Raw genomic sequence first — 144,179 nt, 5'->3', positions numbered from 1 at the left:
TCTAATAAGCTGCTAATTAAGACGAGACTGAGATCCTGGCCTCTTTACACCTCCACAAAAAGGCCAGTGGCATGAGAGTGGATTCTTCTTAAGGCGCACGCACTGGAAAACAGCCACAATGCTACCTCCTGAAGATCCCTTGCAAATTCCCCAACACAATAGCTCCACCTGGACAGAGAAGTGTGTTGGGGCAGTGTGGCTCTGTCTACACTGTACCACAGCTCATAAGGCAGCCCATGAAGATTACTGTAACTGGGCTTTTCCTATACCTATGACTGCCCCAGAATGGCTACAGAAGTAGCTTAAATGCCATTTTAGCCCCATGACCTCCCCCTAATTTGAGAGCTTAGTGCTGCACTTCTTGAAGGCCAAAAATAGAATCTCATCCAAAAAGAACGTGTGGAAACAGTGATGAACAACCTGACAAAACCTCAGCAGTAGCACCTAGTTTTGGAAGGTTTTAAGGTACACTACAGATGCAATGGAAACCAGAATTGAGGAACACCTAAAAGAAGCAAACTCACCTCTGCAAACTCCAACAGATTTTATAAAGTGCTCTGGAAATGGTTTTAATTCACACATCAGACCAGCATGTTCAAATGAGAACAAAATGAAAAGAAAAAAAGACAGATATTCCCAAATCATGCGCTTTCCCACAGTTTGTTACTTGCCTTCCATTACATCTTTTTCAACAGCTTGGACATTTTCATTTTGGTTGTTGGTATGCTGCTTGCGCATTGCTGTCTTCTTGAATTTATTCACCATACACTCCTAAAATGCAGGAAACATCAATTTTAAATTACTTATTAATTTCTCCACCTATACAAATAGTCCAAATCCAAAACACACTACTTTTTTAAATTACCCAGTAATTTCTACTCACGATTACTAGATGTGTATGTATTAACTATGATAAGTTACAACAGAATGTCTTAGTCACTATTAACATTAACGGTGGGTTATTTTGTTACCTCACTATCTGAAACAATGCTACTCTTCAAAATTTTGAACTTGCTTTCTGTTCAGTAGTGTTTACTCTGGACAACTCTCTTCCTAGGTGAAATAATATAATGAAAAATTAAGTACATGTTTTTAAGCCTATAAATGGTACAATTTAATCTTCCATATGTGAGAATTTAGATGAATTCAAGTTGGCAAGGCCTACCAAAATTCATCCAAAGGCATTTCAGGAACTAGCTGAAACACTCTCAGAACATTAGCAATTATTTTCAAGAATTTATAGAGGATAAGTGACATCCCAGAGCACTGGAAAAGGGCAAACATAGTAACTATCTTCAAAAGGGGGAACAGATGACACAACAAATTATAGACCAGTCAGCCTAACTTTGATACCTGAAAAGATACCGAAACAAGTTACTGAACAATCAATAGGCAAAAACTTGAAAAACAATAGTATTATAAAGAATAACCAGCATGGCTTTGTCAAGGACAAATCACGACAAGCCAAAATAATTTCTTTTGACAGGTTTACTGTCCTAGTGGATAGGCGAAGCACTAGATGTGATGCACCTGTTCTTAGCAAGGCTTCTTCTGGTACAGTCCCACCTGATGGTCTCATAAGCAAATTAGGGGAATGTGATAAAAGGTTTAGAGAGCCTGACCTATGGAGAAAGATGAAAAACAGGGTATGTTTACCCTTGCAAAAAAAGAAAACTATGATGGAGGGATCTGAAAACAGTCTTCAAATATTGTAAGGGCTGTTAACAGATTTATGACAACCTGTACAGGCACTACTCATGTAGCATAGCCACAAACCACAATAAAAGGCAGGCTGAGCCACGCTTGCCTCTGGAGTGTACAGATACACACAGAAATGAAAAGCTCCAGCAGCCCTGCCCATTTTCACTGCCAGAGCCTTTCCCTACTGGCCTCACCTGCTTCCTCCTCCTGCCACCAGAGCCTCTCCCTGTTCTTTCCCCCACCTCCACAAGAGCCTCTCACCTGCTTCTTTCCACACCCCTACCAGAGCCTTTCCTCACTGCCTGCTCTACACCATGGGGAAAGGCTTTGGTACTGGAGAGGCAACTAAACACCAGAGTGCTAAAAACTGTTAACATGGGAGGTACAGCTTGGGCATGGAGAGACCTATGTAGGATTAATATCCCACGGGTTCTAGGTGCAGGACACTTATTCCACTTAAGCCATGCCTCAGTGTCTATGCTGATATTTATACCCTGCTAGCTGGGCATGCAGTAACTGTATTCTACGCATCACTGCCTGTGTGCCTATATAAAGGACTGCAATCTATTGTTCTCCATGTCCACTGAAGATAGAACAAGTAGTAATGGACTTATTCTGCAACAAGCAGAGAGCAATTTAGACTGGATGTTAGGAAAAATGCTCTAACTGTAAGGGTGGTTATATTCGTGAACAGGCATCCAAGGCAGATTGGGAATTCACTGGAGGTTTTCACGCACAGATTGGGCTACCACCTGTCAGGTTATTTGGTACTGCTGCTGCACAGGAGGCTGCAGGGCGATCCTTTGGAGTAGCTTCCAGTCCCACATTCTTAAGATTCTGTGACCATGACTTACATGCAGAAACTCCATCACTACTTTGTCAAATTTGGTTTGCTTCTGGATATGATCCAGTGTTTCCTGGTGAGCAGCACTTTCCAAATGAGCTTCAATGTCCTTCTCTTCAAAGGTTCGAAATTTACAAAATGAGCAAGTGAACGCCATTCTAGCAGGAAAAAAACCACATACGTTGAACATATTACTGTTCAGTAAGATTGTCTGTTCTTTAAGTTAATGTTTTTCAAAATTACTTATGTAGTTTATGTGGGGGACCAGTCACCTCTTGCAAGTAGTAAAGCTTTCTCTTAGCAAGTGAAGAACATTATACATTTTTCTATAATGATTTTATTAATGACATTTTCATGAGAGAAAGTAAATTTGCAGTGCTATTGTTGTGAAGTACCAAATGTGATCTGAATGTAATCCTCAGCCAATTGTATCTCAGAATTTTCAGCTAAAATGAAATAGCTTGGTTAATGTCATTGCTGCTATTCAAAAACTCTCAGGAGTGTCAATCTCATATTGGTGGGGAAAGGTAGAAGGATCAAAGACAGGAAAGATGACTAAAAAAAAAAGCAAAATGTTTAATGAGCCACAGACCTCTTCTCTCCTTCCACCCATATATACCATCATATATAAGCACAAGCCTAACAAAAAACACACTACCCCAATAAGTCCCTACCCTTAATACAATTGAACATCTGAGAAAGAAAGATTAATGCAGGAGCTTTAACCCCACACCAACATCAAGCCAGATGCTTCTAGCAGAGACGAAAAGTGCACACCTTCCAAACAAATATACAGAACAAAGCTTAGAGCTTTCAAGGTCCACTATAGTCAGAAAGATTTAGAAGACGACAACTCAAATCAGGGACAGCTCACTTTTCCAGCAAGTTTGCCCTTGACCCTGCTAGTGCTGACACATTTTAGTTTTATCTACTTCTGCCTCGTTAAGAGTCCTCTGTCTTTTTGATGATTTGTAAATTTTTCAAATTTTGCATAGTTCAATATGGATAACTGTGAAAAAGTAATCGTTTTCAACTTTATACTGTGGTTTTACCAATGCACCTGTGTATGCAGAAAGCACTTAAGTTTCTCTTGGCATGAGAAACATGTCAGATGCAAACTAAAGAAGTTACCTAAAGTAATCCCACAAAAACCACAATTTTGACAAGAGTACAAAAAAACTTGATATGGCCCTACATATATCACCAAAGACATGTTAGCCCATCTATTTCTTCCTGAGCCACTGAAATTCTGTAAGATGTCAAATGAATAGTGATATAGCTGTGCCCTTCCAAACAGTCTTTTCAGTTGTGTTTCATTTAAAATGGTTATATCAGGTGATTGGACACTCTGACACAGTTTCATTAATTTTCTATATAGATTACCCCTTATGATGAGATTATGTATGTATGTATGTATGTATGTATGAAAAAAGACATTTCTTACTGTAAAGACAAAATGACCATGTACTGCATATGAGCCTAGATTTGCCACTGGGAGGATCCCAACATCTAAAAAAATCCCTAAATCCACTGAAAAAAATCCACTTCAGAATGAAATCACATCAGGGAGAACTCAATGTGTTTCTCAAAGTTAAAGTCTTACAACAAAATCCTCTTGCACCTTAGACAGTTGGAGATCAGGATACAGTCTTAATAAATCCATTTTCCAAGGGCACAGTTTTGGGGAATATACTTGAAACTCAACAGTCCTCTTATTTAAAGGAGACTTTTGGTTGAACACCACAACTCCCACATAACTTGGCACATTTGTAAAGCTTAAAATGAAGCAAAATCGAACACAGATTAAGATCAATTCATACCCAAAAGAGCTTAGCAAAGCTAGGAGGAACTTTCAGCTTGTAGGTTTATCTAATTTAACCATAACAGTGATGAACAACCTGTGGCCTATCTGAGTTCTATTTGCGGCCTGCCAAGACATTTTATGCACTCTTGCTCACACACAGGATGGCCAAATTCCACTGGTTTCTGTTCATGTCAGGTATTGCTAACGTGACATCCACATAAAAACATGGCAGATGAAGTGACAGATGTGTGTTGATTGCACAGAAAATTGACTGTTAAAACCCGGAGCAGCCTCTGCATCCAACCAGCACACCCCGCAAATTCTAACTATGCCAGTGAAGTTAGCAAAACTACCCTATCCCAAGAAATCGCATAGGTTATGACAGTCTTGAAACCCACTGAGATAAAGGAGGGCCACCTATGCAGCGCACTCGCTAATCTAGGTTGCCCACTGCCGTACTATAAGTGTATAGGCTTTGTCTACACTCATGAGCCACATCAGGGAATAACAATTACTCCCAAAGTAAGGGCAGTTTGAATATGCAGCACCTCATCAGGCTAATTCTCGCCATGACAACTTCAAAGTCGCACACTTTGAAGCGCTGGCATGCCGTGCTGACACGACCACTTCAAAAGTACCCGCTCATCTTCAACGTGCCCTGACTATGGGAGTAAAGGCACTTTGACCATGCACCAGTATTTTGAAGTGGCCGCAGCTGCACAGCATGCTGGCGCTTCAAAGTTTGCAACTTTGAAGTTGCTGCAGTGAGAATTAGCCTAATGAGGTGCTGCATATTCATCGCTGCACCTTGTTATTATTCCCCAATCTGATTTATTACCATGCCCCCTTCAGGGAGCTACTGTAGACACAGCCATAAAGTGGTACTGGATAATGGTACCTCTGTAAAAGATGATTATTTGGACTGTTCATGAGCATAGTGGTGTACAAAAATATAGTTTCAGAAACATTAATGCTGCTTCAGCTTGAAATGTTTCAAGTGCTCTAGCTGAGCAATCTCCGCCTCCAACACAAATTATTTTTGATGTATTCTGCTAGGGAATGCTGATCTGTTACACAGAAAAAACTACAATACAAACCTGTATCCATCACCATATTTTTCACTGTTTTTCTCTCTTCTGCGCCTCTGTTTCTCTCTTCTTGCCTCAATTCGGCGTTTTTCCTCCTCTTCACTTTTGACCTCTGGTTTGGTATCTTAACACAGAGTGAATTAGATTAAGTATTTTATAACTTCAAAATCCAGTGAGCAAAAAGATTAATGCTTGTTTTCCCCTGCTCTCTCATTCACAATCAGCTTTTCTAGTCCAAAAACTTGAAATAAATTCAAGTCATAGATGTTTCAATGGCATCTGTGAGTTTTAAGTATTTTTATTTAAAAAAATCAGTAAACATGAATATTTCAGTGTAAGTTTAGTGGTTAAACTCACAAAAGTGAAGTCATTCAGCATTAAAAACCACTCTCAACCCTTTTGTGCTTAGATACAAAAGTCATTTCTAGGAGGGTCACTGGAAAAACCACAATTATTCAAACACCCGCAATTTCAGCAGTTCACTGTAATCTTTGCTATCCCATAAAATATAATTTGACTTTTTAACAGCTAACGTGTTTTAACAGCTAACAGTCTCTAGCCACCCTTTTTGTTGTGAAGATAGCTAATATAATGGAAGCCAATACAAAGATTACCTACATGGATGATAGGGGGAAAAGAAGACAATTGTTAATGATTCTTTTGATTTTTATGAAGTATAGGCTCCCCTGAGGTCCACATAAACTCTTTGGTTGATTGTTTAAAGACAACGAACAAATCTTCCTATGTTTTGATAGAGGACTACAATACTGGAGGATGAATAGTCATAGCAGGGACAGTAAAAACTTAACGAAGATCTGCTGTGTCAAGAGTCTGTCAGGATCTGAATATGTTAAATATCTTTTTACAATGTTTAACTAAAAACCCCTTCCTTTCTTAACTGCTATGTTTTTACATATTTTATTAGTCGCACATTCTTTGCATGCCTTCTATACTTCTCCTCTAGCACTTTCCAGATGTGTTAAAAATCATTCAGACCATCAATCACAAGAAGTAAGAGATTTAATTTCCCCCCCGCCCCCCCTTTGCAGGTCAGCTTTAAAGAAAGATCATTCTACCTGCAAAGCATTCCAGCCAAACAGCACAAAATGTCTAGACAATCCCATAACAAACTCATCTAAATGAAGAGAATTTCAAAAAAGCTAGCTGGGACCAGAAATAGTATTAAGTGTTTAAAAAATTCATAACAACTATAGAACTGTGCTTTTCTATAGGCCTCCCAAGATTTTTTGAATTTTGTTTTGTGGAATGGGCTCTTCATCCATGCAGGACCTAAACACTATTCTGCTCAAACAGGAAGTAGAATATGCCTCACCCATATCATTCTTTTTACATTTCTCAATAAAGTCCTCCATGATTAAAATTTTTCAGTGGGTTACCTTACATTCAGCCCACAGAATGGGCAAAGGGTTCCTTGCTTAACTACTGCATAAATCATCTAGTATGGAGTTCTGTGCACTGAAACAGCCTGAGCATTTTACCCCAGTAGATATGAGCTAAAAGGCTTCCCCCCTCAGCCTTTCCCCATCAGTATAGCTGTCAGAAGGCAGGGAGAAGGGGCTGCAGAGCCGCATCAAGTTGTGCTTAACACACATTAAAGCAAGTTATGTGCAACTTCTTGAAGTCGCCTCTGTTGAGTTTCCCCTGGTGGCTAAGATAGCTGGGGGACTACCTCAACTACTTTGACATTTCAACTGGCTCTGCAGCCATAGACCGCAGCCCCATCCCCACACCCCAGCAAAAATAATTTTGGGGGCTTGCTGTCCACTGCAGACACCTGCTGCATTGATATTTCTGTTATAAAATCTTTTCCCTAACATTTCCTATCTGTCTTTATGCTCTGACCCTGCGAAAACACAGGATGAAGGGCTGGTTGATATTCCTGTTTCTGTTACAAATTCAGCATATGAGATTTCACCATCATCCCCCATGTTGGCAATGTCCATGTAGTGAAGAGAGAAGACTAAGATCTTTTTTCCTAGACTTTTCTATCCTCTTTCTTCCAATTTTGAGACTATACTCTGCCACTGTGCTATTTTCAGGGATCAGATGCAATCACAGGAAGGGGGACAGTCAGTGGATGGCCAGTTGAAAATTAAGTTACAGAAGAAAGAGGTTTCTGTTACAGTCAAAGCCTGAGATACACCCATTCAGGTTATGAGAATTCAAGTTTCTGAGGAGTTTGATTTAAAACCCCTACCTCGTCTTATGACGCATTTCCTCGAATTTACGAGGACCGATTTCAATTTCGTGTGCCTCAGTGGGACGCAGATGCCCTGCAGCGGGAGCAAGACTGCAGCTCCAGGCAACGGCTGCCTGCAGCTGCATCCCACCCGGCGTGTCTTTCCGCAGTGGCCGGCGGCGGTTTCCCAGAGCCCCTGGCCCAGCCTTTACTTGTGGTTGGTCTGGGTTTCCACCTCGGCTCTGCAGCAGCCGCGTGCCCAAGCCCAGCTGGCAGCCGTGAGCTCCCAGGTGCCCCCGTGAGACATGGCTGCTGGGCGCACAGCCCATCCCAGCCCCGCCCCTGCCGCTCGATCCCCAGGCAGCTAGGGAGCTGCCGCTGCATGCCCTGCGCATCTGTGCCTCAGGCGCCGTTTGCCGCCTGTGGTGTTCCTTTGCATTTAGCACCTTGGCCACTGCTGGCAGGGCCTCTCTGCCGCACAGCCCTGCACGAGCAAGGCATCGCCCCTTGCCAACTGGGGGCCTCCTATGCCTGCCTAGCTCTCTGCGCAGCCAGCCCCGGACACTGCCCCCTCCCCACTTAACCTAAGCTGCACTCAGGCCGAGCTGCCTCCCCATGCCCTGCTCTGCCCTGCCTGCCCCCTTGCACCAGCCCCAGTTCTGCAGCCACGGGCAGCTACCCGGCTTTGCGCCGCCCTCCAGGCGCTCTTCGATTTCTGTTCCCCTGTCTCTGCAGGTAAACAGACATATTGTAGAGTAATTAATGAAGGAAAAATGCCTTGTTAGGTTGTGTTATGATAACTAATGTTAACTATTGAAGTAACTGTGTTCATTTTAATGGGATTTGGTGTTGTTTTAGAGTAAATGGGTGTGAATTTTGGGGCTCAGGAATGCAGAAAATTTTTTCCCATTGAAATTAATGTAATTACATTTCGACTTACAAGAATTCACCCTAAGAGGAGTTTTTCAGGAACGAATTACCCGCATAAGGCGGGGGAATACTGTTTTTTTTCCCCCCATCTCTGTGGATGCCATACTTGTCCTTCCTTCCAACAGAAAAAAATGGACGTTTGCTTAGCACAGGAGGGGAATGAGGAAAATGCAATGTGGGAAGACGATGTCAAAGACCAGCACGCATACCCAGAATGGCGGAGATGAGAGAACTATGGGATAGGTTCCCATAATGCACTACTGCAACAGTCTATGTTTGCCAGTTCAGGGTGGCAGCAATAAGGCGACTCTGTGAGGAGCCGTGGGAAGGTGAGGATAGTGAAAAAATCAAATTTAGAAATTCCAGAGTTACAAAAGGGTTACATTAAATTAGCAAGAATATACTAACATGAATGCAATTAGGACTTAAACGTCCTGGTGTAAGAAAACTGACCATTAAGCATACAATTTAAGATTTTTGATCATTAAATTCATGTGCCACAAAAGCAAACAATTCACTGACATTCCAGTAACTTTCCTTCATTACCTTGTTCCAGTAACTTCAGAATTACTGATGATGTGAATTGCTAAATATGAACAAATATAAAAATAAGGTGCTCTAACCTAGAAGCTATATATGTTGTCTTTTCTTGCCTTTTTCTCCTTTTTGTTCATGAAGGAATTTCTTCTTTTACCAGCCACAAATATCTTCCCTTCCCATTTACCTTTAATGACTTTCATTACTTCCTCACTCTGTTGGCTCCCCATCCCTTTTCCTCCCCACCTATCTCCTCTGCCACTCTTTCAGGTGTCCTGTAGATAAGCTTCTTATGACCAAAAGGGATGACAGAAGTTGCTTAAGAAGGTGGGGGTAGAGCACTGTATCAGGGGATCAGTAGAAGCAGAAGCAAACTATTGTCATCTTCAAGTACATTTTAAAAAAATACTCCCAAAATTAGCAAGCATTAATTATGGCAACTGACAAAGAACTATATACAGTAGAAAAATTCGTAACTGTAGTTAAGTTTCCATTCCTCTGGCTTACAGAACCAGATAGCTATAATACAAACTATTATGGAATAGCAAGCATTTATCACGCATCTTTGCTAAACGCATAGCATCTGAGCAGGCACTGATGCATCATACGTCTCTTTTGCCACAGAAGATTGGTACACTGGGAGTAAGTTTTACAATACCAAGGTTGCAAGTATGCAAAATCCTATTCTTATAACCTGAGAGCGAAGCATAAAAAGAAACCCAAAGTCAGGTTCAAAACTTAAGAAATAAGATAAAATAAAATAGAGTGTGCTCAAATTCAAGCTGAATGTCAGACTCCCAGACTCTCAGTGTTCTGTGCACTTACTTAGTTCTAATTTACTCCTAAATATCTTCTGCGAGCCCAGTAAGCAGTGAAAGTATTGGTAATATGCTAAACACTACTGACCACCCACTGTCCAGCAAATTCTCTCGTCCGGCACCCGTCAGGTCCCAAGGGTGTTGGATGAGACAGACTCAACCTGTACTTAACACACCAATGTAACAGGTGTTTACACATTCTCATTTGTTAAAACTATCTTTACAATAAAAAGGAAAGAAAGTTTATTTAAATAAACAATTTGTTGGTGCGGGGGGAAGATATCTCTGAAGGGATTTACCTTCTACCTATATGCATTTCTAGCATGCCAGTGACCATAATAGTTACACACCAGGGTGGCTACATGACCTATAGTTTTTCAAGCCTCTAGCTTAAAAGGTTTTGATTTGTCCCAACACCAAGTTCTAAGTAGAGTCCTTGATTGCTAAAGAATGAAGAATTGCAAAACATCACAGCTGCCTGACAAAAAAAAGAAATAAAGGTGAAACGGTATCATTAGTATTACTTTTCAATTAATTACTTACTAGGTAGTTTATTCTGGTTCATCATAATGGGCTTTGTCAGTTTGGGTTTCTTGATAAATGTTCCACCAGGTTTGTTATATGGCTGCTGTATCATTTTTCTCTTTATTCCTCTTGCAGCAACTGCTGCAGGACTGGATTTGTTATGATAGTCAACAACAATTCCAGGTCTATGCATGCCTCCAAAGTCTCCCATGTGCTGGAAATTTGTGAAATCAAGTATTAGTATATGAAATCAACAAGAACAGAACAATTTATAAATATATTTATAAATACATTTAAGCTGATAAAAATCTGCACTCTAGAAAAAGTACTGCTAAAATTAAAACATCAAAACTGGGAGCTTAATGTTGATGTTTCACCAACATAATACATATGCACCTATGAATTGGGTTTCTGCTTATTCAGAACCATTTGTCCAGGTTATGAGTATGCCTATCAGAACTGATAGCTCAATACACCTCAGCTCCCGCTCTTTAGATTCTCTAGGTGATTCTTCTGTTCTCTTTTCTGGAGAAAAAGCTATCCAAGTTGTTCAGAATTCATCTGATGACCAGAAAAGATGCTTTTCTTTCTCAATTTGGAACAAGAAAGTAAAGATAACCTTCAAGATTTTTCTATGTTGATAGCAATCTGAAAGTCTGGGTGGGTGTTAATTAATAGGGAGTGTTTTAAAGCCTAAAAGTTGTTTGATGTGGATCACAAACTACTGGAGAACACCCAACATACTCTATTAAACTTTATCCTGTCAGGAGGATTTGCGACAGTGAACACAGTGAATTTAAGACTTCTTTAAAAAATTGTTTTAGTGGACAAAAACATCTATCTAAATAGGAGCAGAACAGGTCAGCAACAAAGACAAGGAATTAGGCTAGAAGACACATCCCTTAATTCCTTTCTGTTTTCTTGGTGCTGAAAGTGACTATATAATACTGCAAACGTTTGGAGACTTGTATCTGACAGTCAACTCTTTTGAGGCAACTGACTAATCTGAAGAGGAGGAACCAAGGGAGATGTAACAGCACAAAACTAATATCCTATTGGCTCATTTATGTGATTAACAGGTAGACAGGAAAGCCCACTTCACTGGATGGGTGAATCAGATAAGCAGAAATACCTGTGCTGTCATAAATACAACATTAATGTTTTATTACTCAAACTAACAGTACCTTAACAGTCATTTACTGTAAAGTACTCTGTGAAAAAATATATTCCTAAACAAAGAACACACTTTAATCATGCAAGGCTGGATTATATCTATAAAACAGGAGTATTTACAGTTTAAAAAAATAAAATTCCATGCACAAATTCTCAAATAATTCCAGTTTATCTATTTAAATACCAGACTATAGAGATATCTAGCACATGTTCACACTGCATTTGATCTGACGTACATACTTGAATATACAGTCTTTCCAGCTGATCCACAATTTTAAAAACAAATGTTTCTATGATCTATTAAAGGTGCAATGCATTTTAAATATAGTAAGCTGTTTAGCTCTTCTATTTTGGCCTCAAAAACTCCTTTATGAAGGGTAAAACAGATAACTTTTAAGGAAAAAAAGTTCTGATAAAAGTACTATGCTATATTTTAGAAAGAATTTTTTTAGCTCTGAAATAGGACATCTGAATTTAAAAACCCACCACTTTCAGTATGACAACAGAGTGATATCAGCGCTGGAATCACTTTCTACTAAGTTGAATGATAGCTAGCAGCTAAGTGTAGGGTTTTTGTGCTAAATCTGACTATAGCAGTTATGTTATTTAAGAATATTGGGTAAGTAAACCTTTTAACAAAAGAACACAACACACAGGCATTCAAAAGACCCAAACACAAATTCTCATCTACATTTTAAGCTATAAACTACATTGTCTACTGTAACAAAACTGCTTCATAATGAAACCTGGCATATTTACAAATTTTAAAAGATAGTAAGTTACCCCTGAGATATAGGCAAAAAAGTGTTCAGGAGGTAAACTAATTGTACACAAAAAAAAAAATTAAAGATGGAATTTTAAAATTAAGTTAAAAAGACACCATCAACTTAAATATCAATTCTGTCTGGATATTTTTCGTACTGTTACAGCATGTAAGATTAGATAAACTTAAAAACAGATCTTCTCAAATCTTTTGGCTGTCTTTGTTTCTCCATTGTCAGTTTCATTATTTTCAGTTTGACTGGTTCTTTTACATAGCAACATAGGAAATGTGCAAGTAAAACAAAATTGGCACAGGTAGATGGGAAAAGTAGATGTAGTATATGAAACTCATTTTTACTCCTTATATGATGACCAGATTTCAAGTTGATGACATCCCTTTAACCACTACTTTGAATATACGAAAAACCACTATAACTGCTTGCCACCTACCTTTGACATTTCTGCCCCTTTCCCCAGGTACAAGTTAGAGCAAGAACCAAGTTAAAAATGAGACCTCCTATTTTGTTAAGCATGTGTTTAACACAGAATTAGCTAAAATTTCACCAGCCCACAAGAAGAATAAAAAACACTGTTTTATAGCATACCCAGCCTGTTTTACTTGTGTATATACATTGCACCTTTAACCTACTCAAAACTTGAAAGAAGGTTCAAGTTAACCTTTCATAATTATCCAAGAACTTTCTCACCAGCAAATATGCTAGTGTTTACAAGGAAAAAGGCAACTCCTTTTAACCCCTTTTAGACCAAACCTAGTACTTTTATCTTCACCTTTCAAACAAAAGGAGAGATTTAACAAAACCTTATCAACTAATTTTATTTTGCTCTTTTCTTCCAAAACAGAGGGTCGCGGTACTTCTTCATAAATCAACTTGAGAAGGATTACCAGGCTGATCAACAATGACAGTTTGCTTAGTCAGAAGCACACTGTGATGAACAGTGTTATCAGTTTTAAAGCTGTGGTCTCGAAAGGGTTTAAAAGAGTGACTAGTGAAAAGAATCTGAAAAGATTCTGTACTTACTCCTCGGCCTCGGCCTCTGCCTGTTGATGGTCCTCCAAAAGCATCATAGTTTCTGCTTCCAAATCCACTTTCAGGATAAGCAGGCGTTCCTCTCCCCCGAGAGCCTACAGGTGCAGGCTTCATATGGGGTGAAGAAAAACTGCTGTAGGAAGAGTAACTCTCTCTTCCTCTGTCCTCCATAAACCCAGGCCTCAATTTTGAACGTGAGTAAGGTGCTTCCCAGCTAGACCCGCCCTGGTTTCTACCTCCGAAAGAGTCAAGGCTATTCCGGTAGGAGTTGTCAAATCGACCACCATAACTACCTCCGAAGCGGCTTTGTTCGGGTTCATTATAACCATAGCCAGATCTGTACAGATCTCGCCCACCCAGAGAAGACCCGGAGTCATAAGACTCATAAGGTCCAAACCTGGAAAAGTTGCACAGTGAGGGAAAAAAAAAAAAAGTAAGCTTACTAGTGTTATACATTTCAAAAGACATTATCAGTTGACATTTATCAACTAAAATCAATTTATACTATACTGATTTGTACAGTTGTGTCATTGTGTATCTTGATTAGGGCTGGGCAATTCAAGCTGTGACCAGATAGAACACTATCTGAGCCATTTTCTATATGAACAATTCTAAAGTTCAGTATGCCTGAACTTTGTTCAATTTAATTTCTCAGAAGTATTTACTAAACATTATTTGAGCCCAGCCCTAGTCTCAGGAAAATAATCACCTGAAAAAGCTCATAGGGTAGTCAAACTGTTTCTTTTTCAAAATCATGCCTAATATTTTAACATTAAACAGCATTTAAAATAGCTTAATTTTCAATTGGGAAAAAGAGGCCTTTTTTAGTATTTATAATAAAAAAAGAGGTGATTTCTACACCCCCAAAGTTTTACTTTAAAACCAGAAAATCAGTGATCTACGGTTCTCATTTGTATTTTGGGAGATTCTTCTTGTAAAATTTAAGATCTTTCAGTCACAGAAGTCAGGGTCACCAATGCCCCTCTATTTTTCACTTGTAGACAATTAAGTCTAACAGATTCTGCATTTGGAAAATCTGTACAAATATGTACAAGTTGCACATGGAGACAGTCCATGAGAATCTCTATGTAGAATGACAAGTAGCAGATCTCTTTAGTTATTCGCTAGGGTTTGTTTTCTTTTTAGATTTTTGAGATAGGGAGGAGGCAGGGCAAGGAATCATTATCATCTATAACCATGTGGGGAAAGGGAGCTCAATAGTCTCCCCAGAGAATTAAAATGGGGCAATTCCACATAAATTGGGAAAGGCAAGCCCTTTTTTAACAGAAAAGGAAACTAATAAAACACACTCAATTGCTTCCCATGTGTATGGCATCCTGAGTGCCTTCATTTTATAGAAGTTAGCCTCAGAAGACCCAAAACTACACACAAAATTACACTATTTACAGCAACAGCCCATGCACAATAACAAGTTTCACGGTAACAGACATTTTAATATGTTCAAGTCTCCAGTCAACCTCAATCATATACAGATTACTAAATGGTAGGTACATCTTATTCTTGGATCTCTGCACAGATTTTAATTGACAACATATATCACTCACAAATCCTACTATTCATCGGCTAATAGTCCACAAAACGGCAAAGTACATTTTCTCTATTTTCCCTGCTTGCCCAATGGCACTACAATGCCTAGAGGCAGTTACTATACAGAAGTCCTGATACTTCCAGTTGGGGATTCAACTGTGCAAATTAGGACACCAATGAGTTATTTACACTGTCTTATAGTTTACTTCATCTCAGTTGAAACACTCCTCTTAGAAGCAAACTAATTTGCACAGGATTTGAAATCATGAAGTATACCGGTTGGTATGAATTCTATGTATAAATTTATCCGGGAAGAATATCAGGAACACTACAGCATGAAATACGCACCAGAAATTTTACTTTTAAGATCAATCTGTTTTAAAAAATAGCCAAGAATATGCAACTTTGATTTAATTAGTACCTGCCAATAAAATAATCTGGACATGACTAAGTCACACCACCAGTGAACATTCTCATAGTCTACATTAGAATTAAAGGGGTAAATATAGACCCCAAATGTTCCTTGGAAATGGAATGTTGATTCCGGTCTTGGGTCCAATCTCAGGGTAAGTCCATATAGCAAAGTTATTTCAAAATAACTATCCCAGCATCTATGCAATGCAAACACTATTTTAAAGTAAGTCTGAAATAGCGGTTGGCATATTTCAAAACTGTTAAACCTCATTCTATGCGGAATAACATCTTATTCAAAATAGGTGCTCTCCAGACATGGGATGGAGCCTATTTAGAAATAAGCCACAGTGCATCCAGTGGTTCTATTTCAAAACAGTCTGTGTGTGCATAGAGGCAATCTTCTGAAATAAACTATTTCAGAATAGCTCTTCCAGAATAGCTTATTTCGAAATAAAGCTGCTATGCAGACATACCCTAAGGCACTGACCCAATTAAATCATTTTAGCTGTACGCTGCAAAATGAAGAGACATTAAAATAAACCAGTCTAAAATTACTCAACTACAGACTGCTGAAAGCCACTGCATACAAAAGAGCATTGTAAGTTTTAGTTAAAAAAAATTAAGTATTTCATTAAGAACTGCAAGAATTATCCATTAAGATTTCCAGTCTTTATTGAACATGTAGACTGATTTGGAACTCCGTATATATCACACAACATACCTAAGGAATACTTAGGTTAGGAAAACACGTATTTTAAAATTTTAACTGAATTTATTACATTCTTGAGACAACTGAATGATTATTTTACCTGTTACCACCTCCTCCTCCACCACCTCCTCCTCCATGACTCTCCATCCCATAAGACTGATTTAGGTAAGAGTCCATGGATCTTGGGCCACCATAAGCTCCATGTCCATAGTCACGGTCCATATCTTAAAAGAACACGAAATAAACATTTCAAAGAAGCTCTCTTTTATTTTGCAGAACATACAAATTAGGTCTGCATGTTGATATCAAGGTTTGGTAGAGCATGCAGATGACATGTACAGTAGACCCTTGACTTACGCAGATAACGTATTCCCGCACAACCCCCAGTAAGTCAAATTTTACATTATTCAGGGAAGCCAGGAAACTGACCAGCACAGAAGTGCTGGACAGTTTCCTGTCTCCTGTGAGCACTACAGAGCTAGGAGCCTGGCTCCCAGCTCCCTACCACTCACTGGAATACTGTAACAGAGGGAAAGGTACACAGAAAATGTAGATAGATTTATCCAGAATAGATACAGTGGTAGGGGTGGGGCTGTGCTGGGGTCTTCTCACAGTGATGGAGTGGAGTGGGTGCCCTGCTGGACCAGATCCAAGCAGTGCATTCTTTTCAGAAAGCAGCTATTTAGAGATGCTAATAAGAAATCCTGCAGTGAATACTTATGAAATTATCTATTGAGGGAATACATTCAAAATTCCAATCATTTATTGGACTGTTTATATCTTGAAGCACGAGGACTTAGAAAACCTGGTTGGATATTGTTAGTGAAACTATTCATGTATAATATATTCAGAACCCCATCCCATTCCCTGTGTAGCTCAACGTTTTATTTGCTCCCGTTTTTTTGAAAGCACAAAGGTTTGTACTGATACGGCCATCCAGCCATTCAACTTCTCCCTGCCGACTACAATGAAGCCGAATCCCGATCACGTGTACAGCTAGACCCAGCAACACGCATATGGCCACCAACGACTTCTCAGCCAGATCGCTTTGAACCGGATTTGCGGCTCACCCCCGAAACTGACACGCTGCGTAGATGCACCGCACGGGGGCGCCGCCGCAAAGACGAGTGACTCCGCGCGACTGGACAACTGCTAAGCCGAGCGAGGAAGGCACCGACTGTTTCTGTCACAAGCCCGCACCAAGGGCGGGCGCCTCACTCCCCTCCCCCCACTTCTCCCTACGAAGGAGGCGTGAAATCCTCTCCCCCTTCCCTCCCGCCGCGCCCAAGCTGCTCCTGAGGGCCCCCGGCTGCGCCCCGAGCCCTGAGCGCTCCGCAGCCCCAGGGCGGTAAGGCGGAGCCCCAGGCGCCCATTCCCGCTGCCTGAAACAAAGCAGACGCTGCCATTTTGTGACCGAGGTGGGTCCTGAGGAGACGACCGCGGCGGCGGGACCCTGCTCTCGCTCCGAGGGGGCGCCCTCACCTTCCCCGTAATCCATGGCGGCGATACTCGGTGCCCGAGGTCGGCAGAAGCCTCCTTGGAACCACGACAGTGGCGAGTCTAGCGTCTCTCAGTGGCGCCTTCGACCACAACGAGGCGGGGTGGGGCCAGGCAGCGACCGTATAGAGACGTCGTCTTCGGTTGGACACGCTAGTGACGTCACGGGAAGAGCCGCAGGCGTGACGAAGGCGAGAGGGCCCACAAGTGAGCGACAAGGCGGAAGGGAAGAGCAGCCTCCGCCATATTTGCTTCGGGCATCGTCCTTTAGGGCCGGGAAGGTCGCTGGCAGACTAGTCGGTGGCCATGTGGGTTGCTGGTGGCGGCCATTTTTGACCCTGGCATAAAGCTTGAGGGCCGGCGTGGGTTTCAGAACCTGTTTGTAAAGGCAAAATTATCCAAGCCGGGGAAAGAAACTATTAGGTAGACCTGAAGCAGGTTGAGAACTCATTCTTTCATGTATCAGGTCTTGGGTCTTACCCATTAAAGCTCATCACCTAACAAGTGTGTTAATCCTTAAGGTGCTCCACGACTGCTTGTGATGGGGGATGCTCCAACCCGACAGGGCCACGCTTCTGGGTATGAATTAGGAGTCGCAGATGCTGTGGTGCTTTTTGTTGTTCCCCAGAAGGCTGGACATGGATGACAAATTGCCATGCAATAAACACATGCCTAAGCCCCCTCCCCCGCCGCCTTTTGTAACGCCAGAGCTTCCATTTACTCACATCCTGAAAGTTTACTTGTGTTGCTACACAATTTGTTAGATAAACACACATGGAGCACATGACAGGGGCACAGCCAACAGGGAGCACTTAACAGGGTCACAACTTGAGGTGGGTGAGCAATGATGGGGAGTGGGAAGAGGAATGGGGCCATCTCCCTCCCACACTCCCCAGGTTTGAGACCTGGGGTTCTAGAGCCAGAAATGTACCCAGAGAGCGGGATCTGCATACAGGAAGGCCCCTCAACAAAGGGGGGAAAAAGGCAGTTGAGCCAGGCCTAACAATTCAAAGGGGTTCAAGGATTTGGCTGATGCTGCTAACAACACTAGTGCAGCAGTGGCCGAGCCCCAAGCGCTTTAAGTTGCCATCAGAGCATCCTCAGTGGCACAGTCCAAATAGTGGTGGGCAAGGTGAGGGGACATTGTGCAGGCAGTGCTGAAGGCCAGTTGCCATACCCCACCCCTTCTACCTAATGCCACGCCCCTTCTAGGGCACAGAGCTGTGCCTCATATTTTGCCCAGAGGCCCTGTGAGTCTGGCAGCTCACTTGTGCACAGCAGCTTGTCCTTTTCCTCCCACCTGCCTAGCACTTCAGCCTGGGACCAAGGTCCTAGTATAGGCTCTAGCCCTGCTCACAGGTTGAGCCCCAACTACACTCCCTATCTGCAGAGCTGTGGGGAGCGGCCTAAGTCTCCACTGCCTGACCCCACTCCCCAGTTGCAGTGCCTGCTGGGGCACGATAAGCCCACTGCCCCTGCTCCCCAGCTGCAGCACCAAATGCAGCAGGAATAGTTCGTCATCCTGTTCCCAGGTCAGAGCACCAGTCAGAGCAGGACGAGCCCCTGTACACCACTCCTAGTCCCTAGGTGGAAGGCCTGGCAGAGCAGGGCAAGCACTGGGGCATGAAGGGAGCCGTGGGGCCTGGATGCAAACCACTCAGGCACACTTCTGGCTACACCCCTTGGGGACCTGGCTATAGACCACTCAGGCACACTTGTGGCTATACCCCGGTGTATCCTTTTGGTTAGCAAAAAAAAAAAAAAGGTACCAAATTTAGTAAAAAAGTTAAATTTAGTTGCTAAAAAGAGTGCTCAAGCTTTTCAAAAGAAAATTACTGACAAGTACAAATGCAAGGATAAGATTATTTAAATAAAGTTTCTTCTTGCTAATTTAAATCAACCTGCACTGATTTGCTTGTTTGCTCACTGCCTCAAACTGAGAAAGTCAGATCCATGTTGAAGAACTGCAGAGCTGTCTTGAGAGTAGGGTGCTTATTTACATACTATTTCCATATGTTATAATACCTTTACTGAACCCAAGGTTTTTCAACACTGACTTGTCTATGAACCGAAGGCAAGTTACTATAGCCCTGTCACAGGCGAGGGAGACTCACTCCTGGACACGGCTCCTTTTTTGTCCTAAACCCAAAATTAAGTTTTAGAGCAGCTGTAAGTAGGTTTTCTACCCTCAATCTCTGCATGGAGGCAATTGAGAATACTTCTGATCTAGATCTTTGGCAAAGGTGGAGCAAGGGGGAAATCACACACAATGGCTATGTCTACACTTCAGAGATCCTGCAAAAGAAGTTCTTCTGGAAGATATCTTCCCAAAAAACTCCTTTAGAAAGAATGTGTCCACACACAAAAAAGCAGATTGAAAGATTGATCCACTTGTTCAATAGAGAGCATCCACGCAGCCCCTGCTCTTTCCAAAAACCGGGCCAGGGTTCTAAAAATACAGCACCATGAGAACTCCTCTTTCGAAAGAAGGGCCCTGTGGAGCATCTATACACAGTTTCTTTTGAAAGAAGGTGTTCTTCCTGAAACAAGAGTAGAAGAGCGCTTTCGAAAGGAGCACCGCAGTTCTTTCAAAAGAACACTTTTTGTGTATAGACACTCTAGGATTTTTCCAAAGAGCCCCCTTCTTTCAAAAGAACTTGCTCATGTAGATGTGTTCAATAGCTTTTGTTGTAGACCAATCCTGTTCTAAAAATCTAGCCACCTTTCTCACTCCTGCAGAGGTGTGGGCAAAGACGACGAACATCATCTTGGCTCTCTCACCCAAAGATACAATATGCTCAGGCACAGCAATGATTTCAAGAGCCAAGTATTCTGTATGCAGTCTGTGCACAAACCCCTTTGCACATGCAGTCCTGTGCAAGCAAATGTTTATGCACTATTACTTATGGATGTAAACGATAGAATATATGTGATTAAATCTTTCTGATATACACAAATACGTTGTAACAAGCAGTCCTGCAGCACCTTAAAGACTAACACATTTATTAGGTCATGAGCTTTCATGGGTAAAATCCTCTGCTTTGGGTTATCCCAATGTGTACCCCTGATATCAATATAGATTGTGCACATAGTGGTTTTCAGGTGTAGAATCATGCATACATGTGAAGACCCCACTGAAAATTTGTCTCTAAAACATCACTACCTAAAACTCAACACTTCAGGATGCCAAAGAATTCACTGAGCACACACACTGAATCCCCACCAATTTTCCAATGAGCCTGACCGGGCAATTGGAGATCCCTATGTAATGTCAGAAGGGCATCCTGTAAGCAGTTCTGAGAAAGTAATAAGCACTCACTATAGATAGCATTATGGTTGCGTAAAAGATCACATAGCTCCTGTCAACCAGTAGGTGCAGAGATCATCTTCCGACAAATAACGTATTGAAGGAATAAGTGAAAAAAAAAAAAAGGAAATTTGTCATTTCCATGTGCTTAAAATGGACTTTATAGACACCTGATGAAGTGGAAGCAGACTACACAACACAACAACCTATTACAATCTATTTTTTACCTTTAAATGGAACATGCCAACCTACAGGATTCAACACCAAACAATGGTCCAGATCCTCTGGACTGGCTGAGCTGTGTTCTGCACAAGTCTGGAAAGAACAAAACCAGACCTAAGGCACCTTTCTGGCTCATCAATCCTGAGGTAAAGGGGCATTAGAACAAGACAGAATAGCAAATATTCTCCATTGTTGTTTGAAAAGACAAGAGAACAACAGAAAAACAGCATAAAAGGTAAATGCAAATTCAGTATCACATACACAAAAATAAACCTGTAGTCTCCACCTAGTTCTATTCTGTCAATTTCCCTGCTATCTTTTAGCACTTCTTCACTGTCTCCATTGCAAAGAGCACATACACAGTTTTCTGCTATTGACTTTAATGAGCTCTGAATGCAGCTCACTCAAAAAAAAAAGGTTAATAATCCCACACAAGAGGGAGAAAGAGCATTTGTCTGACCAGTAGTCCATTCCTGTGTTCCCCTATCAGTCCGTTTGTTCAAGAACTGCTCCTAAAATACCATAAGAGCTAAAACTACCAAATTTGGTATGAACCACCAAATTTGGTAACCAGCTTCCTCTTACCCTAACTTAAGGCAAGGTTGGGTTTGGTTGTGCCAGGAAATTGGGATGTGCCTGGAACCTGGGCACATAACATGGAAAGGAAGCAGAGCTATACTGCAGAGTGACCACTAAGGGCTAAGGGCTGCTTATATCACCAAGAAAGCAGCCTGCTGGGGCTTGCCATCTTGCCAACCATCAGACTGGTTAAGTGGCCTCCCTGACCCAAACCCCTTCCCTCCCAGCTCTTAGCTACAGTATCAGACTGTGAAGGAAGGGAGGAGAAAGCCCCACCAGATGGGGGAAGGAGAAAAGCCCCCTACCTGATGGGGGTGGGGTAGAGAAAAGGCCCCTGCTGGATGGGTATGGGGGAAAGGAGAAGGATCTCTCCAGATGGGGGTGAGGAGAAGGCCCCACCCTCTTCTGGGGCCACGCTGGCTGGCAGAGTGTGCAAGCCTCACCACCACTGGCTGCCCTGGGGACAAGCTGGTGGCCACCCCCTTCCCTGTCCCAAGCCTGCTCCCCCTCCACCCAATTCCCTGCCCTAACTCCTGAAGCCCCACTCCCTCCCCTCTGCCCTGAGTCCATCTCCCCCTGCCACCTCTGCTCTGAGCTCCTCCTCAACATCCTGTTCCTGCTTCTTGACCCCTCACAGTCCCAGCTTTCTGCCCTGACCCCACATATCCCAAGGCCCTGCCCCAACTCCTGTCCCCCCACGCACCCCTATCCCCTGTCCTGAAGGATCCAGGCAATGCTGGGTAAGTCTAGTTTAAATATAAAACAAACTTCTGATTGTAGAATTACTGCTACAGCAAACTCTTCCATATCCAGCAGCCTGGGACCAGGAGATTGCTGGATATTCAAATATTGTGGATAACAGAGAGGTATACCTAGCAATGCATAACACTAACAAAAAACAAGATTAGATATTAAGAAACAAACAGATGTATGCAGAGTACTTTTGTTATCAACAAGAGTAGTATTGTACACTGTAAACTTATACTGTATTTATTTGTATTTACTTTCACTATACTGTACTTATGGAAAACAACTAAAATGTACTTATGGTTAAAATGCCAGTTATCTGAGAGTTATGGATGATAGAATGTCGGATATAACAGAGTTTGCTGTATCATACATTTGGTCCATTTCTTATTATTAAGTCATTACAGAAATCTGCAGAAACTGTCTTGGGGACTGTGATCTCTGTCTCATTCCTAACACACTGGTATAAAAGGGATGTGCAACAAACAAAAGCAAATACAGAACAGTAACAACAGAGGAGCTTTGGGTATTAAGCTTTGCCCCCAATAAACTCAGGACTTAAACTGATAGTGATAAGAAACTGGATCTCTGTCAGATGGAGGTTGCAGCGGGTTTAGCACAGGAGTCTTTGGATTCAAGACAAACAGACAAATAAGAGTGTATTACTTTAGCCTTAATAATGATCTATTGGCTGCAAAGAAAAACAAATGGAGAAACAAAAAGGGGAGTGGAAATAGAACAGGTTTAAAAACTTTATTGAAGCTAACTTTTTTTTAAAAAAAAAATTACATCATATACGGGTTGAGATAAAGAGACTCTGGGTGTCTTGCCTGGATTACCTACAATAAACATTTTGCTGAAGGGTCATATGCTACATATAGTATATAACCAGCAAGAAGTGAGATTTAGATTTGAACATTTAACAAAACTGTTTGGATACTAGCAATTGACTATCCAGGTACATCACTCATGGAACATCTTACAGAGAGTTTGTAGAGGAAAGTGAGTATTTCAATGAGTGCAGATTGTTCTTCAGTAAGTCACAATTTGAGGTAGGCTGTCCATTGGAAAAGGTAATCCACCAGGGAAGTATTTGAGTTTCTTTCCTGTCTGTGCCTTTCTTCAGTGGCCCTGTTCTACCTTCCTTGTATTGCCCACGTCCAGTGACATTCTCTGTAGATGTCTTTTGACCACCTGATGGCGTCCAATACCATGAGTTGCTGCACCAGCCGGGCATAACATTGACTGACTCCAGATTCTCTCGGCACTTGCTCATTGCTAGGGTCCCATGCACCCAGGGCTCTGACAATCAGTGCATGAAGTTGGACCTTGTAGCCCCTAGCTCTGAGGGTGTCAGCCAGAGGGGCATATTTCTCCAGCTTTTGGGCTCAGGCGGCATGGAAGGCTGGGGTCCTGTACTCAAAGGGCACAGTGACATCCACCCTGATGATCTTCCTGTCCTTGCTGATGACATTGTCCAGTCACAGTTGGCTGTCCATGCTGGGGTTGGAGGAGTTCACAGCAACCTTCCCTAATGGTAGTGGGAAGTGTCTTACCAGGCAATCCTAGGCGATGTGTCACAGCTGCCAGGCTCTGCAGCAGGGCTTGCAGATCCACTGGCTGTGGGGTAGTGTTTCACTGGCACAGCCATGCTTCCTGCATCACTTGTCCCAATTCTTGTGGAGGATGGCTCTAGTCAGTGGAACGCAGTTGAACCAAGCCTGGTGAATGAACCACCAGTCAGCAAACTGGGTGAATCTGCCCCTGAGAGGAAGTGGTTGCTGCCAGTCCTCTGGGAGGTAATTTTAAAAGACTTGCCTGATCCGACTTCTGCTTCAGGCTTTTGGCACAGTGGCAGTACACAGTGTCCTTCAAGATACTCTCCAGCTTGGTTCTGGGGTCGACACAGTGATGGTGTGGTCCAGGCTAAGGTGACCATCCATCCTGTTTTTAACAGGACTGTCCGTCATTTGTGCTCCCTGGAGAGCATCCTGACTTTAAAAAAACAAACAAAAAAAAAAAAACAAACAGGAAAATTGTCCCATATCATGTTGCAAACTGGATAACTGCTCTTTAAAGAGCCTCCTGAGAACTGCTCTGGTGGGGTCTTTAAACAGCAGGGGCCAGCAGTTAAAAGACCTGGCTGGGAGACCAGGCTCTTTAAATAGAGCCCATGCACTGGGCAGCCAACGTGCTGTTGCCAGCAGCCCCTAGGATATGGGTGATACAAGAGTGGGGAGGAGTTCCCCAGTCCTCCCTCACACACACCCAGCCCTGACTCCTGAAGCTCACCCACATATCACAGCCCTCCCTCACCTCCCAGCCCCCTCCTGCAGGTCTCTCTCATGCCACCAACCCACTCTCTGGAGGACAGCAAGAGGAGGACAAGACAGGCCTTGCAGACAGCAATAACCACTTAATGGTAAGTATACATTTTTAGTTTTTATCTATTTTGGTTATAATAATGGATTTGTCTTTTTAGTGGGTGCCCAGTCAACAATGTTATTTTAAATGTTTGTCCTGTATAGTTCTGATGGATTGCCATTGAACTTGCTTAAATCCAAGCAATTTTACCAGGTGTCCTGTATTTCTCAGTTACTTTCTATAGGGCTCTTTCTCAGTTACTTTCTATAGTGTCCAAAACCAAAACATTTGCAGTTTCCGCTGTTGCTAACAATGGGTCAGTTCCACAGATGCGAGCAATATTGGGAGCCCTACTGTGTTTTAAGCATTGCTGGCCTGAGACAAAACCCAATGAAGATAACAAAAGTCTTTCCACTAATTTTCATGGACTTTGGTTCAAGGCCCAGTGTCATCTAACTGTTTAGAGCAGTTTCAATTGACAAAAAGATATCCAGGAGTCTATTTGTATCCCAAGGACCCAGTGCTGCCAAACCCAGTGGATCTGAGCTGGCATCATCACATGGCTGTTTCATTTGACACTTTTAGGAGGCTAACCACTTTGATTTCTTCTCTTACATACAATATTCCATACAAACGACAAGAACCCTGGAATCATCCTTATTTCTAGAATTTGAAATCTAATCCCTCCATTTCATTTAGCGCTAAACAAACCCTGATTCTTCAGGCAGGCAGACCAGTGCAGCCATCCAGAACTTCAGTGGGCCCCCATGGATCTAATTTCAAGGCTGGTATTCTGGCATTTCCTGCAATGCTATATTATTGCTGTTACACTACATTTAAAAACTGAAGTCTGACACTAGAGTAAGAGGGAAGGGTCACTCATTCTGTGATGGGTTGGCCACATGCTATATTCCTCATAGTCAAACCCACAGAAGGTAGATAAAAGAGCTCAGTAAATTCCATGAGGTTTTTCTTCACATGGTCCCCTCTTGAAGAAGAGTGTTGGGGTGTAAGACCTAAAGAACCTCTAGGAACTATTGCACACAGCCTCACAGTTCCAAAACTTTCACACTGCTCTTTTGCCCTGCTCCTTCCATGGGATTTTTGAGGTTTGCTTTCAGGCAGGGATACTAATTTTCAACGAGGGGTCAATCCAAGAATTTGGAAAGTGGTCAAGAACTGCACTCTTCTGTGATATTAATGGAGGAAGTGCAGAGTCTGGGATGGAAGTTGGATGGAGAAGGGAGCTTGGGGTAAGGGGATGGGGGTGCAGTGTGGAGTTTGGGAGAAGAAGGGGTTTGTAACCGGGGAGCAGGGTCCAGATGGGGGTATGGGTGCAGGAGAGGATTCTGACCTGGGGGAGGGACATAGGAAGGAGTGCAGTGTTTGGGAAGGGGTTGTGACCACATGCAGAGGGTTGGGTTGTGAAAGACAGGTAGAAGTTGTGCCCTGGGAGAGGGGTGCAGGAGGGGGTTGCGACCTGGGGCAGGAAGTTGGAGCGTGGGCAGGGATGAGAGGGCAGGTGCAAGCTGTGACCAGGAGGCACTTACACTAGACAGCTCCTGGATATCAATCCAGATGGAGCCTCAGGCAAGTTCTCTATCTGCTCGTGTGTCCCTGTGTCCTGCCAACGGGAGCTGCAAGGATTGTGTTGGCGGTAGGGGCAACACGCAGCGACCCCTCCCCAAGGACTGCACACGGCAGACACACATGTGGCACCAGCCCCTGGCTGCTTTGAGTAGTGTGTGGGACACGGCCAACAGGGAGCCTGCCTGAGGGTCCTACTGGGCCACACGACACTGGTAGCCCAGGGGTTTGTAATGGCCCGCCCCAGCTTATATATTTTCCCCTTTTATTAAAAAAAAAATCCTTTTTAAAACAGTGACAAGTATCAGAGAGGTGGCCGAGTTAGTCTGTATCTTCAAAAACAAGAAGTCGTCTTGTGGCACCTTATAGACTAGCAGATATTTTGGAGCATAAGCTTTTGTGCGCAAAGACCCACTTCATCAGATGCATGAGGTGGGGGGGTTTCAAAGGAGGGTTTAAAGAGGGAGTCTCGGTCCAGTGGGGGGCCAGACTGAACTGACTTGGTTTCATCTATCTTGGTGTTCACAACTCCACATTAACTGCTGATAATGGGCCACATTCTCCATGACTGAACGGACCCTGTCAACTCTGGCCCTCCCCTTGACTGAGAATACGTCTCCCTAAAGTGGCTAACACCATGGATACAAACCTACATTGTTATGAAAAATGAAGTTACTCACTTAGCTGAAGGAAGAGAGCAATAGAGAAGATCCCGGGTTCTCACCCTGCTGTTAAACATGGTGTCCAAGTATATATAACACCTTGGGTTTGTTACAGGAGGACCTAGGTGTCCCCACAACGCTCGAGTTCCCTTCTCCCCTGAGGGGGGTGCAGGTGCACAGAGCACCAGAACTGCTGGGGACAGTTGCAAAGTGCTCTTGTTGTGAACAAAAGAAACTGCACAATTCTTTCTGTGTTCATAAACTCAGGAGTCTGTGCAATCTTGGTAAGTAAACAAAACTGCATCAAAGAAATACTAGGCTATCGCCGCTTTCTACTCCCAACTGGAACACCCAGAAACAACTTTAGATCATACCCCTGCTGGATGCTGCTGCGGAAGGAGGACTGCAGGAGGGACTTTTCACAGCTCTGCAAGAAACTACCAGCTACTTTACCAGATCTGTAGTGTACTGGAGTTACATGGGGCACATGTTTAAAATTTGAGGTTGCAATTTCACTGGCAAATCAGCTACATTTGACAGAGATATCCCTGAAATATAGGCAGGTTTCTTTGTAATTTACCTTAGTAAAAAAACCTACATTTTTCCACACCATACGTCTACACAATTTTTCTTTTGCTCTGAGGATGACACACACTGTAGCAAACAATTTACTATTACTGTAAATAGGGGTATCAGAGAGCTAGCCAAGTTAGTCTGTATCTTCAAAAACAACAAACAGTCCTGTGGCACCTTATAGACTAACAGATATTTTGGAGCATAAGCTTTCATAGGCAAAGACCCACTTCATCTTTGCCCATAAAAGCTTATGCTCTAAAATATCTGTTAGTCTATAAAGTGCCACAGGACTTCCTGTGGTTTTTGTAAATACAGTAGCAGTTTCTCAACTTTTTTTTTATTTATCTGGGATTCATGTATGTGTGTGTAAATTTAATGATGTCCAAAATAAGAACAAGAGAAGTGTATTTGCAGGAACCAGACTAATTCAAGCATGAACTGTGCAAGCTTAATCACACAGTCCTGCCACCATGGCAGGTCTGTTAAATGCTCCACTCCCACTCTTCCAATCTGGCACCTCTCCTAAGGCAGAAAATAGCTGTCTTGTGTGAATGTGCAGAAAAGTGGGAACAGGGAGCCGATATGAACCAAAGTTTACCAAAAACTCTGGGAACTACAGGGAAATTCTACAATTATAAAAACAGCCACTGTGTGGTGCAACACTCTTGTGGAAATTTGTGCTAAAAAGCAACCTCAACATACATAGACAACTGACTTAAGATTTTTAAGAGAGAGTGCTCCCATCTCCTCCAAAAAAACTCCCCAAAACAAAACCCACCAGCTCAAAAGCCCAAAAGAAAACAGCAGTGTGGTAGGAGGGATGGATCTTTTCAGACTATGTTTGCCAACCCTCCAGGACTGGTCTGAAGTCTCCCAGAATCAATCTCATTCTTCTGGTTGTGGACACATCTTTGTTTTAATCCTTGAAGTTTTTGATATTGTATCAAGTCCTGTTATTAGATATATATTGTATTAATCCCTGTCATACAGAATTTTACTACCTTTTCATTTAGAATGTAGAACATTTGCATTAAGTCTTTTTATATAGAAATCGTATATCTTTCCATTTAGAATGCAGAAACTCTGTATTAAGCCTTTTCTTTGTGTGTCTTGTAGAATAATTCCTTGGAATAAGTATGGTAAAAAAAGCTCTGTATCCTTTATTTTTGGATTTCTTAATTGAGTGCCCTGTTGAGTGAATGAGTTGTGAATGAATAAGGTGTGGAAGACAAGCACCTTCAAGTACTTGCAAAGGTTGGACAAGGGATGAAAGCTGGATCCAGGACCAATAAGAACAAGGGAACCTGTGAGGTGGGCCCATTGAAAAAGAAGACTGGACATATGGACCCCTTGAGAGTCATCAGCAAATGCCTGCTTTTGGAAGCATCCCCCCGCAACTTTGAAGGTGAAGGTGATGCCACCCAGGAGAAATGCAACAGATGCCTAAATGCAAATTCATAAGATTGCTCTCCCAGATTATGCATATACATGAGATGGTTAATTGGAGGCTACCTGCATGAGAGAGAGAGAGCACACTATAAATGGAAGGCATCTGGCACAGGGACCCCAGGTTTCACTCGTCAACACTGCAGCATCGATCCAGATCAGCAGAAGCCTGGCTCCGCCCCTCCCCCATCTAATTCACCTGGCCAGTGCAGTTACAGGGGAGCAACTTTTGGTAACAGCTGCAAAACAGAGTGTGCTTGTATGTGTGTGAATATTTTACATATTATATATATAATCATATGCATATGATAAGTATCGATTGTTATACTATGTACAAATAAATGTGGCGTTTAGCCTTTTTCCCCTGAAAAAATCCCTTGAAGTACTTTTAAGTACAACATGGTAAATAAGAAAGCAATTCTGGAGATTTTAGTAGAGTATTTGAAAATGGCATTACATCATGATGGGGAAAACAACTACCGGAATAGCTTCAGATTTGGCAGCCCCATTCCAGACAATAATATTTGTTTCCCTAAAGAAAAGAGACATCCAACAAACCAATTGTATCTGGCTTTCGCAAAAAAACTAAAACAAAAAACAAACAAAAACCACAAATAAATGTCAAAGTAAAATTTAAACCAGCACAACAAATGAATGAAGAACTACCTTGAAGTGAACACCACAAGCATCCCTTTCCCTTTGGCAATAATGCCCTCACTGTAACACAGCCGCACCAACCGCAGGTATACAGTTGTATCTGGTATGGTTCTAGCATAGCTTCGCTGAGGGGCATATGTGTCCCCCAGATGCTGACTACACCAGAGTGTCAGCTAAATCACTAAGTAAGATGTTAGATTAGCTTCACAACATGGTTTTAATACAGTTCTCATATGAACAGGAGATCCCTGCCTACACTTCTGTAGGAAAGCCATGCTAACAGCCTATTAGCAACAGCCATAGTTGCATAGTTCCTCTGCAAAGCATAGACATGGTCTCAATGTGAACTACAGGTTAAGCCGCTCAAGTCTGGCACTCTCTCATCCAGCAACGCCCGTAATCTGGCATGATTTTAGTTAGCCAAATGACCACTTATGTGCATGGCCAAGTTTTCTGTTGTCCTATAAAGTCTGTTCACAGCCACCAGTCCTGGCTCTCAGAGTGCTGTGCTGTGATTCAGCTCTAATTTACCTCTAACTACCTTTTAAAAGCCCAGTAAGAAGGGGAAGTGCTGTTAGTAGAAAATATTAACCTCCCATGGTCCGGCAAATTCTCTCATTCGGCTCTGACCAGGTCCCCAAGGGTAACAGACTGGAGAGGGTCAACCTGTAGCTGTAAAAAATTAAATGCTACCCTTCCAATCTGACCACCCGTGCTGTTTAGAAGCATGGCATAATTAGAGAGTGAAGATAAAGGAGGGAATAGGACCTATTATACCTTGATCCAAAAGAGAAAAAAATGTGCATTGCAAGAGGCATTTTACTCGCCTGGATTTGATTGGTACACCCCTGCTTCTCTGAAGAAGTTCAGTAGACATTTCAAATGGCATCATTATATTAGCATATGCATACTTCTTTGTAGCCATAGGCCATTCTTATTCCTTTAGAAACCCTTCCATTTGAAAGAAACCGTTTCCTTACACAGGAATGAGTGCTGCTGCACTGTTGGCTGCTTTCCTGGCCAGATGATGATTAGCCTGACAAATCTGAAGTGAAACAATTTTGGAAGTATACATATTGAACCCACTTCACTAAAACCTCTGGGTGTCCTTCCATTGATTTCAATGGGAATTAGATTTAGTCCTCTGTCATTCATAAACGTACAAACAAAATAAAAACGTATATACATATTTGCAGTCCTTGCAACTGCGATATGTCATTGTGCCTTCCCCGGTCCTTCTCTTCCAAGTGATGATTATTCAGGGCTGCTTTCATAAATGACACACGACTGAACAATAGAGTGGCTCAACCCATACTTTGTCCAGTAAAGTATATGCAAAGTAGTTATGTCATCCTGGCATGCACATCACTGCTACTTTTATGCACGTCACTCCCATGGCAAATAACCAACATCTGTTAAAGTGTTAGGCACAAATATGAGGGACTAGATGCTAAATTTCAGGTATCTGTGGGATGCTATGCACTGTGGAGGGTCTTCTACTGCATGTGTGCGCACAGGACCACAGTGATTTCTCTGAAAGGAGTATGTTGTGATGCATATCAGATTAGAACAGAGATGTTTGATTGTATAAAGCCATGCCCCATGCATACACAATTCCTGCGTGACTATCACAGAAATCCTTGGGCAGTTATTTCACAGAAGACTTACTATATACTGAAATAAATACATAAAAACTTAGCAAATAGAGCTCTAAAACAGAAGAAACTTGTGCAGGATGCCTAGAATCAAAATTCAGACTTCTGAACCAAAGATTGCTTAGTAGTTCTCTCAAAAATCTGTAGTTCCTAATAGATAACATTCCATAACCTGTCCTCTGGAATACCTCTCCATTACTGTCTTTCTTTGGGAATGAAAGTTTATAGACAACTCCCGGGAGATAGCCTCATGCTAAGGTCACAGTAAAGGTTAGAATATTCTGGTGACATGCTCAATCGGATTGTATTGCCATTTCAAGACCTAAGTAGAAGCAGCTGTAATTTACATACCTGGAGCTGGATCTTCAGGGAAAGTGGTCTCTGTTGTTAGTTTTGGAGAGTCAGACTTCTTCGTGCTTCATTCCCTTCTCTTTTCTGGGCAATGCCTTCTCTCCTCCACCCTTGGCAAACGTCTGTTCAAATGTGTAAACTCTCCAAGATACACGAAGAAAAGCAGCCATGGAAGAGCAAAATAAGATTGTCATCCAATTTACACAGAAGGTTTGTAAAATTCATCTATGCAAAAGTCTGCGATATTGAGTTGTGAAGAGCAGAAATCCCTGTGTGTCTATTTAGCCAATGGTTTTAAACAGTAGACAACTAAATGCTATGAAATGTGATCTTGGCTTGCTCAGAGGGTTAGAAGTAGGATTTGGAGTTTTTGGATCAGATCTTCAGGTTTGGTCAAACTATATTTGGCAAACAGCTTGAGGAAGGACGACAGGGGAAAAGTGACAGTCATATCTGAGATCTGCTTATCCTTGGAAAGCTGGGAAATATCTGGCTCCCAGCATTAACTACCTAACTTGAGGCTGCTCTATCCTAAAATTGCTGTAACAGGGCCTCAGGGACCATTCCACAAGCCTGGGATCATCTTTGGCTGACTTATATATCAGAGGGCTAGATGAGAGTGGCATAGAGCCATCATATTTATTAGTAGTAGTAGTATTACTGTACCACCTAGGAGCCGCGATAACAGACCAGAATGCCCATGTGTGCCAGGTGCTGTACAAAAACTCAGAATAAATCTTTCTCCAGCCACCTCAGTTTTCCCTTACATAAGGAGAATCACTAGCTGCCCATTTAAGGCACTTTTCTAGACTCTATGTCTAAAAGGTAATGGAAAATGACCAGATTAGGGACCAAGAATCAGGGCCTTTCAGATCAGATCACCAGCTATGAGCCTACCATCTAGAAGTTGTGCAATGGTCTACTGGTGTCCACATTAGAAACCCTTTCTCCCAGATGACTCTAGCTGGCACCCTTCTTGGCAGCTGCAGCAAAGGCGAGTCCATGGCTAGAGGGAATGAATTGTTCTAGGCATGGCCTCTCTCCACTTCAAAAGGTGAGGTGCAAAGATAGCAGAGCATTAAAAAGTTCACACCATGCCACACTTTGTGAATGAAAGGGTAATGTTAAATTCAAATCGTCAACACTTCTCTTTGCCTATGTTACTAATTGCACCTTTGAGAACAGAATAATCCAGATTACAATCAGTGCTGGGCATTTTTATTTGCTCTTCATTTCCTGGACAATAAGAATCAGCAAAGTCAATTTCATTTAGAAGGATTCAGTGGTGCAGCATTCGACCAAGAAACCTACAAGCACATATTTGTTTCAAAAAGCAGTCTCTATAGAGTATTGGAGGGGTAGCCGTGTTAGTCTGGATCTGTAACAGCAATGAAGGGTCCTGTGGCACCTTATAGACTAACAGAAAAGTTTTGAGCATGAGCTTTCGTGAGCACAGACTCTGATGAAGTGAGTCTGTGCTCACAAAAGCTCATGCTCAAAACTTTTCTGTTAGTCTATAAGGTGGCACAGTCTCTATACACTTACAGGCACAAGGGGAACATTCTAGTGATTTTAGGCATTGTTAAAATTTCAGATATTACATTACTATTGTGCAACTCTTACTCACAATGGTGAACATCTACTTGTACAAGTAATTCCATCCAAGCAAATTTGGTGGCTTCATAGTCCCCAGGAAATGAGATAATTAAGTCATGGGAATTTTGTCACTTTACCTCAAATTCTAGAGCTGAGAGATTTTTGAAGCTTCTTTTGCAATGATCTTAAGTACGTGGCAAAATAATTTAGGAAGAAAACTGACATTTTTCCTACAATCAGTGTTGACAGAGAAAAGTGGAAAGATCCCACTGAAATCAATGAAAGTTTAGACTTAGATGGTAATGAGCAAAGGATCAGACCAAATATTTCCTCCTTGTACAGCTCCAGATCAGCAGCAGAGAAAGAAAGGTATTTTGCCAACTGATGTATTTAAGCAACCCCAAGGCAGTATACAGTTTCTCATAGGGAAGATAATTGGAATTCAACTGTGTATAAAGGACCACTCCAAATGCTTTTGTTTCTTTCTTCTAACAAAGGTCACAGAGGCTCAAATTAACCTGACATGACAAAGAAACCTTTAGGGGTGGGAGGAAAGAAAAAAAAATAAAAACAAAAACTGAAATCACAGTGGGCCGGGGGAATAAAGAGACTTCAGAGAGCGTATTTCAAGTGCCTTCAGACTTTAAGCAGATTGAAATAGGAGCTTCTTTGCATAATGGTTCAAGTGTGCAAACTTCTAAAGAGGCATTTGGGGAAAGATTGGAACCATTTTTTACAGATTGTAAAGCCTCAGGACAAAGCCTTGGAAACCAAAAAAGAGAAAAGGTTAAAAGGGGAAGGACTATAATACTTCACTACTGTATCTCAGCTATTGATCAAGTTCTCAGAAATGGACTAGGTTGCTGGGAGGACTGGGACAATAGTGCTCATTTAACTACAGTTTACGCCTAATATACTAGAATTGCAACAAACTGTGTTGGAGTGGAAAGTTAGCACTTTGAATGCCCACCTATTGCAGAAGCTGTGCATTTTCATTCCTTTGCTTTTCATGATGTGTTACGGCATGTTTCAGGTTCACTGAAAGTTCATTCAGTGTAAAAAAAGCCATAAAAAGAAAAAATTACTTTTTTTAAACTTACAAACAGTAACTTCTTATGACAAATATTTATCCACCATATCTTGTGGGCATACTTTGTGTAGCTGGGTAACACAAGAAGAGCTTCCCCAACAATAGGGCACAAGTACTTCACTGGCCTTCTCAGCAGTCAAGCCAGCTTCCAAGATGGCAATGATGCAGAAAGCACCATTGTATTCCAGGCATTTTTACCAGAAGCTCTGGACAGACAGCGTGGTGGCCAAAAAGTCTAAGCCCTGACTGCACTAGTGCAACCAACATGATGCTTTGGTAGGAAATCTCTGCGGCAGTGAGAGCATGGGCATCTTGTGGGTCTAATTCTACAACTGTTGCACTGAGCAGTGCTCGCTATCACAAGGCCTTCCATTAATTGTTCACATGAGTAAATGCTGTTCATTGTGCATAAAAGTTAAAGAACTGATTCAGAAATTAGCACTACCTGCAGGGCCATCTAGATCTGCTCCAAGTTCTTCCAGACATCTGAGCCTGATCCTTCTCTGTCTATTCATACTTCAATTTGTCACAGGAATCTGAATTTCCAGTGCTAATCACTCTCTGTCAATTTGATAGCAGCTTTGGGTCTCAGAATCTCCACACTATAAGCTGAGAAAACCACAACAATTTCTGAATCTCTTAATGTTGAATTTGCAAAAATAAAACAGCAGGTTGTTTTATCCCTGTGCTAGCTTTCAATCAGATGGAGATTCTTCAGCATGGACTGTCCAATGCATTCACAGATGCTCCCTGCTTTACACTTCCTGCTACTTTGGCCCACTGAATGAGTCTGCAATTAGTGGCCCTTTAGAATGACAGTGAATGTTAAAAACATTCAATTAAACAAATTATTCGGGGGGAAAACAAACTGCTAAAGCAAGCCAAAATGAATAAAAAGAGAAACAAAACCACCACAACACCAAAGCCTTGTATCTGTTAGAAGAGTACATGGTATTGGTTTAGGCTGTAGACCGGGGTCAGCAATCTTTTCGAGGAGAAGTGCCAAAATTTGACCTCTATGTACAGTCCGGGTGCCGGTGGTACTTTTTAAAAACACTAATAATACCACTCACAACAGCGTCACTAATAAATTAATTCAGATGCAGAGATTTACTGTTTAAGTGGTGCCTAGTAGCATTAGCTGTAGTCTTTTATTAATCCACAGGTGGCCTGGCTTTGAGCAAGCTCCTGTGGGAGGAGTGGGGCTGAGCTCCCGCCTCGCGTGCCAACAAAAATCAGCTCGCGTGCCACTCTTGGCACCAGTGCCAGGGGTTGCTGACTCCCGCTGTAGACACTACCTGTAGAAACAGGAGGGCTTCTCCCATCTCTGTTGTAAATCCATGTCCCTGAGAGATGGTAGCTAGGCTGACAGAAGAATTTTCCTTCAACTTAGCATTGCCTACACCACAGATTAGAGGTCAGTATATTACACCTTTGAGGGATGTGCACTAAGGGCAGTTATCCCACAGAGCACCAGAGGGTGGGTTGCAGAGCATCCTGGGTCTTGACCCAAAGTCCCATAGCGTGTCACTTGGTATCCCAGTAACCCCAATGCCTCTGTCTGCATTTGGTGCCATCTTTCAATGGCTTTTGTGTTGCACACGCTGCCTCCTCATTCTGCAGGCATGGATCCCGCCCTCTTGAAGAAAATACAGATGGGTCTAACACATCACAAATGGCAGTCGAGCTAGTCCCTAAGCTAAAAAGTGACAATGAGGATTCAAATCCTTCCCCCCAGTTGCTGATGGGGTCCAGCACCACAGCATGGCTCCAAGTGAGGGGATCTCTTGGTGCACGGACCAGGCATGTTCACATGGAGAGAAGTGCTGATAGCACTCCACACATGCCCAGACAAACAGGAAGGAGCCTTTTCAAAATTCCAAAGGAATGTAAAGGGCGGATGAGAGTTGTTCACCTGAGGGCAGGGCAGTAGAGTTCAAAGCCATGATCAGAGAGATGAGAACAAGTCTTGTGGGACAGGTACTGAAGGTCAGTCACATCGCTGTAGTACACCACAGCAGCCACACTGGCACCTCAGCACCTTGCCACTGCTCAGCAAGCTCTATGGTCCTCAACAAGGTGTTTACCTAGAGAGCAGCAACTGTAGAATAAGTGAGAACCAAGTGCCTTGCCAGTGTGGACACCTCAGGAGTTACAATGCTGGGAGCTGATTTACTGTGCTGTAACTTGCCAGTGTAGACAAGGCCAGTGTCACTCAGCAATGTGAAAAATCCTTATCCCTGAGCAGCATGGTTAAACCAACCTATGTCTCCACATACACAGTGTTAGGTCAACTGAAGAATTCTTTCATTTGGCCTCCTGAGGTGAATTACAAATCCTTCCCATCAGCATAGATAGGACCTACACTGACCGGCTACAGCAGCACAATGTTTGAAGCCCTTAAGCTGGATCGAGAGTGTCTGCACAAAAAAAGATTGTGTTCTGCATCTGAATTTTTTTTATTAATGAAGCTGTTGTAAATTGACTATTAATGACTTTACAAAGTATCACCAGTACTTGGACCAAACAAAGAGGTCAAAAGGTCAAATTTCTGCATGCTGTCTCTGAAAGGTTACTGACCCCTGGTTCAGCCCTTGGGCTTGTTTGCAGTGGCCAGACAAGTCAGGAATGTGTTTGTGATGAATCAGCTCAATACTAATTGACCATTAGAGTAATGTAAATTTATTGCTCTCCTTTCTCTTGCCCTGGAGGCTTGCCAGTCAGGAAGGGAAGCTGGAGCTGGCAACGAGTGAATCAGAAAGACAAGGACTGGTGGTGGAGGAACGTGGGCATAGGAAGCAGTGGGTGAAGAATTTACAGCAATCCATCAGATACTATAGCTTGCAGGTCATACCAGCTCAACAGCCTTTAGGGCTTGCTGAGTCATGGTGCACCTGACAGGTTACCCACTATCCCATCTGCAGAACAGGTCGGAGGACCTCAAACTGCAATAGGAGGGGCTAGGACTTTTGTTATACAGTTAAAACACACTGCAGCCCATCTATACAAGCAACACCAAACCATTGTTTAGACCCTTTGTTTCTGATCACTCCCAATAAAGCAGGTTTTAACGTGTAAACTGAATCAGTGGTCCATCAAAGTCAAGTAGCACAAACTCCACAAGTTGCTTCTGCAACTTGGCAAATGAAGGTGATGGAAAGCCATGGCTTCTTAGGACAGCACTCAGCATCATCACACTCACCTTTCTGGATATATTTTTCTCCTCCATCCATAGCCAGATTCCATCTTAGCCTTACCTAATTAGGGTACTCCTAGAATGGCAAAAAGGACATTTAGTTCAACTCTAGTGCAGTCTCTACAGGTGTAGCAATGGTGGAGGCTGTAGTTTAGAAAAAGACTTGTTTAGAACACAGTGTTAGAACATTTAACCCTTTTCAGAGCTGCTCTAGACAACAGTAGTAAAACTTGCATGGTGACAAGTATCAGAGAGGTAGCCCTGTTGGTCTGTAGCTTTGAGAACAAGTCTCGTGGCACCTTATAGACTAACAAATGCTAACAGATCTGTTAGTCTATAAGGTGCCACAAGACTTCTTGTTCTCAGAGTAGTAAAACTGCAACTGGTCTGTTCCTGTTTCCTCCATGGAAGTTACAGAAGGAAAGATGTGGCGATTTCAATAGGTTTTGGGTGTTTCTAACTTGAAATATACTCCCCCTCCACAGGGCACATTAGTGCCATGGTCACTTTTTTTCCTGAGTAAACATCCTACTTAAAATAAATCCCCGATAGTAGGCAACATCCTTTTGTCATTCCCTTTTCATTCATTCATGGATTCGGCTAACAGAGGGATGAGGTGGACAAAGACGTATGCTGCTGCAGGGACATGTGGCTGAAGTGCCAAGGGAGAAGCAATAGTGCACATGCACTTCTGTATATCTACATGGTATCAATCAGTTTACCTGTACCTATTGAGGTGACCACTTAAAAGCACAGGTATCTTTATTGAATATGATGCTCAGAGAGGATTCTGGTAGGGGCCATATAAATGCCTAAGTAGATGGATACTTTGAGATCCATGAGATGACGATGAGACTGGAGTAGTAAGACATTTCCATTGAATGCAGCATACCTGGGACAGAGGTCAGGTGTGATGTAGTGAGTGTGGGTGTGTGCATGAGACAGGCTGAGCAGCTCACATAGGCTGCAGATGACACCCTGCTGGCTGTAACCTGGACTATCAGGTAACACCTCTGTCCCCAAACAAAGAGCAGGGTGGAGCCCAGCTGGATTTGAATTAGAGGTGAGCAGTCAGGGTGGGGGAATCTGGAGACTAGAGAGGAACAAAGCGAGGCTGGACCCAAGCCATGGGCTCCACGGCTGGGGTTCCCTCTGGGGGATCTCCCCCGCCCCACATGGACCACACGGAACACTTCTGGTTGCTGTGCTGACAAGCCTATCACATTGCATCTCTGACACCTAATAAACCTTCTGTACCAGGGGCTGAGTGGGAGTCACTTCTGGCTGCAGATGGAGTGCAGAGCTTGGGCCTCCCCGAACCCTGCTACCTCAGGCTCAAGCCTTTAGAAAGGGAGGGTTCTGATTTATATTTAACTATTACAAAAAAGCAATTATGTTCTTCATCAAACTTCAAACCTTGCCAGCACGCCTAAATGCAGGTCTCTACCATTTGCTTTCTGTGCCTTATGGCAACTTCTGCCTTACAAACATACTAGAATGGCAACAAGTATAAATAAAATTATCTTTAAATTACATGGATGGGTGCAGTTTTCAGGGCCTTGCTCAGAGACAGTATACTCAGGGCAGTGGACAAATCTGCCAAGCACTATTAGAGCAGAATGTGGTTGAAGAACTACAGCAAAGCTCATCTCCCATTTTAAGGCCAGGTCTACACTACAGCATAAGGTAGAATTAAGATATGCAACTCCAACAACGTTAATTACATAGCTGGAACTGACATACCTTAATTTGGGCTTCCATGTCCTCTCCACTAAAGGAGGTTGACAGGAGCATTCACTCCTCTTGACTTTCCTTGCTCCTAACAAGAGGCAGGAGGACTGGCCCCAACACAGGCACCCTGTACGTTCTATTTAGCACGTCCCTACTAGGCATGCTCAATGGAACGCCAGAAGATTGACCACAGCAGGGTCTGTCTTCCCCGCAGTAAAGACATACCCTAAGATCCATTGGAGAAAACTACCCTAAGGGTGATGGCGGGTGTTCTTACCATTTCAAGCTGCACCAGAGGGGTCCACTGAAGAGACATTGTATTAAACTGGCATAGAGTGATGTGTATAGAAAAATGTGCAGTTTTTAATTGACCTTAAGAGCAAAGACAAGGTGGGTAAGGTAATCTCTTACTGCAGTGTTTTCCAAAGCTAAAACATGTGTACCCCTTTCAGGACTTCAGCCTGGTCAGCATACCCCCTTCTCCTCCCACTGCATATCTCCTGAGTTTTAGTAATTTGTTTTCTGCCGCATATCCCTTGAAATCCTTTGGCGTACCACCGGTAGCAGGCAGATCACGCTTTCGGAAACACGGTCGTATTGGACCAACCTCTGCTGGTGAGCGAGCAGGTTTCGAGCTTACCTAAGCTTATCTTCTTCAGGTCTGGGAAACTTAGAGGGTCAGAGCTAAATACAAGATGGAAGAAAATTTAGCACAAGTAGTTAACGTATTTCAAGGGCCTGTTCCAGGTAAGGTGAAATGACATGGAGAGCAGAAATACACAGCATTGGTTGCTGACAAATTACTCAGCTGCACATTTCTTTGTAATACAAATGGTGAGCCAGGCAGAAAAACATCCTAACAAAAGCTTTGTGCGTGTGCGTGCGCCTGCGCATGCACTTGGTCTCATCAAGTCTGTGCTGGAATGAGCTGCCACAGGACATTTTGGAGGTGATTTAGCAGGTGGCATTCCTCTGAACCAGTCATTACTAAATCAATCACCCAGCACTACCCCAGGCAGTAGGAGGCACAGAGATGTTTGAGACATCCACTTAAGATAAGAAAAAAACTGAGGTCCTGACTCCCTGCAATTAAAGATTTTCAGCCCTAAGGGATGTGCTTGCAGCCTGGCTGAATTCCAGTTTGCTTAATTGTATTCTCACTGCCAAAAATTCTACTTGTTGTTTTGAACAGGTACTGTGTTCTTCACCCCCCTGTCCTAAAGCATGACGACAGCATGCTCAGTTAGCTGCTATAATTACATACCAGAGTTGGTTGCATTTCATTAAAAAGGAGGCAAGGGTTATTCCTTTAGACATACTGTATACCCACCCTTTATCCTAGAATACATATCGTAAATTTTTTTGCAAATTATTTGAGAGCTTAGTTCTGAACTCCCACCTATGCTACAAATGCAGTCATTAGAGGCAATGCTGTTAAATCATAGACCTCCTCAACATCGGTAAAGAGAAGCTGACTAGGTGTGCTAATGACACTTTGCAATTGCAGCCTGCTCATATGTCACATTAATAGATACTCAGATTCAGCAGAATTCAGAAATGTCCTGTTCCTTTGGGTTAAGGACTCAAGAGATTTGTATAGCCACATGTATCCAGTATTAAGTGGTAATTTTTCTGTAGCATTAAAATATTTAATAGGTTGCAAAGAATTTCCTAAGCCAAATATTAAATGTGCAGCAGTTTACATTGACTATCCTTGTGGACTTAAAAAACAAAAACAAAACACTAGGCAAAAATTGATTCCTTTTTATCGCCCCCCCCCATCTTTAATTTCTGGTCATTTTAAGATTATTTGTAAGAAAAATGCATACACCATTCTTAGTTAGACATTATGTATTTCAATAAAAGTACCTAGATTGACTTTTTTTTATTGGGCAAGTGCCAGTTCTGCACTTAAAATCTGCCTGTAGGCTGTATTAAGTTGTGTGCCCAGTTTTAACGAGATCTGTAAACATTCTGTTCCCTTGGATCTAAGTACTTCCAAACAGAACTTATCTGCTTTCATGTGGTTTCAACCAGCAAACCTTCTGTCGCACCAATATGCTAATTGCTTGGAATGGGACAGCGGAAGACAACTGTTAGGCATGCAGCAATTGCTTCTCAACCTTTTAAAGGCTAAGATCAAGTGTAGTACCTCATCTATGACCATATTGCTTTATTATCTAAGTTAAATAGTTTACTTATTCACAAGAATAGGATTTGGCCTTACCTATACGCAATTACAGCCATGCCAAATTGATTCTGCTGTCAAGGGCAGCATTTGAGGGGGAGCTGTGGTGCCTCCACCAAAGCTTGATCCCATGAATTTCACACGAGTGCTGCTTCAAGTGCAGGGACTTTGTCTACAAATAAGGTGTTGTCATTCAAGTAATTGAGGTTCCTTAGCCGACCATGAAAACATTGCCAGGTACCCTTCTTAAAAGAGAGGAGGAAGGGTAGGAATAAATAGTGGTATGTTCCAGGGGTCTGCACCGGGACTAGTGCTGATCAATCACTTACTCATCAATGATTCGGAAAAAAGATGAGATGGCAAAATTAAGATGATACAAAATTACTCAAGTAGATGAGTCCAAAGCTGACTAAAAAAGTTACAAAAGGGACCTCCCAAAAGTGGGTGATTGGCAACACGGTGGCAGATGGAATTTAATGCTGCTAAATGCAAAGTAATGCACATGGAAAAAAATATAGTCCCATCTATATATACACAATATAATGGATTCATCTACACTAGCCCCCTCCTTCAGACAGGGCATGTAAATGAGCCCACACAGTGAACAGCAATCAGGTGCTGCACTGCATATGCAGCACCTCATCAGCATAATTCTTGCCACACGCACTTCCAAGTTGCTAACTTTAAAGCACAGGCAAGCTGTGTAGTTCTCTCGCTTGGTGGTTGCAGCACCCCCGCACGGCCAGGGAATCTGTGACCTTGGGGAGCTATTTTTTCCCCCCTGGCTTTTGAAGGTTGCAATGTTTTTTAAGGTTTTTGCAGGCCGCACTTACTGTACTCAGAGTGTCAGAGCAGGGATCAGCCCTTACAGTGACATTTATGAGCAGTCGAGTCAGCAGAAAAAAGTAGGTTTGCAGTGCAATTGTTTCTGTCTCACTGAAGCGTGCCATGTAACTGAAAAGGCTGGGAACTACTGGAGTAAAGCATTTCACATAAAGGCCTAGGAGAAGCGTCTGCTCACTTCAATGACAACCTCATCCTCAGGTGCCTTACTGCCTGGTTCTGAACTCAGTGTACCACTGTACAGAGGCTTATAGTAGCTTGTTTGCAATCATCACCATGAGCTCACCAGTGCTTCCACCATGCTGCCCGAGAGCTTTAAAAAAGAGGCACTAGCTTGCAAAGCCCAATGTACGATGGGGTGAAAAGAGAGGAATCACGGCAACTACATAATTTAAACCAAGTCGCAGAATTCTTGCACCTTTCAATACACATCCCCATGACAAATCAGGGTCCAGACAGGAGCCCCAAAGAATAAACAACTGAATCAACTGGTTGGGTACAGTGTTATTGCATATCAAAATGCCAAGTAAGGTCTTTTATGGAAACTTGGAATGTCCTGAGCTTAGTGGTCATTAAGAGATGTGTTTAGAGACTGAGGTTATGAATGTTTATACAGAACTTTGACAAACACAGAAAAAATATAGAAAAATTTCCTGTTGGGGGGTTAACTACTGGAACAAACTGCCTAAGGTGGTTGTAGAATTTCCATCACTGGGGCTTCTTAACAACAGGTTGGATAAATAGCTAAGAGGGATGATACAGAGGTGCTTGATTCTCCTGTTAGGGCAGGGGACTGGACTTGATGACCTCTTGAGGTCCCTTCCAGTTCTAGTATTCTGTGATCTAACTGGGGTCGTAAATCTTTACCTCCACCTCACAGCAGGGCAGTGGACAGCCAAGTGAGGAAGGGTTGCCTCCCCAGCCGCATGAAACTAGCTCCAAGCACTTAATTTTGAACAACCCAGAAAAAGACAAATGATGGACCAGTGAAATTAATGGGAAAACACAGACACCAGTGATAAATTTCCCCACCCACTTAACCATGGTCACTTGATCAGGAAGGGAATGGGCGGGGGGAGAGAAAGAGCTTTTCTGAAAAGGAGGCTTGAAACTAAGCTATTGATTTGGTGGAATACTCTTGAATGTGGGGAGGAGGGAGTGGCAGACTCTCAAGACCGGATCCCCTCTATGGCAGGGGCGTGCCGGGAAACTGTTCAAAGGCACTAGGTAACTCGTGCGAGGAAAGGAAATTTATATAATATAGACATATAAAGCGTGAAGTGGTGTCTATTTTTTCTGTAACTGGTGTTGGCTGTCCCTTATTATTTCATCTTTGAATGGGTGATTTTTCTATTAAATAAATTTGTTTATTTTCACACCAAGGCAGTCCCTGGTGGGCAAACTGTGTAGAATGTGTGCGCCAAAGTCAGCAGATATTTGGGGGCAGATTGCCTACTCTTGGAACTGGGGGTTGGGGAGTCTAAGTGTCTGGTAGATGGATTTGGGGAAAAACTTAGGAATGGAAGGACTGGCAAGGGTCATACAATAAGTAACAACTAAGCTTGTGGAACCGAGGCTGAGAACTTTACGCTTGTGTGTGGCCTGCTGGTGTCAGGACTCTGGGCCATAGCAACACAGCATTACCCAGAGCTCCAAAGGAAGCACTGACAGAACTCCTGGAAAGCACCAATCAGAGAAAGTCATCCTGGGATACTTGAGTAGAATGCTGAATGCTTGTTTCGAAACACTGGTGTGCTATGTGGCAGCAATGATGTAAGACAAAACTACCTTACTCATGAGGTATTGATATCATGTAGCTGAACAGCTCATGCAACACTTGTTCCAAATCATTTAACACAAATATGAAAAACTATCACCACATTTCAAGAGCAGACATACCCTTATTTACAGTGACATGAATCAGGAGTAGCTGCTGAAGTCAGTGAAGTTCCATCAAGAGAGCATTGTTGCATCAGAAGAATCAGGTCATTGGATTTTAGTAGGACATTAGCACAGTTTAGTACCCAGCCTGTCTCCAGTTTTAACCATTACAGAATTCTAACTTGTAATCAGACCTCCCAGCACAGTGATTATTTCCACATAGGTGGCACTGAAGTGGACAGGTTTTGCAGCAGATGATTTTGCAGCTTAAGTTTACACTCCTGTAGTGATTCAGGCAACACAAAGTCAATTGAAAAATAATACACACTGCTGGCTGCCTTTTCTCAATTTATTTCATTACTCTTCTGGCAACTGTTTAGAGATTCCTGCGCTGGCATTTGCAATGTTTATGTGATTCTGAAATTGGATTTGCTTGGATAAAAGTTCATCTTGCGATTAAAGCACAGTGCTGAGAGGAGATCTGGCCTCCTGTGGAAACCTGGGCAAGTCACTGCCTCTTCGTGCCTCATATTCCACTTCTGTAAAACAGGGCCGATTTCCACTTCCTTCACACAGGTGTTACAAAACATTAAATCAGTACTTAAACAGTACTGTGAGATTCCTGAATGGAAGCATGTGTAAAGGAGCAAAGCGGCGGTAGCAAAATTACTTATCTCAAGATCTTACACCGTCGCTCTGAAAAGCAATTCACAATGTACTGTCCTAGGGCCAATCCAATCTACATCTGACTATCTGGCACCACTCCAGTTGATGGTGTCTTGGAGCATATTGGGGAAACACAAAATCAGTTTTGGAATGGGGAAAGGCCTTTACTGTTTAGCAGAAATTGCACTGTGGACAAAGGAGTAACACTGTAGCACTCGTGGATGATGATGGGAATCTCACCCCAAGGAACAAGCCTTGTGGGTGGAGGGATATGGACAGCCCTGCTCCCACAAACAAATCTTTACCGCTTTGTAAAACAAATTGATGTTTTGCAGCAGTTCAGAACATCAAATGAGGACATACGTTATCAGTCAGTGACACAGAAATGTCAAAGATATATTTTCCTTTTAAAAAATTATGAGAATTAACACGACTTAGCATGTCAATGTTCATTTCAAGTGCTTTTAGGATCACACTGCTATAGAAACACTTGCTTTTGTGAATTATTTGGGGGAAAATATGAAGTTCAGACAGTAATGAGTAACTTGTATAGTAAGAAAAAGGTCATCAATTTAATCAATCATTTACTTTAAGCAGGCAAGCAATTTGTAAACATTCAAAAGCGGCAGCATCCAAGTTACAAACAGTTTAAAAGAAAAAATTGAGATTAAGGGTTTTTTCTTTCAAAAAAATGAAAATCATCATTTAAAAAGCTACAAACACTGAACACTCAGTTCTATCTTCTCATCCTGCTAATAGTAGTTCTTACAAACATTCCTGTATTTCTAAAATTCATGATCTTACAATAAACTTGTACATTAGCATTTGCTGCTTGGAAGTCAGCTACTGTGGACTTCGACCTGCGTTTAAATCCCATTAGCAAAGGTAATGCTTGTGTCTTGATTCAATACATCTTTAACTTCTGAAGGCAAAGTGTCAAAGAGGTGATCTTCCACAACAAGTCCACTTTTCCTGAGGAGCCGACATTGTCCTAGCATAGCTGGCAGCCGATCTAAGCAGTTGCCCTTCAGTTCCAGATGAGTTAACTGCACGAGCTGACCGATTTTATCTGGGATCGAAGTAATACAGTTTTGCCCCAGACTCAAAGTCCTTAATTTCACACATTTAAACAACTGTTTTGGCAAAATATCCACTTTGTTTCCTGTGATATGCAAATGCTGCAAATTTTGAAGCAACCCAATTTCCACCGGAATCTCTGCAATTGAGTTGTAGCTTACATCTAAGCATCTGAGTTTCTGTAAACTGAACACTGCGGTTGGCAAGGATTCGAGTTTATTGTTGGAGAGATAAAGTGACTCCAAGTTCTTTACATGGCTAATGGAGGGAGGAATGTTGACTATTTTATTGTGCCACAACTTTAAGCAAGTAAGTCTTTTTAAATGCTGGAAGCTGATGACTTCTTCAATTGTGCGTATACTATTTGATTTTAAATCCAAATCCTGCAAATTAGTTAGACTGAAAATGGCATGTGGAATTCTCTCCAGTTCACAGTTCTGTAGTTCTAACTCAGCAACATTCATCATTTTCTTAAGGCAATTCAGTACCACAAGCTTGGTGCCATCATTGTGAATTACTAATTTGGTTAGATGAGGTGCCACATCTGTGATATTGGAGGGGACTTTGGTCAAATTGCTCTTCACATGGAGAATTTTAAGATGTCTTAATTCTCTGAGAGATTCGAGCCCTATCATCTTATTGTTTTCAGAATTCAAGTTGCCTATCAAGTATAACTCACGAAGATTTTTGAGCAAATACACCCAAGTAGGAATTTCTGCAACATCTGTGAACTTTACATGAAGGCATCTCAAGTTGTCACGGAGGAAACTGAAAGCAGTCTGCTCAACCTTTGCCGGGCAGTGGCATAGATGAAGCTCTTGAAGGTTGGTCATCTGGGAGATTTTGGCTGGGATTTTGGCTTCAGGAATTAGCTCAAGTCTCAGCACATCCAGGTCTGTTAAATCAAACACTGCATCAGGGACCCCTGATAACATGAAGAGATGCAGCTCTTGCTTATCCTGTGCATTGCGGGAGACATGCTGCCGAAGCTTTTCAAATGTCCACTCGTGGTTCAAACTGATTTCACGCAGTTTGTTTTCACTCACCTCTGACAAGAAGACACCAAATCGCTTGGAGTATAGCTGGTCGTATTGATCTACCATGTGCAAAAGAAATGCAAAATCGTTTTTGACATCAGGAATATCACTGAAGCTGCTTTCTTCTCTGACCTTCTCAAAGGAATATTCTTTTAAGGGTATTCTAAACAACCAGAAGAGTGTATACAGACAGACAAACCCATAAACACAAATGAGAGAAATATAGCTGATAAGCAGCTTTTTCAACATATAAGCCATATTGTGGGTGCACTCAAATTCCTTATAGCCGATCAAATGCTCCACTTTCGGCTTGCAGTTGTGCTCAAAACTAATCTCATTTACAAAGTTAGCTGTATAGCAAAGAATAAATATGAACTTGACAGTCTTGATGACTGTCTGGACAACATAGAGTTTATAAATTAAGTCACTGTCCTCCACATGGGCCCGGAATTTTCTAACTTTTTCAAACAGGGCTTTGGCTTGTTCTCCATCTTTTTTATCTAAAATAGTCATGCTAGGAACCTCAATAACTGGCTTTTCAGCTGAAAACTTAAAGCCAGACTTGGTTATCATGGGAGTACTAGCACTTGGGCTTCCTTCGTCACTGCTAGTGGAAACATGCTTTGGAAGGGACTGGGTACCTGTTAGTCTCTGCTTGTTCTCCTCAGAGTCCTCACATGCTGTTTCAGATAATGCTTTTGTAGTCCAAGGGGATTCAAAACACTTTCCTAATATAGATACAAAATGTTCAATTTTTGAGCATGTTTTGGGATATTTAAACCAAAAATTGCTACTGACCATTAAAATAATAGTATGTATGAGAGCAAGATAGGGAAAATACTTTGAATACCAAGGAAGAGCCAAATGATAACACATCTGGTTAATAAATACATATTGCTGATAATCCAAATTGGTTTTTCGGCCTAAAGAATCCTGTTTCTCATTCTTCAGTTCCTGATTTGATACAGTAGATTGCAACTGAGAATATGTAGCTCTGCTCAGCGGTATTTCTGGTGTTATGGCAGGTGCATTTTCAAAAGAAACTGTTCTCATTGCCGTTCCTTTATCTTGACCAGTGGTTGCTTCGAATCCTGGTGTATCATCAGCATTTCCTGATATGCCGGGCTGTGCTTCTGAATTGACAGCTGACTGCAATATTGGCAAGCAGACCACCTGATCTTTGGTCAGCTGCATAGTTCCAGCAAAGATGGCAACCATTAGCATGACAACAGCAAGATAATCCATAAACACATCCCACCATGGTTTCAGGATGCGATAAGTTGGCTGAATGTCATTAAGCGATGCAACTTCTGCCAGGGTAAACATTCCTGAAACAAAACAAAACAAAGAAGTTACTATAGTTTGTTGCCCACCGATTAGCTATAATTTTTCTTTTATTCAACAGCATAACATCACACAAAATATGAAACCTAATAAAGTTTTCCATTGGTCTTTGTGTTTTGTTGACTTGCATACTATTGTCCACCAACCCATAAAAAGGAAACAAGCAAGACAGGACCTTTTCAACTGCATATGTATAGTAGCCAGATGTCTTTAAGATCACAAAAACAACCAGAAAACTAAATTACTGTAAAATTATACTTAGAGAGAAACATCACAACACTACCAGACCTAAAGGTCTGCACTCCATGACAAATATCTGGATCACAATGTGTTGTAGTTGAAATATTTTAAAAACCTGAGGAGAAATACCTCGCAAAAATCAGTTTCGAAAAAAGTGACTGCACTGTGCACTTTGAACATGTGAAGCATTATACTGATGTCAATTTAAAAAAAATTAAAATTCAAAAAATAGAAAACATTTTGCTAAATGCCCTTCTCCATGCAATACTTTTACTACTTTTTAGAGCTCTTATAACAATGTCAAATCCTCTCATTTCCTATTCATTCAAATGAGCTAAAAAAATAATAAATTTCACATATTGGGTTAATCAAGTCCTTTAACTTAGGTACCACCACATCACATCTTAGCAATGTTGATGTTTCAATTATTATATACAAATTCTGTATTAAAAGACCTGCTTTATTTATTTATTTAGTTAGTTAGTTAGTTAGTTAGTTAGTTTTATTTATTTTGCAGTGAGGTAGTCACACTATTTAAAACACTTAGGCCGGGTCTACACTTGCCCCAACTTCTAAAGGGACATGTTAAACAGGGCAATGGGAGATTACTAATGAAGTGTTGCAGTGAATATGCAGCACTTCATCAGGCTAATTCTCCCCCCGTGGCAACTTCGAAGTGTCAAACTTCAAAGTGCCAGCATGTGTGTAGCCACAGGTACTTCAAAGTGCCTGCACTACTTTGAAGTGCCCTTACTCCTCAAAATTTTGAGGAGTAAAAGCAATTCGAAGTAGTGTGGACACATCAAAGTTCCCATGGCAACACGCACGCAAGCACTTCGAAGGTTGACACTTCGAAGTTGCCGCAGGGGAAGAATTAGCCTAAAGAAGTGCTGCATATTCACCGCAGCGCTTTATTAGTAATCTTCCATCACCCTAATTTACATGCCCCCATCAAAGTTGGGGGCAAGTGTAGACAAGCTCTTAATCTGCAAAACAAAACCTCTCCGTTAATGAAAACAAAAAGGTAAATATATGGAAACTAGTCTATATAACAAACCGGTCTGCAAGGCTTTTCCTTGTTGAATCTTAGTTTACTGCCTATAAAATAGATGTTTTCTATTATTATTACACAAACTGGAGTAGCAAATGGCGAGAAGGGGCAGGCAGGATACCAGGAAAATCCGAAGCGGATAAGGCTAGGGTGGAACAGCTGGATTAATTATTTTAACTTTGTGGCAGTTCAGGTCTGTGCAGAAGTACACCTCCATTCACTGTTACTTAGGGAGTACAATCACAGATGTACATGCGCAGTATGCGATCACGTGTTTATATCTACGTCACATTTCTTCCTGCATGCAAAGTAAGCTTGTTCAGGGCCTATAGCAGGACTGTGTTTTAAAGACAATGAATATTTGCAGGCCAAAGAGGGGAAATAACTTGCCTCTTGTTTACATTTGTGTGTAGAGCTCAGAAACTGGCCACATTCCATTTGGCCAACTTCCTTCACAGAGTTCACCTTTAGGCTGAGAACAAGTAGACTTTTCAGCCAAAGCCAGATTTTAGACAGAAAATTATAGGCACCTAAAAATAGGAGCCAAGATAGTGTTGTGGTCATCACATGGCTACTACCTGCAATATAGCCAAAATACAATAATCATTGTGCGGATCACCCATTATTGTGGGGAAATGAACAGGAGGCAGCTCTGACCAAGGCATTCTTCCATGATGATGATGACAGCATGTTCCTTTCTCCCCTTTCCCTCCCACTGCCACTTCCCTCCATCAAAATAAGCTGTGGGATCCACTCACAAACCTCATGTGTCCTTCAGTGCTCCATGAGAGTCTCATGGTCATTGGCTTAGAGACCCAATACCTCCCGATGGATACTGGCCTTCACTAACACCATCCACTCAATATGGCTCCACTGGAGCCATTCTACCTGGGAAGTCTGTGCCCACGATTACTTTGGGCATTCTGAAAGTGAACGGCCTCCAGAGTAACCAGAATACATCTCCAGGCTCACAAGGCCCTCTTCAGATGAAGTCAATGGCAAAACTCTTACTGTTGTGAATAGGAGCAGAAAGAGGCACTGCATGGTAGTAATTTGTATTTGTGTTGATCAGCATTTGATGATCCTTCCCACCCCTCAGGGTTGCGGTCACAACTGCAATGCCACCCAGTGCAAGAGGGGAAAAGAATAGTAACATTTTCCGCGCCCATACAGATCTATCAAAGGGGCCTCAAAATTAGACCTTTTATGTTCTCAGGTACTTTCTGCGAGGTCTGGTCTGCACTAGCGTTTTTATAAAATTTCTCTACCGAGTGATCGTAAAAGCGGTGGGACAGCTGGTGAGGACAGACCACTGACAGCTACTGATACTTTGACCATTGTTAACTAAACCTATGCTGAGTGTGGTCACATAATGCAGCAGTCAGAGAACTAACTGCCAGTCTAGTCTACTATTCCCACCATTGATGGTCATACGATAGCATTTCCCTCAAAAGACTTCCTTATGCAGACATCGGTTTACCATGCTACAAATGCTTTCATTCAGTCTACACTGGCAGAATCCATTTTCAATTAGGAGTAACCTGCTCCTTTAAAAACCACTGCCACCAAGGGCTTAATTTCAGAGTTTAGAAAGCCTTTGCTATGAAAACATTTGTATAAACAGTGGAAACTGGCCACTATCAGCAAGAGAATAGTCATCAAGTGGCCTGCAGGAGAAATGAGTGAAATAGAGAGAGAGCAAAAAATTCAGTAAGTTGTTTTTAAATAATCAATCACAGACTTTTGTCCTATGCACCAAATTATTTCAAAAGTTTCAGTCAATTTGATAGCTGCTGTAATTCTCTTACTGTGGGCTTCAGCCAACGTGATGGGACAAGAGCTTTTATTCAGCCCTCCAAACAGGTCTTTTTTTTTTTTTCCTCCAAGTTGCTGAAACTCACAGAACTGTTGTTTCAAAGGAACTTAGCAGTTATGAAACATAGAAACTACATTGTTTTACCCCCTATAAGTTCAGCATATCATAAAAAGCAGCACTCCGTTATATAAACTGAAAACAAGCATTCCTTCCTCCACCTCTAGACACTCCGCTAAAAAACAACAAAAAAAAAAAATCAACACACACAAGTCACATTCTGACAAGCTGCAAGTGAATTTGATATACTTCACAGTAAGCCTTCTGTCTCTTCAGCTTCAACCAACAGTTTCAACTATGGGTGAAACTGAACTTGTACATCAATGCTAATTTTCACATTCTGCTTATTGCAGACTTTGGAGACTTGAGATTAAAATGAAGTTAGGACAAGTTTCCCAATTTCCCCATCTTTTATGATTCTTACTAAAAAGGCAAGCTTTAATTACTTGCACAGTTTTAACTTTTTTTTCTCTATAGTCTAACACCCTCTCATAAGCTGCAAAGCAATTTCTTTCACAACCATTCTTCATCTTCATTTTGGAGGATAAAGTTTTAGTTTAATGGGAAGGTAGAAACTCAGTTTTTCCTGTAAATCTAAAAGCAGAAATATCACTCATTCTGATTTTCGGGAAAAAAATTGGGTATGTGGCTTAAAGTTACAAAACCAGTGCCCTTCCTGTTGAAGTTAATAGATGCTCTGTGCAAAGATTCAGGGCAACATATTCTGAAGGCCAGAATGTTGGAACACACATCATTCCATTCCTCTAGAAAGCCAAGAGCCACATTTCACGTGGTTAAAAGCCCACCCATATGTAGCCCTCGTAAGGCACTGAAAGGTAAATAGGCGTCCAGACTCCCAGTCAAAGCCGTGCTTTTTTGGCACAATAGTCCAGGACTGAAATTAAAAAGTCCTGGTTCCCAAAGAAGGGCGATCTTCAATTCCTGGAACAGAATATAGTGGGAAGACACTTATTTTAAGACAATGCCATTCATTTCAGCTTTGATGTAAAACCAGATGTGTCATTTATTGCTTTTACAACATGACAGCTTAATGCTACAAAAACAACAGGAATACACTATCAAAAAAAAAAAAAAGCAGTCATGTAGCACTATAAGGACTAACAAAATAATTTATTAGGTGATGAGCTTTTGTGGGACAGACCCAGTTCTGAAGAAAGCTGATCGCCTAATAAATTATTTTGTTAGTCTTTAAAGTGCTACGTGACTGCTGTTTTGTTTTGATAGAATACAGGCTAACTCAGCTCTCTCCCTGGTGCTATTCAGGAATACACTAGTAAGACATCTACAGAGAAAACGTTGCATTTGGATCCATAACCGCCTCCCCTCACCTAAGCCTTTCAACAAAATACTCATTGACTTGGCCAATCAACAGGAGTCAAGATGATCTAATTTTGTCTCCTTCGGGCATTATTTATCAGCATTGCCAAGTCCCAATTCAGAAAGCCATATAACACAAGAAAACTCTCTTCTTCAGATAAATTATGGTTAAACTCGATTAAGAACCTCAGTTTTGCTTTCATCACCTCCTAGAATCTTAGGAAGAACCTTCTAAAACCTGGCAGTGTGACTGCACCAATTTCCTTTTCATTGTGAAGGTGACCTGGAAATCTAGCATTGAAAAGAATTTATTCTATTACATAAACACATATGAGAGCAGTATGATGATTCTTAAAAGCTCCAACCCAATCTGCACCTGTCTTTCTACTGAAAAAGAAGATATTCTACAGAAAGTCTCACATTCTCCTAGATGTGACTTTAAAAGACCAAAGAAATCACTTGCAGTTAAAACAATCAGAGCACAAAGTGAACGACTGGCAACTGCATATGCACGGACAGACAGATACCACAATACTACTACTGATTTAAATTACAGGCTTTGCTAAATCAACTACTGTAACTGTTATTACATAAGTTGTGTTGCCTACCCAGTTAAATTCCCTTTAATTGGTTTTTGAAAAGTAAGTATTAGCACAGCCCCTGAGAGATGTGATTAACCGCTCAGGAATTTTGTTGACAAAACTCAGAAAGCAACTACTCACACAAACAACAAGTAGACATGTTGGCGGTATTTCTTACTGGGTTATAAATTAAATAGTTCTATTTGTAAATCAGATGAAGTTAAAATCTAAAGGAATCATTGGAAAAGAAAGTGGTATCTTGATTTGTCACACTTTACCTTTACATTTACTTATATCTTGTTGCTTCCTACATTCATTGATCAAAAATTCACCTGGCCGTCAATGTAATTCACAGATAGAGCTTGTAGAAACAGGAGTATCTGATAAACCATTCCATGCTTTCATTAATTTCAGATGGGGAAAAAAGCAAAAAAGACCACACTCATTTTGCTTCCAGCAGTTCCCAGAAACTCAGAAGAGACCACCTGTTTTTGTACTCATCTGAAACTGGAAAGATGACTTCACCAACGGCATTCACTGGAGCTCATCAAATATTTCTGCCAAAACATTTCCAACCAAAAAAAATGGCTATTTGAATGATTCCCCTCCATACACACAGGTAGTTCGCTCACCTCAGAGTGAATCTACACTTACCTGACAATCAACCATGCCACAGTCAATCTTCTGGAGTTCAATTTTGCCACATGTTAAGACACGGCAAAATCGATCTCTCTGGGCTCGGCCGTCAACCCTCTCGAGGGATGTCAGCGTGAGCCTGAAGATCACCAACCTACACTAGGTAAGAAAGCCAATTCTGATACATTGACTCTAGCTACACTAATAGCGTAGCTAGAATTGCATATCGGAAATTGACTTTATACCCTAGTGTAGATACAGCCTGAGAGAGAGAGAGACACACACAATTACTCTCTCTCTCACACACACACACACACACACACACACACACACACACACACACACACACACCACTCTCTACCTTCCCCTCACTTTTTGTTTCTGGACCAACCCTAGACATTCAACATCACCTTCAGATAAGTCAGATTAGTTCCACTATATTTATTCTTTGCTCAGTTCAGAGCCCTTCCATGGTTTTAATCACTGCACTGCAATTGTCTAGAGGTTTTCTGTCTGTTTCTGTGTTTAATCACCCCTACAGAAGATGGGGTGATTAAAAGCGAACACAACACAGTGGATGATGAGATTGATACTTGCTACAGCAGAAGGGATTACAGTTGTTCCACAGCTCCTCAGAGGTGGAACTGAGTGCCTTTCTTTTTCCCAAGAAACCTAATCCCAAGGGCCAGAGGGTTTCATCTTTTTAATCACCCTTGAAGGAAACTGGGAGAGATTATGAAGCATTATGGGATCCAGTGGCACCATCATACAGGTAATAAGTACCTCTATGCCCATTTTTACAAAACTTGAATTCTAGGGTTACTGAGTCTAGTGGAAGTTCAAATCTGGATGGAAGCAAAGTTCATGAAGTTTAATCCAGACAAAGGATAAATCTATGACAAGACTGAGATTCATTTCTGAGTAACAGAGGAGACTGTGGCTGGAACTTCAACTGGGTGTGATGTTTCACTGGGGCAATCTGATGAAGTGGATTTCTGCCCACAAAAGTTCATGCCTGAATAAATGTGTTAGTCTTCAAGGTGCCACAGGACTGCTCATTGTTTTTACCTGAGGGTGTAGCCCTTTGCTACCATGGTTTAAAGCAGGGGTCAGCAACCCCTGGCACATGTGCAAAGAACAAGGTGGGAGCTCAGCCCTGTCCCTCCTGAGATCATCAGGCATCACTCTGTTCCTGCAGGTGCACACCGTGGTGAGCAGAGCCACTGTGGGAGGGTCGGGATGTGCAAGCCCCACCCATGAACCAGTCGAGCTGTCAGGAGCATGGGGCTGGGCCCTTCAGGCCAAAGGCAGAGTGGGGGTGGAGCTGCTCCCCCTACTGCATGAGCCACCTCCTTCCCGTGCCATCTGTCCTCCTCTCCTCTGGGGAAGGGGACAGAACCCTCCACACCACCCCTCGAGCTCTGCCATCTGCCCCCACATCCCCCAGGGAAGGGACTGAGCCTCCATGCCTCCTCATGCCTTCCATCTGCTCCTCTGGGGCCAGAGACTGAGCCTCTCTGACCCTCACCTTTGCCATACGCCCTTACCTCCCCCAGGGACAGGGACCGAGCCACTCTGCCTCCTCATGCCTTCCATCTACTCCCCCTCCCCGCCGCAAAGACAGGGATTGAGCCCCTGTGCCCCCCCCTTAACATCTGCACCAGGGCAGGAATTTTTTAGTCCATCTGCCCCCGCCTCTGGCCACTGTCTAGGCTGGGGGCCGAGCCCTATTGCTTTCATTTTCTGGCCTGTTTTGCTAACTTGCCAATCACTGCCACCACATTTGGGGCAGGCAGTTAATCCCAGCGAGGTAACTGGCAGTCCTGCTACCCCAGAGCTGCCCAGTTCCTCCCGGTCAGCTCACTTGCCTCCAGCACATGCCAGCCCCACTTCTGCATGACAGGGCTCTCCCTCCTGCCACAGCTGATAGAAATAACAGGATTTCGATGTTTGCAGGGTCCTTTAGAAAACGACCCCCCATCGACAAGCCGTGGGCGAGCAAACAGTGGAAATTTTGAAGTGCCCCGTGGCTGGCAGCATGCTAATGAGGCACTAAATATTCATTTCAGCACCTCATTAGTATTCTTCAATTTGGCCATTAGCACAGCTATTTCAAAGTTTCTTTTGTAAGTGTAGACATGACCTTACAGCTTCTAGTTATTCAGAGAAGTGGCAACCTACCAATACCTTCTCCCACATGAAGAAAAAACAAACAAACAATTGTGGTTTGATCCTATTTAACTCCAGGTACAATTCAAAGTGATGTCAAAAATTTATTTTTACATTATGTTGTTATTTATTTTAAGCAAGTGTGTACACAAAATTTTAAAGAATGATTTTAAATGTTTCCCTGTTGTTCACATCAAAGCCAGTATGGGCTAGAGCTGCAATGAGATTTTTGCTCATGATGACCCTTACTCTTCCTGCCTTTGAAACTATCTTTTTTAAGATACATTAGAACTTAAAATCTCACACATGCATACGCACACACACGCACACACACACAAGATGTGGGTGTCCTTGTTTTAAAATTTTTAAAAAAATTCATTTTTTTAAAAACTTACCATAGTCATAGCTTTTGTTTATTAGATATTTCAGGCTGGACAAACTTATGAAGGATGTAATTTTTTATATTCATTTGATTTCAGTGCGTTTCAAAGTAATTATTCTACAATAACTAAAATTACCATACAGCATTAAGGCACATCTGCAAGACCTGATATACTACAATGCATGAGATACTAATTTGAAGAAAAAAATAAAATGGGGTAAAATGGACAAAGGATACTATTGTTTTAGGAAAGTTAAAGAATTCCAAACAAAGAACAATTCAAAAATTAGTAATAATCATTTAACCCTAGTCTTAAAAGAGGAAAAAAATTACACTGCTGTGCTATATCATATGTACAGCTTATACTTGAAGATTAAAGAAGAGAAAAAGAATCATGCTAATTAATCAAACCCCATTAAGTGAATTAAAAGACAGTGACAGGCTGCATCATCTCCCAGCATATCACTGAATCTGAAAAGTATGCTCTGTCTGGACTAGATTGTATGTAAATGACCCAGAGCCATTATCATCATCTTTCTGCACAGCACGAAGCATACCAATAGTAGGTAATAAATGACTATCATCAAACTAAACCACCCTGTTCTAGTATTCCTTATATGATGGGTATGTAAACTTTGGGCTTCATTAGCTTTGTGCCAAAAATGGGATTCCCTGTTTTATAAACAAAGCCAGACTACTGCACAATATTTTTGTTAAAAAAATAAAATCCTATAGCACCCCTCTTTTTCTTCCTCTCATAAGTTCTCGGTCTGTGAAACCTATGCCTTTCCTGCTTATGTAATGTCTCTTAATCCTGCTATTTTCCTGTTTACCTTCTCTCTTCTTTGAATATCATCCATTTAATGATTCATTGCCTGAAAGCACCAGGACCACATACAGATGTGGATCTAATCACTGTTGCTGATATTTAGACCAATAATACTATTCATGCCCCTACAAAATACATTATAGGCCCATATTGCATTCGCCCATTCTAGTTAATTGCTATCAGGCAACATTTTACCCCAGGAACACTTGAAATAAAAATTCCACTGTAATGTTTCTGACTGGTTAAAAGCATTATTAGTATGTCATGTGTGTTAAACACCAAATTTACATTTCACCCAAAACTGGTTTACTTTACCCTCATTCTGGAAAGTGCCTGGCTTTCTTCTCTGCACTTCATGCACAAACTGGTGTTTCTCACACCAATGGGGAATGTTAAAGGGATAAAAAGGGGAGGGTGGGGGAAGGTTCCTAACATTTCTATTCATTATGGTTCAGAACAAGCTTCAATGGGAGCACCTCTTGGGATATGGGCTCATGGCCAAACTCTTTGACAGCTCTCTCTGGATTTATGACAACAATTCAGAGAACGTCTAGGATCTTGGTTCTCAGTTACACTAAAGTCCCTTTTTGCCGGTCTGTCGCTATCTCGGCCGCCCTCCCAGTCACAGCAGCACACAGGATTCAATGGAATGTCAAGCCAGATGGGCAACATACATCTGAAAGAATGATCCCTTCTTATGGGGAGAGATGTACCATCAGATGTACATGAGGCAGAGATTCAAACAGTATTCCCATTGCAATTGCTGGGTGCCCTCTCCCATCCCCAGATGGGACATAAAAGGTGCCCAGGCAGTGGGGGGTTAGGAATTGGAACCTGAGAGTAGGTAGAAAGCAGAAGCTTTGAAGAACAGGAGTAGAATGGAGTTGAAAGCCTAGGCAGAGATCATAGGGATAGTGCTGCAGAAAGCTAACAATGAGGCCATGAAGACAGTGGGGGTGGAACTATTTTTGGGGTGGGGATGCTGAACTGTTGAGACTGGGTTGCCAGCTCTCCCGAACCAGACGCCACTGCTGCAAATGGCCTCCAGTTCAGAACAGCTGGCAACCCTCACTGCCTCAAGCTGGGGCCATTTGCAGAGCTCTGGGCCAGCCGTAGGACCCCAGGACTGGCAGGGCCCATGGGCTGTAGAGCCTGCATCAGGGCCGGTGGGCTGCAGGACCTCAAAGGCCAGTGGAGCCCGAGCAGGGTAGGTGGTGGCAGGACCCCAATGGAGCCCAGGGCAGAGCCTGCAGGACCCGGGGGGCACCACAGGTCACAGAGGGGTTGGCAGGTAGCAAGACTCTGTTGAGGCCAGCGGAGCATGCTCCAGGGCTGGCAGACCTTGCAGCAGGGCCTGGAGGACTCCAGGTGACTGCCCAGGAACCAAAACCCAGGTCTAGTGGGTTTAGCTACAGCGCTGGCCCCCACGTGGGGAAGGCAGGTGCAAACCAGGGCATGCTGCAGCACCCTCCTCTCACCAGTAGCTTTATACTAGTCAGGGTTCACTATTCCGTTTATACACAAACCAAACAGCTAATCGAGAGAAGGTAATAAAGAGTACAGAGGAGAAGGAGCAGAAAGCACTTCCTGTTGCTGTTGTATTCTCTCTCTCTCTCTCTCTCTCTCTCTCTCGCACACACACACACACACACAGTCTCTTGTGCAGACTCCCATGCTTTTGCTAAAAGTTATTAACTGTATGACGACAACACCTAGGAACTCCTGTTACACACAAGGCCACTAGAGTGCTATACAGGCACAGAACAAAACCTGGTCCCTGCCCCCAAAGTTTACAATCTAGCTAAGAGTTTAGAGTAAGTGTCTATAAAAGCCATACATGCTTTCAATCAGTATAAGCCACATCCCTAGGAAAGGAGATACAAAATTAAACAGACATCCTTAATGGCAGTGAGCCACAACATGGGCTTGTGTACTGACTTTTCACCTCTGCATAGCTGGAATCAATTGCTAGCTTCAGTCACCAGGAAACAAATTTAATAGGCCAGTGTTGATTCTTGCTCATCTACGTGAACTATTCGTAATGCTCAAACTGGTACAATGTTTAACATCTACCAAAGAAATCTCCTCAACTGGTGTTTCTCCACCTTTATGATATCAGGGACCGGCTTGCCACCTTCCAAAACTGCCAGGGTGATCTCAGGGACCAGGATCTCACCAAGACCAGAACAATACTGGGTGCTGCAGATCAGAAATGACAATGCTTGGGAGTGATGCACAGCTTCAGAGTATTGCCATAGTGTCCATTTGCCTGAGTACCAAATTAATTCACATTTTACAAGAGAAAGATCTGAGCACATACAAAAAAGCAGCACTGATTTCTGGTTAAATGATAGATTCACAAGTGAAGTGTGATACTTACGCAGCCATTAATTGCTTCACATTATCCTCAGACTATATGGATACTATGGAAATACAGAATGTGTCTGTACTGCACAGTAGTGACGGTGCTACATAAGGTGTGCACTGTCATGCTAAGAAGCAGGCTGTATCCAAATTTACAGTATATAGCTACAGGGGGCAAGCCAGAGGGACAACACAAATAGCAGTGTAGACAGGGTAAGTCTTGCTTGGATACGTACTGAGCCATGAAGACTGCATAACTAAAGGCATGTCTCAGACCATCTATGTTACTATTTATACCAGTGGCAGGGGGACATGTAGAGCATGGATGTTGCAGACCACCATAAGAAGCGTGCAGTACAGAGACAGCCAGAGTTCAAATCCCCTTCCAGCAATATACCACAACCAGTAATACTGATAAAGATACAAAATGGATCTGTGCACACAAATCACACAATTTGGCAAAATAACTTGCTGCTTAATTGTCTGAGTAAAGGCACCACTAAATATGACCACTCTTCATTTAACCTAGACTGACTGGGTATATTGTATGATCATACAAGGTTATGACAGTCTATAGTCCATGTATATTGGTCGAGAGACACGAAATATTTAAGTATTTCCTTGGTTTCCAAAATGTGCTATTTTTCTCTTTTTTGCAGTAAAATTTCTGTTGGGGTGCACATCCCCAGTCACATGTCACCAGTATGGTGAGCAGAGCAGTGTATGGTAAACATACCTACAGCCTGCTGCCTCACCAAGAACAGATGTGCCTTTGGTTTCTAGTGACCTGCAAGCGCCTGCGCTTCTGCAAAAGCACCTTTTTCCTTTGTTCTTCCATCAGTAAAACAGAGAAGTCAGTAAGATAAGGGAGGAGGAGGTGAACACAAACTTCTATTTAGTAAATCACTGAAGCCCCCTGGAATCTCTAGGATCTTAATCCCTGATGTGCCTACTTAATTTGTTTGTATTTTTACCCCTTGTGATCATAGCAGCCCTATAGCGAGAACAGCCTTTGCAACTCTCTGCTGAATTCAAACGTGCGTGCACACACACATGCAGAGACACTAGACAATCCACCGAGTAGCAGATACCTCTGACCTCATCCCTGTCTGCCCTTCTCAGACAAGGAAGCCATCCAGAGCATGGCCTATGCCAGGGGTCCATACTCAAAACGGCAACAGCAATTTTTTCCAATTCAGTAAAATACTCAATAATTCAAGATCCACAATGCACATGAATAGGAGACAATTCTTAAAAGTAATACCAAACCATACTTTTTGTAACCTCTATTTTAAGAGCAGTGCACACACAATTTGTAATGCAATAAATGTTTACTGCAGGACATACACAAAACTTTTTATAGCTGTGTCTACACGTGCACGCTACTTCGAAGTAGCGGCACTAACTTCGAAATAGCGCCCGTCGCGGCTACACGCATCAGGCGCTATTTCGAAGTTAACTTCGACGTTAGGCGGCGAGACGTCGAATTCGCTAACCTCATGAGGGGATCGGAATAGCGCCCTACTTCGACGTTCAACGTCGAAGTAGGGCCCGTGTAGACGATCCGCGTCCCGCAACGTCGAAATTGTGGGGTCCTCCATGGCAGCCATCAGCTGGGGGGTTGAGAGACGCTGTCTCTCCAGCCCGTGTGGGGCTCTATGGTCACCGTGTGCAGCAGCCCTTAGCCCAGGGCTTCTGGCTGCTGCTGCTGCAGCGGGGGATTCATGCTGCATGCACAGGGTCTGCAACTCGTTGTCGGCTCTGTGTATCTTGTGCTGTTTAGTGCAAGTGTGTCTGGGAGGGGCCCTTTAAGGGAGCGGCTGGCTGTTGAGTCCGCCCTGTGACCCTGTCTGCAGCTGTGCCTGGTACCCTTATTTCGATGTGTGCTACTGTGGCGTGTAGACGTTCCCTCGCTGCGCCTATTTCGATGTGGTGCTGCACAACATTGATGTTCAACATCGACGTTGGCAGCCCTGGAGGACGTGTAGACGTTATTCATCAAAATAGCCTATTTCGATGTCGCCACATCGAAATAGGCTACTTCGATGTAGGCTTCACGTGTAGACGTAGCCCATATGTTCTATTTCCTCATACTTTATGCATATGTTTGTACCAGTCTTCCTGACTCCTGGAACCTTATCTCTCTTGAGAACACTAAGGAGAGTTACCCAATGTTCTGAGATCACATATTGTTTGCTATTTAGATATCAGTTCATTTTTGGACTTTTAGATGTTCACCGTTAATCAAAAATAATCAGGAGGGCTTATATTTTACTTAGCAATTATATCATCGGGAGCCACAAAGAAGTCCTTAAAGAGCCACATGCAGCTCTGCAGCTGAAGGTTGCAGACCTGGCCTATGCCAAATCAAGAGTGCAGAGCCTCATTGCCCCAAGGACCTTCTGAATCTGAGAAAATTTTCTTTGGTTTTGTTGGAGGGACCGGGGGTTGTTTTTTCATTTTTAAACTTACTAGATTTATTCTCACCAATATAACATGTTCTCTCTAGTAAAGACTATATTGCACCTAACTTTACCAAGCACAATAGACGTTAGGTACATTAAGTGTGATTTATTCTCAGTAGTCAAGAATAAATAATACACGCCCCCACTCTACTTATGCTAGAGAGTGAGACTGCTGACATGCACAGACCACTAACTGTGTTCCTATTATCTACTTCCTCAAAAACCTACACAAAATGACAACATAAAACAACAAGAAGAAAACTGCTCAGACAGACTTGCTTTCTTCTGGGCCTGCACTCTCCTTGTTCATTAAGCCCTGCTTTAAAAAGCAAACCCCCATCCTTGCAAATACATTTTATAAGAGCCTATCACACCAAAACAGATGCTGGAAAATGAGCCCTTCAGAATACAAGTAATGGTGATTTTACACCACAGAAGTAACATCGGCATTCAGAGTATTTTCCAACTATCTGATTCAATGGGATCCCAGTTTAAGTCAGTATTAGCAACAGTAAATCTTTATATAGTAAACCCTTGAGTTACGTAACTTGAATTTTCCTGGCTCCCCTCGGCATGCAGAAGCTGGGAAACTGACGAGCTCAGCAGGACTGGTCTGCTTCCTAGCTCCCAGAGTGGTAGAGAGCCAGGAACAAGGGGGCAGCCTGGTGCCAATCTCCCTGCCACTTGCCAGACCTGGGAATCAGGCAATACCCTGGCTCCAGGCTCCCTTCACTTGCAGAGAGCGAAAACTGACATTAGGGCAGCAGCCCTGTTCAGTTTCCTGGCTCCAGCCAGTGGAGGGAAGCCAGTAACCCCAGGCAGCCTGGCTCCGCTCTGCTCCTTGAAGCCAGGAAACTAACCTGCTGCCCTGCTCAGTTTCCCGGCTCTACAAGCGGAGGGGAGCCAGGAGCCAGGCTGACACCTGGTTCCCAGCTCCCCATCTCTCCAGAGGCCAGGAAACTGCTCCTGTCGGGGCAGCAGTCATGTTAACCCACGACATGCACAAGTTCTAATATTCACAAGGCATCTGATTTGGGCGACCTAAAAACCACGTATGATGGATTGAAAAAGAACTCAGACCAAACATAATCAAAGTCATCCAACTGAAGCATTTAAATAGACAGGTGATCATAGACAAAAAGCTGCAGATGTCCTGATGGGTGGAACACTACTCAAGTCTTTATTCCGATGAGGATACGCTACAACCTGAACTTGACAACTTCATCTCAACTCTTCCACAAATGTCTGAGCTAGATGCAGAGCCTGTGGAGGAGGAATTTTCTCAAGCGCTGGATGCTCTCTCCAACAGTAAAGTACCAGGAAACAACAGAATTCCAGCTGAAGTCCCAAAAGCAAACGAAGCTGTGCTCTTCCCCTTCCTCTGCTAAAATGTTGGAGAGCAGGAGATGTCCCACATGACATGAAGGATGCAAACATCATCACTCTCTATTAAAACAAAGGCGACAAGGATGATTGCAACAACTACTGAGGCATCTCACTACTGAGCATCGCAGGCAAAAGCATTTGCCCACGTCATTCTCAAATACCTGCAAAAACTCACAGATTGAGTCTATCCAGAAACACAGTGTGGCTTCAGGGCTGGCAGGTCAACAATGGACATGATTTTCTCACTTTGACAACTACAGGAAAAAATGCAGAGAACAAGGAAAGCTGTTATTCAGCATTTGTGGATTTAACAAAGGAGTTTGACGCAGTTAGTAGATCAGGACTATATAGAGTATTAACCAAGACTGGCTGCCCACTGACCCTACTCAAGCTCATAACAGCCCTTCACAGAAACTTGAAAGCAACAGTGCAATATGATGGATCGACATCGGAACCTTTTGCAATGAACAGCGGACTCAACAAGGGTGTGTTCTTACCCCTATCCTCTTTGGCATATTCTCCTCAGTTCTACTAAATTGCGCATTTCAAAACTCATGCAGCGAGGTATTTCTCCACACAAGATTAGATGGCTCTATCTACACAACCTGGAAAGACTCAAGGCCAAAACTAAAAAGTCAGGGAAGTCCTTGTTAGGGAACTCCTCTTTGCAGATGATCCAACTCTCATCGTTTATAATGAAGACACACTACAGTCACTGATGGATTCTCTATCCAGAGCCTGCAAGCTGTTTTCCCTTGACATAAGCATGAAAAAAACTGTTGTATTCACTCCAGGTATACCTCAGCGACCCAATGTCATTCTAGGTAACAGCCCGTTAGATGTGGTTCAACAATTTTGTTACCTTGGATCTACTGGCATCGCAAACCTATCCATGGATGAAGAACTGAATCAAGAAGGCAGCTACTATTTTTGGCAGATTTACAAAACAAGTATGGAATAATCCTAAACTGACAGTGAAAACAAAGGTACTAATCTACCAGGCATGTGTATTGAGATTCCTGATATATGGTTCTGAAGCATGGACCACCTACTCTAACTTGGAGGAAAAACTGAACAGTTTCCATGTTTGCTGCCTCCGCAAAATTATGAGTATCAACTAGCAAGATAAAATTTTAAATGCAGAAGTCCTGTTAAGATCTGGCATACCCAGTCTCATAGCGATCCTGAACAGCAGAAGGCTACAATGGTTTGGTCATGTGAGAAGAATGGGTGACTAATGGCTTCCCAAAGAAATCCTTTTCAGTGAACTGTCATGTGGGTTGAGAACAATAGGAAGACCAAAGCTAAGATTCAATGATACATGGAAAAACGCCATGAAATAATTCAACATCAATCCAAAATCCTGGGAAACTACATCAAAATGAAATACCTGGCGACAATTGCTACGACAGGGCACATCATCCTTCGATGACGTATGTGGTAGGCATGCAAAAGAACATCGTCTTAGAAGGAAAAACTCTTAGACTGAAGAATTTGGAAATAGACTGCCATGTGGTTACTGCAATCAACTGTGCAAATCCAACACTGGACGTGTAATTTTGATTTGCGCTTAATTCACATTAACACAAGTTAAGAGCAAATTGAACGCATTCCAGTCCTGGCTTCCCTAGCTGGGGGAAGCAGGGGAGAAACCCTGTGGCAACAGCTGTCTTCCCAACAGGCTCCCTGTGAGCAGACAGCCACAGTGGTGTGGCTTCTCCCCATCTTCCCGCAGCTGGGGGAGCTGGGGAGAAGCTGCACCTGGCTCCCGCAAACCAAGGCTCCCCCCCACATCAACTTACGCAAAATTCACGTTATACAAGGGTGCACAGGAACGCAACTGTTGCAGAACTTGGGGGACTACTGTATAGCTTGATTATGATGGGTGTGAGGCACAAACCAAACAATCCCTATTCAAGAGATTTTACAATCTAAAAATGGTCATTTGTTAGGCACTGCTACTGCTTGCTGCTGAACAAGAAAAAAAAAAAGAGACAGACTGGGTTTATCGCAGACTACAACAGAAAAAGCTATGGGATAACAGATCATATGCTTACTCTAATTCAATATTCCTCTAGGCAGTCATCTTTGAAGAGGATTAGCAAAGTGTCTTTGTAAAAACCTTTACAGTACAGCATTCCTTTATGCTTAGCCACACTCTTTCCATGGCTTTTAAGATTATCTGATCTCAAAAATAAGGTACAAAAATTCAATTCCACATTCTTTAGAACTACCTTTTCTAGTCAAGTTTGTTTTAACTGAGTTAATGGACATTCCAAATGTTTGTTTTTGATCAGATCACGGGGAAATACGATACGTGGACACAGGGAGAAGAAATCATATTTAATCAGACTTCCTGACTCCCACTCCTTCTAGCACTACACCTATTTTGATGCTCTTCCCTCAACAACTGAAAAGCAGGAAACATGCCTGTAGAATTTCCCATGGACACTGCTAGACTTGTTGCAAAATCTTATCACTAGAGTCATGATTATCAGAGCCCTAACTTGACACACCTTAACAAAAAACAAACAAAACAAACAGCAACAAAAAATGCTTTCCAAAAGACACTGTCAGAAGCAGTGTTCCCGGTAAGCTATGCACTTGGGCAGCCACTCAGGAGAGAGACTCAGGAGTCACTCAGTTGATTAGCAGAGTGCTTACAGCAGCCCACAGCCAGCAGCATGTGTTTCAATGGACGGTGCATGTCCACACATGCCTTGGTGCACATAAAATTTACTCTGCCCATGGATGGAAAAAATTAGAGGGAACATTGATGAGAGATATCCACAATTGCTCGATTTCACTGTCAGGCTTTTACAACCACTGCTTAGCAATCTGTTTAATTAACCAGGCAAGCAATCAACTCAGACAACAAATTCACTTTTCGCCAAGGCACTTCCAAACCTCCACGCATCCAGTAACATTTTTTCCATTTGATTTGTTCTTGCAAGATCTTTCCATACCATTTAAGAGAGCAAAATCATAGTTTCCCAACTTTGTCAGCAACATAAAGAAGCTCTTTCCCCCTCTGGAGGAAAACAAATTAAATCTGATTTTTTTTGTTTCCCAATGTAATCAAAAGAAATATAATCTCAAGATATAAATACAAGCCGGTGGTCGTGGTACATGTAGGTGACAATGACATAGGGAAGGGTAGGAGAGATGTCCTGGAAGCCAAATTTAGGTTGCTAGGAGGAGACTGAAATCCAGGACGTCTATGGTGGCAGTCTCCGAAATGCTTCCAGTTCCAAGCGCAGGGCCAGGTAGGCAGGCAGAACTTCAGGAGTCTCAATGTGTGGATGAGATGATGGTGTAGGGAAGAAGGATTTAGATTTATTAGGAACTGGGGACACTTTTGGGGTAGGGGGAGCCTATACAGGAAGGATGGGCTCCACCTAAACCAAGGTGGATCCAGGCTCCTGGCATTAAACATTAAAAAGGTCGTAGAGCAGTGTTTAAACTAAGAGATGGGGGAAAGCCGATTGGTGCGGAGAAGCACATGGATCGGATGGAGACTTCTCTTAGGCAAGACTCCATTGATAGAGATTCTCTAGAATTCAGTCAGAAAGAGAAGAAGGGAGATGATAGAGTATGGGCCAGATCAGATGAGAAAAAAATCACATATAAAAGAATCCAATACGTCAGGGAAGGGCAGCCATATGAATAGTGGTAGTTTTTTAAAGTGCTTTTACACAAATGCTAGAAGTTTGTCTAATAAGATGGGTGAACTAGAGTATCTCATATCAAAGGAGGAGATTGACGTAATAGGCATCACGGAAACCTGGTGGAATAAGGACAACCAGTGGGACACTATCATACCGGGATATAAAATATATAGGAAGGACAAAACGGGTCGAGTGGGTGGTGGAGTGGTACTGTATGTGAAATATAATATAGAATCAAACAAAATAAAAATCCTAAATGAATCAAAATGTTCCGTAGAAATCACTATGGATAGCAATTCCTTCCTCTGATGGAAATATAGCACTAGGGATATATTATCAACCACTTGACCAGGACAGTGATAGTGATGCTGAAATGTGAAGGGAGATTAGAGAGGCTATCAAAATAAAAAAAACTCACTAATAATGGGGGATTTCAATTATTCCCATATTGATTGGGTACATGTCACCTCAGGAAGGGATTCAGAGAGAAAATTTCTTGATGCCTTAAATGACTGCTTCTTGGAGCAGCTGGTACAGGAACCCACAAGGGGAGAGGCAATTCTTGATTTAGTACTGAGTGGAACACAGGATCTGGTCCAAGAGGTAACGATTACAGGACCGCTTGGAAATAGTGACCATAACATAACAACATTTAATATTCCTGTGTTGGGAAGAACACCGCAACAGTCCAACACTCTGGTATTTAATTTCAAAAAGGGGAATTACACAAAAAATGAGGAGGTTAGTTAAGCAGAAATTAACAGGTAGAGTAATTAGAGTAAAATCCCTGCAAGCTGCGTGGAAACTTTTCAAAGATACTGTATTACAGGCCCAACTTAAATGTATACCCCAAATTAAAAAACAAACACAGTAAGGCTACGTCTACACGTGCAGACAACATCGAAATAGCTTATTTCGATGTTGCGACATCGAAATAGTCTATTTCGATGAATAACGTCTACACATCCTCCAGGGCCGGCAACGTCGATGTTCAACTTCGACGTTGCTCAGCCCAACATCGAAATAGGCGCAGCGAGGGAACGTCTACACGTCAAAGTAGCACACATCGAAATAGGGATGCCAGGCACAGCTGCAGACAGGGTCACAGGGCGGACTCAACAGCCAGCCGCTCCCTTAAAGGGCCCCTCCCAGACACACTTGCACTAAACAACACAAGATCCACAGAGCTGACAACTGGTTGCAGACCCTGTGCCTGCAGCATAGATCCCCAGCTGCTGCAGAAGCAGCCAGAAGCCCTGGGCTAAGGGCTGCTGCCCACGGTGACCATAGAGCCCCGCAGGAGCTGGAGAGAGAGCATCTCTCAACCCCCCAGCTGATGGCCGCCATGGAGGACCCAGCAATTTCGATGTTGCGGGACGCGGATCGTCTACACGGTCCCTACTTCGACGTTGAACGTCGAAGTAGGGCGCTATTCCTATCTCCTCATGAGGTTAGCGACTTCGACGTCTCGCTGCCTAACGTCAAAGTTAACTTCGAAATAGCGCCCGACGCGTGTAGACGCGACGGGCGCTATTTCGAAGTTGGTGCCGCTACTTCGAAGTAGCGTGCACGTGTAGACGCAGCTTAGGAGACCTAAGAAAGAGCCACCATGGCTTAACAACCATGTAAAAGAGGCAGTGAGAGATAAAAAGGCATCTTTTAAAAAGTGGAAGTCAAATCCTAGTGATCAAAATAGAAAGGAACATAAACACTGCCAAATTAAATGTAAAAATGTAATACGAAAAGCCAAAAAAGACTGAGGAACAGTTAGCCATAAATTCCAAAAACAATAGTAAAATGTTTTTTTAAGTACATTAGAAGCAGGAAGCCTGCTAAAAGAGCAGTGGGGCCCCTGGACAATAGAGACATAAAAGGTGCAATCATGGAAGATAATGTCATTGTGGAAAAACTAAATGATTTCTTTGCTTCAGTCTTCATGGCTGAGGATGTTAGAGAGATTCCCAAATATGAGCCATCCTTTATAGGTGACAAATCTGAGGAACTGCCCCAGATTGAAGTGTCATTAGAGGAGGTTTTGGAACTAATTGATAAGCTAAACAGTCACAAGTCTCCGGGACCGGATGGTATTCACCCAAGGGTTCTGAAAGAACTCATATGTGAAACTGAAGAACTATTAATGGTGGTTTGTAACCTATCCTTTAAATCAGCTTTGGTACCCGATGATTGGAAGTCAGCTAATATAAACACCAATATTTAAAACGGGCTCTAAAGGAGACCCTAGCATTTATAGCCCGGTAAGTCTAACGTCAGTACTGGGCAAATTAGTAGAAACAATAGTAGAGAATAAAATTGTCAGACACGTAGAAGAACATGATTTGTTGAGCAAAAGTCAACATGGTTTCTGTAAAGGGAAGTCGTGTCTTACTAATCTATCAGAGTTCTTTGAAGGGGTTAACAAGCATGTGGACAGGGGGGATCCAGTAGACATAGTATACTTAGATTTCCAGAAAGCCTTTGACACGGTCCCTCACCAAAGGCTCTTATGTAAATTAGGTGGTCATGGGATAGGAGGAAAGATCCTTTCATGGATTGGGAACTGGCTAAAAGACAGGAAACAAAGGGTAGGAATAAATGGTAAATTTTCACAATGGAAGGGGGTAACTAGTGGCGTTCCCCAATGGTTAGTCCTGGGACCAATCTTGTTCAACTTATTCATCAATGATCTAGAGAAAGGGGTAAGCAGTGAGGTGGCAAAGTTAGCAGTGACACCAAACTGTTCAGGACAGTCAAAACCAAAGCAGACTGTGAAGAACTTCAAAAAGATCTCAGCAAACTGAGTGATTGGGCAGCAAAATGGCAAATGAAATTCAAGGTGGGTAAGTGTAAGGTAATGTACACTGGGAAAAATAACCCCAATTATACATACAATATGATGGGGGCAAATTTAGTTACAACAGATCAGGAAAGGATCTTGGAATTATAGTGGATAGTTCTCTGAAAACATCCACGCAGTGTGCAGCAGCAGTCAGTAAAGCAAATAGGATGTTAGGAATAATTAAAAAAGGGATAGAAAATAAGACGAAGAATATCTCACTTCACCTATATAAAACTATGGTACGCCCACATCTTGAGTACTGCGTGCAGATGTGATCTCCTCACCTCAAAAATGATATATTGGCGTTAGAAAAGGTTCAGAAAAGGGCAACTAAAATGATTAAGGGTTTGAAACGGGTCCCATATGAGGAGAGGCTAGAGAGACTGGGACTTTTCAGTCTAGAAAAGAGGAGACTGAGGAGCGATATGATAGAAGTATATAAAATCATGAATGGTGTGGAGAAAGTGAATATTGAAAAGTTATTTACTTGTTCCCATAATATAAGAACTAGAGGACATCAAATGAAATTAATGGGTAGCAGGTTCAATACTAATAAAAGAAAGTTTTTCTTCACACAGCGCATAGCCAACCTGTGGAACTCCTTACCAGAGGACATTGAGAAGGCCAGGACTCTAAAAGAGTGTGAAAAAGAGCTTGATGAATATTTGGAGGTTAGGTCCATAGATGGCTATTAGCAAGGGGTAAGGTATGGTGCCTAGCCTTTTGTCAAAGGCGGGAGATGGATGGCAGGAGACAAATCGCTTGATCATTGTCTTCGCTTCACCTCCTCTGGGGCACCTGGCATTGGCTACTGTCGGCAGACAGGACACTGGGCTAGATGGACCTTTGGTCTGACCCAGTATGGCCGTTCTTACGTAAGCAAGAGTAAGACTACCAAAAGTACTTCTACTTTTTTAATAATCTCCAATTGAAAGATAGAAACAAAATAATAATGAAGCAATATCATCATAGCCAAATAACTGGGTTAAAAATTATTCTTTATATCTTATTTTTGAGCTTTATCTTCCATAAGCATCATTTCATCAACATGTTGCAATTTTTAAAATGATATAAGATATACAAATGCAGAAGTCTTGACTTAAAATACATCCATAAAATGCTACAGATTGCACTGGCATGGCTTTTATACGGCCCTCATCTCCAGGTACTGAAAAAGGCTTCAGAGAGAAGTGAGAGCTTATGCTTAAATGTACTTGTAGGCTAACACGATGTTAAAATCTGAGACAGCCTTCACCTGAATTTTGCTTTTCTTCTTTAAATGTTGTATTAGTTATGTTTTGGTATCTGAATTTGTTTCTGCCAAACTGTTGCCAGTCTCAGACATACACTGGATAAATTGCCTAGGGAGGTTGCAGAATCTCCACCATTTGAGATTTTTAAGAGGCGTTTCGACAAACTCCTGATGATCTAGTCTACATCAACACACAAAGCTGATTCAGTCCTTCAGATGCATGAAGGGTATAGGTCCATGCCCAAGTCCTGCCGTGCCACAGGTTCAAACCCAGGCATTTGCAGTATGATGAAGCTCAACCCTCATTTACCAGACTCACGTCCACTAATGCAAACCAACCACCATTTGAGCCTGTGTTTCCTGGACCATCCATCCCAAAGCATCTCACTCAATTTCCAGTGACCTGAAGCAACTTCCTATTTCCAACACAGCAGCTCCGCACTTCACCCTTCATTTGCACAGACTGATCACCTGGAAACACAGGTAATCCTCAAGTGTTCCCCCTATGGCAAGCAATAAGAAGAAATCCTATATCATCAGTAGTACTACTGGCTGGACATCTGAACAATATCCATTGAAGAGCCAGCAACTGAGGGATGAATTTAGTGAAGTGACACTGATACTAATGCCAGTCCCTGAAAAGCTAGTATTTCCAGAGAAGCTAAAACACGCGCTGGGTCCATATTTGAAGGGGGACCTGTGCTAAATGGAAACCCGTGATTTACTTTTTCTGTACCACAGTTCAGAGCAACCACACCTGTATTTCCTTTCAGTGGGCCAGCCAGGATGCTCACTCTTAGGCTTTCAGCTCTCCAGCTGTAATCTCTCTCTAGTGGATGGAGACCGCCGTCTCTGTTCCTCCTAACCAGGCTATTTCCAGGCAGCACTGCTCCCTGCCTTTACTGTTTATTTCCCCATACTGACAGGTTGCCCCATGATGCCTACTTACTTTTTCTTCAGAGTCACTCAACATGTACAACTACTACACTTACAAGGTGTCACATAGCACTTCCTATGCTATCCATATGGTACAAAAGCATGGACAGAGAAAATTTACTCAAAGCGACAGAAAAAAATAATCTGCACTCAGGACAATGAATGTACCAGAGTTAACTCCAACCCTAACACGGATTTTGGCAGGAACTATCCTTTAAATTCCCATCCAAGGGGATACTTGTGGTTACCAGTTCACCACAACTTCACCTCAGAACAGGCACTCTCAGTCCTTTCCTCCCCACTCTAAAGATTGTGACCCTCTATGGACCAGGAGTCCAGTTCATTTACTGGACCAGGAAGAAGGGCAAGAGCCAGCTTAAAACCTGGCTATTTCAGCTAAAACCTTTTCTTTTTCTGTTTCTCCTAGGAGAATCCAGTCTGAACTAGCATATGTGTACCTGTCCCAGGGGGTGGGTTCAAAGAGTTGGTAACAGAGAATACTGTTACTCCCTACAAGACAAGGTGCAAACAATGCCATAGTAAGACACACAATTGCTTTTTTAATTAAATGAACCCCAAAGATACTACCCACAATTCAATAAGGTTTAAACTTTGCCTGATTATATTTATCTTACTCAGTGAGGTTTGGTCAGGATATTTCAGTCATCACACATGCCTCTATCATGTCCAGTCTTAACTGCTCTGGTTTATACTAAACCAACTCAATCTTTGAACCTATTCAGATGAGATGCACTGAACCTGTGCATGAAAATGAAGTTAAAAGCCCTCAGGTTCGCTGAGTGCATCTTTCAAGGAACAATAAACTCAATGAACATAATTCTACACAGTAGTTAAGGAAAATGTAACACCCTGCCCCACAGAAGTGGGGGGCCCTGTGAGTAATTTAACATCAAATGCAAGCCAACTAGGTAGCTATTAATATGTAATGGCTATTAACAATGTTCTACATGAACTCAAAAACAAGAAGTCCAGTGGCACCTTACAGACAAACAGAATTTTTGGAGCATAAGTTTTCTCAGGCAAAGACCCACTTCATCATGCATTCGACAACTTCTTGTTGTTTTTGTGGATACAAACTAACACGTCTACCCCTCTGATACACAAACTCAGAGTTCCAAACACACGAACACATACCTTGCTACTGCACCCTAAACCCATGTGCATCCGTTTATCTAGGCAAAGCCTGCAGCCACTGCAACCTCAGAAGAAACCCAGTTGCAGGACCAGGGCCAGAAGAATGCTGTACAACTGAGTCTCTTTTTTGGGGAAAATTCAGTGAACTAAAAAACAAAATAAGTAGTGGCTCAACACAGTCTGGGACTTGCCGTTCATCAAGAACACTGAACTTCTGGGTCAACAGACTCTTAGATGATTAAAGGGATTAAACAAATAAGCTCAACACAAAGTATTGTAACCATTCATTGTGGAGGGGGTAGGCTAATTTATTTCAATACATTACGAGTGAACTTACAGTCACACCCCACTGTACCTAACTTATGAGGCTAAGATGCAGAATTATTCATCTGCTTCCTACTTCTGGTTCAAGCTCTACAGCAGGGGTGGCCAATCTGTGGCTCCAGAGCTGCATGTGGCTCTTCAGAAGTTATGTGGCTATTTGCATACGTGCCAACTCTTGGCCTAGAGGTACAGGTGCCGCCTTTCCAATGTGCTACAGGTGCTTTCTATCCAACCCCCAGCTCTGCCCTAGGCCCTGCCCCCACTCTATCTGTTTTGGTCTCGATCAGTGGTGTCCACCACACTAACCGCTAGCCACACATAGCTGTTCATCCATTTAAGTGTGGCTAGATGGCTTGAACAATAAATATATTTTTAGAATAATGTGGCTAGTTCTCTATAGCAGTAGCCACTGTAATGATGGACATCACAGATCTAGGTGGTGCTTGAGCTTGTAATGAGTGCAGGGCCTGGCCTTGATATCTCGACGTTTCTTCCAGTTCTATGATTCTGTAATTCCCCAAATCCTGCCCCTTCTTATGCTCATGTTGACCACCTCTGCTCTTCAGTCCTCTTTGACTAACTGTACCCTGTCCCTGCTTTTCAGGTTTTGAAGTGCGAAAGACAGGGGTAATGGCTTTAAAAAAAAAACTGTAGAAGCTGTCAGGGCAAAGCTGGAAAAGTAAGCCCATTTGGCTCAGGGAATATGGGAGCTGTTTGGCCGGTTAGTTTTGTTCAACATACCCACAAGGCTCAGTAGAGGACAGGTAGAATCTACTTTAAGAGGAGAGATTACTTCGGGTCTGAATTCCTTGTTGCTAGTCCAGCAAACTTTGAAAGCAATGAATTGACCTGCTACACACCACCTTAATATTTTCCCTATATCCAACTATGAACGATTAAACATATTAATTTGATGTTAGTTCTAAAAGGATCAGTAGTGGCATATTTAATGTTGACCTTTATAGTTCAGAATCAACTCACTGGGACAAAATAGGTCACTTCATACTCAGAGCTATCAGATCAAGGCAGTCTGATGCCTTAGGTAAAATTAAACATCTAAAGTTGTGATCAACAGAAAACTTCCTAGAGGGCAGAAGACAGCAGAGTACTTAATATGGTAAGGGCTCCTCCTTGTTTTATTGCAAAGGAAAGCCTCGAGGCTTACAAAAGCAGCTGGAACCAAGGAGCTGCACTGCCTCTGCTAAAGGCACTATGATAACTATCTATCCAGAGGGATTGTACTTCTGACTTTAAAGACACTTGGAAAATGCATGACTTTTTTTCCCCTCTCTTTTCCATGTATGTAACTACCATCACACCCACAGAAACACAGATTAACAAATAATGAGAACAAGCAGGGGAAGGAATTCCATGAGACAATTAAAATGTGGTCTGTATTACAAAGAAGATTGAGGCCTCCTTCCCTCTAGCAGCTAGCTGCCCCAAACTGAAGTTGCTTTCACTTCTCCTTGACCCAGCCATATTCTAAACATGTAAACAACACTAGCTTTGGAACTACGGAAACTAATACACCAGTTAGAGGAATGGTATTTGAAATTAGGTCAGGCTCCATGGAATCTCTGCACTTCCTGGTTCATGGAGCACCACCAGGGTGGCAACATCCTCAATCATCCCGACTTCTGGTGTTCCACTCACAGGTTTTAAGAAGTGACACCTACGATGCCTAAGGTGAATATCTATTGAGAGATGTGAATGGTGGCCCATACTCTAAAAACGCTTGCTCCCCCCTTACTTCCTTCCACTGCATGCTACACACAAAAGGGATCTTCAGGCAGATGCATACATTTTATCATAGAAGAGGGAATCCAGCCATCTCCACAGCACCCCTGTGGAGCGCTGACACTACATGGAGACGGCTCCATGTAGAAGCAGAAATTTATGCACAGGAAGAATAAAGGGAGTCAGAGGAAGATACAAATCATCCTTTTCTTTATCCATCAGGAATACCATGATGATCCTAAAAGATAAATACCATCTTTAGCTACATATTCTTCTTCTTAGAGCCCTGTGCAAATTGGTGCCCCTTTCTATGGCAGTTGCAGGGGTACAAACAGGCCAATGGGAAACCCTGAAATAGTGACTGCAGCTGAGGCACACCGTCATAGCCAAGAGCAACCATGGCAGTGGACTTCCTGGTGGCATTTCTACCTGCAAAGGACACTCAAACAAGGGCATTCAAGCTACTCCAAAAGCGGGGGACCGGAAGGCCAGATATGCTCACTCGCCAAGGTCCCTCCTCCCCCCATGGCCCCACCCACCAGTCAAGCTGGAACAGAGGCAGGAAGCCCAGTCCTTTGCACCTGGGGTGATGGTGAGACCAAAAGCAGCCCCTTCCTGTCTCTGTGGCCCTGAGGTCCTCCACACTGTGGGAAGGTAACGGGACCCAGGCTCCCCAAAGCTATCTTGAAGGCAGGACTTCAGGGCCCCAGCCATGCTAAGACCCAGATCAAGTGGAGTGGGAGAAAATCAATTTCACACATCAACTTGACTTACTCGTTTTTGTCTACCTTAGGTGCTAATATACACCAGCCTCCCACTGCGGATCCAAATTCCCTTTTTCCACCGGGGGAATCTCTCTGCCACAGAGACCACTCTGCTCTTTCCAAGCCGACTTCCACAGGTGACTTATCTTTTGGCCTAACCTTCCATCAAGGAAAATCTGGGTTCTTGGGGTGACAGCCAGCCATTTCTTCCACCAAGTGACTCTCTTTCCCCATCTACCAATAGAGGCTTTGAGAGAGGTTTCATTCCTTTTCCTGAAGGCTCTACTTACTGAGCACCCAGCACGTGCTATTTATCTGATGGAGTTGTGATGGAGCAGAGTTCCATGACCCATAAGTGCTTAGGTCAAATGCAAAGACGACAGCAGTTTCCCTACAGCTAGTACAGAAAATGAGGAAGACATTTCCTGACCTCAGTTTCATACGAGTACCCAAAAAAGGGTACAAAATTAAAAAACAGCCAAGATTAATTTAACGCATCCATGTTATGTCTTTCATACCACCAGCTTGATTTTTAATACAGCTTTAGGTTTACTATGACCCTGCATGCTTTCCATTTCTGTAAACACCATCCATAATGGTAATTGAGGATTACAGCTAAAGAATTCATGCTGCACTGCAGCTAAATCTAAAACCAGTGATATAACATAAATTAAAGTTCATGGTTAAAGTAGGCCAAAGTGCACCTTTGTCTCTGAGCCAGAATATTTAGATAATGCCTTACAAGTTTGGGCTTCAAGGCCTACAAGGCTGGGCTGATGCACCTTTGTACAAACAGCAAAATGGGATGCCATAAATACAAACGCCACAAGGCTGTAACTACATCACAGCGCCAAATAACTGAGGGACATCTCCTTTTATCATGACACTAGCCAAGCCATAATTCAATTCATGAGTTAGTGTCCCAGGGGCCACTTAAGTACAGAAAGAAAATGTGAACTCTCTCTTTACAATGTCAGAAAGACAAGCAACCCCATATTAAAACTGTTGCACGTTTTCCCTCACCTTTTACCTCCAAGCTTAAAAGCACACGAAATGCAAAACATGGGCATTTTCCAGATGGTCAGCCAAATGAATGTTTAAGAGGCAAAGTGCATGAGTGTATGGGTGTGATGTACCTTCCCCTGGCCCACACACATTTAATCCTTTAAAAACTTTGTCCTTATTCCAGCTACTGCTAGAAAGTAACAATGGGTTAATGACTGAAGTTTAATGAATTATCCACATCACATGAAATTTTTAAAACCAGGAGGGATCATAGTCTGACCTTCAGCCTGCAGGACACAGAACATCACCCACTCACTCCTATAACAGACCCCCAAGCTCTGGCTGAGTTCCTGACATCCTCAGATCATGGTTTAAAAATACCAAGTTACAGAGACTTGTTTATTTACTCTAGATTAAACCGGCAAGTGACCTGCACCCCATCCTGCCAAAGCTGGTGAATCCCCACCCCAGACCTCTTCCAGTCTGACCTGGGAAAAAATTCCCTCCCACCCCAATTACAGCAATTAGTTAGAATCTGAGCATGTCAGCAAGACCCCTCAGCCAGACACCTGGGAAAGAATTCACTGTAGTAACCCAGAGTACGTCACCACTTGTCAATAGATCAGAGCTGCTGCAATCGATGCACCAAATGACAAATGCACTGCCATCAATTTGTGTACTCCACCTCCCCAAGACGCAGAAGAGAGGCTGGTGGGAGATGCTCTTCCATCAACAGTGCAGTGTAGCCACCACAGTAAGTGGATTTAATGATAGCTTCCATTACAGTATTCATATAAATGAAGTTTGATCAATTTACTGTGGCAGTGTAGACTAGTCCTCAGAGCCCCTCCTATCTAGTGTACCATCTTTGGTCAGATTGGAGATACTTGCTGTCAGTAGTCACAGGGTTGGCCATGCGTTGTGGTAGGCAACCTCATCACACAAACATCTCTGTAAATTTAACAGCCTCAGTGTTGAATCCAGCTAGGTTTTTGCTCCCCACTGTTGCCCCAGCAGGCCGTTCCTGAATACTACTCCTCTGATGGTTAGAAACCTTTGTCTCATTTCACGCCAAAAATAAAATGAAAATAATGGCAATACTCAGCTGTTTAAGAGTGCTATAATGTGTTAAAAGCACTGTAAGCCCAACATTTATGTCTCTATAGATAGCACGTAACAAATGCAGAGAGGAAGCAACCTTTGCAGTTTAGGAAGAGGCATCAAAATAAACCTACATCAAAATAAACCTATCGGTGTCACTCAGAGTAACCTATGTAAGAATCTGAGGATGATTTGAATGCTTTAATTTGGGTCACGCTCTGGAGGAGGAATTTGTTTTATACATTAATTATTAATGAATATTTTCATCTATCCCACCTCCTGTGATGAGTCACTCACTCTCACTGCCGAAGTTGGAGTTGTATATAAGGGGTATAGGTCAACTAGCACACTGCCATGTAATCTGTAATATTTAACCCAGGCTATGACAAAGGCTGCTTCAATGTTCTTCTTCATAAAATTCTGTCTTGCCAGTGAACTCGAAGAGAAATTATAATTAGCTATAAATCAAAGGAATGCTTGGGATCTATATATATTTTAATAGCAGCGAGAGGAGATAAAACTTCCATCTCTGGCAGTCGTTCATCATAAAACCAGCCGCAAGGCAGATGGTTGTATTTTTTCTGTTGATGCTATGGGCCACAAGGAAAGAATATTTTTTGTTCCTGTCTCCTGATCTTCTTAATTACAGCCTTACGTTTATTCCTCACACAGACAATTCCTATTAACTTCAAAGGATTTTACTTAAGGCATGCGCTCCTTGCATGTGTTCATTTACAGAGCCTGAAAAACGAACAGTCTGACCCTGCAGCCCATACTTACATCAACAGGTCTTTTGGAGTCTACAGGAGTATTTGCATGAATTATGCTGCAGAACTGGAACCTAGTTTTGGATGCCTACAAAAGCAGTTTGCTCCTTTCCTGCACTAAAATTATTTCCGAATGATGGAACACATTTGCATATCTGCCACCCACACTCTTTTCTTATTTAGTCAACAGTGACAAAAAAAAAAAAAAAAAAAAAACAAAAAACATACGAGGCACCTACAAGCCAGAGGCAGACACAAGAGGATGGAGGCTTCACCAGCAAGACCCCAGAGAATACAGCCCACTTTGAAGGCCATCTCCTGCTGCTAACAGCTACTGGGAGGCAGCTGCAATTTCTACTGGGACAGAGTCATCTTTCCTAGCCTCTAGCTTTTAAGAGTCATAAAAATAAAACTGCACCCTGAAAATTAAGAGCTATCCCCATTCTCTATAGCCTCCTGTCTTGACTTGTCTAGCCTCCCCTCCGCCCCCCTGTTGCTCTGGTGTAGGAAAGAGAAGAGGTAATGTTACTCCCTCCCTACTTACAGCCTCTCCCACAGTGAGGATGATCACTATTTTTCCTTCTGTCACTCTGTCTGGAAGGGTCACAGCTGTGAGCACCAACCTCATGGCAGACTGTCAAAAAGGCAGGCAAGTGCCCCACATTAAGGGTACAGTCTATAATTAGATTTCATCAACCCAGTGGCAAATGTTAACTTCTAAACCACCAGAAATGTCTGACCACAGAGTCACAGTCAGTCCCTGGTGCATTCCAGTCTCTCTTATCTCTCCACCCACACAAGCTGGGTAATGTGACAGAGGGTCGCTTCACATCTCAAAAAAATCAGGTTACTTCAAACCCAATGAACCACTCTGACACAAGGTTTTTGCAGGCCCCCCCATACCGCGCCGGCCGCCGCTCTGCCCGCTCCACCCGCTGCTCCACCTGCCGTCGCACCACCACCCGCCACCGAGGGCCCTTCCACTGAGGGGTACCTGGGGCCAGCTGACACCCGCCGGCCGTATCTCCCGGTCTGCCTGGCCCCCAGCCAGCCGGCGAGGGCTGAGGCCAAGGCGTGGGTCGCGGCCACCCCCCCCCAGCGCTGGACATTAGGGGGTGTGGGGCCCAGGACGTGCCGCCCCCCACCCTTTGTATATATTCCCCTCAGTTGTATGTTTGAGTTTGTAAATAGTTTCTATTAGACCCGTTGTTATATTTTGTTTTTATGGATGCTGATACCTGCCCCCCCACGTACATAGTTCTCCCCTTCCTTGTCTTCCCCTTTTTTTCTTTCATCTTATTGGAGTTGTAATATATATATATATATATATATATATGTAATATTTATCCGGCCTGTACATAGTAGTTAGTTAAGAGATTAATAATAAGGAGAGTTCTCTACAGAGATTTGGTTTCACAAACAAATGTCTGGTTTTATTTCTTTTCAAGAAAGGTGGGGGTGGGTGTGCTCTTGGGTGCTCCGTGGTGTGGGCGTAGGGGCAGGGAGTGTTGTGGAGGATGGGGGGGGGGGCAGTGGGGGGCCTGCCAGCATTCACCCCGCGGCCTCATCGAAATGGGCCCACAGGGCCTCCTGGGCCCGGGTCCCTTCGGGGTCCACCTCGCGACTGGGGGCAGCGGGTGGCTGCACATCGGCCCTGCCAGCCTCCACAGCCCAGCCCTGAAAGAAGGCTTCCCCCTTGCTCTCCACGAGGTTGTGTATGGCGATGCACGCGCCCACAACCTGGGGAATGTTGGTGAGGCCCGCATCCAGGCAGGTGAGGAGGCACCTCCAGCACCCTTTGAGGCGCCCAAATGTGCACTCCACCACCTGGCGCGCGTGGTTCAGGCGCAGGCTGAAGCACTCCTGGCTGCCTGACAGGTGGCCCGTGTAAGGGTGCATGAGCCAGGGCCGGAGGGGGTATGCCGCATCTGCGATGACGCAGAGGGGCATGGTGGCGTCCCCCACAGGGATCTCCCGCTGGGGGATGTAGGTCCCCGCCTCCAGCCGGCGGCACAGGCCCGAGTTCCAGAATACCCGGACGTCGTGGGTGCTGCCAGGCCAGCCCACATAAATGTCCAGGAAATGGCCCCAGCTGTCCACCAAGGCCTGGAGGACCACAGAATGGTAGCCCTTCTGGTTTAAGTAGCGTCCTCCACTGTGCTCTGGGGCGTGGATGGGGATGTGGGTCCCATCCAGAGCCCCGAAGCAACTGGGGAAGTCCAGAGTGGCAAAGCCCGCGATGGCAGCATCCGGGTCCCGAAGCCTCACGAGCCTGTGGAGGAGCAAGGCGTTGATGGCGCGGACGACCTGCAGGGGAAGCACATGGGAGAGCACCAATGAGGGGTGTGCAGGGTGCGTGTGGCCCTCCCCTGCCACGGCCCCCCTCCCCTCCCTTTCCCTCCCCTCCTCTGCCAGGGCCCCCCTCCCCTGCCAGGGCTGCCTCCCCCTCCCCCCCCCCCGTGGGTCCTCTTACCTCCATGAGGACAGCCCCGACAGTGGCCTTGCCCACGCCAAACTGCTGGCCCACGGATCGGTAGCTGTCTGGAGTGGCCAGCTTCCAGACAGTGATGCCGACCCCTTTCTCCACAGTGACGGCACACCGCATGAAGGTGTCCTGGTGCCTCAGTGTGGGGGTGAGCCACTGGCATAGCTCCAGAAATATCTGCCGGCTCATGCGAAAGTTCTGGAGCCAGCAGTCGTCGTCCCACTCTCCGAGCACCAGCCGCTCCCACCAGTCAGTGCTGGTGGGGTAGCTCCACAGCCGGCGGCGTATGAGGCGGCGGGGGAGGGGGGGGAGCAGGGTGCTGCAGGGTTGGGGGTTGCGTCCTCCTTCCCGGCGGGCAGCTCCTCCTCTGTGGCAAGGAGGTGCTCAGCTGCCTCCTGCATGGCATGAAGCAGGGCGAGCACTGCTCCTACAGGGGCGGCTGGGTGGACCTCTGGCTCCTGCTGCTGCTGGGGGTCCATGACTGCGTCACTCGAGGTGTGCGTGCCTATGGCTCTGCAGACCGCGTGCTGTGCAGGCTGCGTGTGTCTGGGAGGGGCCCTTTAAGTGAGCGGCTAGCTGTTGCCCGGGAAGCGCTAGTCCGCCCTGTGACCCTGTCTGCAGCTGTTCCTGGCACCCTTATTTCAATTTGTGCTCCTTTGGCGTGTAGACGTTCCCTCGCAGCGCCTATTTCCATGTGGTGCTGTCCAACGTCGACGTTGAACGTCAACGTTGCCAGCCCTGGAGGACGTGTAGACGTTATTCATCGAAATAGCCTATTTCGATGTCACTACATCGAAATAAGCTATTTCGACATAGCATGCACGTGTAGACGTAGCCATGGTGAGTCAAAGTTTCACATCATATATTTTACAGCTACAGAGCAAACACTTAAGTATTACCTTATACTATTAGACACAGATATAAGTAGGACTAACACATAGGAGCTGCGTCTACACGTGCACGCTACTTCGAAGTAGCGGCAGTAACTTCGAAATAGCGCCCGTCACGTCTACACGTGTTGGGCGCTATTTCGAAGTTGAAATCGACGTTAGGCGGCGAGACGTCGAAGTCGCTAACCCCATGAGGGGATGGGAATAGCGCCCTACTTCGACGTTCAACATCGAAGTAGGGACGTGTAGACGATCCGCGTCCCGCAACATCGAAATAGCGGGGTCCTCCATGGCGGCCATCAGCTGGGGGGTTGAGAGATACTCTCTCTCCAGCCCTTGCGGGGCTCTGTGGTCACCGTGGGCAGCAGCCCTTAGCCCAGGGCTTCTGGCTGCTGCTGCTGCAGCTGGGGGTCCGTGCTGCATATACAGGGTCTGCAACTAGTTGTTGGCTCTGTGTATCTTGCACTGTATAATGAAAGTGTGTCTGGGAGGGGCCCTTTAAGGGAGCAACTTGCTGTTGAGTCCGCCCCGTGACCCTGTCTGCAGCTGTGCCTGGCTCCCTTATTTCGATGTGTGCTACTTTGGCGTGTAGACGTTCCCTCGCTGTGCCTATTTCGATGTTGGGCTGAGCAACGTCGAAGTTGAACATCGACGTTGCCAGCCCTGGAGGACGTGTAGACGTTATTCATCGAAATAGCCTATTTCGATGTCGCAACATCGAAATAAGCTATTTCGAAGTTGGGTGCACGTGTAGACGTAGCCAGAGTGTCCTGCAAACATTCCCAAAAGTCTAAACACACTCTTATGCCACTAATGTTGGTTTTAGCTATACCAACCCAGGAGTAAGCCATAATGGCTTGCATTTCTCAATGTTCAGTGTTGCCCAGTACCTAAGCATGAGTTGTCATCTGACCTATACCAAGGTCCATGGCATTACTGAACACTGACAAATGAGATGACAACTCATTTGCCACCACTGCCCTGAACTCCATGTTTCAATGAACAGGATTTGAAAAGGTGAAAAAAGGTCTCAGCTATGTTACATCTCTGTCAGGCTCTGGTTTATGGGTTCCCTGTGAACAAGTATACCACATTAAACCCTTGAGATGTGCACAACTGAGTTGTGCGTTGTCTTGGGTTAACACAACTGCTGCCCAACAAAAGCAGGAAACGGCTCCTGTCAGGGGCAGCAGCCTGACTTTCAGCTGCACCCCCAAGAGGACAAGTTTCCTGGTCCCTGGAATGGCAGGAAGCTGAAAACCAAGCAGCAGCCTGGCTTTCGGCTCCTCTGCTTGCAGAGCCAGGAAACTGAGCAGGGTAGAAGCCCTGGTTAGTTTCATGGCTCCAAGGAGTGGAGAAGAGCTAGGATTCAGGCTGCTGGTCAGTTTCCTGCATCCTGCAAGCTGCAGGAAGATGGGAACCAGGCTTCCCCCTGGTTCCCAGATACCCACCACTCTGGAAACCAGGCTACAGCCTGGTTCGGGCGCCCCTTGACTTGCACGAAAATTTCAGTTATGGGGGAGTTGCAGGAATGCAATTCCCACATAACTCAAGGGTTTACTGTACTGTCTGCCTCTGCTTCCTAAGCCACAGCCTCAGTGGGAAACTCCCCTAATTCTTGCCAGACCTACAACACAAAATTCTAAATTTCATCAGTTAAACTAATCTATTTATCCCTCTGTTGTTGCCTGGCAAAGCTACAAGCCAGCAAAAACACTGGAACTATCTGAAGAGTCATCAGGGAGCCATCACTGCATGATCTGTAATTTCCATGGACATTTGGAAAGTCATGTTCACAAGCACAGACGTGAGGACTTGTTTTAAATGAAAGCTTAACTTCTGCCTAATGTGACTGTGTAGGTCCTCTCCTTCACTTGCCATCAGAAACTTCCCACTTGACCCAATAGAAAGAAAAAAAAAAGAGTTTTCAAACTTTGTATTAAAGTTTAAAGTCCAAAATTACAGGGTTTTGACATCAAAAGGTTACTGTCAAACACAGGTACCTACATTTCATTTAGGCTGGTTGTTATCAAATGTGAAATACATTTAAGTGATTTAAACCCCCTTCACTGGATCACTAGTTACATAATTTAAGGTGTGCTATATTAGGAATGAGCATGGGGGGAGGAAGCAAAGCCAAACAAAGGTGCCTCCCTGCTCTTATTTTTTTTCCTCTGAGGCCTCCTCCTGAAGCTCTCCCCCTCCCCCAACTACTCAATAGCATCCCTTGAATCACTGCAGCTCAGACATACAGATGCAACTTGTTTAGGTCAATTTATTTGTGACTCAAATCATTTACCAAGTGTTTTGCAATATGTGCAAAACAAAGCTGAAAACAAGCCCAGGAGAGTCATATTACTAAATAAATAAATAAATAAAATATATAAAAGCATCATAATATACTTTTCAGAATAAACAAAGTGCCCATGCACCAAGCTTCATGTTATAAACAGTGGCACAATTACAAAAGGAAGAAACCAAAAATTAACATGCTTGAGGATATAGCAAATACCTTTGATTATAAAAGATTAGCCACAACCCAAGCAGACGAGCTTTAACACCGAAGCATTATACAACACAAAGAAAACTGAAGTTAACAAAAGACAAAGAAAGAAAAAACAGAACCACAGGAAAGAAAAGACAAGTCTTACAAAACAGCAGTGAGTCAGCTACTGCAGACTGACTGCCCTGAAAACAAGATGTGCACTTCTTATGAGTCTTACACTACACTAAAAAATTAAGAGACACACACCCACCCCTCCATATTCTGATACAGTACATAAACAGATGAAAAGAAATACAAAGAAATGCTGGTAACAAACGTTATTCAGTCATTCCAATTTTGAACATTTTTGACCAGGATCTATGTGCATGCACAATATTTTAACACTAGGTACGTACATCAACCCATCTACATTCTTCTCACTTAATAACTGGACTTCTTGGCAGCAGATCACCCAAAACAGTTGATCTGAAGGACATCTCCAACTGAAAAGGGTCACCTAGATTATATCTAATAGGTTCCTTTTTTAAAAGTGCCACAACCCCTTACTTCAAAACATAACAGAACAATCAACAATACAAGAATAAGGCCCAAGACCTCTTCCTGAGGAGAATCATGTTAAATTCAACTATTTAAAAATTTCGAGTAAAAATAAATAAGACGAATAATAATAGTTAAGATGGGAGACATTTTGTTACACAGCACCATCCATATTTATTATCAGCCTAAAGATTAAAGTTACTGTCAAGTTAGTTTTCATAACCTTGCCTCACACCATTTATAATAAATCCTTGGTTACGAGCAGCTCTCTTTCCTTGACCGCCCTACAGCCTGTGGGCTTGCAGTGTTGTTTTCCGGCATTATAAGTTTGCTTAAAGCAGTGTGACTGATTTTTGTAACCTAACACTGATTGAACATATGAAAAACGAACAAAACAATTACTACAATATTGTTACTGTAGAAAAACGTATACCAGGTGAGACAAACCAACCCTACCATGCCTCTTTCCTTTCCAATAATTAATAGCAACTGTTGGGTCTTTAGCCACAAATTATTAGCATAAAATGTATTTTCATGACTAGTACATTTTGATTGGGAACCTCGTCTCAAACTCAAGGGAAAACAAAGCTGAAGAAATGTAACACTTTACAGACTAACAAAATTATTTATTTGGTGATGAGCTTCCATAGACAGACTCAAGTGGGTCTGTCCCACAAAAGCTCATCACCAAATAAATCATTTTGTTCGTCTTTAAAGTGCTACATTTCTGCTGCTTTGTTTTGTTGGAATACAGACTAACATGGCTACCTCTCTGCTACTATTCAAGGGAAATCAATCACCCTGAAATCTAGTCAATTTCAAAAGCAAATAAGTTGTTCAAGGTGTACACTCTCTCACTGAGTCCCTTGGCAAGTTTTAGTAACTTACTATTTATTATTATTATTATTATTATCATAATTAAACATTCATATTACAGGATTACCTAGATGCCCCAATTAGGTCTGGATACCATAGTGCCATGCACAGAATAAACTCCCTATGTAAAACAGTCTCTGCCTCAGTGTTATTTCACTATTTGAATGGGTCATTTTCTCCTCCTTGATGAGTGGAAAAGCTACACAAGAACTGAATAACCACGCAGAGACAGTTCAAACATACACAAAGTGGAGTCAAATGCATCAGGAAATAGAAGTATTCTTTCTACCATCTCTTCCAGTTTAATAAACATATAAATGTTCCTTTAATAAGATTAAGTAAAAAAAAAAAATCAGGCAGAAGTATGATTTTTTTATGACTGTCCTTTGATAAAACCCAGCAAAAACAACAGCTGAAGACAGCTTTGAAATGTTAAGAATAATGCTCCAATAAGAATGCTCCTTTCCCTGCCTTTCCACCCATATGTATTTCAACTATTTTAACAAAGTCCCCTTCAATTTGAGCTACAGTAGACACACTAAAAAACCTACTCATTAGAGCTGAAACTGGGTATCACATGGAACAAAATAGCATGACTGGCTGCGTGACTGCACAGAGGACAAAATGCTATGTTGCTAATAAAAAATGCCTATCCAAAAAAGCAGGGCTCATCTAAACATTTCAACTACTGTTGAGACATGTGCAACTATTCCAAAACAAAAGTCAAATTTCCCCCTTTAAACACGTACACAAGGTCTAGGAATCTAACAAATTACCATTAGCAAAATCAGTGTTTCCAAAAGCAAACTTTTGTTATAAAATTCTCAACATCATGGGGGCAGCAAGACGCTTAGGTAAAGAGGAACTGAGCCCCCAGATCTGCACTGAGCTCCATGTGGACAGAACCCAGGGCCTAAACAGAAACCTGCTGACATGTATGCGAGTAAAGGCAACAGGTTGCATAGAAATCCCTGAAGAGCAGTAGCCATAGGCTCGCAGTGTCCAGTACGCTGCCACTCGCCACATGTGGTGAACTGGACACTGCGGTGTGGCGAAGTGGAGCACCCTCCGCCCGCTCCACACATGCACCCCACTGCCTGGTGGGACAGGGTCATGGCGGCGGCGCCTCCTCCTGCAGCTCTTGCCCCAGCCCAGAGCCACGCGGCCCCAATGGCTGCAGCCTAGCACACCTCGTGCAAGCGGCCAGCTCTGGTGAGTTGCCGGCGGTTTGCATGGGGGAGGGGGAGAGCATGCAGCTGGGGAGACCTGGGGGCCTGTCTCTGAGGGAGGTGGAGGGCATTCGGTTAGCGCAGAGGGGGAACTGGAGGGGGTGCCTGCATCTGGGGGAGGGGAGCTGTAGCGACTATGGAAGGACGAAAACCAAAAAAGTGTGGCACTCCTTGAATTTCTGTTGGAAACTACTGCCTTAGGCTGTAGAAGTAGTGCAGCAAGCGATACCTGAAACTAGTTTTTATATGCTTTTACAATAAAAGTGTCCCACTCACCTATATATTTAATTTTAAAAAAATCTCTTCCCTCTTCCATAAATTTATTCCAAACGTACACACACAAAGTGTCAGGGATCTCATTATCATTACAGCTATCATTTACATTGCAGTATGCATACAAAATATTATGATACTGTCCCTGAAAAGAGGGAAACAAAAGTTCTGAGTTATCCCTATTAATTAGTATTTCTGTTTTAAAATAAAGTGTATCATGCTATCTTCATTAGACAAGAGCACTGGAAATCCATTTCAGCATTTACCACCAACTGCTGAAAAGGACACTGACTCTCGTTACTCTTCTCATCACTGCCCTAATTCTGTTCATAACTGAGAATCTGCACAAAACCTCAAGATGAAATTCTGGTCCCTCTGAAGTCAACTGCAAAACTCCCAGGGCTTGTCTACACCACCACCTTCCTTTGACGGAAGAATGGTAAATAGGGTGTTGGGAGTTTACTAATGAAGTGTTGCTGTGCACAGCAGCACTTCATTAGTAAACTCCCAACACCCTAATTACCATCCTTCCTTCGAAGGAAGGTGGTAGTGTAGACAAGCCCCTAGTGAAGTCTATCACGCTTCTGCCATTGAGTTCAGTGGGGCCAGGATTTCCATGTAGGTCTTTCAGAAATGGACTAAAACTGAACAGTCAACAGTACAAAACTAGGTCAGCTTAACTGTGAATAGTTTCACACTCTATGAAATGCATTTACCATTCGTTGTGGAAAATTGCTTATTTTATGCCCATGAAAGAGCTTCCTCACCAGCATACACAGTACCTACAGAGAAGTGCTACAGCACCACTGCTGTGCCATGGTAGCATTTTAAATGAAGACAAACCCCTACCAAACATCTCTCACAACTGTAGATTTACTACAGCAAAGGAAGAAGCCAAACCAAATGCTTACGTTACAGCACTGCAGCCATGGAAGCCCATGAAAACACACCTGACCCTCCAGTTTTCAAGTCAGGCAGGACACTTTTTGATGGGTGGCCCGTACTCGATAAAGTGCGCCCTCCTTAGGATCAGGGTGACAACTGGTGGGGTGGAAGACTCTCATTTGACTGTCACCCATAAAAATGTGGCCCATTCAGTGTGAAAATTAAGGCAGCGTAGACCAATTTTACAGGCTCCCCATACCAATCAAAATACGCAGCCATATATTACTTTGCTAAAAATTTAGACCATGAACTGCCACATTTTGATGCAAGGCACATTTTGACATGACATCATCAGTTTGCTAATGAACTTAGTTTTGTAGTCTCACCTCACCCACTTGTTGAACCAAACACTTCCCACTGCGTGACCCAGAACTTGACATGAAGAGCTAACTGGATGGCTGAAGCTCAACCCGGATAAAACTGGTTCTGCTGATAGCCTGGGTTAATTGCTAGAGGAAGTGGTGGCAGTTCCATCTAGCTCCTCTAGGAAGGAGTATAGCTATCTTTGTAACTAGCAGCTGATGAACTCTTAGCTAGAAAGGAGCACGATGAAACCAATGAACAGTAGGCAACTAAGGTCACTCTCCAAATCCATTACTCATAACCAGCAGAAATCAATGAAAATCTCTTATAATTACCTAGTGGCTATAAATGCACGGTAAACATGGAGTGTTTTCATACTGACAGCTCTCTCAATACAACAAGAAGTCCTGTGGCACCTTATAGACTAAAAGATATTTTAGAGCATAAGCTTTTGTGGGCAAAGATCCAGTTCATCAGAGGTGGGAGTGAAACACCCCCCCCCCCGCCCACTCATGCATCTGATGAAGCAGGTCTTTGCCCATGAAAGCTTATGCTCCAAAGTATCTGTTAGTCTGTAAGGTGCCACAGGACGACTTTTGTTTTTGAAGATATAGACTAACTTGGCTACTATCCCTCTGATACTTATCTCAGTATAAAATCTCAGAAGACAAGGCAAAGGTAGTTTTCACCTTGATGTGGATACATGAAGTAAACTCCAGATGAGGCGTACTGGGTTGCCCTTTACTCACTATGAGGTAAAATTTACCTGCCTTGTCTCCAACAAATATTTTACATGGAGGCAGCTATCTCAACATAACATGCACCTTCTTTTGCAATGAAAACAAATCCTCAAGTTGTTTATAGCACGTGTTGTTTCTGCTATGGCAGTCAAGTAACAGCAGTTAACGTATGCAATTAACTCACACAAATGGACACTTTCTTCATAAAAAACATTAGTCGCACACCCTGGAAACACGACTCGAGCATCTAGGGAGGCACTGGCAGAAGCAATTTGAAGAGGGAGGGAAGGAGGAGTCCAGCTCCCCTGCCATCTGCACCATCCCTTCCCCACTGAATAACACCAGCTTTAGGGGTGAGTGAGGTTGCCCAACACACAGAGCACCATGCTCGGGGGGCGGGGGCATGCCTACAGGCAAGGTGCCCCTTCTACCATCCTGCTCCCCTGTCACTTTCACACTCCCCCGCACTCCCTGCACCATGGAGCTGCCCAGGCCAAGCTACTGTGAACCAGGAGCCTGCCTCTTATCAGCTGCACAGAATGCGGGGAAGGGAGTCAGTGTCCCCTTCCCCTTGTTTGTGTAAATAGTCACTGTTGAGCAGCGGTTGGGGAACAGGGGGAGCCTGTCTGCTGCTGGTTCAGAAGTGCTGCCAGTAACAGCTGCTACTGACCGAATAAGTACTCAAGCTCCTGAGTTCTCTGATTAGACAGCATGCACCCAACATGTGCACACACATGCACTTTCCCACCATCTCACACACACACAAATCCAAATCTGATATTGAGCCTCTGGTGAGCCAGGAGTGGTCAAAGCCTGATGGATGGCTCTGGGGTCTGGCAAGCTGCAACCTCCCTGCAGCACTGTGAATAAGCATTTGTGATTTGCTGAACATGAAGTAGGATTGGCTGGACTTGCAGACTCTTAAGTTTTATACTTGTTTTGGTTTTGAGTGGAGGTATATAAAAAAATTCTACATGCCTAAATTGCATTTTCACAGTAAGTATATTGCACTACAGTATTAGGTGCCTTCAAAAATACTGTTTCTTTTATTTTTACAGTACAAATATCTGTAATAAAAATAATAAAGTTAACTCTTTACATTTTGTATTCTGTGCAGTAACTAAAATCAGTTTATGAAAGTACAAAAAAAATTTAAATAGTGTACTAGCATTAACAGTGCAATTAAAACTGCAATTAGTTGTGACTTAGTTTTTAAATCTTGAGACTAATCACACTTCATTTTTAAATTGTTTGACTGCCCTATCAAATATATATTTAAGATTTCCACCCCTTTTCCTTCCCCAGTCTGCTCGCGTTAACAGGACTACTGACTGTAGCTGTTGTTTTAGCAGACTACAGTCTCCTTCCATTTTCACTCTCCCTTGCAGCCACAGTCTCACATGGCTTATACGCATGAAATAAAATAGCCCATCAATACAGACTAAAATGGATGTTACATCAACCTTATAGCAGGCTGACTCCGGACACTAGTTACTTTGAATGTGTTATTGATAAGGTTTTAATAACTGATGCGCTGACCAACCAATCCATCAGATTTGTTTCTTTCTCGCTCTGGAATACTAATGTTCTGTGTTACTCAGTTCCACCTATACAAGGTACCAAAATCTTACATCAGGCAGGGTGACAGGAGACAGACAAAAAATACCCAAACTGACTACTTCTTATCCACAGACCATTTTATTGTTTTTTGCCTTCTTAGCCTACCACCACCAAGATGTCAGCATCTTATACGAGTGTTTCTCAACCAGGGGTATACATATACCCCTTGGGGTACTCTGTCGTCTTCCAGTGGGTACCTCAACTCATCTAGCTGTTTGCCTAATTTTACAACAGGTTTACACAAAAAACATTATCGAAGTCAGTATGAATTTCATACGACTTCTTTGTTCAACTCTGTGTTTTACACATCCAAATTTAAATACAGTATTTATTTTCTAATCCATTTGTTTTATAATGTTATGATAAACATGAGGTCAGCAATTTGTCAGTTACAGTATGTTGCAACACTTTTGTATTTTAATGTCTGATTTTAGAAGAAAGTAGTTTTTAAAAGTGAGGTGATGAGCTGCAGGGAGGCCAGCAACAGCTACACCTTCTGGCTCCCCTCAGCCATAAGGAGCCGGGAGCCAAGTGCAGGGAAGCTGGTCTGGCTCCCAGCTTCCCCAAGCCACCGGGAGCCAGGAACCCAGCGGCTCCCTCGTGTGAAGAGAGGGCAATTAGCCCCTTTGTTAAAATAAATTGGGATGTCTTCCTGGTGCCCAAAATAAGGGGCTGTCCCCCTAGCCATGGATAACGTAAACTGTAGTCTTCCTGTGCCCGCAGGTAGTCTTAAAAAAATACTCACAAATATAACTGCTCCATGTCTCTCAATTAATCCTGAAATCCAATAGTGACAATTTAAATATCATGTGTTTATTTTACTGTTGAATATTTTTAGCAAACAAAATGTGTTTATGTCATTATCTCTCAAACCCAAAACTGCTTTTTGAGCTTTATCTGGTGCAAGACAACCAATGTGTCCTACCCAGCAGCAAAAATCTGCCACTTTTCCAGTGACAAGTTCTGCAACAGAGCTGACTTGCCAGTTTTTAATAAAGACAGACTAACATTGGCTTTCATATTTAAAAACAAACTCATTCAGGGTATAAAACACTAGCTGCATCATTCATTTTTCATTTAAATAAAAATCTCCAATTTTTATCCAGATCTGTTGCCAAATTTCTAGTCTGCCACATCCAATTGATGCAGAAACTAGAGGGCCTACTTGCAGGATTTACATCAGCTTGCATGTGGAGTATGTGAGACATTACATATAGACATACAGCTTCTAGTAATGATTCAATAATCTCCTCATCCTATTATGCAGTTATTTTACCTGTACCTTCCACCACTCCAACTCTGGGACAAAAACCACTATCATTTCATTTGGAGAGAGGTTTCCAAGGAAATAAGCTACCACCTTTCCCCTGTAGGGCAGGAAGCCAGTCACTGAATCAATTATTCCCCCCATTACAGTGACAAAGCATTGGCCATTTCCTTCTCCTATCAAGCCTTCTCAGTGCATATCAGAAAGGAGCTTGTCTCTCCTTAGCCAGACTAGAGTTATGTCAGACTTTGGCCATATCTACACTAGTGAGCTTACAACAGTATAGTAGTACCTATACAGCTCTGGCATGGCAAGAGCACTTATATCGCTGCTCTATGATGACAGGAGAGAGCTCTCCTGCCAAGGTAACACTACGCACACTAGTACTTGTGCAGGTAAAACCTATGTCTGATTTGGTGTGGAGGCTTATTCACACCCTGAGCAATGTAAGCTTTGCTGACTAAACAGTAGTGTAGACATGGCCTTAACTGTAAATTTCTTTGAAAATGCAAAGGCCACAGACTTGCAGACACTACCGCTTGATGTTGGCTAACCTTGTGTCACTCAGAATATGAATAAGTGAGCCCTTGAACAACCTAAGTTACACAAACCTCAGCACCACTCTGGATAGCGAAGGTTCCATTAAGAGCTAATAATATATACACACATAATTGAAAATATAATCTCCTAGAGCTGGAAGGGACCTTGGGAGGTCATCTAGTCCTAGTCTAGTCCTTCTGGGCAGGACCAAACACCATCTCTGACATCTAGTTACCCCAATTCCTAAATGGCCTCCTGAAGGATTGAACTTGCAACCCTGGGTTTAGCAAGCCAATGCTCAAACCACTAACCTAATGTCACGTGCCAGCATCTGCAATCTTGTGAATGGTCCTACTATGCGTGCTTCAACTAGCACCATAAAGTTTGATAACTTGTGACAAAGCATGTGCACTTATTAAGTGTGAGTGAGCTTCTCCTGCCAACAACCACATCTCACAGAGGAGATTTTATTATGCCAAAGGGCAAGCTTCTGCTTGTCTTCATAGAGCACTTTCACAAGCCACGTCACAGCAGCGCAGATTCTGACAAAACCTAAAAATCACTCTTCAATATTTAAGCTACATGACTGTATCTTTTCTAGTGGAGACTAGCCTTTAGTTTTGCAACACACCAATTAAAAGATCCCTGTAAACAAATAGATAAAGAACCAAATTAATCTGAGATAAATTCAAATCAGGTAAGCAGATAAACTGCCTTGGGATGTCTGACCAGAAAACCTGGTTAAGAACAGGCCCCACAGTATATACACAGTAAACATTTTGCCTTAAAATCCACATTAAAGTATCATTCTTAGCAGTAAACCAAGGCTTTGATCCTGCAAAGAATTATACACATATTTAACTTTAAATATTAGCAACCCCACTGACACCAATGGGGCTCTTCATGGGGCAGAAAATCAAGTACATGGCTCAGCCTTTGCAAACTGGTCCTTACTGCTAAGACATCTGTACCCCTTCCACCATTCTAACAGCTTTTTAAAATTAAAGCTATTTTGTATTTTTTTCTTCAGAAGGTGGATCACCCTGCCAGATTGTCATCTTTGCACAGGTATTTAGATAAAACCTAACAAAGCTTCCTGGAAATGTGGAACTTTTGTTTGCAAGCACACATCTGTAGTTGCAACGAAGGGTCCTGTGGCACCTTATAGATGCATCTGATGAAGTGAGTCTGTGCTCACGAAAGCTCATGCTCAAAACTTTTCTGTTAGTCTATAAGATGCCACAGGACCCTTCGTTGCTGTTACAGATCCAGACTAACATGGCTACCCCTCCGATACCTGACATCTGTAGTTGTCAGACACAGCAAAATTCTTTCCTATTCTAAAATGTTTTAATTAAAACTGAAAAAAAAAATCTGTAACCACCAGCTCAAACTCTAGCTATTACATTCATTTTCCTTAGCTCCCCAGTAACATCATGCTCCTGGAAGTTTGTGCTGTAAATTTCCTTGTTATCATAAAAACATGAAATCACTCTTCAATATTTAAACAGTTCTCAAATGAAAGTGTACTGAGTTATAATTTGTACTTACAATTTAACAACAGAGCCTTGATTCCATTTTCCTTCTAAACAGCCTCTGAACTGCACTATCATCATCCATGTGTCCAGGAGACATTCATGAAACTGTAAATTCCATTCCCTGGTATTTAAGTCTAGGTACAGAACTTGCATATATTGTGCATGGAGCCTTATTGACAACACACACACCAAAGAGAGCAGAAAAAGGGATTTTCTGCATCTAATCCTGATCATGTCACTAGCTCACTCCCATGAAAAACTGGCCAAGTTCCTGATGGGAGCCTCCTCTCCCCATAATAGATTAGACTGAGTGTTTCTGGTTGCTGTACTAAACTAGCACACCCAGGGAGTCATTGCTATGTCTGCTGTAGACAAGTGCTTTAAAAAACAATCTGATACAATGCACCTTGTTTTCAGGAGTGCTGAGTACTTACCCTAAAGTCAATAGAAACCAAAGGTTTTTCGTAGTTCTGAAAATCAAGCTGATATCATAAACTAATGCACACTTGGATGTCTAAGGTGCGACATATGGTGCCTATTGCCTACAACAGGGTGTGGAAAGTGCATGAAATTTCTTAAGTGTGGTGCAGCACAATTGGTTGCTGGGTCTCAGGCTCATCCACCGCATTAAACAAGTTGAAATGTGTTACTGTTTTTATGTGAGTGTATTCACACGTATATACAAATTAATAGTCTTTACATTCTACATACTTATATTCTTACACATGCCAAAAGAGGATTTTGATCATACGAACAAAACCAAAAATTCCACTGGTTTGGAATACATTAGATAGGTGCAGGGGGGATGAAATTGCAGGAACAAAAAATGGGGCCCAAATGTAAGTTTGCTCATTCCTGCCTTAGAAATCAACTTTGTGACAGGATCAAATTGGGGTAAGGAAAGCAGGGCTTACCTCTATGTATTTTAATAACGTTTTTTAATGGTTTAGATTCCCTCCTACAGTCAACCACTTGAGATTTCACAGTATTACTGAAGTGCCCTTATGTCACTACCACAAACCTGCTACGTAACCTTTAGTACACATCCTTACATACGCCTCAGTACATAGTCCTTAGCTCCTTTTATATGCCAACTCACTCATTCACACAACCTAAGTGCCTCTTTTTCTGCACTGAACAATTCACCTGTTTCCCAGACAAAAGGGAGTTAAATCACAGTCACACCCGCACAACCTGCATCTCCATGCAAGTTACATTCTCATCTGACTTTCATGCCCAATGAGTATCTAGACCAGTTGTACGTCATTGCACCACAGATTCTAACTGGTCAGCCAGCAAGCCTCACTCTAAATGGCTGCAGCTTACTGGTTATGGTGAACCAGTGGGGGCTGCCCATTTGCCACAGGCAGGAGGCTGCTCCAGCCCTGCAGGGCCCAACCCCGCTGAAGCAGTCCTTGCCTATGGCAGGCCAGTCCTGAAAGTGCTGCAGGCAGGGGCACTCCTGCCCAGCCACCCCATCCCCTGTTTAATCAGTTAAATTGGTTAACTAATTAAACAAGATTTTTAATCCCTACCTTGCACAATGCTTTACATGGCTGAACAGCTCATGACAGAACGTCTGGTGCTTGGACACCAATGAGTCAATTTGGTGAAATGGCCACAACTGCTATCAAACAAACGTATGAAAAAAAAAAAAAGATTTATAAGGCACTATGGGTTTGTCTATACTTACAGCAGTGTTCTAGTGCAGAGATGGCCAACCAGTTAGGGACTAAGAGCCATGTGGAGAGAGGACAAAGAGCCCTGTATTATATATTTATTTTTAATCTATCTACCTACCAAGAAAAAAATAAATACATAATATGTGGCTCAATGGCCTCCATCACCCCCAGAGTCAGGCACCTCACCCCCCCGCATTCTAACTCAATACCCTATCCCTTCCCCAGAGCCAGGCACCCCCAGCTCTACCCCCTCCAGCTCTAACTCAATGCCAGCAACTCACTGGAGCTGCCACCACCATTGCTGACATGCACCTCTCCTGCAAAGCAGTGGGGCATGTGCACAGAGTACTCCTGGCACGAAGTTCTGAGCAGGAGCTGCATTTAGTTGCTCAAAGAGCTGCAGGTTAGCCACCCCCACTCTAGTGCTTAGTGAAGACACTACCTATGTCATCAGTAGGTGGTCTACTTCCCTAGGAGGCAGTAACTACATTGACAGGAGAGGCCTTCCAGCATCTCTGGGCGATGTCATCGTACAAGTATAAATTGGAGGTGTGCACCAAGCTGATGCTCATTAAAGCCACTTCCCTAGTCCTACCACTGGTCATGCCCTGACTTAGTTTCCCTATTTCCCTATTATTTAGGGGAGACAGCAAGCACTACTACTGCAACAATAATATAAGTACACAGTTATTTAACGCTCACTGTACTTGCTTTTGTTTGTTCTATTAAATATGCAAATGTATGAACTGCATTTCACTATGTATCAAGCATCTTTACTGCAACAGTCTCCAACAACATATGGCAAGCTGCCCTACACATTTACAGTGCTGTAGGCCAATCAAATGCTAACTGGTGCTTTCCATAAAGAACCAAGAATGATCCCATATATTTTGCATGCACTTTTATTGGTTAATCTATGCAATGAGTCTTCTGGACGATTTGAGCAGTGTTTGTTATACAGAAAGAGTAAGTACCATTCTACTGATGTATTCCCACTGCTTGAAATAACTACTGTCCCCTCTAAAACATTATTCATACTAATTATTACCATAATTCTGACACTGGATGTTTTAACCTCAAAATGGAACAAAAGGTCAGCACAACATACTTGCCAAATAACACTGCTTGCAGTTTATTTCTCGAGAGAGACAGCGCTTGCTTTGGCCTTTGGCAAGATGCAAGAGAGGAAGCAGGGCCCCCTCTCCTGCAGCCGAAGGACTCTGAAGTCTGTTTGGGAGTCTGCAGGTGGAAGGGAGACGACAGCCAAGCCCACAGGCCTGTGCTGCTCGCTGTGCATCTTGCCCATCACAAGAAGAGCCCACAACAGTGCCTGGACAAGGAGCATCAATCCCCCAATGGCTTAGTCCAGAGAAGTGTGGCTCGGCCGCTGGGACTCCCGGTTAATTCCCATTGTCTGCTGCAGGAAGCAGCAACCCCCTGGGCTCCGCCTGGGTAGGAGGGAAGGTAACTTACTGCTCCCTCGCTAGCGCAGCCCGCGCGTAGCTAGCTGCCTGGCCCCAAGGACAGCCCGCGGCTCGCTCCGTGCTCGCTCATCTGCAAACTGAACAAAGTCACACGTCAGCGCCTCCCCCGGCTCCCGCGCGGGCGCTCTCCCCGCCCTCCCGAGATCCCCAGTCCGCCTCCCCGGGCGCGACAGGATGCGCTGGGCGGCAGCGGGAACAAAGAGCTGCAGCGCGCCCGCAGCTGCCACACGCCGGCCGCGGGGAGAAGCACGAGGCGCTAGTTCCCGGCGCTGCCCCGCCCCCGGCAGAGGACCAGGAGCCGGACCCCGGGGTGGGGCGGGCGGCAGCTCTGTACCTGATCCGGCTGCGCAGCTTCCTCCTCCTCCTCCTCCTCCTCCTGCCGGATTCAAGCAGCCCCAGCGCAGGCGGGCGCGCAGCTGCCAGTCACGCCCTCGTTCCGGCCCGCCGGGTGCTTCCTGCGCGACGAGAGCGCGAGGGAAAGCCCGCAGCGGGCGGCAGCGGCGCCTCCGCCACCAGCCCCCCGCCGTGCCGCGCGTGCCCGCGCCGCCGCCCCGCCCCGCCGCGCCCTGCCCAGCCCAGCCCAGCCGGCGGGGAGGCGCTGCGGGACGCCCGAGCCGGGCTGAGCCCCGCGCGGGCTGCTCACGGCCCCGGGGCGCTGGCAGCAGGCGGGCTGGGGGGCTTGCGGCGAATCGCGCTGCCGCGCCAAAGGCGGGCTGTACACGGCGCCCGGGCTCTGCCCCGCCGTAGCGCGCCCGCGGGCTGCCCCCCGCAGCGGTGCATAGTCCCTGCGGGCTGCCTGGCCCCCAGCGGCGCGGCTCGGCCCGGCTGCCGGGCTCACACACACGCCGCCAGGGCGCCCAACACACATAACAGGGCTGCCCAAGCATGCGCGGAGGGGGCTTGGCAAGCTCCCCGGGGTGGAAAGGGTGTATCGCGGCTGATCCTGGAGCCTTGGCTAGCGCCTGGGCGGGGCTCGGCTCTGGCGTGTGCGCAGGTTAGATACTGCGGGGCGGGGAGATAGCCAAACTGGACTGATCCAGCGCTCAGCTCCTGGCTGCAATGAGGGAAAGCGGAAGACAAACATCAGCCGGTGGGATCTGCGAGGGTACAAGAAGAGGCGAGCTTATGTCCTGGTCCCGCTTTGGAGAAAGCCGGGACCGGGCCAAAGGGGGAGCCAGGTTAGTCTGTATCTGCAAAAACAACAAGGAGTCGGGGCACCTTAGAGATGAAGAGATTTATTAGGGCATGAGCTTGATGGGGGGTTTTAATCCATGAAATCTTATGCTCTTATAAATCTGTTCACCTCTAAGGTGTCGCAGGACTCCGGGTGACAAAGCTAGTTAATCTTTTCTGATAATTAACCCACTCCTTTTACATCCTGTTCTGAGCCTGCTTCCTAGAGTGAGCAGCTGATGCAGCAGATCAGAGGTAGATACGTGAGATTAGCATCAGAGAGGTAGCCAAGTTAGTCTGTATCTTAAAAAGAACAAGAAGTGCTGGGGTACTTTATAGACTAACATATTCTGGAGCATAAGCTTTTGTGGACAAAGACGCATCAGATGAAGCAGGTCTTTGCCCACAAAAGTTTGTGCTCCAAAATATCGGTTAGTCTATAAGGTGCCCCAGGACTTCTTGTTTTTACAGGTGAGATTGCAGCTGTGGTGAAAAAAAGCAGCCACAGTGCTTGTGTACCCTAAGCCCTCTCCTCTTCTGCACAAACCCTCCATTGTGCTATCATCAGCAGTATTTCTCCCCCTTCCCCTCCCAACTTGTCTACACTTGGAAATGTCCCAAAGTAGCTATTCCAGATTAAGTGTCCACACAGGGCCATTAATACATATATTATTCATTCCAGAATGATCTTTTTGGAATAGCTACAGTGATACCTTAAAGCATGAAACAAGAGCCTGAGCACTACATCACCATCTGTAAATAATCCCATAAATCTTGGGTACCAATTCAAAAGTGCCTTCCTTATTTTATCTATGTTTTAAAAAATAATGAATTCACTCTAATGTTAATCCCAGTTTTATCTAAAACCTCCCCTAGGATTGCCAATTACAAGCATTCAAAAGCCATGCAGACAAGCCCCCAGAATATCATGAGCTTTTATTTTTTTTAAAATATAAATGCATTTTGGGTTCTTTTAATTCATCATCAAATAGTTCAGGCTTCACAGGGCACTTTGGTCACATTGACAGGTTTCAGAGGCAGTCTGTATTAGTCTGTTTCAGCAAAAGCAGCAAGGAATCCTAAGTAATTATCCACTTTATGATAATAAGCAAACTATGCCCTGGTCCCCACTTTAGATACATTTTTGCTTGAGGATGGTAACTTTCAAGTCTGAAACTGCATCCAGGGAGGTTAAAATGTTCTCCATCTGGTTTTTGTGTGTTACCATTCTTGATGTCTGGTTTGTCTCCATTTATTCGGTTGCCAGCAGACAGTCCTGTTTGTCCAATGTACATGGAAGAGAGACATTGTTCGCACTTGAGGGCATGTATCACATTAGTAGAGCAAAAAACTTCAAAAAACAGACTACAAGGTGAAACTGCTGAGCTGGAATTCATATACAAATTCAAATGGGGTCTGAATAGGGACTGGGAATAGCTCGCTCATTACCATAAGTAGCTTTCCATTTTAGGTATTCTCATCTTACTCACATCCACCATGGCTGAATTAGCTCTGATGTAGCAAGCATTTGCGTATTCCTAATATCTGTTTTATTTTCCTTCATGAATCTAATCAAGTGAGCTGCAATTCACAAAAGCTTATGCCATAATAAACTGTTAGTTTTTAAAGTTGCTTTTTGGTCACATTGTTAAGCTTTTGACCACAAACCTGATGGCTAGAAACATACTTTTATTTAAAATGTAAGGTGAAAGCAAGATCTGAGGCTTTAAGAAAAATGCTAGAAATCTCATGATATCTTCCTATTTCTATATTATCAAGATAAGTGCAAGAGCCTTCTCTGCAGTTACTACCACTAAAAGTGTGTTTACTCTGTGGAGACCACTAGATGTATACTGATGTATGTACAGTGGTACAACCCTGTAATGTAGAGTAAATCCAGGTCTGTACATAGACCTAGCTACATCACTCAGCATTGTGAAAAAAATTATGCCCTGTGTGACACAGCTATATCAACCTAATCCTAGATCCTAATGCAGCAAAGTCAGTGGAAGAATTTTCCATCAGCCTAGCTGCCTCCGCTGAGAATGACAGATTTACTACAAAGACAAAAAATTTCCTTGCACTGCTGTAGTAAGTGTCTACCCTAAGGCGTTCCCTGTGCCATTGTAGTGTGGACACACCGATTGGCCAGAACGGCAAACCACAGCCCACACAAGCTGCAAGCAGTCAAACCTGCAAACGCACAGGTAAATAAAGCATTTGGCAGCCCACTGGAGCTAACTTTCATGAACAACATCTGACCCACAGGCTGCGTATTGCTCACCCCTCCCCTTAGAAGCACCTTTCTGAACCTGTCACTTTCTGACCTTATAAGCCTCAGCCTCTCCATTTTATTTCAAACCCTATTTGAAGGCTCTTCTCTCTTTATGGCTTTCCTGTTTTCCCTTCCCCCATCAACCTCGACATAGTTATGTTGCTCAGTGGCGTGAAAAATTCACACACCTGAGAGCCATGCTCTGGTAAACTAGACCCTGCTGGATGATGTAAGAATGCTTCTACAATCACTCTAGCCTAGCTGCTGCCAGTTGAGGTGGATTATCTAGCATGCTGGGGGAAAAAATCCCTTCTGTTGCTGAAGGAAATAGCTGCAGTGCCAGTGGCTTAGTGCTGTATGAACCACTGTAGCATGCATAGTACAGATTCAGGCTGAGACTTATGGATGACTATCTTAAATTTAGTCCCGCAAAGCAATGCCTGAGTTACATAACCATCTGCTGTAGTACAGGAAACAGAACACACTACCCACTGTTTTGTACTGCCAGTAGTGTCTATGGTCAATATGAAGGACGCTGTACAAGAACTGTACGTATTGAGATATCGAATTCTCTCCTTGTTCCCCCCTCCCCTTTCATTTCTTCTCCTCTGTTCTCCTCAGGCCCCCTACACATTGCGAAAATTGTAAAAAAATGTGCACTGGTGTACCCACATCTCTAAAGCACACCCACACCTTCAGTGCTTAAGGCATGACACATTGGCCCTTAAATGGACATTTTGTATATAACATTGGTTGCATGTGGAATATATTCACCTGTCCTCAGGTTTACCTATACAGCCATTCATTCTTTCATTTGTCATCATATCCTTCTATTTGTTATGTTTGCTAGTAAAGTTTAGTTTATAGCAATCACTGTACACATGTAATAACTGATTTTTCAAACTGATTAGGTAATTCATGGGAGACAGAACATTTCATTTTTGTGGGAAGGTGTGAAGCTTCCAAAAATATGTTGGAAGCTAGTTTTAACATGGTAAATATAGTTCCAGGTCTCCCATCTGTCTGAGTCACCCGCCAAAGCTTGTGATCTTACAATCACTTTTTAAACTGCTGGTTTCCTCTCCAGATTCTGTAGGAAAGATCCACGCACCCAGGGAAAACTCACTGAAGAGATTACAGGCAGAAACAGTGAAAATGACTATATACAGAGTATCAGAGAGGTAGCTGTGTTAGTCTGTAGCTTCGAGACCAGCAAGAAGTCTTGTGGCACCTTGTTGACTATCAGATATATACAGAGTGTTGTCAAACACACAATGTAGCAATGCAAAAGGACTTTTGTCCCCTTTTAGGTCTCACACATTGACTGACTTAAGCTTGTGGGAATATAGAATTGTGTAGATGTTTTTCAGCCCAAGCCCAAATGCCTACTCCACAATTTCACAGCCCAAGTCAGCTAACATGTGCAGCCACAAGTGTTTTAATTTCAGCGCAGACATACGTTAAGTTGAAAAAAATCTTAAGGGTTACTTTTAACAATACACAGAGGATTACATATTTTGCTTCTTTTCTTGATGGAACTCCCTGTACACACCAGGGGCTCCTTGTACTCTTCCATACCCCCTAAAGCTAGGTCACCTCCCATCCCTGTAAACCTGTCCCCATGCCAGGAGTTCTGCACTCTCCACCTTCCTCTCATGCAAAGGACTCCTGTGTGCTCATATCTCCTTTCCCGCCCCCCATGCCAGGGTCCCCTATTCTCCCCTTGCCAGTGGGTCTGTGGGATCCTCCATTCCCCACACATGGTCACCCTGGCCCCTCACTCTTATTTACACTCTTGTAGATCATTCAGTTTCACCATTTTAAACTGTCTCAGGAGAGGATGGCTCGGAAGGCTTTAACTCATGCCTTCAGACAGTTCTTTATGCTACAGACAATTACAGACGTGCCTAACAAATTATCAGTGGTTCCATGTTTCCTGCCCTCTTTGGATTTATCATGTTACACCCCCCAACTGAAAAATTCAGTGCAAGGCTAGGCAAATTTTGTCAGATGACAAGTAAAAATACTTTCAGCCAGACGTGATTACCTTTGATGAAGCCCTTAAAAGGGGGGCAGGAGGGAAATGAATGGAATGCTTGCGGGAGGTGATACGTGTTAGTTCTGAAGCTGTTACAGGTTGAACCTCTCTAATCCTGGACTCTCACTTCCAGCAACATCCATAATCTGTCATGATTTTAGTTAGCCAGATGACCACTTGTCATGGGTGTGGCCAAGTTTCCTGGGGTCCCATAAAGTTTATTTACAGCCACCGGTCCTGGCTGTCAGTGTTCTGTGCTGTAATTTACATCTAAATGTCTTCCAAGAGCCCCATAAGCAGTGAAAGGCTTGGTAATATGCTAGACAATATTGACCTACCATGGTTCGGCAAATTCTCTCGCCTGGCACCAGTCAGGTCCCGAGGGTGCTGAACAAGAGAGGTTCAACCTGCAGTTCTCTCTTTAGCCACAGCAGAAGTCCAGAAAGCTAGCAGCATTTGAACTCTGGCTTGGTCTCTGCACCAATAGTACCAATTTAACTGAACAGCCAATTTTAAACTGATATAATTAAATGGTGCAAAACAAGCTGAGGGGAACTGCATTTGATTTAAACCTGGTTTGTAGTGATTTAGCTTGCATCAAAAAATTTACAGGCACATGCCATGTCAATATAATTAATCAAAGTGATGTGGGCATGTACACAACGCTTTTGCACAAGCTTAATTACATTAGTACAAAAACAGATTTTAGTTAAACTGGTGCAACTTGCATGTTTGGATAGTGCATTTGACACAGGGACCTTATTTCTAGTTATGAAATTAGGTCTGGTCTGAAAAACAGAATCCCCCACACACCCTGTATTTGCAGAATGGTATAATCTAGCCCTTTTAGATTTACTCATTTATCTTGTCTGATTGTCTGTAACTCCTGCTACCTCCTATTCTTGGTACTGTCTCCAATTTACTGTATTTCTGCATGTATCTTTTCTGTCTAGCAGGCTTTGTCTACGCTTTATTAAGTTTAAAGTGCAGCAGCGTGGTCATCACGGCACCAGCGCTTGGAGAAAACTCTCCCAGGGCCATAGGTAAACAGCCTCTATGAGGGGTTTAGCTAAAACTGCTGGGAGCCTGTGTGAACAGGCATGTTGCAGTGCTCAAACTTTCTCACTCAGGAGTGTGGAAAAAATACAGGCAATCCTGAGCACAGCAAGTAAAGTGGCAATACAGACAAGCCCCTTACTAAAAAGTTCTTGGTTTCTTGTATCTTATGGCTAGTCTACAGTCAGATTTTGCAGTGATTTCACAAGTCTTATTTAAAAAGAGATTTTTGTTACACTGGTGTAAGTCTCTGGTGTGGACACGCTGTGACAGGGTCAGACCAGAAAACTAACTTACAAGGGCAGACAGTCACAGGCAGAATGGGATCAGCCAGGGAAGAGGCTGTTATGCACTTAACGTTGTCACAGGCCTTTCAAAGGCCTTCCCACAGTAGGAAGAGGGGAGAGAGTGGAAGAGGAGGGTTGGAGATGAGTGAGGAGATTAGAGCAGGAAAGGAGAGAGTTAGAGAGCGGCCAAGGAGAATCACAACAAACTCAAAGACAGCCCGGGAGGTGAGGAGCTCCTGCAAAGAGTGTTTGGGGCTCCCCACCACTGGTAACCTCAGGGTTCAGCCAAAGGCTGTAGGAGCTCATTACTCAACCCAATCAGACCAGGAGGGCTCCTACTGGCTGCCCTTTGAGCCCAGGGACCAAAGCCTGACCTTGGCAAGGGCAAGTGGGCTCCATATTGGGGAACTGTAGACTGAAAAGTGCTCTGGGGCCCAGAAATGGTACTGACCCTGCCACAGTGCTTAAATCTGAGTGCTTTGGATTGATCCATCTCAACTCAGCAACAATTAAGCCCTTACCAAATTAATAAAAAACAATGTACGTACATCCAGAGTTCTGACTAATATAGATTTACAACTGTTGCTAGAGAAGACCAAAGATGTGCCACTCCAACAGACTTTTAATGGTTTTTGCATCCATTTCCCCATTTCAGGTGATTTTCTTCCCTGTTCTTATATTGTTCAATGCATCCTTACTCCCTTTGCAGTGCATATTACAGGTAGACTAAGTGACTAGAATCACTACTTTAGAAACAGAGAAAGAAGTATGCCGAGACCCAAATATGTGTTTGTACTACAAGATATGTGGGTATTTTTGAAGGAAGAGGCTTATCAAACCTATTCTCCTTTTTCCACTACCATATATGTAGGTATAATAAAATATTGAATAGGACTGGTATAGATTAGAGAACAGATACCTAAAATAAAACTTCTAAAGAGAGAAAAAAAATCAAAGGTTTCATGTGTCTTTCTTTAGCTGTCTTTCAGTTTGAGAAATATTAGATTTTATTATCTATGTTTTAAAAATGGGAAAAGGAGAATGCAAAGGCAAGTTTCTGGATAGCAGTCATTGTGAGGAACTCTGTAGGCTTCTGGTTTTATATTTTTAAGCCTCAGTTAGATTAAGTGGGAAGTCTGGTTCCTCTCTGCATCTTTGATTAAGGGAATTGCTAATCTGTGTGGAAAGTGTTTGTATCCTTAATGATGCTTGTGGGGGCGGCAGGGGAAGCAAACAGGCAAGGTAATGTAATACCTTCTTCCACTGGTCTGCACCTACAGGTGATCTTTTAATATACAAGCTTTCACACTAAAAGGGTTCTTGCCTTCCTTTCAGCAATGTGCTGCAAAAACACTGTCTGTCTACAATGTGTAAGTTGGTGGATGGTTTTGAATCATTCATGGAGGCTTGCATTAGTACAGTACCAGGCACGGCCTGAGGGAAAGGCAGCTGCCATGGGCCTCAGGCCTTCAGGGCCCCCTGTTCCAATCTGCTTTCAGCGTGCTGCCTTGGATCCTGCCCATTGGCAAGGTCCTGCTTTTGTCACGCTGCCTTGGGCCCTACAAACTCTTTATCAGTCTACAACCAGACCCAGGATGGCAGCATCAAAAGTTGCCTCAAACCAAGTGTCTACAAGCAGAGCCATATATGTATTGTATATACAATATTTTTGCATAAAATACTGATACCTCAGCTGAAATCTTTGACCTGAAAGCTTAATTTTTAATAATCTGTTTATGCATTATTTGCTGATGAACATACTGGACACTGACAGATAAACGGTGTCCATTGCCTGATTGTATTAGCAATGACATTTAAGAGGTACAACTTAAAATGTACACACAAGTTACACTAAAGATCTCCATTCAGTTATCAACGCCCTCCTAACTTTAAACTAAGCACTGAAAGATTACAGAACCATATTCCTTCTCATGTGCACATCTCGCTTCAGTAATGCTGCCCAAGAGATAATCCAGTTATTAGTGTGCTTTACCCTAGGTTCTGCCTCTCTTCAATTGCTAACAGTGTAAAAGGTCCCCTTCATACCCCTCTGGGAAGGTCTACAGCCAGCCTTGAGGCCAAGCACACAGAAATGAATGGGAGGTATTGGATTAATTTTCTACTCATAACTCTTCTTTATGCTTATGACCCAAAGGCCCATTGGTGGTTCATTACTGCGTCAGCAACTTGTCAGGCCTGACATACTCCATACATCTAATGCAACTGTCATCCAAAGGCAACATGTACCATACCATTGGAAAACACAACTCATTGACCTTTAGTATTATTGTGCAGTGTATGAATAAGTGACATAGGTAAAACATGCTGACATTATGTTCTCAAATGAAGGGCAGGGAGGGCATAAGGTACCCTACACTTGTCAAAGGAACATGCTTCTGCCTGCTTGCATGTGTCTTCGCAATAAATTGGGAGTCACTGGAAATGTATTTACGTAAAAGGTAAACAAAGCCACCAATTTAACATGGGACTAAACCTATTTTAAGTCGTCACCAGACCTCATGTTGTCTCATTTCAGCAGGAGAAAAGAAAATGTATCTGAATATATATATCAAAGGCTTACTGCTAGATAAAGAAGGGATCTGAACCTTAAAGGATAAGCAACTGAATTAACTTTAAATCAGCTTCAGTACCCAATGACAGCTAATATAATGCCAGTATTTAAAAAAGGCTTTAGAGGAGACCGTGGCAATTACAGACCGGTGAGTCTAACTTCAGTACCGGGCAAATGAGTAGAAACAATAGTAAAGAATAAAATTGTCAGACATGTAGAAGAACATGATTTGTTGGGCAAAAGTCAGCATGGTTTCTGTAGAGGGAAGTCGTGTTTTACTAATCTATTAGAGTTCTTTGAAGGGGTTAACAAACATGCAGACGGGGGGGATCCAGTGGACATAATATACTTAGATTTCCAGAAAGCCTTTGACAAGGTCCCTCACCAAAGGCTCTTATGTAAATTAGGTGGTCGTGGGATAGGAGGAAAGATCCTTTCATGGATTGGAAACTGGTTAGAAGACAGGAAACAAAGGGTTGGACTACATGGTAGATTTTCACAATGGAAGGTGGTAACTAGTGGTGTTCCCCAAGGGTCAGTCCTGGGACCAATCCTGTTCAACTTGTTCATCAATGATCTAGAGAAAGGGGTAAGCAGTGAGGTGGCAAAGTTTGCAGATGACACCAAACTGTTCAGAACAGTCAAAACCAAAGTAGATTGTGAAGAACTTCAAAAAGATCTCAGCAAACTGAGTGATTGGGCAGCAAAATGGCAAATGAAATTTAATGTGGTAAGTGTAAGGTAATGCACATTGGGAAAAATAACCCCAATTATACATACAATGTGATGGGGGCAAATTTAGATACAGCAGATCAGGAAAGGGATCTTGGAATTATAGTGGATAGTTCTCTGAAAACATCCACGCAGTGTGCAGCGGCAGTCAGTAAAGCAAATAGGATGTTAGGAATTATTAAAAAAGGGATAGAAAATAAGACGAAGAATATCATACTTCCCCTATGTAAAACTATGGTACGCCGACATCTTGAGTACTGTGTGCAGATGTGGTCTCCTCACCTCAAAAAAGATATACTGGCATTAGAAAAAGTTCAGAAAAGGGCAACTAAAATGATTAAGGGTTTGGAATGGGTCCCATATGAGGAGAGGCTAGAGAGACTGGGACTTTTCAGTCTAGAAAAGGAGATCGAGGGGCGATATGATAGAGGTATATAAAATCATGAATGGTGTGGAGAAAGTGAATATTGAAAAGTTATTTATTTGTTCCCATAATATAAGAACTAGAGGACACCAAATGAAAGTAATGGGTAGTAGGTTCAAAGCTAATAAAAGAAAATTTTTCTTCACAGAGCACACAGTCAACCTGTGGAACTCCTTGCCAGAGGAGGCTGTGAAGGCCAGCAATCTAACAGAGTTTAAAATAGAGCTTGATAAATTTTTGGAGGTTAGGTCCATAAATGGCTATTAGCCAAGGGTAAAGTATGGTGCCCCTAGCCTTTAGTCAAAGGCTGGAGACAGATGGCAGGAGAAGAATTGCTTGATCATTGTCTTCGGCTCACCTCCTCTGGGGCACCTGGCACTGGCCACTGTCAACAGACAGGATACTGGGCTGGATGGACCTTTGGTCTGACCCAGTATGGCCATTCTTATGTTCTTATTGTACACAACAGTACTGGCCCCCATGGCCTTGGCCCCAACCCCACCCAGGGGTGGCCCTGGAGAGAAGCTGTCAGGTCCCCCATGGGCCAGACCCAGACCCAGGCAAAACTCATAAGTCTCCTAGTATTTAAAATAAATGGTATTTATTAATCCAACTAATTTTAATCACTTCACAGCCCTCATGCACATTAACAATGTGAGGAATTATGTTATGCTTTTAAGTTTGTGACTAAAAACAGGAAAAAAATTATTTTCCTCCAGACAGAAGAGAAGGCAACTCTGTACTTGTCTCCAGAGTAAATTAAGCAATGAGGAATCAAAAGAATGACAGCCCTATTTACATAAATATTAGCAGAAGGATAGGAAGTCCACAAGAAGGGAGAAACAATAGAAAGCTCTTGAAATGGAGACAATGAATTTTGGCAGCTATAAGGAGGGTGGCACAATGATTTTTCAATCACCACTGGAGGAATTCAAGGGGCTGCAGCTCTTGAAGTCACAAAACAGTATGTCCTCAACTAATGGGGCTGAAGGCTCTAGAAACTAAGTTTAGATGCAAAACCAGCTTTGCAAAGACTACAGCTCACTGGTTCCAAACCTTTTCAGGAACACCGCACACTTCAAGGAGACAAACAATTCCATGGCACACCCATTTTTTTCAGCTGAATCAACTGCCTTGCTGCCTGAGCCCCAGCTGGTGCAGGGTTGTCAATCTCCCCATCTTCACTGACCCCTAGTTTGCAGAGCTGCTGCCAGGGGACACTGACGAACCTCACAACACCTGGGACTCAGGCAGCCTTGATGCTTGAGCCTCCACTGGCATGGGGTTGTCAGTTCCTCCCATCCTCCCACCATGGTTCTGCAAAGAGCTGCAGCAAAGGGAAAATTAAGAAATTTCATGGCATGCTTGGACAGTTCTCACGGCAGACCAGTGTGTTGCAGTGCACTGGTTGAAAACCACTGCTAGAACTTGCCTGAAATTAAATTTTAGTCACAGAAGTGTATTTTTGGTTTGCTTGTAATTGGTCTTTATTCCTGGCACTGGGATTCACTTAAACTTCTGCATTACCATTTAACAAAACTTTGTTGCCTTTCTCTAAACCAATTCAGATGTGTGACTGAAATAAGACCGCTTGTCAAACACCAGTTAAATTAATGATAAAATTAATTGACCAACAACTTCTGAGAGCAGTCGAGGAGAGGGCTGGACCTTGCAACCCACTTGGAGGAAATTCGGGATGGGGAGGATGTTGGGGTCACTCTGCAAAAAGTAACTGAGCGGTGAAGCCTGGGTGGGAGCTGCAAGCTTGTAATGCTGGCCTCAGGGCTGGGAGCCGCAGCAGTACGGCACTGAAGGCACACAGAGTTACAGGATAAGTATCAGAGAGGCAGCCGTGTTAGTCTGTATCTTCAAGAACAACAAGAAGTCCTAAGGTACCTTATAGACTAACATAGGAAGTAGAGCAGCAGAAATGTAGCACTTTAAAGACTAACAAAATGATTTATTTGGTGATGAGCTTTTGTGGAATAGACTTACTTCATCAGATCAATCGCATTTCCAATACACACTGACATTTATAAGTAGAGGACAAAAAATTGCAATAAAAACTGACAAATCAAATACATAGGAGTGAAGGAGGGGGATGTTAATTGTCCTGCCTGAGATAATTATGAGCATCAAAGGAAGAGAAGCAGTCCTTGCAATGTGTGAGGTAACTGATGTCTCTGTTCATACCCCATATTAATGGGTTGAATTCTCGAAGTGACAATCCCTTGCTGATCTGCTGTGAACCCCAAAACCTCAGTACCTTACAACTTTCCTAGGACTGCTGGGATGATCTTGCAGCAAACTAAGCTCTAAAACAACACTGACTCAGCACTGCTTCGGCTAAATGCTTCTGCTTCTGGCCTATCACCATTTGGCTTTTACAATACGAGAGGAAGTTGAAAGCCAAGGTTCTTGTAGAAAACAACAGCCACCCGGAACACCTTTTATGGACAAACCCACTGAGAGTACATCTTTACTTCAGTTAACCCCGGCTCTTGCTTGAGTTTCCACCCAACCTTTCACCCCACTTCCTGCCACACAGAAAAAACTCAAACTGGATTTGGAGATGCTTTATATCTGGGCAAATTTACATAGCTAGGGGTCAGAGTTCAAGCTCTGTTTTAACTAGGACCAGAATGTGCCCTTGTTGAAGTGGGGACACAGACAAAAGTCACACTAGTGCTGAAAGTCTTCCAGTGACTTCCTACAAATAGCTGTGGAACCTCCAGCACAAAGAACAACAGGATATGCCCCCTGGATAGGGTCCTGCCAAATTCACAGCTATGCAAAATGCATCACAGATCATGAAATCTGGTGTCTTCCCATGAAATCTGGCCTTTTATGTGCTTTTACCCTACACTATACAGATTTCACCAAGGATACCAGCATTGTTCAAATGGGGTCCTGACCCAAAAGGGAGTTGCAGGAGGATCACCAGGTTATTTTAGGAGGGTCACTGTATTGTCACTCTCGTCCAGCTCTGAAGGCAACAAAGAAGTAACTGGATAGTGGTGGTTGCAATGTTGGCCAGGTGCCCAGCTCTGAAGGCAGTACTCCACCAGCAGCAGTGCAGAAGTAAGGGTAGGAATACCATACCCATGTCACCCTTACTTCTGCACTGCTGCTTTCAGAGTTGCTGACTAAGGGCCCAGCTCTGCAGGCAGCAGTGTAGAAGTAAGGGTAGCAATACCACACCGTGCCATCCTTACTTTTGTGCTGCTGTTTTTGGCGGGTCTGCCTTCTGAGCTGGATTCCTGGCCAGCAGCTGCTGCTCTCCAGCTGCCCAGCTCTGAAGGCAATGCAACTTCCAGCAGCTGTGCAGAAGTAAGGCCAGCAATACCACAATCTCCATATAATAACCTTGCCATCTGCACACAATATGTTTTTGTCAGTACCCCTTCAATTATAGTACCATGAAACTGACCAAAATGGAGACTGAATTTGGTAGGCCTCTACCCATGGATATGCAGAATACGGAGATCCAGGAACATGGGTGGGGCTTTGCAGTGAAACTGCTTGAAAGTACACTAAGCTACCTGCGTGCCCCCCCCCCAGTTAACAGTACAATGAAGATATACCCTTAACAGTGACCTACAAAAGAAAATTGTGTTCTTTTGTCTACTTTTTAGGGCACCTAAAGAAGGCCTAAGGTTTAAACTTTGCTTCTTTCTTTACATCAGAATTCTAGATCTCACTAGTCTTGAGAACTAGTAGGAAGGCTACACAAGTAGAAGTCAGCACAACTTGACAAACTGAGTTAGAAACAAGATTTTTATTCACATTGTTCAAAACTCTTATTGTGCGGGGGATTGTTTACAGCTTTTTAATTCAAATGTCAGAAAAAGCAGTTGGAAGAGAAGCTCCTCGCTACAGTGTGAAACACATCTTCCCCCTCATCTGAAGAAGCTCCTACTTCACTTCTCTGGGGCTCCCCCAGAGAGTCCGCCAGCACACCAAGGAATAACCAGCCTGATATTTCTAAGCTGGAAAGAACAAACAAATCCAAAAAAAGCCTTAGACTCTTCCAGCAGTAAGAGGTCACAGACTCTGTCTCACTCTTCCATAAGTCACCTTTAATATAGAACACTTGGCTGCAGAGAACCATGTGTCTGCTTTCCTCATCTTTCCTATGTCTAGTTGTTCTATGCATTCAGCCTGTTGATTTCCTCATGCCCCCGTCTCTTATTATTGTTACCAAAAAAAAGCATTTTGTTCAAGAGCGGGTGGCAAATTTTTACTATCCTTCTCTAGCATAGTAGTGCTTTGTACCATAGCTGGTCTGTAAAAGTGGAGTAGCACAAATTGTCCAGTTCATCTTTAGGTGGAACATCACTTTGGTAGCTTAGAGGGAAGCCCAAGTAGAAAGTGAAAAGTTGTAGACAGTGACCGGTTTAAGAAAGAATATACCAGCACACTATTTTCACATCCTCATTCACACAGATAAAGGGAAAGCAAACTACAGGTTGAACGTCTCTAGTCCAGCACTCTTTCATCCAGCAACATCTGTAACCCAACATTATTTCGGTTAGCGGATGACCACTTATCATGGGTGTGGCCAAGTTTCCCAGGGTCCCATAAAGTTTGTTTACAGCCACCAGTCCTGGCTCTCAGTGTTCTGATCTGTTATTTAGCTCTAATTTCCCCTAAACATTTTCTAAGGGTCCAGTAAGCAGTCGAAGTGTTGGTAATCCTGCTAGACAATATTGACCCCCTTTGGTCTGGCAAATTCGCCTGGCACCAGTCAGGTCCCATGGGTGCCAGAGTTGAGAGGTTCAACCTGTATTTCTCTTGGTACAGTGATAATGAGCAGGTGCTTGACACTACTTCAACTTCACCACTTTCCTTCCTACAAAGGAATATAGTAGCTAGTTTGCTTGCTAGATTCCAAAAGACAAGTCTGCACCCTCAGATGGAATATATTTTTAGCTCCCAGCCCCCCACCAGCGTTTCTGGGGGTGCTAGATCAGGATCCTCTACGACAATCTTCTCTGTTTCACGAAGGAGATGGGAAACCAGTTTGCAAGGCTGGAAGAATACAGTTGCAAAGAGGTAATGCAAAGAGTTTTGATTCCTTTCATGAAAGAAAGTTTCAGCAACAAAGAGTGAGGCAGTGCTCGTTAAAATTAACAACGTGGCAATGAGCTTTACTGACTGCATTAGAAAGTGCCAGCCTGACTTGTGACGCACTTTGCTTTTTAACAGGTCAAAAAAGCAGATAATTCTCAGCACATTGAAGCTTGAGAAAGCTTCCTTTGTTCTTTAGTAAATTTCTATGGAATCTCTGAAAAAGTTTTGTCTGGCCATCAGTGCCTGTTCTTTGTTAAGTGAATAAAAGAAAACTGCACCCATTTTTTTCTGCCCCAGAGATCTTGAGCCAAGTTTATTCCTAGTGTAATTCTGATAGTCAAAGGAGTTGCACCATTGAAAAACAGGGCCCAAAAAGTTCTCAGGGTAGAAGCTGGTTCCATAAAAAGGTGTAACTAAAAGTCTCTCTCAAGGTAAGGAGCACTTGTCACCATAAATAAACTGTGATGTATTTATTTGAAACAGCTAACTACAACTGGCTTTTCTGAGCCAAGTGCTGGAGGCAGCTAATCTGCTGGAAAATATCAGTGTGGTGTTCAAACATGATTAGAGAGTCCATTCCCACAAACACTCACTAACAACCATGAACCTATGGGAGCCAACCAGTATGGCCAACAGTAAATTTTTTGCAGAGCTAGTCCCAAGACTATAATGCCAAAGGCTTCTACATGGAAGCAGACCAATGAGACAACTCCCACAGAAAATCACTTGTGTTTGTAAGATTTTGTAAAATTGGATCCAAAGCGTGTAACCTGCTTTTTAGTCTGCCTTGCCAAAAAACACTTTCACTTAGTTTTAAATGTATAGAAGAGTTAAAAAATCTTAATAGTAATGGAGAAGAGAGGCCTATTCGGTTGGCTTTTGTATTTTCCAAATACTTCAGTGGGGGAGAAATTGTTTTGATGTAAACCTCTACCACAATGTTAAGCATTGGGATAATACAGCAGAATCAGGGAAGTGGAAATGAACAGAAACACAAACATAACTGTGTAGCCTAGTTTCACTGTTGAAAAAAATACAAAATAAACAGCCTAAGCTGTGATAAACTCTTTTTAAAAATATATATTACTACTCAGGTGCATTATTTGATGTGCTAGAAATAGCCTGTTACCCTATATGAAAACAAGAGGCAACTGCATGGAGGTGAGGAACTTTAATAGTTTTTAAATGCCAATAGTCTCTTTAACAGGCAGAAGAAAACTTTACATTCTTAGTATTTTACAAAAAAAATATTTTGTTTGAATAATCAGCGTAGGTGCTGAAGCATACCTCGGCTTAAAATATTTTCCATCACATACAGGGGTATCTGCAGTTTGGTTCAACACCTCTTAGCACACTTGCTATACAAATTGTTCCAGCACCTCTGAAAATCAGGTGTTGTCTTTGTTAATATCCATGCTGGAAACTAGTATAAAGTCTATTTCTCTGGGCTCCTACACTGCTTGCATCACAAAGTATGTACATTTCAGCAAGATGCCTGTCTCCAGCACATAGCTCTTATTAAGAAGGTTAATCCTCAAAACACTATCTAATCCTAAACGATTAGCCAAGGCTCCTTGGATTAAAACTAGCCAATTCCACTGCTGTTGATAGAGGTGCAGTAACAGTGAGAGGGAGAGTTTGCAACCACTGGGATGAGACACTAACTGACTTCTTGGTCATCCATCCACCCACTGCCAGTCTGCAAGAGGAAATGACACAGCAACAATGATCGCAGCAATGTAATCAGGAGAAGGGAAAGAATCAGAAAGTAACACAGGTCCTGATCCAAAGCCCTCTGAAGTCAATGCCCACTAAATTCAGATGACTTTGAAGCAGCTCAATAATAAAAAGCAGGGGACCAGTAAGAAGACTATGGAGGATGGACAGAGAAAGAACAAATCTGAGTTGAGAAGTTTTAGAACAATCACTTTATTGGATTAAAACAACTGCCTCCTGACACTGTTCCACGGTTCTGTGGTCAGAAGCACGTCTAACATGTCTCATTTCAGAATCAGTGCTAGCACATTGGAGGCCCTAACCAGGAATTACCCCCACCCCCACCACACACAAATAATTAATGCAGCAAATGGGAGATTGAGCTCTTTAGGGTCCTGAGCAATTGCTTAGTCTGTTTATGCCTCTGTCTAGTTTTCTCTGACTGCTGTCATGCTTTCCATTTCTTACTCTCCTGCATTTGGAAGCATTTTCAGACACAGCCTTAGATTTTCATGACTCACCAGAAACAGAAGTAGGAGGGATGCCCAGAAATAAGATGTACAGTTGTCTTATCTCCTAGTTGTTACCAACTTCTTATGGAAAGCAAGACTTTTTCTGAAGCTGGAGGAAAGTGAGCTGGGTGCCACCTCAGTAAAGGTAGTACCTCCAGCAAAGCTGCATTTGTCATACAGAAGTGAAATATTTAGCGACACTAAAGGAGACACATGAAGGGACCAGATTTTGCATATTCCAATGAGTTACAGAATTGCTATGTTTGAAATTTAATGTTGTGTGTGTGTCACTGCTTTAACACATCCTACTGTTAACATGGTTATTACACAGGCTCATTCCTATCAATATAACCCTCATGTGGAAGCAGCATACAAAGTTTCTTTATGTTAGTGTTGTTTTCAAACTCAGAGAAGATGATGTAAAGCATTACAGGGACATTTGTCCCACTTCAAAAAGGAATTTAGAATTGCCTCGATATTCACTGCATGCTGTTCTAGAGATCATGAATTTTTTTTTATATTTTGCCATCCTCCATCCCATCTGGTATAGTCAATATAATTTTTGCTTCCTTATCAAAGTAATCTTCACAGCAGATAACAATATCTTTCAAAACACTTATTTTTTTGTTACATGTAATGTGGCAGATGACTACGTGCAATAGGTCCAATATCTAGGACAAATGCTGTATTATTTCTACATTAACACCAATTTTCTGTACAGTGACCTCTGTGGAAGAATTGTTGCACTTCACAAAGGCACATAAAATACCATCAACTTAACTTATTCTCCAGCCAAGACCTTGTAAGTAAAGTTTAATCAGAGGTTTACAGCCAAGCTATAAATCTCTGAGAACGAATTTAATTCACAGCATCTCTCTGCTGGCCTCAGAGTGAGGCTTGGCATACTGATCCAAAATACAATGGTCAATAAATGATGTAACATCAAAATTGCTGTTCACTACTAAAGCCCTTAATTTAGTCCTGAAGGAAATGAACATAGGCCCACTGGAAAATCAGCATAACAGTTAACAGATTTGAAACTAGTGCACCTTTAGCTTGCAAAGTAAAATGGGCTAAAGTATATCTGATAGGTCACATGGGCAGAACATCACCTTGACAGAGTCTCATTAGATTTGACTTTTTAAAAAATTAATGGCCTCTGTCCACTTAGTAGTTGCTTGTCATTCAGCTTCATAGATCACTTTTTCCCCATCTTTAATGCTTCCAGAAAGTAAACCATCCCTAGGTACATTTTGAGAGATAGAACACCATTGTTGACAACAATCAGAAACACATACCACAAACTAGTGATGAAGACAGTTTGGTGACAGACAGGAAAACACATATTCAGCAGCATTGTAACAAGCATCCCAGAGAATTGATTTTATCAAGAGAAGGTCTACCACCTAGAGAAGACTAGACTGAAGAGTCAATTACTGGCTCTGTCACGGACTTACTGTGTGACCTTGGACTTCAGTTCACACATTAGTAGGAAAGGAATAATAAAACTTCTTTGGCTCGGAGAGGGGTTGCAAGGATTAATAGACAACGTTCTGAGATTCCCAAACCTAAGATGTGGAATAAAGATGGTTCACTGATCAGATATCTGTCTGTGCTCATGTAATAAATGTTATAATAAACTTATATAGCAAATTTAAAAGTTTTATTGATGCTAATGTTCAAAGAAATGTACATTATACACTGAGAAAAATGTTTCTGTACACCTGGATGTCATGCTTGGATTATCTGTAAATAGAAGTTTTGCTCAAGAGTCTTACAATGCATATAAGTTAAAACTCTGTATCTGTCCCTAGTTTACCACCAAGAAAATATTTGAGACCACAGAAAAACCGCTAATAATTACTGCTTTTGGTTCTCTGTGCCTTAAATATTGAGTCTGTTCTGGCACGGCTATGGTCTGAAGAAGTGGGTCTGTCCCAGGAAAGCTCACCTAATAAACTATTTTGTTAGTCTTTAAAGTGCTACTTGACTACTTTTTTGCACAAATAATCAGTGCTTGCTTGCACACTGATTTCATAATGCAATAAGGGGAAAGAGTGGATCCATAAAGAGACTGCTTTTTTAGCTGTCTGTATTCCCCAGTGGGATAAACCCACGTGTACTTCCATATCCCAGGCTTGCTTCAATGCTCCATGCCTACACACAAACGCACACCCCAAAAAATATGAACCTGAGATTTCAAAAAGGAAATATCTCTGGATGAGCCATAACATTCTTCCTGTCAACTGCAAAACCTTTTTAGTTTCTGAGAAGTGGTATTCCAAGTGGTCATGGATGCACCTGTTGCCAGGGCAAGGCAGAACTCCTTTAAGGAGGGGATGTGTCATTATTAATCAGAGACGCTGCGCCTGCCTGCTTCGCTTCCCTTTGCTAGTACTGCAGGAATCCCAAGCTCTGCTCCAGCCGGGAGATACACATCTCATAGAGCTGGAAAGGAACTCAGGAGATCACTCAGCCCAGTCCCCTGCCCTCTTGGCAGGACCAAGCACCAGCCCTGACAGATTTTTTTTTTAAGTCTATTTGCACTGCCGGCCAAGACAGATAGGGACTTGGTGCAATTCTCTGAACACGCTGCTGCGAGTTTTCGAGGCCGTGACATCGGTCTGGCAACCGGACGTGGGCTCGGTCCTTAGTGCCGGCTCAGCCTCGGGTCAGAGCAGGCACGACCCCTCCGGGGCAGACACCCACATCATTTGTATTTTTAGCACTTCCCGTGCGCGGCTGTTTGTCGCCTGCGGAAGCACGCGGGGCTGGTTTTACCCGGGCGCACCCGCTAGGGGGCAGCGGGAGGCAGGCGAGGCGCACCATAAACCCCCCAGGAGCTGCAGGGCGGGGGATGGGTGCTGACACCCCCGGTGCGCAGCCTCCTGCCCTGAGCCCGCCCCGCCGCGGGGCTGCAAAACAAACCTTGGCGGAGGACAGATGGGGGTCAGCCACAGGGCGAGTCACTCCGGCGCGGCCCCTGGCGGCTAGCAGCGCCCTGCCACCCGCGCCGCCCAGCGGCACCTGGCTCCCACCCGGCAGCAGCGGGGCCCCTGGCCGGGCCAGCCCACGGCGGCGGAGGGCGCAGCCAATGGCTCCCCCGGCGGCGCCCATGTGACCGGCAGTCCCCTCCCCGCGACGCTGCACCCCTGCGGCGCCAGCGCCCAGGTGCTGCGGCCGGCTCGCTGCGGCAGGTGCCACCTCCGCCGCTGCAGGGGGCGAGAGGCCCCGCGGCAGGAAGCGCGGCGCACCCCTGCGGTGGCAGCGCATAGGCCGGGCCCAGCCTGCTGCGGTCTGCGTCTAGGGCCGCTGCCGCCCCAGCCGCGGCGCACCCCAAGAGCCTTCCCAGCGGAGCGGCCAGGGCTTAACGCCTCCGCCTCCGCCTGGCTGGCTGTGACCTGCCCACGCTGGCAGCCGCACTGGGGGCCGTGGAGCTGCGAGAAGGCCCAGGGGAGGGCGGGCTGAGGGGCAGGGGGCCCCTATGGCACCAGGGCATAGGGCGTGCACCAGCAACAGGAACACATGCTGCTGGCTGTGGGGGCTCTTCTAACCAGCTGGGGGGCACCTGAATCTTTCCCCAGCGGCTGCCCAAGCCCTCAGTTACAGGGAGCGCTGCTCAGGGGCCCGTGGCCAGTCAGGACTTCCTGAATGGCACTGTGCTAACCACTGGGGACACCCAGGGCTGCCTGGCAATACTGAGGATGCATTTCAGACTCTGATCCAAAGCCACAGCTAGGGCTTGGCTTCACCTCATGAGCTGCGTCTACACGTGCACGCTACTTCGAAGTAGCGGCACCAACTTCGAAATAGCGCCCGTCGCGTCTACACGCGTCAGGCGCTATTTCGAAGTTAACTTCGACGTTAGGCGGCGAGACGTCGAAGTCGCTAACCTCATGAGGAGATAGGAATAGCGCCCTACTTCGACGTTCAACGTTGAAGTAGGGACCGTGTAGACGATCCGCGTCCCGCAACGTCGAAATTGCTGGGTCCTCCATGGCGGCCATCAGCTGGGGGGTTGAGAGATGCTCTCTCTCCAGCCCCTGCGGGGCTCTATGGTCACCGTGGGCAGCAGCCCTTAGCCCAGGGCTTCTGGCTGCTTCTGCGGCAGCTGGGGATCTATGCTGCAGGCACAGGGTCTGCAACCAGTTGTCGGCTCTGTGTATCTTGTGTTGTTTAGTGCAACTGTGTCTGGGAGGGGCCCTTTAAGGGAGCGGCTGGCTGTTGAGTCCGCCCTGTGACCCTGTCTGCAGCTGTGCCTGGCATCCCTATTTCGATGTGTGCTACTTTGACGTGTAGACGTTCCCTCGCTGCGCCTATTTCGATGTTGGGCTGAGCAACATCGAAGTTGAACATCGACGTTGCCGGCCCTGGAGGACGTGTAGACGTTATTCATCGAAATAGACTATTTCGATGTTGGCTGCACGTGTAGACGTAGCCATGGTGTTTAGCAGTAGGAGGCATAGAACACACAGTGAAGCTGTTGGATTCTCCAAAGGCATTAGTACCTCTGTACCTCTACACAGGTCGAGCGTGAGATTTCTGAGTTATAATACATAGTCCAATTCAACACATTAATGCGTGGCATGAACAGAAACATCAACTACTTCACTCATTACCAGGACTGTTTCCCTTCCTTTGATGCTCCTAATTATCTCAGACAGGAGAATTAACATCCTCTCACCCCCTTCGTTCTGTCCTGTTTGATTCGTCAGTTTTTATTGCATTTTTTTTTTCTTTTTGGTCCTCTGTACTTATATATGTCAGTCTATATTGGAAATGAAATGAATCTGAAGAAGTGGCGATGTCCCACCAAAACTCATCACCGATAAAGCGTTTTGTTAGCCTTTAAAGTGCTACATTTCTGCTGCCTTACCTCTACACAGACACCGAATTCATTATAGAACATAGCAAGAATCTCAGTGCTCTGAAAACTCTGTCTGGAGTCCTACGGGTGCCCAAGAGTCCCATTGAAAACAGTATTGTTGACTTACATGCCTAAAATTAAATATGTTCAGAAATGTGTAGAGGATAGAAGTTAACCATTAAGCTAGTTCAGTGTTCTTTCTGTAAGTTGGGGGTAGGGAACTTTTTGGGGTCAAGGGGCACTGACTGACAGACACAAGTAAGAAGAAAAAGCCCACCTCGTGGCCATGACCCCACAACTGATGAGGAAAAAAGAAAAAGCCACCTCACTCAGGCTGAGGGCTTCCTCTCAGGGCCAGATTAACTCTTCTGGAGATCTGGGGCTAGTTGATTTTGTGGGGGCCCCTATGTTCTGGGGTTGAGTGTACAGGAGGGGGCTGCTGGGGAGCGGGCTGGGGACGAGAATGCAGGGTCTGGGTGCAAGAGTGGACTGAGGGTGGAGGTGCAGGTTTGTGGCAGGAGGGAGGGGGCTGGGTGGATGGGGGGAGAGAAGGGATTCACATGTCTACCTGGCACAGCTCCTCGAGGGGTGCAAGTGTCTCTGTGCCACCTTATACAGTAGACCCTTGATTTATGTGAGGGTTACGTTCTGACGCACCTTTGCATAACCTGAATTTCGCGTAAGTCAGGAGCAGCTTTTTGCCCCCACAGAACGCATGTTCTGCAGCAGGGAAGCAGCAGGAGCACCAAGGGTTGGGGGGGGGGGTGCAGTTGGGGAGGGTTAAACCTGGCAGTGGGTTGGGGCCGTGGGAGTGGGGAGTAGCGGAGTTAAGCCTGGGATGGGTTAGGGCTGCAGGGGACCAGAGGGAGGGTGAATTGGAGCTGAGTGCGGGGGGCGGTTTGAACCAGAGTCATGCACAGAGGGTTTGAACAGGGGCCAGGAGCACCCACAGCTGCTGCTGTCCTGGGGTTCCAGGGCAGGGACTGCCCATGGCCATCACCTCCCAGGGCTCTGGGTAGGGAGTGCCCATCGCTGCTGCTTCCCCAGGGCTTGGTTGCAGTTGGGAGGAGCTGCCCCCCAGGGGGGTGAGCTGCACCCATGCCGGGTGGTGAGCAGGGCAGGGTGGATGAGCCAGGGCTGTGTGGGGCCATGGGGGTTTGAGCCAAGGCATGGGGGGAGAGTGGGATTTTGAGTTGTGCTTAACTCACGTTAATGCAAGTTAGGTGCAAGTCAAAATCGTGCATTTTGAGGGTTCACCTACTTGCGTACAGCCCCCATGCACTGCTCCCATTGGCTGAAATGCCCAGGCAATAGGAGCAGCAGGGGTGGAGCTTGCAAGCGGTGCAGGGTTGGAGTTTCCAAGCACTCTTGTTCCCTCAGCCAGGGAGAGGGGGAATGGCAGGATGCAGCTTCCCCTTGCTAGGCTGCGCTTGGATGTGACCGTGGCTTGCCTTGACCCAGCCCTGCAGTTGGTTCTAAGCCTTGCATGCCAAATGCACCCCGTTGGCCATAGGTTCCTCAACCCTGCTCTAAGTCAGTCATTTTCAACCATGAAACATTTAGAACTTTAAGGCAATTCAAGATCATTGTTCAGGACGTGGGAAGACGAGATAGGTAATATCTTCTAGAGGATCGGTTTCCAGCTGTGGGGAGAGAGACAAGGTTTTAAACTTGAGTTCTTCCTCAGGTCTGGGAAAGACATTCCAGGGGTCACAGGTAAATATGTCCAGTACAGTACTATCTCCGGATCTGAAGAAGTGGGTCTGCCCCATGAAAGCTCATCATCACCTAATCAATTATTTTGTTAGTCTTTAAAGTGCTACAGGACTGTTTTTTTGTTTTGTTAAGATACAGACCAACAGGGCTGCCTCTCTGTTACTATTCCCCAGGTAAATACAAGGTGGAACTAATGATTTAGCATAAGCAGTTAGCACATACCTAAGCAACTATTCAAGATGAAATGGTTCATTAACACCTGTGCAGTCATAGGCCAAAAACAGCTTGATAATATTTTTCTGATTTGTCAACCTTGATTACAATTTTTGGTTCTCTGTGCCTTGAACATTGAGTCTGTTCTGGTATGGCTATGATCTGGAGAAGTGGGTCTGTCCCACGAAAGCTCATCACCTAATAAATTATTTTGTTAGTCTTTAAAGTGCTACTGGACGGCTTTTTTGTTTTGATGTGTTAAGGAGTTACAGATTGTTACAATAAGCCACAAGTCTAGTGTCTTGAGAAGGATGGTGAGTTTTGGTGTCTAGCTAGCTAGTCTAGATAATGAACCCAGAATCATTTTTTGAAAGTATGGGGCAGGTTTCCTTTGAGGAGGAGCACTTACAGGTTAGAGATAAGGTGATGGCTTTGAAAAGTGTTCACCCCTAAGGGATGTTGTGTACCTCATCTAGTGCACTAAATGCCCCAACCACGAGGTGGATGAAACTAGACAGCCACCGTGGTTTCAGGTGAGCTCTCACAGGAAAACGATAAAAGACAAAACCACCTAAGTTAGTCCAGTAGAAGAAATTATCACACTCCCATTGTCTCTCTAGTATCCTCGGAGGTACATAGCTATAACAATGCTTCACATTTAGGTTTTGGAAAGAACCTTTAAAAACAGACCATTTTGGTAGAAACATTTTTGGTTTGGAGTTGAATGTTTCCTGCAAGGTTTGCAACCCAAACATAGTACTGTGCTAGTGCTTGAGTTCTAGAAATGACAAAAAAACATCTAAGCGCCAAAGAATGCCAAACCATCTCTTTCTGGGAACAGTTGCCAAGTTTCTCAACTGGACGCGATTGCTGCAAATGGTGTCCGTCAGTCTGGGAAAGTTGGCCATGCTACAAGTGTTTCATTGCCCAACAGAAATGGAATGCAATAGGAAACAACATTCATTTGTGACAGCCCTTAGATTCATTTCATTCATGGGGTTACATTATATTCATAACTTCATATGTTACATTCATGAGGCTCCCAAACACACACTATGTTCTCTAGCAATACCCCTTCCTACCTCCACCATAACACCCCTTCACTGGGGAAGTGGGAATGGGGTGCTGTCCAGTTAGGGAGATCCAGGTGCCTGGTTAGAACAGCTTAATGGCCCAGCTGGACCTGAGAACTTAGCCTTGTACCTTTCAAAAATATGATTGTTTTTAACCTGATCTTCTTTAAAAGTCTAGAGAAAGGACCACTGTAACAGCATCAGCTTCAGAGACAAATGGAAAATTAGGCCTTTGTCTATTAGCCCTGTTTCAACAGTTTATTATAATTTACTTAAGTTACATTTTTAGCTCAGCTCCTGATTAGCATAAATAGTTGTAATTTATTTTAAGCCTTCTTTTTTAGGACGTTCACTCTGGCTTTTAGTTAGTTTTCTTCTCAATCACCACTTATATTATTCTTGACCAGCTTTGAAAAAAGTCTCACAAGGGTGACCTTGGTAGCGTAATTTGTTTTTGTTTTTAACTAATACAAAGGGCATGCCTATGTGGGGTCTCTGCTACTGGGGCTAGATACAGTGAAGGATTAACAGAGATAAAAGCAGGCCGTGGTGGGAAACATATAAAGAAGTGAAGACAGATAATAGAAAGTGTAGTGATTGGGAAATTCTGGTTGCAGACAGCTGGCAGAAAAATTCTAGCAACTTTTTTTAAACCAGCTCAGAACTTGCCCAAGCTGGATCCAAGTAAGTTCAATGTCAGATCTAAAGGAATCTAAGTCCAGAGATACTATCAAGAGAAAACAATATCCTGGAGCAGTAAGTATGAAAACACCTAGGACCAGACAGAGATCCTGATACAATTAGACCCCAATTCTGACATGAACATATTGGTCCTGTAATGATAAGAGAATCACATCCTACAGAACATGGTTTTTATCCCCTTCAGTTAGGTCATAAAAAGGTATCTATAGCTCAGTATTTAAACCCTGTGCCTCCCTTATTTTAAAAATTTTCAGTCACATAAACGCTTAGCATTTCAAAAACAACAAGAAGTCCTGTGGCACCTTATAGACTAACAGATATTTTGGAGCATGAAAGCATATGCTCCAAAACATCTCTCAGTCTAAGGTGCCGCAGGATTTCTTATTGTTTTTGTGGATACAAATCAACACGGCTACCCCTCTGATATTTGCATCTCAGTTTACCTGTGTGGTATGGTCCTGACTGGCTGCACAGAAATTAAAGGAGGCTGCAAGTGGGAACCAACAGGAAACAGAAAAATGGCAGATTAGGTGGAGTCCCAGAGAATACCAGTGGTCCTTAAGGAAAGAGTGGAAAAGCTAGCATTGGGGAAGACCCACCACACTACCCTGCTGCAACATTTATTTTCTTCAGGCAGAATTTAGGATCAAAGGAGATGTTGAAACCCTGAAAGATGCTAGCCTAGGGGAGAAAGGGTGGGGCACCACCCACACACACACACTGTCAGCAGCTGCCCACAGGGGAAACACTGGCAGAGACACCGGAGAGGCAGGAGAGAATGTAACAGTGCACTCTACTTCTCTCAGCCTAGAGCAGGGGTGTGCAAAGTGTGGGGTGGACCACTTGGGAGGGGGCCTGAAATTTCATGGGGGATGCACAGCACAATCAGCTGCTGGGTCTCAGGCAAATCCATCTCATTAAAAAATGTTGATGTGTTACTGTTTTTATATGTGTGTATTCACATTTATATACCACTTAATAAAGTTTTTACATTCAACATACTTATTGTCTCACACATGCTTAGAAGATTTTTTTTTTCATATGAGCATAACTGAAATTTCCATTGGTTTGGATGACATTAGACAGGTTGGGGAAGGGGCCCTGCTAATTGCAGGGATGAAAAGTTGGGCCTGAATGGAATTTACCAATGCTTGCAGGGAAAGATTAAGGTTTAGGTAAGAGGAAATATTCACACAGGACCTTTGCTTTGAGTGCTGTGTACATTTGGGGAAACTAAACAATGCTTCTTTTTAAAGAGCCTTTTACTTTAATCAGCTTGCTAGTCAGCAGTCCCTGGAGCACAAGGATTTAGAGATGCCAGACACAGTTGGACCTGTTGTCCTAACATGGTTGTAGAACAGGAACGGTGAAGATAATGAGTAGTTGGACTGAAGGTTCTCACCCTTTGGCTGCATCTATACTACAGTCCGCCTTTGAAAGGGGAATGCAAATAAGGGCAAATAGGAAATGCAAATGAATGCCAATTTGCATATCACACCTGTTATTTGCATAATCACATTTTCAAAAGAGAATCTTTTGAAAGAAACAGTGTCAACAGGGTTCACTTGAAATAAAAAGCCATTTTCAAAAGCACCCTTCTTCCTGAAAACATTTTTCCTCACACTGAAGTAAGCCTCTGTTCTGAAATTTCCTGGCTCATATTAGTATCTTTAGTAAATATTGGAGAGGCAGCCAGGTTAGGCTGTATGTTCGAGAACAAGAAGTCCTGTGGCACCTTATAGACTAACAGATATTTTGGAGCATAAGCTTTTGTGGGTAAAGATAAAGCGGAGAGGGTCCAGCGGAGGGCGACCAAAATAATTAGGGGGCTGGAGCATATGACTTATGAAGAAAGGTTGAGGGAATTGGGACTGTTTAGTCTGCAGAAGAGAAGACTGAGGGGGGACTTGATAACATCCTTCAACTTACTGAAGGGAGGCTGCAAAGAGGCTGGAGAGAGGCTGTTCACAGTGGTCACGGATGGCAGAACACAGAACAATGGTCTCAAGTTGCAGTTGGAAAGGTGCAGGTTGAACATTAGGAAAAACTTTTTCACTAGGAGGGTGGTGAAGCATTGGAATGGTCTACCCAGGGAAGTAGTGGAGTCTCCATCCCTGGAGGTGTTTAAGTCTCGCCTCAACAAAGCCCTGCTGGGGCTGATCTGATGGGTTTGGTGCTGCTTAGAGCAGGGGGCTGGACTCGATGGCTTTTTTAGGTCTCTTCCAGCTCTATTGTTCTATGATTCTATGAATTTCTTCACTTGACAATAAAAATACCAGAATTAGCTTGTGTCTGCTGTTCTTGGTTACAATGAATACTTTGTTTTTCTGATATTTTCACTTAAAAAAGAATTTCTGTGGCAGATACGGCAAATTGGGCAGTCTCCTTTAAGAAATGTGAACTAAGTACACTTGAAATTTAGGCAATGCTAGCAAGCAAGAAGTAGGAAACAACAGCTCCAAAGTTATACCCTGCAAAGCACGTGTAAACAGAACACAGAAAACTAGAGAATAAATTACAGATTAGCAATTAGTGTAACTGACTAGTAACAGAGAGGTAGCTGTGTTATTCTGTATCTTAACAAAACAAACAAGCAGTCAGGTAGCCCTTCAAAGACTCACAAAATAATTTATGAGGCGATGAGCCTTCGTGGGGCAGACCCACTTCTTCACATCTGGAGACAGTGCTGTACTGGAAATACTGACTATTGAAGACACTATGAACTTTTGTACAACCATTTTATGATGCAATACTACTGGGTGTAGAGAAAATGCAAAGTGAAAGTAAAAGATCAAACATGATGTAAAAAAACCTAAACAACAACAAAACACAATTTGCGCTGTTAAAAGGTCAAAGGGCTGTGTACCCTCTGACCCTGAGTTTTGCAAAGTAGGCCCAGATTACTGCCGTAAAAAGAAAATCCTGTTGCCATGAAAGGTTCTGAGTTCTACCTTTCTTTCAAGATGTAACAAATCACCTGTTACTCCTGAGAGTCTCACCATAGGATGAATGCAAGCAGACAATAAGTAGGTTACAAAATATTCCTCCACTATCTCCCTGTACATTGAAGATGAGGATGGTGATTAATTATTTGTGCTTAAAACCTCAGGAAGGGCTCAGGAGCTCACTGTGCAAGCTTCTGTGCAAACACACGTAGCAAACAGGCTGACCCTTGCCCCAGTTTGCTTGCACTCTATTGTACAACCCTGGGGATGGCACCCAAAATAGCAAGAAGAGCCCTTTTTTTTCTGAATTTGGTAAAAACTCAGTAATTCAAGAGCTGCAGTGCATGTGAATACGAGATAGTCCTTGACAAAATAAGGTCAAACCGTACTTTCTGTAACCCCTATTCTAAGACCAGCACACACACAATGATTTGTAATGCGATACATGTTTACTGCAGGACAGTCACAAACTTTTTACATGTTCTATTTCCTCACACTTTACATGTGTGCGTTTGTACTATTATCTTCTTGATTTTCACTCCCAAACCTACACTATGCCAATTTTACCTCATGTTTAATTTCAGTTTTCTTTTTGAAAATGCATGTTGCCCTTCATACCAGGAATGCTGCAAACTTCCTTTTCCTTTCCAAAATCAAGACTATTAGCAACACGATCAAAACACAGACACAGTAGCATATCCCACAATACATTGCACATATTAAAGGGAGAGTTATCCAATGTTTCGAGATTACATGTCCTTTGCTATTTAGATATGAGTTGCTTATTGTTGGGCTTTTAGATGTCCACCATTTATCAAAAATAATTACGAGGGTTTTTTTTTTTTAACTTTACAATTATAGCATTGGGAGACACAAAGAAGTCCTTAAAGAACTGCAGGTAGCTCTGCAGCCTCAGGTTGCAGGCCCCTGGTATAGCCAAAACTCATCAGAATTATAAACCCCACGAAATCCACAAGAACTTGGTGTGGCAGGAGAGCAGGATCTATGCTTGATAAAATGTAGTTTCTCCTCTGTATGTCCCAGGGCAGGTTTGTACTAGACCTGATAGTGGACTCTAGATACACAATTCCAGCTACAATTGTGAATCAATGTAGCTAAGGTCAGCTTATCAGGCTGTCCTCACAGAGGGAAATTCCCTTGTCGATCTCCCCTACTCCTTGCAAGAATGAGGAGTACTAGGGTTGAGTGTCGAGCCCTGATGGTTCGATTTAGTGCATCACCATTAAGTGCGGTGAGGACACAATTATCGAAGCTGGCATTGCGTATTGACTTTCAGGTCTGGTGTGGACCTGACCTTAGGCTCTGTTTCACTTACAGCTTTCACTCACAGCTGTTCCATCCCCTGCACTTTGCACTGCAGTATATTGAACAACGTAGAAAGGCACACAGCCCTCCCCCTCCCTCACTTGCTACATGTGATTTAAAATGGCTGAATAGAACATAAGTTAAAGACCACCCTGACCACAGTAAGTGGGGACTTCATTAAGCTTTCTACTGTCAGAACATAGGTTGCCCAGCTAGGAAGAGCTGTTTCTCTGCCTTCCCCCCACCACACACACTCCTGTTTAAGTAGCTAGCTTACAATCCGTATCCTTCTTGGGATAATATTTTTTAAAGAGGAAGAAAGTTTAAAAATAGCTAAGTCACAATAAGTACTTAGAGGCACAGCTGGGCAGCACTGTTGGAGCTGGAGGAGAAAATGTGGAGCAAGAGGGATCGCTGAAAAGGATAGCTGTGGGAGCAAAATACTAGAGCCTTGAGCCTGCAAAGTATTATGTGCGTCTCTTGCTGCAGCGAATGAGGACACAGTAACTTGGCAGGTTAGGCAAAGCAAAGTCCTGCAAGGTCTGGGAGTAGGCAGAGTTTCAGAAAAAGGGCTTCATTTATTTTGTATATGCAGTGCTCATGACTGTTGCTGTTTGGCCATGCATAAACAGCATAAGCGAGACCGAAAGGACCGCAAGTCATTCCGGAACGGAGAGCACAGAAATCTCATTAAATACAGAACGTTAGTTCGGGAGTTTGGGGAACTGTATGTACAGAATCTTTCTTAACATCTATAATTGAAACTGGGTCCACTAATCAGTGGCAATGGAACAATTTTTTATAATAGGGATGCTAAAAGCCACTGAAAAAACCTGCAAACCCTTTATATGACAGAAACTACTTCAGGCTGGATGCCTAAGAGGGATGATATAGAATAGATGGTGCTTGGTCCTGCTGTGAGGGCAGGGAACTGGACTGGATGACCTTTTGAGGTCCTTTCCAGTTCTAGTATTCTATGATTCTACGATGCTGCTGCATCTGAGTACCCCTTCAAATGACTCTGTACGTGAGCCTGCAGATTCCCAATCCTGCCCTTTTTTTAAATTCAAGTCTATGATATGGAGATGAGACAATTGCATCTGGAGCTGCTAGAGTAGGACAATTTTTTTGACACGAGAGCCACACCAGATAAGAAAATCGTACGGAGGGTCAGGTTGTGAAGGCAGGAGAAGGCCCACCCAAACCCTAGTCATCCATCCACAGATCATGTCAATAAATCATAGCAAATCCATAGCATTTTAAGACTTCACGACTCATTGTTTTATACCCATGGCCACTTGCAACTTTATCATGTTGCTAAGACTAGAATTTAGCTCTTTCTGCTTTTAATGGGTGGGGAGATTTGGTGCTGGCTGTATAAATACTGCCAGGGTGGGGTAAAATAGATTTTATCCAGTATGGGGCAGAACTAGCCAGTATGTTATATCAGTTGCTTGTTGCCCCATAAGAGCATGCATGTGTGTATACACAATGTTTGTAATGTCAGATTTGTCTGGAATATGGCTATAACTTTTGACCATTGTAAAATGCCAGATTTACAGAGAACATCCTAGACACATGCACGAGTAGTGTTTTTTTTATATAATACAAGTATTTAAGAAGAGTGACTGTTCATTTCAGAATGCCCTTTATTTTCACCAATTAAAATGGTCAGAAAGCAATGGAACAGCTTCTCTCTGAACCAGTAAACATCTCTGACCTAGTTACCATCACACATCTCTATCAGTACAAGCCTCCTCTACCGCATTACACTGATAATGTCCCAGTACTTGTGTTCCTGGCTTCTTTCATGTCTCTCTTGTCTTAAAGTGCCACTTTGGCCTCTAGGTTATATGTTGGCTGCTTCTTTCACTTCCCTGTCCCTTCCTCAGCCTCTTTCTCCTGGTCTGTTCAAGGTTCCAAAAACTCTTTTAGCTGCATCTTTGCTGCTTTTCATACTCACTTGCACTATTCTGCTTTTTTGGGCTCCCTCTTTGTTCACCAAGCCTGGTCCCCAATAAACGTTTGCCAGGCCTTCAGCTTTTCTTCCCTTCTTCCTCTCATAGAGCTCCCTCTGCTGTTGGATGCTGCTAACTTTCAAAATGGAAAAAAAAAATATTTTGAGGGCAGGCCCATAACATGCATGGAAATAACATTGTTTACATGGTGGAAAATACTGTCACAAGCACATTCATTTTCATTTTCGTCAAATATGTCCAGTGGTGTGGATATGTTAGCTGTTTAAACACCTGTGAGGTGGTCTGAAATCAACAAGAACAGGGGGGAACTTGACAAGAGGTGCTCAGCTCCTTGCAGAGAAGGCCTGGAAACTTCTGACTCCTTGAATTTGTTAAGAAATATCCTGGAAATAGCATCACTTAGCACAATTCAGCTTTATTCTCACATCTCTGGGGAGAAAAATGGGGTATTCATCTCTGTCTTCTGCTTTCAATAGCAGCATGTTAAAACAATGCTGCTTAGTACTTACATATTCAAAGCACTGATTCATTTGCCCAGAAATCATTAAGAGAAAGGGAAGGTGGTTTTGTAGTAGCACTGAAGCAGGTATGGAGGGTGGCAGGTCCTAATCCCATGAAAAAGGTCAGGGATCCTCTGTCCATGCTAAACGAACAAGTGCAATATTCACACAGCCTCATTTAGAGACACCCACTGTCCAAAACTCGGTGTGTTGGTCTCTGAAGGATGAAGGGCTGAGTCAGTGCTGCTGAGATTTAAACCTACAGTTCTTATGAGCAAAAGTATTTCGAACTCGAAGCTTAAGCACTAAAGCTATCATGTCCAGATGTAAGAAATCACAAATCTGTCTGTACACTGAGCAGCACTCAAGGGCCTCACATCTGTTGGTGGCCTCACTGTATTTCATTGTACTGAGACCTTTATTAGATAAAACACTTCAGAATCAAACTCTTTACACAAAAACTCCTTTATCTACAACTTGGATTAGTTTTAATGAGGAGTTGGCCACAGCAGAGTAGTTTAGGAATCACATGGCTGCTTCACATCATGGTGATTAAAATCTGCAGAGCTTTCCCGCTGGATACCATGGCCACATTCAGACACTTGTTGACTGGCTCTGCTTGTGTTACCATAGCAACCGCCACCCCAGCATCTGCTGCTCACCTGCAGCTCTGACACTCCAGCCAAGTTGACACTCAGGCCCTCCTGCTGCCCTGGAGCTCGTACTGACACTGCCTGACCAAGCCAAGGCTGTCTCAACAGCCTACGACTTGATCACTAACTCCCTATTAGCGATTCTCCATTTATTGTTTTACTGCTCATTTATAGCATTACTGATCAGTCTCACTTCTCCACCACACCCACCAGACTTCATTTCATTTCCTCTCTTGCTGCTTCCCCTTCTTGCAAGATCTGTCCCCCACCCCATGTATTTTCTCACAACTTCTGCTCCTGCCAACTCTCCCTATGTCTTTCTCCTCCCCCTCCCCTATTACCCACTGAGCTTGTGCGCCCCATGTGGTGCTGTAGCCAAAAAAGAGCCAAGGTGATCCTGATAAGCATAACCAAGGGGATCCTGAGTAGGAGCAGAATGATTACTTTTCCTCTGTACTTGGCATTAGTGCCACCCCTGTTGGAAAAATGTCCAGTTCTGGAGCCCAGAGTACAAGAAAGATGTTGATAAAGTGGAAGGGGTTTAGCAAAGAGCCACAGAATAATTACAAGATTAGAAAATCTGCCTTATGATAGGCTCAACAAGCTATTTAGCGTAACAAAGGAAAGATTAAGGGCTGATTTGAGTAGCCTATAAATATTTACATGGGAATAAATACTTAATAATAGGCACTTCCTTCTAGCAGAGAAAGCTGCAACATGATCCACTGACTGGAAGATAAAGTTTAGACTGGAAATAAGGTGTGCTTTCACAGTTTAAAAAGTAATTAGCCCTGGCACAATTTCCCTCATCATCCCTCCATCCCCAAACTTTCCACCCTCTGCATCCTCCCTGTCGTCATCTGTGTTACTTCCTTCTCCATTCTCACTTTCAGTCATTTCCTTCCCACTTCTTGCCTCATTCTCCTCTGCCCTCCCCACCTTACACTCCAGGAGTCTGTAACGACCAGACGTAAGCTTGCTTTCCCCTGCACTTTTCCCTACTACTCCTTTGAGACTACTCCTGTCTCACCTGCTTGTCTCCTCTTACCTTTCCAACTGGCCCAGGAACCCCAGAGCCTCCTGATCTCCCTTGCCTCCAGCCCCACTGCCCGCCTCCATAAGCACATTGCTTAACCTCTCACTCTCATCAGGTTTCTTCCCCTGCTGTACATCACCCTGTAGTGTCTCTCCATTCTAAACAAAAATCTCACCTGGCCACCATGAGGATCATTCATGGTAGGAAGCGCTAAATCCAGTAGGAACGGTTGGCCCAAACCTGTGCACAAAACAAGCATTGACACCCCAAGCAACTTATTGTCTTCTGCTTGTTTAGTTCAGCTGCACTTGTTTTCTAAATCAAACGCACTTATAAAATCTTTACCTGCATATTTTGCAGGAGCAGCCAGTGTGCTCATGAATCTTATACTTCTTTATGTAAACAAGGTGCATAAACAGGAAAACAGTTGTCACGTGTTTCCATGCTCAGTTCCAAAGCTCATACACACGTGTGTAGGTTATGAAGTAGGTGCAGTTGTAAGGCAGATATACCTTGTCAGGGGGTCTCTGTTAGAACGTAGGCATAGGGCAGGGCGGTATGGCCACAGTGTCCAATATGGTCACCACTCACCATGTGTGGTGAATAGGATGCCACATTGTGGTGAATGCAGCTCTCAGAGCCTTTAACTGTAAAGGCTCCAAGAGTTGCATGTGGCTTTCAAGCCATATTCACCACAGTGCGGTAATGTGGCTCCTCCCGAGAGCCATGCACGGAGAGTGCCGTCTGCCTGCTCCATGCACGCAGCACTCCACTGCTGGGTGGGAGAAGAGCACGGTGGCAGCAGCAGCCCCAGTAGCTCTGGTGAGTCACCAGCATTAAGAACAGGGGGACGGGGGGGGTGCCTGGCTCTGGGGGAGGACAGTCAGTTAGAGCGGGGGAGGGGAGGGTGCTGTGGCACATATGGAAAAACAACGACCACAAGTCTGGTGATCTTTGAATTCCTATTGGACACGGCTGACCAAGAGGCTGAAGTCACTAGATTGCTCTTCTAAGTTGTGCTGTCTGGCCTAGTGGCCGGGCAGGGGGTGTCGCCAGGGATGGGCTGGGGGCCAGAGTAGGGACACAGACCCTTTCTATTCCACTGGGTCCCAACCCAAGGCCCTGTCAGCAGGGATCCTTCCAGAACACACTGGCTCTGGTTCCAGTTCCACAATTAGGTCAATGCATAGTTTACATGGGCTACTTCCTACCCAGTCTTCCTGTGCTGTAATCCACATGTCCTCTAGCTCCATGGGGTCTGTGCCCAGCACATTTTTCAATGCTTCCTCTTTACTGGGGTCATCTGCAGGCAGCTGGGTATCTGCCTGGATTGCAGCACACCTAACCTCCCAGATGGAAGGCTCGAATACACCTTCTCTCTCTTCAGCAATCAGCCCAGACTGAGCTAGGTTGTTCTGTTTTATACTGTGGTTCCACTTGGTGCATGCTCAGCAGAGGTGAGGGGGTGGGACTTCCTTAGCCTACAGGATAGGATTAACCTCCTCCTGTCCAGTGCACACTGGTATAACCCATCAGTGCCTATAAAAAACTTGCTGGGTCAACAGGCACATTTATTTGCACATTTGGCCAAGACGCTTCTGATTAACCTCAAAGCAGCATCTGAAAGGATGGCAGTTCTGACATTAGCATATTGATGTTCCCAGGTCATGCATTTACCCTTTCCTTAAATCAGGTACTAAGTCTGCAGCGTCCAACACGGTTGCCACTCACTGCGTTGTGGCGAATGTGGCTCTTGGGGACTCAATATTGGAAAAGCTCGAAGAGCCACATGCGGCTCTTGAGCCATATTCGCCCCAACAGGGTAATGTGGCTCCTCCTGAGAGCTGCACATGGGGAGTGCCATCCACGCACTCTGCGTGAGACCCACCACTTGGTGGGAGAAGCACATGGCTGCAGCGGTGGCAGCCCCAGTGGTTCTGGTAAGTCATCGCCCTTTAGAACAAGGGGGCTGAGGGTGCCTGGCTCTGGGAGAGGGCATTCAGTTACAGCGGTGGGCATGGGGTGGGACTGTGGCAAATATGGAAAGACAACTACCATAAGTGTTGCAATCTTTGAATTTCTTTCAGGCGCTGCTGTACTAAGTTATTCTGCATAGACTTATGCACTACAGATTTATAGAATAACACCAACAGGGCTGGATGCTTTTATAAATCCTTGACACAGGGATGCTGTAAACCTGTGGTGCTAATATATTTTTTCCTCCCAGCACATCTTGGATTACTAAGAATAACGTTACTGCTTTTAGATTGCGTACCTGAGAGAAAACTGCTCAGACTTAAAGCTCAGACTTCCTGCTTGCCTTAGTGTTATTCTTGGACTATTTTACTGTGGCAACTGTAGAGATTTTTCAGGACTTTTGGAGCATGAATTCTGACAAGGAAGAATGCTAAGCACTCCGTGGCGGATGTTTAAAGGTCACTAGGTGCTTAAAGATGCCCCAGCTTAAATTGAAATCAGTGCGTGGTAGATGCTATGCACTTTTGAAAATCCCACTAGGCTCCTATCTACACCTTCGGGCATGGAAATACCTTTGAACATGTGCTAATCTGAGCCCTGCCAGACAGTTGTGTGTATTGACATTTGCACAGCTGCAGCTTATAGACTCCATCTCCCTCTTATGAGGTTTTTATGTAAATTGAAAAGTTCTGATGATCTGCTGCAGCTGCAGGAAGGATAAATTAATGCTGAGCAGATCTTTGGGCAAGGCACACAGAAGAAATGGTCATAAAAACTCGCCAGAAGACAGGTCAAAAAAATCAAGCATTGGCAAATGCTCTATTATATTTTTAAATGCCTTTTTTTCATAGTACTACAACTATTGCAATGGACAGTTAATCTAAGGTATGTTTCAAAGTCTTATGAGTGGGAGCAGACCCTTAGCTATTTATAAAGTGCCCCTAACACTAGTAACTAGGCACTAATAGTTGCTGAGGATCCATTTCTAAGAAGTAGAATGTACCTTAGGAATTTTTAGTACAAAATCCATACTTCAGAAGAACAGATCTTCTGTTTAGTTACAGAATTCAATTATGTGCTTTCTTAACACAGTGCCTGCTGCATAAAACCATATATTCCAGTGAGGGAATTAAACATGGGACCTCTACTAAAGAAACTATAGGTGTTTGCCCTATCAGCATACAGTCTTCCCCTGCCTTACAAGGGTAATTTGTTCCTGAAAACCCCTCTTAGGGCAAATTCTAGTGAGTCAAAAATGTAATTACCATTAATTTCAACGTGAAAAAATTTTCTGCGTTCCTGAGCCCCAAAATTTACACCCATTTATGCTAAAACAACACCAAATCCCATTAAAATGAACACAATTGCTTCAATAGTTAACATTAGTTACAACACAACATAACAAGGCATTTTCCCTTCATTAATTACTCTATAATATGGCTGTTTACCTGCTTTCGGGGGGCTGTCCCAGGTGCAGAGACAGGGCTGCGAGGGGAATGGAAATTGAAGAGCGCCTGGGAGGGGGGCTCAAAGCCGGGTAGCTGCCCACGGCTGCAGAAGTGGGGCTGGTGCAAGTGGGTGGGCAGGGCAGAGCAGGGCACAGGGAGGCAGCCCAGCCTCAGCACAGCTTAGGTTAAGCAGGGAGAGGGCAGTGCCAGGGGGCTGGTCGCGCAGAGAGCTAGGCAGGCATGGGGGACCCCCAGCTGGCGAGGGGTGATGCCTCACTCATACGGGTCTCCACGGCAGAGAGGTCCTGCCAGCAGTGGCCAAGGCGGCAGCGGCAGGTGAGCCAGGGGCTAAATGGGATGGAACACTACAGGCAGCGAGCAGCACCTGAGGAACAGCTGCGCGGGGGGGCGGCGGCGGCCCCCTAGCCGCCTAAGGGGGCAAGCGGCAGTGGTGGGCCAGGATGGGCTGCGCGCCGAGCATCCACGTCTCGCAGAGCGGCGTGATCTACTGCCAGGACTCGGACGAGTCTACCTCCCCGCACCGCGCCACCGCCTCCCTGCACAGCCTCTTTGTCAAGACCAACACAGCTGACTCCATCCCCTTGGTGCTCGCCTACCAGAGCTGCCAGCCTCTGCCCAGCCCCAGCCTGCACCGCCAGGAGCACAGGGAGCCCGTGGCCACCAACTGGGCCAGCGTGCGCTGCTGCTGCAGCACTGAGGCGGAGACCCAGACCAGCCACAGCAGTGCGAAGGTAAAGGCGGGGGTGGGCTGAGGTGCTCAGGGCAGTGGTTCCTCGTATGGGTGCTGTCCCCTCCTTTCCCGGTTCTGGAGGTGGGCGCCTGCTGTGGCCAGCTGGGGGCCGGGCACTGCGGAGAGATGCGCCAGGCGGGCAGCAGCTGCGGGCAGCCGTTGCCTGGAGCCGCGGCCTTTCTCCCGCTGCAGGGCAGCCGCGTCCTGCTGAGGCACACGAAATCCAAATCAGTCCTCATAAATGTGAAGAAATGCCTCGTAAGCTGAAGTAGGGGTATTAAATGAAACTCCTTGTAAAGTCGAATTCTCGTAACCCGAATGGGCGTGTCTTGGGGTATGACTGTACTTGGAATCGGTTCTCAAAAGCACTAGATTAAAAACTATTCTAGATGTTCATTTGTGACATGCCCTCAGAAAACCAACCACCACCATCACAAGGCAAGCCTTAAGTTGGAATCCAATGAGGGTGCCCAAGAAACACCTGGCATGGAGACCTGAAGGCAGACACTAAAAAGACAGGATACCTCTGCAGCTACTCTGGTGGTGACCACAGATGGCTGAAACCAGGACAAATGCCCCATGTAGATAACAGCTAAATAGGCAGAGAACAAAAAATGGGAGGGGGAGAAGCTGTGAGAAAAAGCACTGAGAGTACATATGCAGAAAAGAGTAAATCCCTTTGCTACACGAGGTTTGTCTGAGCTGCCTTTCAGGTGGCCCTGCATAGTGTTCCCAGGTTGCAGTCTGATCAGTTGACACCAGTCTGCTGGGAGGGAGAGGATAAACAGGCTTTGGATGGAGGCATAAAATAAAATGGCTGAATGAAGGAAAACATCTATTGCATTAGGTTTGTGATCATGCTGATATGGCAACATAGCATCTGGTGCTGGCCACTGTCAGAAACAGGATGCTGGACCATAGGCCCAGGTCCCATATGCTTGTGTTTATCAGTTCCCAAGTGCTGGTAATCACCAGCTTGTTTCTTGCACTCGCTCAGATACCAGCTTTTACCTAATTCTGTGAAGTGAAGCTCATGTGATTTTTGCAGCAGACTGGTAACGCCCCGTGATTATTTTAAAGCACTTGTTTTACTTATAAGCATTAAAGAACATTTAATAAAACACTCTTCACTACATGAGATGGCACCATATAATTGGAATATGTTAAAATTGCTTTTGAATGGATTACAGAAACAGTTTTAGCAATTGTTACCAAAAATAAGGATTTTAAATTGGTTAGACTTGAAAATAAGCTTATCATCTCAAGCTGCGATAATTGTTCTCTGTGATTTGGGTTAGGTTTCTACACACTAAAAGATTAGCCTGATGGGTTTTTGGATAATGGCCAATCCAGTGGATTAAGCACTACTGCATTAGTCATTTTCATCCAGTTACTTCTACAGTTAATGGCTCAGGTTCTGCAGTTCTCAGATAGGTTGGATTCCCACTGAAATTAACAAATACAGGATGAGGTCCAGTACTTTGACTGTAATCTCCACCCTCAATTTTGGGTTAAGTGACAAAGAAACCGCATCAGAATTAATAGAATATCAGACGGAGAGGGAGAGAGAGAGAGAGAGAGAGAGAGAGAGAGAATAACCTTGTTTTCCTGCGAGTTTGTGCTGATATATGTTGTAGAAACAGTCATAAATACCAATTTGCTGCTACAGTTTTTGCCTTTTGAAGTGCAGAATGTAGATAGCTCCCAGCAGCTTCTATCTGATTTTTGATGCGTTCTGAAATCCATCACTAAACTATGGACTTTGACATTTCTAGATAAGGTAAACAAGTGCTATATGTCATGTAATGGGACAGAGTTCAAAAGGAGAGGTGTATATGAAGGTAATAGACACTAGAGGGCTTTGCTGGCTCTCTTAGAAATGGCTGGCTGTTGCATTCCAAATACTGATGATGATATCAGATATTATAATTGCAAATACTAGGGAGAAGATTGATATTAGGCCCTTTAAGAAAGGCAAAGCCTGTAAGTGTTAGTGACACCAGCTGTGGAGAATGGCTAGATGAGGCCCAGAAGATGTAGTGATGGCATTGCCTCGTCCCCAGCCATAGGCAATAGTAGGCCCCACTCTGGACCATGGCAAAGGAATAAGCAGAAAGGGACTGGGGAGAGCCCGCTGCGTGCAGGAGCCCGGTCTCTGTTATAATGTCCGCACCAAAGTAATTAAAAGGCAGATGGACTTCAGAATTCATAGCGAGACTCTGGACCCTCTTAATACTGACAAGACAGCAAACCAGGAGCAATGCCATTGAGGTTAATGCCGTTACAGAAAGCTGAATGGAAAAGAGTCATGGTCATTGTTTCCTGTGTTTGTCCAGCAAGGTTGACAGCTGTCTCTCTGCACAAACCCAAACTCTATTGCCCTACTCCCGGCCCCGCTGCCCTGCAAGGCTCTGCTCTTTCTCGGAGGCCACATGCCTTATTCAATCCGTCTCCCCTATCTCAGGCTCGCTCTCCCCCACCCTTGCTCATTTTCATGGGCCTGGGACAGGGGTTGGAGTGCGGGAGGGGGTGTGGGCTCTGGGCTGGGTGGAGGAGTTTAGAATGTGGGAGGCTGAGTCTAGGCAAGGGTTTGGGGTACAGGAGGAGGTCTGGGGTGTGGGCTCAGAGGGAATTTGACTGCAGGAGGGGGCTCAGAGCTGGGACGGGGCTTGGGTGCAGGAGGGGTAAGGACTGTGGGCTCTGGGGGGAATATGGGTTCAGGAGGGATCTCAGGGCTGGAGCAAGGGATTTGCACAACCAATGGGAGCCATGGAGTTGGCACTCAGGGCTCACAGAGGCCCCCTAACCCTCTACACCTAGGAGCCAGCCATGTGTGTCATTTCTGGGAGCCATGTGGAGCCAGGGCAGGTAAAGAGCCTGTGTTAGCTCCACTGCATTGCCAGACTTTTACCAGCCTGAAAATCTCTCGGCTTGGCTTCAGTACCCCTGGGAGGCCGGGCCCAATTTTGGGAGAGTTCCAGCCAATACGGGAGGTTTGGCAACCCCATACGGCCAGTGCCTTTGGCAAAGGCCCAGATCCCAGTCCCTGTGCAGAATTTGAATAGGGTGACCATATTTCCCCATGCAAAATACAGGACACTTGGTAAAATAGCTTAGATTTCAGTGAGTTCAACAGCAATCAATCAGAACTAGGCAGCACAAACATTCCAAATAACATTTGAATAAACAGACTTGCTCAGGGAGGACTGGAATTCACCCTCCTAGATACTTGTTTGCTGCTATGCTTGTTTGGGGACACAGCTACTTGTTGAGAGGGTGGAGTTTAGTGCGTGCAGACAGCAAGATTTTTGTCTCATTAGTCCCACTGACTTAACCACGAGTTCAATTCCTAGCTTTATCCTGTAGTTCCTGTGTGACCTTGAGTGTGGCTCAAGATTACTCTGTATCCAGTTCCCATCTGTAAAATGGGCAGAAGGGCTGCCAGCCTCATCAGGCCCCTGGGCCAGGTGTGGGGGTCGATGAGCGGGGGGGCTGATCTGCATCCCTACAATGGCAGGGCCTCAGGTGGAAGGGGCGGGGCTGGAGACAGCTAGCCCTCACCACTGCCTGGATTGTGGAGCCCCCTACCCTGACCCTCAGTGCTGCCCTGAGCGTACCATGTGACACTCTACCAGAGATTTAAAAGGACTTGGGGTAGCATCCAGGATCTCTGGGACCTTTTGTATTGCCAGGCCCCAGGGCATTTGCCCCGCCAGTCGGCAGACCTGAAAATGGGGATGATAGTAATCTGCCTTGGAGGCCTATTGAAAGAAAAATTTCATTAGCACAGGGGCGGTGCTCAGACACAACATATGACAAGTGCCATAGAAAAGTCTAGAGCTGAGCCATGGGAATTTCAATGTGTCAACATTTATTTTCATCCCAAATCAGGACAAAAAGCTGAAATGTCATAGCTTTTCCTAGAATAAAATTGTCTGAAAAAATCATTTCAGAAATATCAAAATGTTTAATTTCTGATCAAAACATTTGGCCAGTTCTAAAATCAAAATGTTTCATCACAGTCCATTGAATTGACCCCAGATGTTTTGTTTCAAGTCCATTTAAAGTATGTTGCTACTGTGATCCATTGACTTGTGGGAATTTTAGTTCAGAAGCCAGATACCCCCATTCTCTTGTATTGCACAGACATGCTGGTTAGAATAAATCTCCCATGATGAACCTAACTTAACATGACTTCTACAAAACACCACACGGCATGGTCAGAGGGGACTTTTATCTGTATCAAGAGAAATATTGCACCTACAGTTAAATGTTGAGCGGACCCGAAATAAAATAGTTAAAGTTTATTTTCTCTGATGGAACATTTTGGTTGGGCAGAAACTGTATTTTCTGCCACAAAATCATATGACCAAAAATTCCCAGCCACCTCCTCTGTCTACAGAGCCCCCAGTCCAGCCTCATTCTTCACAATGGCTTAAGCAGGGACTCATTAATCTTGGCCTCTTACATACTTTTTAAATTAAACATTTCCCAGTGTTATATACAATAGAAGTGTTTGTGTCAACAGGGTGTTAGGGGCCCTTAACCATCAAATCATCTAGATCAGAGTTTCTCAACCTTTTTCTTTTATGAAGTACACCTTTTTAAAAAAAATATAATAAAAGAAAAAAGAAGAAGAAGAAGAACCCCCAGATTTCTCTTGTACACCCCTAAGGGTACGCATACCACTGGTTGAGAAACATGGTCCTAAGGTAATCTGAGGTCTTGAACCAAGTGGTGTTCAACCGGTCCAGGTTATTGTACCCTTTTCAGGAGTCAGATTTGTTTTGCATACCACCAAGTTACACCTCACCTAAAAACTACTTACTTACAAAGACACGCAAAAATATCACAAGTGACTGCTACTGAAAACTTGATGACTTTCTACCATCTTATCATCAAATCAATGACTTGGAATAGAAATATTGTACTTACATTTCCGTGTAAGGCAGTACGAAGTAGTAGAACCAAGTCACTGTCTGAATGGATTTTTAGATGGTACTGACTTTACTAGTGTTTTTTGTGTAGACTGTTGTAAAACTCAGTGAATATTTAGATGAGTTAATGTACCCCCTGGAAGATCTTAGTGTACCCGCAAGGGTACTCTCAACCAAGGGTGCATAATACTGATCCAGAGCTTATACCTGTGGCTGCTCTGTTGCTATCTCTGCTAGAGCTGCACTGGTGGCAGTAACAGTGGCAGAAGAATGGAGTAAAGAGCTAGTGTGGGCACAATTCTGCATGGAACAAGCCATGTAAATACCTGTGTCCCACCCCTACCTCAGCTGCAAGCGTATAGCTGTGCTGTGTTCAAGGCCTTCCCTGCAACTAAGTGTGGGATGTGCGGGTTTTACCCTGAAGGCGTGGCCTCGACTAAGATTTGCAGGAGTGATGTTAGGATAGATTAACTAATTGGACTTTACTGTCCCAAATCTCTAGTCAAGCCAAGTTGAATACTAGGATGTGCCTAGGCTCCCCTGTGCTGTATTCTACCCTAGGCTTTTAAAAGATGTTCTTTGGAACATAGTAACATTCTCTAACCAGTTTTATCCTCACCTAGACATGGCTTTTGACTATGAAAGTTGACTCTAACAGTCACAGATAGGACTGTCAAAGCTGTTCCAAAAGTATATGACAACCCATTGATTATCTGGCAGCCAAAGAGCAACATTTTCCTCTTATTTCATTCACATCATTGACAAGAGCTATGGCTTTAAGAGAAAACCTTGTTCTCATTCATAAATCTTGCTCTCTTCAAAACTCGGCAAGTGTGGGTGGATCCCAGAGCTCAGGCAGCCAGTGTTCTAATAATAATGTACATTGTGACCTCATTGTGGGGGCGAAATAAAAGAGCATTTTGTTGCCTCTGATGATTAAGAATGACATGCAAATAATATAAAGGAGAAGAATCTAATATGGGCGCTGAAGGAGAAGGAAAGGATGAAACAGAAACATTCATGCAGTTAATGGGCAAATTAATCCTAGAATAAGACCTGATGAGATCAAACAATGACTTCTCAAGTTAACTCAGATCCATCCCTCTTCTTCACTGATCCCAACGCAGTCAGATAGCTCTGCAAGCCTGAGACAGCAGGCCTCGCTGGTGGTGGGTATTTTACTGTAGTGTCGACACAGTCCAGTGTCCATGATTTCTTCCTAATGAGTTACAGCTGCGAGCCCCACTTTTATTTTATTTTATTTTTCTTTTTAGGGTTTCTAAAGATTGGTGCTTTTACAAGTGACAGATCTAAAACTGCAGCCAAATACAATTCTGGTCAGACTGAATAAAGCAGCACTGTCATCTGCTTCACCAAAAAAGAGATCCCATATCCCCGGGGTAGTATTGATTGGTTTAGAAACAATGATGTTGTACTAACTTTCAGTAAAATTGTATTACTAACAGTGTGCCCTTCACATGACCTAATGTTCGTTTTTACTGAGTCTTACCTCATCGAATCCACCCACCTGTAGCCAGTTGGAGGATCATTCTGTAGCTCTGAGTAGTCTCCTCTGGAGTTTACCATCAGTCCCCAGGGTGGTATTTTCTGACCTCCTGCTGTACACGTGAAATTGTGCTGATTTAACAAAAAGCATAGTTTTGAACCAGTTCAGTTGGACCAGAGTAACTGTGCATTAGGGCGCTCTTAAATCAGTTTCACCCTGTGAATTTACGTGGTCAAGATAAACAGTTCAAACTACAGGCTAAAGCTCTCCAATCCAGAACACTGATGTTTGGGCTCAGGTTGGCACTCAGGTTTTAAGGGTCTCAGAGCCAAGGCTCCAGCCTGAGCCTGAATGTTTACCATGTGTTTTTATAGCTCTGCAGCTGGAGCCTCATTGATCTGAGTCAGCTCTCAGGTTCCCAGCTGTCCCCATCCAGACAGACCAGACACCATTGCCACGAATGGCAACCGGTCCATCCACCTGGGAAAGTTTTACTGAAAACAAGTTGACTCA

General features: G+C 43.8%; 2 protein-coding genes across 5 annotated transcripts in view; both read right to left on the bottom strand.

Moving 5' to 3' along the window:
• ZNF326 (zinc finger protein 326) overlaps window positions 1-17,743 on the bottom strand; it is a 26,567-nt gene extending 8,824 nt beyond the window's left edge. The window contains exons 1-7 of the mRNA XM_075002329.1: window positions 17,585-17,743; window positions 16,203-16,326; window positions 13,423-13,828; window positions 10,466-10,661; window positions 5,447-5,561; window positions 2,556-2,703; window positions 672-771 (exon numbers count right to left, since the gene is read on the bottom strand). Of these exons, the coding sequence (XP_074858430.1) occupies window positions 672-771; window positions 2,556-2,703; window positions 5,447-5,561; window positions 10,466-10,661; window positions 13,423-13,828; window positions 16,203-16,326; window positions 17,585-17,600 (1,105 nt within the window). The 5' untranslated portion in view covers window positions 17,601-17,743. The remainder of the gene's footprint in view (window positions 1-671; window positions 772-2,555; window positions 2,704-5,446; window positions 5,562-10,465; window positions 10,662-13,422; window positions 13,829-16,202; window positions 16,327-17,584) is intronic.
• Window positions 17,744-45,253: 27,510 nt separating this feature from the next.
• On the bottom strand, window positions 45,254-119,101 carry LRRC8D (leucine rich repeat containing 8 VRAC subunit D). 4 transcript variants are annotated; one of them, XM_075002470.1, is made up of 4 exons: window positions 118,965-119,101; window positions 117,494-117,604; window positions 47,699-48,385; window positions 45,254-47,116 (listed from the first exon to the last, which is right to left on the bottom strand). In XM_075002470.1, exons 3-4 carry the CDS (start codon window positions 48,381-48,383, stop codon window positions 45,810-45,812), a joined length of 1,992 nt encoding a protein of 663 aa, XP_074858571.1. In that variant the 5' UTR covers window positions 48,384-48,385; window positions 117,494-117,604; window positions 118,965-119,101; the 3' UTR covers window positions 45,254-45,809. The 4 variants fall into 4 exon arrangements, with proteins under 4 accessions (XP_074858571.1, XP_074858568.1, XP_074858570.1 ...); XM_075002467.1 differs by having other exon boundaries at window positions 45,254-48,385; XM_075002469.1 differs by lacking the exons at window positions 117,494-117,604; window positions 118,965-119,101 and adding exons at window positions 98,168-98,255; window positions 98,513-99,106 and having other exon boundaries at window positions 45,254-48,385.
• Between the last annotated feature and the right edge of the window lie 25,078 nt (window positions 119,102-144,179).

The sequence above is a fragment of the Carettochelys insculpta genome, chromosome 9, assembly GCF_033958435.1.
Source record: "Carettochelys insculpta isolate YL-2023 chromosome 9, ASM3395843v1, whole genome shotgun sequence".
NCBI lineage: Eukaryota > Metazoa > Chordata > Testudines > Carettochelyidae > Carettochelys > Carettochelys insculpta.
Note: the sequence above shows the minus strand (reverse complement) of the source record. Positions and strands in the feature narration are given on the sequence as shown.

Coding starts and splice junctions, on each gene's coding strand:
- LRRC8D (XM_075002467.1), bottom strand. CDS start 48,383: ATGTTTACCCTGGCAGAAGTTGCATCGCTTAATGACATTCAGCCAACT.